The 144,179-nt window shown below is 43.0% G+C and overlaps 1 protein-coding gene across 1 annotated transcript; it reads left to right on the top strand.

The window, feature by feature from the left end:
• Positions 1 to 25,022: 25,022 nt before the first annotated feature.
• Positions 25,023 to 141,858, top strand: gfra4a (GDNF family receptor alpha 4a; the record flags this gene model as incomplete). The annotated part of the gene is made up of 8 exons (XM_079174061.1): positions 25,023 to 25,321; positions 114,986 to 115,267; positions 117,135 to 117,215; positions 122,406 to 122,745; positions 125,168 to 125,277; positions 126,924 to 127,058; positions 138,372 to 138,541; positions 141,712 to 141,858. The coding sequence occupies exons 1-8, from the start codon at positions 25,264 to 25,266 to the stop codon at positions 141,856 to 141,858; spliced, it is 1,323 nt and encodes a 440-aa protein (XP_079030187.1). The 5' UTR covers positions 25,023 to 25,263.
• Between the last annotated feature and the right edge of the window lie 2,321 nt (positions 141,859 to 144,179).

Here is a 144,179-nt window from a genome sequence, read left to right as displayed (position 1 = left end):
GACAGTATTTTGCTCAGCTTTGTTCATTGTCCCTGAATACATCAGCTGCAGCTGGTCCGCTGTGTAACAGCAATGTTGGAAATAGATATCCCATCACACATTCCAGCCAGAAACGAAACACAGTGTTGGAGATAAAACGATCTCACCTCAAGGTCCATAAAGCAGCAGTTCAGGAGGAAACTCGCATGGAAATGAAAAATGCTCAAAGTGTCTTTCATTTTTTTGAGCACGTATAAAGATCAGATATCCATATTTGTAAGATTGTTGATGTGTTTTAACGCATGGTTTATTTTTATTTTTTTTACTGGGGCTCATCATCTCATCCCCGATATTCAACTTTAGTTTTTATAGATTTAAATCTGTATCGCCAAGATACCCTCGTCTGTCCCCGGCTCTAATCTCCTTCTCTTTCCTGGTTGCAGATTGCAAGCGGCCCCATCTGGCAAGGACTCGTGGAGACTCCCCGAGTGAACGTCGAGTCGCAGTGAGTGTACGGATATGTGCTCGCAGCGCTGTGTTTGAAACCACTACAACAGCAGTTTAATTTTCTGCGAGCTCAATTTCATATCTGCTATATTGCTGCCTTCGGGAGAGAGCGGTGCTGTTGGCTTCTACTGTACGAACCAGGTTGAACAGTAGTGGTTCAACATGCATTTGATGCTAATTGTGTGACTGGTTGAGAATAAAAGCCTGAAGACAAGAGATATCAGGACACATCATATCTCCTAGTTTTACCATCTAATAAAGCTTTCTGTGATGGTGCAGTAGCCGGCATTTGAAAAGGTTTCAGGTATAATGAAGAAGAAAAGTATTTTTTTTAGTCTAAAAGAGCAAATGAAGTAATGGCTTCTCGTTTTTTTTTTCATCCCCACAATGTCTTCACTACACGTCATGAGTCACATTCAATCTCGAGACGTAAAATCATAAGCCTGTTATTCACCGCCGCCTGCTGAGCGCTTCAATTAATTTTGGCATCTTTCGCAAAATCACATCACTAAAATTTAATGCGAGCAGATATGCAATTGAAGTAGTGCATACACAGCGTTGAGCCGGGCCTCCATTTCCTTCATGTTAAAAACCCACAATACACACACACACACACACACACACACAACACACACACTCGCCCACTCTCTTCAAAAAATGAATCCAGCACAGAGAATTACCTACAGTGTCATTTTCTCCGCATGATCGCACAGATTTTCCCATCGCAGGTTTCTGCAGAAAACGTATCGGTTTCATCTTTGCCATGTAGTGGAACTTCTTCAGCAGTAATGCCGCTGTCAGCAGTGCACACAAAAAGCTGATTACAGGGGCAGAATTATCTCGGCATCCAGAGATATCATAGCACCAAAGAACACAGAAAGGTACTTCCCATGCGCACACACTTGTTTATAAGATAATATCTTTTTACGATAAGTCCCCGTATCCCAAGCCCCGCCCCAAACAATATAAATGTATATGAGGGAAAACTAGGCCAAGCCTGAATCAGAATTTCAATAGACCACGTTTATTTTGTTTAGACTCGCAATTTTGGCAGTAAGCGCCACCTCAACAAGAATATCAATCAAAAGCTGTTATTCTCATGCCTCTGAGATGTGTTTGGAGTGAGACTCCTCTCTGCTCAGTGGAAGGGGCACCGGTGGAAATATCTCACATAATCACGAGCAGTCGCATATTATTTTTTCCCCCCTGTGTATGAGCTATTCCTCTGATATAAACCACGTCTCTCCCCCACACACTAGTATCAACACCACGGCATTTCCGAGTCCCCCTGCGACCCCCTCCCTACATTACACAGCATGCATTAACTGATGTTCTGCTCGCTGATTCACTTGCTCGGTTTATTGGAATGATGACCGGAGTTATTTGGCTGCAGAGGCCAAAAATAGAAAGATGATGGATCATAATGTATTTCCTTTATTGGACTTAATGGAGCTCAGTTTATCGGGAGAATAGTGACCCATTGAAATGAGAGTGTCAGCGGCGTATTATAGTCACCATAAAGCCCCCCCCCCCCCCCCCCCCCTCTGCTCCCTTCAGAGCGCTGCATCGATGCAGGCAGCAGACTTAGTCATACGTTGGAAAAGGAATAATAAATGAGAACGCTGTGAAACGAAAAGGGTCGACAGAGTAATGACTTTAAATTAAAGTGTTCAAAGTCAGAGTTCCGCTGCTCATTGTGTTGGAGTCAGACTTTGCCATTTAATCGCCGTGTGGTTTTACTTTCAAAAGAAGTTTTGGAAATTCTTTTTTGGTGTGCGCGCGAGAGCCACCCGCTGTGAAACCTCTCCTCTGGGAGTGCTCTCTCCTGTTGTAGCAGCCACAACGTGATGGACAAACCCCGCCACCTCCGGTCGCCTCAGCTTGTAAGTGAAATGAGAGGCTGACGGGCGCACAAAGATGTGAGAATGTTGAATTGGCAGGCTGCACAGGTTTCAGCCGCACACCCCCTGAGAAGCACATTTTAACCCATACAGCTGATTGACTCCCAAAGCAGCCTCCATTAGCGAATTTCTGAGAGGAAAGTTTCACGCAGGTGAGGTGGGGAGGGGGGGGGGGAGTTTCACAGAGCATGAAGGCCGAATACACGGCTTCCCATGACGACGCCAAGGACGGCGTTGTGCTGACCGCGGGACCGTGGCAGAGTCCTTGGCTCATCTAAAATGCTGTTTCACATAATGGGAGCAAGCTGAAAACAAATAAACCAACCTGATAATGAGGCTTTCCCTCAACACTTCCCCAATACGAGTCATCGGTGCTTTTAATAGACAACAAACATCTGTGCTGCTCTGAAACACAGAGTCTAATTTGCTCGGTAATTGTTGGCTGAGCACAGAGCGAACCAGGTTTTTTTTTTTGGGGTCAATATCTATTAAAGTTCTTGGAGATGTAATAAAATGGTCATTCATTACAGTATGCACTGGACTCTCACAATTCATAATGCTGCTGATGATAATGGAAGTTGTAGTTCTCAGTAGTGGATGTTTTCACAGGAGGAGTCCTGTGAAAAGCTTGCGTTTCTAAAGTTTGGGAATTGTTTTTGCTTTAGTGGCGAAGCTGTTGAGACAGCGATGGTGATCCATTGTTGAGTCCATCACTGACTAAAATATCTCAACAACATTTGAATGTGTGTTCATGAAATGTGTCGCAGACATTCAAGGTTGGTAGAGAATAAGTTTGAAGCACTTTGGTGATCTCCAGACTTTTCCTCTGGTGCCACCACAGAGGCAGATATTTGTCGTATTTAATTATTGAAATTTGCCCTCAAAATTTGCTGCAGACATTCATGGTCCCCTCAGGATGACTAGTAGTAACCTTGGTTATAACTATACCTCTGACTTTTACATCGAGCACCACCATTGTGTCGAAATTTAGATTTATCACCAAATACCTGTAAACTAACAATTTCATTGCTGTACTTGTGCTATAGTGCTAATTGGCAAATGCTAGCATGCTAACACGCTGAACTAAGATGGTGAATGAGGCCGACATTACCTGCTAAGCATTGTCGCTCTGAGCATGTTAGCATTTAGGTCGAAGCTGTTCCTAAAGGCCTTTACATACCGGGGGCGTTTTTTTCGTGCGTTTTAACTTCAATATATTATTTCTAACTGTTGTTCTTGTTATTACTTTCAGACGGAACGTGAATATTACGTGGCAAACAGTTATTTATTCATGGAGCAAGGTTGATTTATATTTCACTTTCGCACCGCGAATAAAGGCATAAATCAATCGCGTTGTGTGAAACAAACCTATTAAAAACGTACCCTATAGTGTCCCACCGCATGGAGAAATACACCAGACGAAACTCTAATTCACTCAGAGCATTTCACCAAAGGGGACTCGATAGAATAGCTTACAGTGTCTTTAAGCTATAAAACGATTTACCTCAGACAGAGGAAGAGACGTTAAAGGACACAAAATCATAATTTGAATGTACAGACACACGTTTTAAGACACAGCTGTAATAAGAGGCTGTAATGTATTCAACACAGTCGCCGCCACTCCAGCAGCATAGTTTATTCAAGCTGTAATTCTAAAGCTTTGCTCATTAGTGAAGGAAAATAATTACACTCAGACGACACCTTTTCCACTTGGTTTTGATGCAGATGCACAAATTAATAACACAGACCATGAACCCAAATACAAACTCAGTGGTGATAAACAGGTGGACATGAGCAACAAATCAACTTCTGTTTGAGTTGGTCTGTGAATGGTAATAAACGGTTGTGTTTCACCTGCTTTGCATTGGAGGAGCTTCCCTCCATGGGGACATGTTGGCCACTGACTGTGGAGGAGGAATTACAGTATTACAGTGCTCTTCATGAGAAAGTAGCTAAGTGATGACCTTGGCTTACAAAATGCTTTTAAAAAATGAATAATTTGTCTTTTCAGGTGATGAATGATGATCTTTATGGCTTGATGTTTCATGTTTAATGCGAGGGGAAATATAATTTCCTTTAGAAATACTCAAATTTGTTATCGTGTTGAGAAGAGGAAGGATGTGATTTAAGCTGATACTGGTTAATGCTGACATTTATGAAGATAACGCTGATTCATGCAGTTCTGACAGGAAGGTTGACAGTCAAATAAATGAAGTTTCTTTTCAAAATGAAATATGGACTATTTGAAAAGAAGTGACATTAGTTCGTGCTGGTTTGAAGCTAAAATTCTGATTGTGAAATATTGTTGAAATCATAAACTCTTGTACAGCATGTGCTATTAAATCCAAAGATTATCGTGTTTGTATTTCTAATAATTTAAATAACGTTATGGATAGACACGTCCCACATGTCAGGAGGCCTGTACAATTTAAGAAATCAGTTCCTTGCTTCATCGTCCGCAACCTTTATTATTTTAAGTGTTAAATTGGGGCTTAATTCCGAGACCACAGCCAGCACAATAAAGGCAGAGAGCCTGACGGAGGTAGGAGGTAAAGTGAAGGATAGATTGGACACTGCTGGGGCCAGGATCACGCCGCTGAGAACAAAATAGAAGTCTCTCTTTGTAATGGCGGCCGGGGAAAATGGTGCTTGTAAAGAGAGCGGGGAATGTTGGTGTGTTCCGACTTCTTCTGTTGATGCTGTGGCAATACAATAACACACAAAATCATACTACAAGGAGCAAAACAATACGAAAAACAGACAAAGAAATAACCAACTTTTCCAAATTACATAACAGAATATCTCCTTCCAGCATTGTCTGCATTATGATGTGACTTTATGGTTCAGGTTAAGTTACAAAAAACAGTTGTTTGTATTCCTGTAATGCGGCGAGAGCTTTAAAATGGATGTGGCACGATTTGATTTGAGTTTATTTATAAGATACCTCAATATTTCACAACAATAAACTAGATTACCAGCTGAAGGAAGATGGTCTACTCGCTGTTGTTATATCGTGTGTCATTTCCATTAAATAATACTATATAATGTCTTTTCTACTGCAGTAAACCACGTGTAGTCTTTTCCTACTGCTTTCGAAACAAGTTTTTCTGGACTTTATTGTTGAAGGTGCCTCACCACCGCCGTGGCCCGACTGCAGCGCTGTTGTGAGTTTTGTTCGGCAGCAGAGTGCAACGCCTAGACCTGTTATTTTGAAGTGTGTGCGGTACAGTTGATGCTGATCTGTCGCTGTTAAAACATGATGTGGATTAAAGTGTCTGTGCTTAATGAGCTAGATTGAAATGTAAATGTGACTCACTTGAAACAACTGTTTAATGATGAGTCTGTTTGTACTTCTGCTTTAACAAGGACACAGGATTAAATTAGCTCGTGTCGAGGCGGCATGTTGGAACCATCAACACTGCCGAATTTTTGTATTTCAACCCATTTTACAGAAAATCTAATCTGTGCAGCGATGTGACATTTAATAGCTGTATTGTCATGCCAAAAAAAAAAAAGCAACCGTGTCAACTACGTCAATTAAAACCACAGCAGAGAGAAGCCTTTTATTACAACCAGAACCACAGTCTTGAAGGTGGCTCTCTGTGAAAATGATAGAACAAAAGCGTGGGCTGTTTGTCTCACTAATGTCACTCATTTTACTTTTAAAGCAGGTGCGTTTTGGAAAAATATGTGCTCTTGAACTAAACCTGCCTTGTGTTAATGGAAGCTGTGCTGTTGGAGGTGGAGAGCGGCAGCCCTCCAGGGATCCTTGATAAAAAGCCATTAGTCTCCTGTGGGCAATACCTGGTACTTTACTGTCTATAATGGACTTAACATGCCGGCTGTGTAGCTTTGTGTTGTGTATTTTATCCATCATACTGGGATTAATCCCTAAAGGCAGATAGATGCTAAATGAATATTTATGACCTCAAACAGTGAGGGTGAGTCCTGTAAACACACACACACACACACACACACACACACACACACACACACACACACACACACACACACACACACACACACACACACACACACACACACACACACACACACACACACACACACACACACACACACACACACACACAGCACAACCTCCCATTTTGCTACAGGTGTGTTTTGGTTGTGCGCCTTCAAACTGGCCCACCTGATCAAATCCTCATCTTATGCTTTTAACCAAAGCACTTTAGTGTAACATGAGTTTGTAGATTCTGCGGTAAAAGGAGCCTCACATCTGGCAGCACGTTCATGAGTTGAGTCGGCTTGTGATGAGCAGCTGTGTACCTCAAGGGAAGACAGACGTTTTTTAACAGGACAATTCTGTTTTTATGCTGCTTTTCATAATGTTACATTGCTACGATCAGCATCCCAACACAACCTGGCCAGCAACTGATAAGAAGTTAGAATCTTCACATTTTAAGAATTTCTGATCCTACACACCTGTCAATGAACTGATACATTTTACAAATTTTATTCTATTCATTCCAACCAACAGTAAAAAAAAAACGGCCTTCCGAATTTCCCAAGAACCCAAGTTTTTAATCTTACAGTTGCATTTGTTTGTGCGACCATCTGTTCAAATCCCAAAGATATTCAGTTTACTGTCGCACAACACAAAGACGACTGAGGAGCCGGAGTGCTGCTTAGCACGAGGTAAAACCTAAGTTGTTAGAGGACATTGTTGGTTCCTTGTGTGGGTGGACCTCGGACCCTTTTCGCTCCCCCCGGGAATACATTTACCTACGTTTGAAAGTTAAACACATCAATCTGATGCACGTTGAGATCAAACCTAAGAGGCTAGATCTATAAAGAACTTGCTCATGTAAACAATTTGATCATAAACACGTTGGTTGTGTAGATATTAATGGTGATGACACTGCAAAAAAGGCTAACCCATAAAGTAAACGAGACAGGGTCCGTGAAACCCTGACGCGCTGAGGACAGTCCACACCAACATCAGACATTATCATATGTTCTATGAATACCTGGCTTGGACGTTGTCACCACTTTATCACTAGAACACCTGAAAGTGCAGCTACAGAACGTCTTCAACCTGCAGCACCAGTGGCTGCAGGTTGAAGTTTAACATCAGGTGAAGAGCTCTTCTGCTGCAGACTTTTCCGTGATGAAAAGCTTGTTAGACAAAGCAAAGAAATTCAACCAATGGCTACGATTGTCTCCTTTTAATGAAATGTCTTTCACTGACTTGATGAATGCATCACTTGCAGTCTCAACACAGGGTTTGTATCATTCTGCTGCTGCCTCCTGAGCTGCATGGAGTATTTAGTTTATTCCCATTGAAAGTGTTGGTGTCACGCTCTGCCCATTGAGATAAACATGACCACAGAGTAACCTGACGGCGCCTCACACTCGCAAGTCTTTTTGAAGTCATTTGAAGAATCTGGAATGGCTTTCATACAAATGCGGAAACTCTCCCACGTGTCTGTTTTTTGTGATGTCGGGCACTTCTGAAAATGATTTTTTTTGCTGCAGCGCAGTTCAAACCGTCGAGCTAACTCGCTCTTTTCAACATCAGCCGTTTGCTGGGATTGCACGAAATTGCAAATCAGCGGCTGGTGACATTCTCTGTCATGTTCGCACAGAGGGAGTGAGAAAGGGAAGAGGGAGGGGAGAGAAGGGAGGAAACGGTATCTAACACCTGCAAATGGAAACTGTCACAGCTTGATAACAAACCTAGAGGAGGTTGAGCAGAATAAACACCGCGCTCTCTAATGTCGCTGCTTAATGAGCTTTTCAATGATACAATTCAGTGAGATGGAGAGAAGTGACTGGCACTTGAGTGTGATTCACAAGGCGAGCCGGGGTTCTGTGACCCCTGTAAGTCTCCGTGGCCATACATTTCCCTCCGCTCAATGACCGAGGTCCATATAGAATATCATAAGAGGAGTCACCGCCACGGCTGGGCGCTCCAGCTCGGCCTCTGATTTAGTGCCGGGAGACGGTCGGAGACACTGACGCAGCCTTGCATGACTGAAGGCAAATGAAACGGGGGAACTGACCACCTCATCTCCTCCAAGGGTGTCTGTGGAGGGCGGCAGGTGCTTCATGTGGGGTCGGACCGGGTGGAAAAGGTCCGCAAAGTATGTTCTACTAACGAGGACGCCTACTTATCTCTTCACACAGAGATAAGAGGGAGAAGTGAATCGTATTACACCAATGCACCGTAATATGCATGCTGCTAAACAATGCAAGGCTGGATAGCTTGCTATCTGTAAAGCTATGGTAGCTTAACCAATGGCACACTAGCAATTTATTTATTATTTACGGTAGTTTTATTGATTTGTTTATTCCCCACCCGCATTCCAGGGAGACCCGCCCTACTCGGCCTCTGATTGGCCAGAACTCGTTTGGTGGAGGGTTAATGATTTCAACTCGGAGGATGTTTTCATGAGGACGGCAGCCTTCTTGTGGAGTGCTCTCATATATAATTATCTTATATAATATAGAAAATTGTTTTTCAAAAATATTATGCACGTTGCTGAAATGGAATATAATTACAGATCCATTGGAGGTTTAGATTTTGATGTGGTGTCATACATAAATGTTAACTGTAATGTTGATATGGCACGCTGATTAACAATAATTATTTTTAAATGGCACTTTATATCGAAAAGGTTTGCGACCCCTGCTCTATGGATGAATTGAGATATATAGATAATATAGAAGATGGATAGATATATAATTAGTAAACATAAATACTTGACTAAAACTCAATATTATTATTTTCTTGTATTTCCCTTGATCCTCTTAGAATGATGCACCTCTGGCTCATGACTCACCTGTTTCTAAACATCTGCATGGAAAGCATTAATGATTCAGCAAAGGAGCAAGATGAGAGGACAGTCAAATCTCATTTGAACTGTAAATTAGATATTACTTGTGTATGAAAACCAGTCACATATTTTATCGTGTAAGGAAATCGAGAAACAAAGATTTACGAGGGCCAACAGTTCAGGAGGACGTCCACACGCGTGCTGCTGAAACGTCTGCATGTGAAGGTTTTTAAGTGATTCAACAGTTAGCGGTTTTGAGTGTTTCTCAAGGACACTTTGGGTAGCGTTGGTCCTCTGGGGGATCTAACCTGTGGTCTTTTAATTACAGGGCTGTCTCTCTGAGGCCACCCTGCCGCCTTTTAACTCCTTGTGCCGTTCACAGTTCACAAGTCCCTCATCCGTTTAGGCGTGGGCGGCGGAGGCTTCACTACAAATAAAATGGTCCTTGCACATCGCGAGGGGAGTGTCGTATTTGACAAAGTGGACTCAATATTATACGCTGTCACATCGCTGCCTTGAGATGTGTTTTTACATTGTCAGAGGACGCCTCACACTGCACGGCTCTCTAAGTGGTCCTACTCCATTATATGCTGCGAGGTCACTTGAACCACATAATGCCAAAAGTGCAAAAGGATGATTCTCCAACAGTCTGACTCTGACCGAATGCTGTTAAATTGGTCTCTGCTTTCCTCCGACGCGTTGCTAAAGCGTTGGTGGTGAAATAATCTCAAACCCAGTCCACTTTCCCTTCAGGCATGTTTGGAACACTTATTCAAAGTCTCTTTTTTTTCCTCCTTCAGTGTTGATCAGTTGGACAGGTGAGAAGAATTCCTCTCACACAGTGCAGGTCACCAGGTCTAACAATACAAACCAACAGAGGGAACACTGCCAACCTGCACTCAGTGTTATTCACAGTACATGTTGATCTCTTATAGCGAGCAGATCCTGGATGAACTCGGGGCAGCTGCTCAAATTCAGCTGTTTCTAACCTCCTAAACTCATGATATCTTTTGGATTTCCATCGTGCTTCTTTGAAAAGGAAAAATGTATCTCGTATACCCTGTTTCTGTCTGTTACAGCACTTAATCGAAGCTACAGTATGTGCTGCTGACAGTAAGTTAAGTATTCACACCCAGGATACGTGTTACGGCTGCAGCATTACATCAAATTGAAATATTTGGGATGTCTTGTGCTTCATGTTTTGCACATTCTCCTGGAATTCAGCCTGACACATTTGTATCTGTGGAAGCCCGAGGATCCCTACGAGAATTTAGGATAAAAAGTCCGGCACATTTTAGTGATGAAATATGCCAGAGATTCATAATTGTTTGGGCTCCTCCTCCTCCTGTCAATCAAGGCACCTTAAACATTCTGTACTTCTCTGTAAACCCTCGTATCCTTTTAATGACCGCAATGTCCAAAGTCAAAGCCGAGACACGTGAGTGTAAACACGTAACCCGTGTTGTTGCTTTTGATGTCCGATCAAACTGCTGGCGGTGGAGATGCATTGTGGGAAATGTAGGCGACAGGTATTGACAAGAAAGAATAATTTGTGGAATAAAAAACATGATATTTCTGGATCTGCTGCTTCGATTTAGGTTTGTTTTTTCCAACAGTCCACCATGAGTCCAACACTTACATGAGTGCAATGCTAAGTCGGTGATGTTGTCTTTTAAGGTTAGGTTATTACTTTAATTTACTTTAATGCTAGAGAAAGAATGTGTTTCAGATTTATGAAGTAAAAACGTTGCAGGTCTGTGAAGGGATGCAAACTGTACATACTTTACTGTTTATGCCTCAATACTGAATGTTGGCGTTGGACTTAAATCCTGAGAACCAGATGGGCTCCTGGGTGTACTGGTTGTACTGGGCCTGTGGAGGATTGCAATGCAGTTTCCTGCCGGCTTCAACTTGAAGCTGTGTTTGCTGCTGCTTGGTGTGAGAACCTCAGCCATCGATCTGCGCAGCAGCACACCTAATGAAAATAAACCCGTTTTCATTTCGCCATGAGGTCTGTGACACATTATCATAAGGTTTCCCTTCGTGCCAGCAAGTCTGTGGACATAATTCAGTGCGATTGTGGTCAAAAGGTCATTATAAAAACAAATACGGGGGATCGGTAGCAGGTTCTTCTCCTCGCCTCCTATAATGAATGGAACAATCCGCTCAGTGAGGATGCTGTCGACTGAACGTCAGAGCTAAAGCATTTCTCATCCACACTTCTTCTCCCCCGACGGGCTCATTAGTGCGCCGCTCAAAGCTGCACACCACTGCTGTACAACATATTTATTATTTAGAATCTCTTCTCCTATTCCTCGTTTTTCCTCTATTTACTTTGTTTGCACTGCATTCTTCTGCACACTTCCCAATCATGATCAAACTGTGAACTACAATGGCCTGCTCTACTTAATGTGCATGGCTCTCTCACATTATTCTGTTTGAAAATATGTTTTTCTTAAAGGCGATAATGGGGCATGTTCATTAAATGTGTAAGATCTAGAAAAGCTGCTGTTTGATAGTCTGATATATGCAGCAATCAGCATTCGATCCATTGCCTTTCAGCCATTTTTTTCCAGCTGTACTTACTATGTGATCACACTTAACAGCTAGCTAACCAACCCCAGAGAGCCTCCAGACGGAAGCTAGGATAAAAACATGTCCACCATTAGTGTGAGGTTGATGACCTTTAAATGGTTTAAGAATATCACTGCGTCACATTTAGATCATCAGCGCGGCTTAAAAACAGAACATATGCTCATTACTGCTGCAGTCAGTTGCATCGGTGGTAATGAAAGATGGCAAAGATGTAGTGTACGCTTCCCTCACACAAACACACGGACTAGCTGGAAGTGGCACTTCTTTTTAAGTTTAAGGCCAAGAAGAGAGACGGGGACATAGAGTGGAGTGTAATTTCGCAGACATTTTGTTCAGATAAAGTACACGCGAACTTTGATCCAGAAGATGTCCTTCCAGACTGCATATCTAACATAAACACTGCAGACAGAAAGTATTCAGAAATTGACATTTCTTTGAATTCTTTCTTCATGGCTCTGCCCCGGTGACAGCCGTGTCCGGAGGCATCGTGTTTTCAGGTCGTCCTTCCATACGTTCGCACACGTGCCCCCCCCCCCCCCGTTCTTGTGAAAGCGATATCACAGAAACACCTTGAGGGAATTTATTCAAATTTAATTCTGGGATAAACTATTTTTGGCCATAACTCCAAGAAGTCATAAGCTAATTACGAAGTATGACAATTTTCACACAAATGTCGAATAAGATAAAATGATGACGTGATGACATTTTGGACAGACATGGGACGTGAAACTGCAACGTGGCCGTGTTGTTAAATTCCTCATATTTAGTACGTGGTTACAAATCCATTGTTGCCGGTAACTGCCTGACCTGCAGACACCTGCGGCCTGCTTCTTCACCTCTTTCTTGCTTCTGGGGGTTTTGCTTTCACTCCTCAGAAAGTGCAGTTGGATTGTAGCCAGTTAGCCGACTTTGCCAACCTGTCGACAAGAAATAAGGCTTCCAACTGAATATTTCTTTTTACAATTTCCAGTCCATATTCACACATTGTATACAGTCAGTTTCACTCCCAGGTGCCCTTACTGTATGTGTCAATAGAGGTTTGACATGAACATAAACAGCAGTTGAGCTCATCAGAGAATAACATGTAGTGCTGCATCTTCTGCATTTTCATCATGTCAGCCTTCACTAAAGCTGTGGCTGCTTTGTCTGTAGTTCATGGATCTCTGCCCTTCTGTAGTATCCTAAACTATAAAGATTATATAAAAAAAAACAGATTCTGACAAAGTTCACCCAATACACGTGAACACCTAAATATTGTGCACTCTACAGTACCATCTTTATTCCTCCATCTGTTTTAAACTCATTACATCCACTCTTAATGTGCATCCTGCACATGCTGGACAAATCTAAAATGCACTGGGCAGTGTCTAGAAGTAGAAAGAAAACATCAAAATACACATTTAGATTTCTCATCAGGTCACCAAACCATAATCTCCTCTTCCACCTCATTTGCATATTTAATCATAAAATTGAAGAAAACTTGTAATACAGAAAATAATCCTGTTAATATATACGGTAGGTAATCAACTGGGGGAAGTCAGGTGGTGGCTACATTTGTGATTTAATGAGAAAATATTAAACCTTTTTGTCGTAATATTACGACATGTAATTACTCTAATAGGGTTTTAAAACATTGTGTTGAATGTAGGAATGTTGTAAGACTATTCTGAGAGATGTTTTTGTCCGGCCTCTTAAGAATGCACTCAACTGCAGTAATCCCTCAAACGTTTTAGGGATTAGGGACAATTTCTGATGCATATTTCTGTGCTCACACACTTTCTATAGAACATGCAGGCAATGCTGTTACTTTTCATAAATAAAAAATAAAGCATTTACACACTAACTCTGTCCAGACCTCTAGTCGTTTAGGTTGACTGTTCAAGGTTTTATCATTTAGAAGTTATTAATATTGAGATGATCATTACTGGAATAAGACATCGTGTGAGAATCAAACAATTGAGGAGCAGGAAAAACCAGCATCGTGACCAGAGAGTCAATAGATGGAAACCAGCAGGGAACCTCCACTTACGGGAGGAAATAGAATGACTAATTTAACAACTAGCATGGACATGCCCTTAACCCGCACTGCTCCAATGCAGCCGCTCCGTGCCCACCAGTGTGAGCCGGGTCGTACCGGAGCTCCCAGCTGTGAATGTAATTGTGTGCGTGTGAAGCGGGAAGCTGCTGGAATAGAGCATGCACGCTCAATCAATTTTACCTGGATACATGTGATGGAGATAGTGCCAGCAGAGATTTAAAATGTATATTTCTCACCCTTGTATTAAGCTGGTGATTCATGGATAATTGGATTCTGAAATACAAATTTGGAGGGAAATTAAAGGTAGTTACTCTGTGGATTTTGATTACTTTTAAATTGAACATATCTTGCACGTATGATGTCTGTGATATTTGTTTGTCTTCCGTTTGTCGTCAAGTCTTTGACAGAATGTAGCCAGTAAAATATACAATATAGAAACGCCCCTCAGGACGAGACATGAAGTAAGAAAGATAATGATTCAACACATTGGTTTATGACTTTATAGACTTTGAAGGTTATCTAAGCGTTGCTGAACACTGTGGCCCCGATGATATTTACAGGATTATTGGGGAAGCTGAAGCATAATGTGACAGTAGCAGACGTAAAGAATAGTAAAGAGACGGTTCACCCTGAAATACACATTTCTCCTCTTACCTGTAGGACAACTGAACCATTGATTCAGTTGTGATTGAAATGAAATGCACACAAAAATGAATAACTTTACACATATTTACCACTTTCTTCACACTACATGATGCTTCATTTGTTTTGCTTTAGTGGCAAAAATGTTGCACACACACACACACACACACAGACAGAGCTCTCCTGCTTCTTACTGACTGCACTCACCTCTGATTAAACTTTGATACTATTTGGCTGCAGTGTCCTCTGAGCACTGAAAGCAATTCTTCAACTTGGAGGAAACATCTTTAGTTGTACATTGTACCACATCTGCCTCTTTCAGCACTTTAGTCTTCTCTGGGGACAGACGGTACTCTTTAGCATATGGTTACCTAACAACAAAGGAACCTATACAAACCAGTCGATGCAGAGCCATCTGCATTTCTTTCTTTTCCAGTGTGTGAGGTGGCGTTGCTGCTCAGTAATTCTTGATATCATGAGCAGGAGAATGAAGTCTCAGATTCTCTGGCAACACATTTATGGCTGACTGCTCCTTCAGCGTTTTTTAGGGATGTTGACGCTGAAAAGTAAAAATGTTCCGACACGTCGGCTGCTTTGTGGTTTGATGTAGAATCTTTTGTGGTCCTGCGGTGGATGCAGTCCAAGTTTCTACATCCAATCTGTTACTTTTGCTTGTTATTTTTGAGAATTGTTTGCGTGCGTGTGTTTTCTTTTCCAGACTATTATGAAATCTGCACGAGCTGTGCTGACTCTAGAGAGCAGTTGACAGAGGGAAATGCTCGCATGATGATAATAAATGTGTGACTTTGTCTTGGCCAATCTGTTCAAGAAACTCTGCAAATGATGGTGGATTTGTGACCTTCAGCAACATTCCCTTTTACTCTCACGCACCAGCAGCATCTAATCAGTATGCTAGTTAGTCCTGCAGAAATAGAAGGGACTGAAACAGTAGTCGGCCTCAGTTTATAAGTTTAGTGAAAGGATTCTTTGCCGTCTGATAACTTTTGTGCATGAACGAAGGAATGCGCACGTCTTTAGCTGCATGCTAGAGGTCGGTAACTTGTCGTGACTCAATGTAACGTTGTGCATGTTACGATAATCATGTTATCGTCTCATCTCACAATCTCCTGTATGGATGTGACTTCAATCATTATGATATGGACGTATTGAACAATATATCATCATGACTTCGATCATTTTTATTATCGATGGATATATAGACACGACCCGATCATTTTTCTATTATCGACTTATTGTACGACGTACGGAAATGAAGCATTATCTTTACGTTAATGAGTAATTAATACGGTATATGGTCATGACCCGATCATTGTTGAGTTATCGACTAATTCTACAATATACGGTCACGACTTCGATCATTTTTTGTTGGCGACTTTTACAATATAGCCATGAGCTCGATAATTTGAGGTTATTGACTTACAGCAAGATATTTGGACGTGACCCGATCAATTTGACTCGATATTGAACATTGGTAGAACAACACAACGGTGTTAAGTCGAGTTCCCTCGAAGTTGTCCGTGCTGTCAAACATTTATCCCTTTGCAGTTTACTTTTCACTTTTCATCGACTTTTTCAATTTATCGTTCAATAAATCCATGAGCTTGATCATTTTTACGTTATCAACTTATGGACATGACCTTGTTAACGTTTTCAGTGACCTCAACACGTTTGCTCACATCAGAATGTAGTACAGCACGCTTATTTACCTTAACAGTGGCAGAGAATCAATAGTCATTGTTTGGTTTTATTTAATTTATTCCGAATATTTTTAGATTTATTTCACATTTCAATTCTGAATATTCTTCAGAATTGAAAGTTCGTTGCTCTTTTAAAGGGTGTGCTTCCATTATTAAGATATTTTATCAGCGGCATAAAACTGTTTTTAAAAATGACAATAATATTATTAATTGAAATGATTTCCGTGCCCGTTAAAGCTGTCGTCGTCCTTTCGTTCCTCGTTGATTTGGTGACGCCAACAGTTACCATGGTAACAGCATGTGGGGCTTTTTATATTACCGGCACCAGAATTCATTTTCTCCCAAATACAGCATAAGAGCGTATCCGTTTACAGCCAAACAGACGCTTCAGTAAAGAAGCCAGGCGGTCTTTTTTACGGCCGTGGAGTTGGTTACCTCGCTGAGAGGTTGTCTTGTTTTGCAGATGGAGCATCGCGGTCGTGATTCCCGTTGGCTTCACAGTAAAAACCACCTTTTCCCGGGCAGCAGTCTTCACGACTAATGCACATTCCAACTTAAAGTGAAACATTATTACCTGTGAAGGTGAGGCGATGGTTAAATGTTACTGTGACATTTGCTCTCGTTTGCTCTACACTGAAGCTTAATGACCGCTCAGTCAGGAGTCTTTCAATGGAACGGACATTTATGAAATCAAAGCATTACAGGTAATTGACGGACTGGTGCCTTTGTGTGGAACTCAGTGCCTCCAATTATGTTGGATATATGTTGCAGATTATACAAAACTCTCACATTGCACACCCAGAGGCCTATGGGACTATAAAAAGGAAGTCCCAGTGTAGTTTAGTCACTCGTTTCATAAATATTATTCATTAACAGTCTGATGTAGCTCTTTACTTTACCCATTCAAAGGTGCTGTCCTGTATTAATGGTCAGTTAGATGCTATTCAGCAGTGCCAATAATGAAAGTACAGTTGATTGTTCTGTTTGTTTCCTCCATACGGTGAGGGAGTGAGAGGTGTCACTGAGTGTGTGTGTGATCCCTGACTCAGCTGGAGAGGGCAGACAATGACAATGGTGATATTCAGTCTCACTCACGGCAACTAAAGCCTTCATTCAGACGTGCTGCAGTCACAAAGTACAAAGCTGTAGTTTCACACGCTGGCAGGCTATACTTCATTTGTGTACATGTGCTAGATTTGTCTTCTGCATTTAAGTAAGACTATCAATTTTTGTTATTATTTTTTTTTAAACTCAGCAATCATATTTCAAATTCTAATGTGTAAAAAAACAAATATGTAAAACAAAATAGCGTGTTAATTGCTCTTAAAGTTGTGGGGGAAAAAAAATACGCTTCCACAAATATTGCGTGACCTATAACTTCCTTAAAAGCAAATTAAATTTGATGTCTGTCATGAAAATAACGAGGCTCTCTCTCGTCCCGGTAATGAATGGAATAATTAGGTCTGTGAGGCTACTGTAGAATGAATGTCAGCGTTAAACCATTCCTCATCTTGACTTCCTCTCCCCAGATGGCCTCATTGATTTATCCATTTCCACGCATCCTTGCTGTGCATCTGAAATACGCCGCTGCAAACACATCATGAAAACAGCCCCGAATTGCCAAGGGCACACATGGGTCTTTTTATTTTTTTTTGTTTCTCACATTTCTTTCTGGAAACATCGCCCTCATCACCTGCCCACTGCGATGGCCAGATATGATTATAATTACACCACACGGGCCTGTGTTGAAACAGCCGGAGTACGACACAGCCTCTCGTTTGGCAGCCCGTCTTCTCCTTTCTTTTTTTTCTGCCTGTTTCTGGTTACAGCTCGCGCCTGCAAACAGCACAAAAGCTGATGCTGCAGTACATTGGTACCACTGCAGGGGAGGCTTCTCTTATTTAGTTCCATCTTCAAAAGGGTGTTCATTGTTTGATGACATGCTACATGGGCAAAGAAGAAATATGTTGCCTTTTGTTGATCTCTAATCAATGGTCTTGCCAGCAGCCAAACTTCAGAATAGACAGTTTCTCTGGTGAAATAAAATAAACGGTAAAAGTAGAGCAATAAAATGTGCAAAAAAAGTCAAAGTAGCCATTGATTGTTTTTTTTATGTATGGAGGGTTTTGATGTTGTGCTGTGGCTGTGCAGGTGATGCTAAACCTCACCCTGCTTACCCACCAGACCTGGTGCAACCCTGTGCAGAGCAAGGCCATCATTTCCAACGGGGAGCACAGCTGCGCCTTTCTAGGCAGCTTTACAAGTCCAACAAAACAAAATCGCCCTGATTTTCTGTTTGGTTTTGCAGCCAAAAGTTGAACTAAAATAAACTGTGACCGGGACCGTTTCCAGGATTTTTTAATTTCCTGAAGTCAATAGAAACAGAAAAGGGGTAGAACACACATTCCTATTCAAATCCACACAGCAGGATGGTCATATCGGCGGCCATTTGTATCTGTACCGTTGGCTACTTTCTGTATAAACTTAAACTGACTTGCAATTACAATATAGTGATTCTGTGAGATTCCTCTGCTCAGAAGTCTGAGAAATACTGAATCATTTATTTGTTTGTCAAAAAGTCGTCCGATTTCATTTATTTGTGAAAATACTACAATCAGCCTAGAAATATTCGTACATCATGCTAGTACATTTGAGAAAAGTTGAACCTAAGCACATGATTTCGATGTAGTTTTTTAACTTTCCATCTCTGCATTTTACATTTTTCTTACAAGATACAAAAGTTGAAAATGCAGTGCAGCAAACATCAACAGTCGCAAAACATTTTTCAGTACACGGATTTCATTGTTTATGATTTGCATCGAGTTCCATCAGCTGAGACTTTTGCGCCTAAAGAGACTAAGCTTGGACATCAAATGAGACATGCTGAGTTCCATTTTACTCAGGTCTCATATCGCTGCTCACAAACGATGCTTCCCAGCCTGTAAAGGCTGTAAAACACAAGGAATGTGTTGTAACAGTATGGCTTGGTAATATTTCCCACAGCAGGGACAGAATTTGCAAATGGGACAAAATCAGTGTGACGGCCAAGAAAGTGCCATCAGTCCAGACCGTCAGTCGCTGCACCACAGGCTTTTTATTCTCTATAATTTTGCCGAAGGGAAGGGAGTGTAAAGTGTTATGAACTGAACAGAGAACCACAACAAACTATTAAAAAAGCATACGTTAAAAAAAGGTTTGCTTGTTACCGCAGCTAGAGTATAATCCAACACCAGCAACGGGAAATGCTTCGCTTTCAGCTCCAAGACCAAGTTAAGACTTAAAGCAAATGAACCCAAAATATCTTCAGAGTATACCGGAGTATACTATAGGTGACCGGGCCTTTGCTGTCTGGGCCTCTCAGCTGTAGAACTCCCTGCCTGGAGATCTAAGACAAATTCAGTATCCTCTTTAAATCTCTTCTAAAGACTCACTTGAGGCTTATTCCTACATTCCTACCTTCTTCAGCTCCTTTTTCAGCTCCTTGAACGGAATAATACCAGTTCAGATCTCTTCTATACACCACTTTCTCCTTTGTGCTAAACACACACAAATGAAATGTGTATACAGGCAAGTTTCAACTGCAACTTAAACTATAAGATAAAGCTTACTTTTTCACATATGACTTCTCTTTGTGAGCGCTGGCGGTAACGGTAGTTGTGCTAGCGCCGCGAGCGGCCTCTTGGTTCGGTGGTGCTGGACTTGAAGGTGCGGCGTCGGCCTTCCTAACACTCCTGGGATCAATATGTCTCACCGACAAGTCCCTCTGTTTTGGGAGGACTTGCTCTTTCAATACTTATTAGATACATAGTATTTCCTTATCCTCACATTGCATTTGTTTTGGCTCGAGACGACCGAGCTTGGTGTCAGGAGGCTAGAATGCTATTGGCTCGTGAGAGCTGGGGGGGCGGGAACGGGAGGCTGCTGCAGGTGCAGCAGGAGTCACACTTTCCTCAGCAGTCATTGTGCTTACTTGGCGCGCGTAACCTAGAGAGGGACTGCAGTTACTGCTATTGGTTACTCAGCGATTTTTGCTCATGAATAGTTGGCCCACATTTCGACGACCTTGCCAAAGTGCCACCCTAGGCTATTGACTAGTTCACCTAGATGGACGGCTATGAAGATACCACACGGGGACCGCAAGAGCTGAGACTGCTTGTGTGTTCAGATACCAGTGGATTTTGTTCAGAGTAAAAACAACTCTAAGGTAGTTTAAGAAAGGTGCAGTATTTCTTTTTTCTTTTCAATTAGACACGTCTATCAAAGCCATTTCCCTGCAAACTGTCTGCAAACCCCAATCCCCCCACCTGTCTGTCACAGTGAAGAAGAGGTGAACACGGTGATTACACGTCAGTAGTTTTATTCCGTAATGTGTTGTCAGCCGAATTGCCTGCGACGGAGCAGCTCAGGAAAAACAGCATTGCAGCCTGTAGAGTGGTGCAAACCTAGTCTTTACTCAAAATGAATAAGTAATGGAAATGGAGAAGGGGGGATGGAAAAAGGAAGGCAACAGCAGCACGACGCGTAATGTGTCGGCGAAGTCGGCTGAACCGCTCGTAAACCAGATGCCGGCACCGCTAGCGCTGCGATTACTGCTTCAGCTGAGAGGTGGTCTGTAGTGCACTAGTGTGGCACTAGTGAGGCCAACATGTAGTGCATTAATGTGCACTACATGTTGGCCTCAACGGTAAAAACATCGGACTGTTGTGTAACCGGGCAGAGGCCATGAATTATACAGTATTTCTCTTAATAATCCTAGACGGTGTGTTGCTTGGTTGGCGAAGAGGAGGCAAATCTGAGTGAAAGCAGGTGCGAGGGAGACAATGTGAAGATAACAGAGCAGAGTGCTGTGCTGCAGATGGCCTTGTGACATTGTCATGTAACTGTACCTTCATTTCCCCGGGAAGTCTTTATGCTCTCTGGCCTTGAAAGCTGTTCCAACGTTTTTGATTCAGCCCCATTACTGGTCAATATTGTCTCTTTTTCTCTCCATCTTCTCTTCCTCTGCCTGTCCCTGTAATTTCCCTCGCCATGTGTCTCAGCGAGACATCTGTGTCTCAGCAGGCAAAACACAGGCTCAGGAGCCGGCATTCATTTGAATGCATTAATGCTTCCTACATCAGCCCACGGTAAGACTTTTCTCCCGCTTCACGACCGGCCCAGAGGGAGGCTGTCCCTCATCCCCTCCCCCCCGGCTTATGACACCAGCTCCACAAATATTTTTAAGGGAAAAGCTTTTTGAGTGGGACACGTTGGGAGCGGAGGAGGAGACAGAGGAGAGAAATCTGGAAGGATTCGATCCAAAGCAGTGAGGGGGGGGGGGGGGGGGGGGGGGGGGGGGGCGGTGTTTGATAGAGGTAGGGAATCAATACACCATCTTTTTTGGCACGCTCTGTAATTCAGCAGTGTTAGGAGAGGGGTAAGGTTAGGTTGCACTTTCATAACCTTCTGGGGAAACCAGTTTCGGAGACCTGAATGAGCATTGTTCTGCTCTCCCACAGCAACGGCAGCCAGTTTGCCTTTGAGCAAGGCAGTTAACGACCAGCTGCTGCTGCTGTGGAGCTGCTCGGTGGATGCGCTGCTGGACCACCGCCAGGGTACAAATCCAAACCTCAGACATTTACTCCCCCTCTGGTGCCGCTGTAAAAAAAAGAAGCATTTTCTTTGTGCTTCTTCTTGTTAAATCTGCACTTGGCAAGCGTGTTGTGAACACACTTGTTTTAACATAAAATGGGACATAAAGACGTCTTACACATTCATCGTGACTGCACTAATGAAACTGTTATTTGCTACGGTCTCGTTTCTCTTCGTAGGAAGTGTTTTAAATTTAAGAACGGAGTCGAAACAGCGAAAGCACACACTGTGCAGAGAAAATGAGTGTGACCAACTACAGTATACATCTTTTTACTCGTGTGTCCTTTGGTACACAGTTAATGCTTTTGAGCATTTTGTGTGCAGTTTACTGGCATTACTGTACATTACACAGCCCCAGGATTTCTGGGAAAATAAAGCTGCTGTTTGTCGTTACTCTCTCAAGCTTCCAAATTCTTCTTCGAAGCTGAATTCCGTAAATGTAAGTTCTTTTTTAAATTGAATATACAAGAAAACACGAGCATAAAACACTATAACCACATATCAAAGCCTTCCTCCCACACTACAGTCAGATACAGAAAAGGAAAATGCTGCAAGAGTATAGCATACAGACTCATGCCAAGATCTGCTGCATCTCCAGTGTCCATAGAGCCATAATGTAAATGTCCAATTACAGAAGATAAGTGAAGGAGTTTAAGTCCAGATCTTATATTTTAAAGTAGGAGTCAGATGAGCAGTGCCAAGAAGAACGACAGGAACCCAAATCATTAGGTCACTTCTCAAAGCATTGGAGAGATGTTGAAACGTACGCAAACTACAGCAGATGTAGTGAAGCACTGTTGTTGATATTCTATGAAGACCAGTTAAAACACAAGTTCAAATAATTATTATAAATGTATAATTATTATTTTCTGCAGTAAGTTTTTGTGAAGATTAAACGACTTGTACTGCTTGTTCAGGGACGTGTGATTGTGTTATGTGACTTCATTTCAGGTATTTAATGCTGCACGTCTCCATCCAAGCAGACCTATTTGCTTTCCAATGCTAAAATACAAGTGCACTAATATATAACTTGTAGCCTACTGTACTGTAGGCTTCAGGTCAAAGTATGTCTCAGACCATACTTAATACCTCTGAGACGCTGCATGCAAGAGACTTTCTTTAAGCTTTGTGCCGTTTCGATGTTCGGATCCCTTTCAGAAGCTTTGTGATCCAGCCTTGAACTGCACTGTCACAAAATCCATAACGATTAATCCAACACTGACTGTTTTCTGTGTTGAAGACAGTTATTGTTGTTGTTGTTAGCCGTCCGCTAGCGATTCCTGATGCCTTGTGGTTGAGTCTGTCGTCTGGTCGACAAATGAGGAACAAGCCTGTGACTGTGTGGCAGCTTTCCATCTCAAATGCATCGTCCTATGGAAGAACAAAAATAAAGAACATCTGAAACGATTACATAAGAGCCTGAACGAACACAGCCGGTTTAGTTGTCGGAGCTGGCCGATGCTACGCTATGATTGGCCGGTCTGCATTCAAATGGAGGGACTGTTGGTCTGAAACTCATGACAGACGTCATCTTGGGACACTTGTAGAAATGAGTGTTGCTGTTCTTTCTTCTTTGGAGGGACGGTCTCCTTTTTAACCACGTGAACAAACAACTGTTGCTGCCTGTCTTTTCTGTGGTCAATGCACAGAAAATGTTTTTTCATTTACTAAAATAATGACGTTTGACATTATCAAATGACCATAAAATGTCCATTTTTAACAGCAGACTACAGTATGGAGTCTCAAACCATTGCAAGTTGTTTTGTCTCACTCCACCAACAAAATGCATCTATTCATGACACATTCATTTTCAAAATGAAATGATACTGGCAGTGTACATGTGTTGTGATCAGTAAGTAATTAAAAGTGGGCTTCAGGCTTCAAGACACATTTCTGCCAATGTGATAAAAGTTTCCAAAACACTTGCTGCTGCAGTATCTTTCCTCTGAACCTTCCTACTGTCTCAGTACAAGCAAATCCTAAGAGGAGCACACTGCCCACTCTCCTCAGGAAAAAAACACACACAACTGAACAGAAGTTTAAGGTTGTGCAGCTTATTCTTTAGAAACAGCGTATGATCCTTCCCACGTTTCTGTGAGTGTCAGCCGTTTTTACATACTGCACAAACAAGGTTTTGGATGAAAGTGTCCCGGAGATGCTGTAAAAACTCCAAAAATAAGCTCGAGGAGGCAAAACAACTCCCAACAGAGAGACCGCTCAAAAATTAATTTCTCATCCAGAGTGCGAGTTTATCGGCTTGAAAATAATTCAGGCTTTAACAGGAAAAAAAAAGGAAGAAAAGCACCCATAACAGCTGTCAGTATGAAGAATTTAAATATTCTCCATGATTTATGGAGTGCTGCTTCTACGACGTAATCCAATTATTCTGGGTGTATGGCAAAAAAATGTCTTGTAGATAAAAATTAGGCTATGTCTCAAAATAATAATAATAATAATAATACACAATCTCGTACGTCAATCAGACCCGTTTCCCCCTAAACCCAGATCAAAATAGATTGTTCTTTGTTCTGTTCTTCTGAAAGAGACCAGCATGAGCACATTAGACAGCAGGTAGCCTCAAACAGACCATGCTGGCTGCAAGATGGTCCCTCCATTTTCACCATGAAGAGGCACAGACACTGTGTCAGTCTGGGTCTGTTTTTACTGTCTGCTCCTCCTGTGCTGCTGCTGTAGGGCCCCTACAATATTCTCTCAACTTCCTCCAAATCAATGATTCTCATGCAAGTCGACTGTGGTAGTTTCTCTTTTTTAGGGGGAATAACCTACTTTCCGAGAAGTGTGGATACGGTCCACCCACCCTATGCACCATTTTACGCAGGTTTATTGTTTCCATTTTATGGCAGTATGAAATAGGCTATCGATTTAACTTGTCCTATTTCAACTTTGGCCAAGATTGGATTTTTAAACGAGCTGGGCTGGGCATCTCCGGCCGGACCCGCCTGGGAGCAGAGGAGCACAGGCACTGTGTGACTCGCAGGTCGGAGTGCGCAAAGCAACGCGCCCCTGTGATTCAGCCGCAGTTTCCAGACGGTGCGCAGGTGGAGGAGAGAGGAAGCAGCCGCTCGGGACGGACAGATGAAACGGCCAGGGATGTTCAATACGCGCCAGATTTATTCCACCTAAGGAACAAAACCTTTTTTTTTATTTCTCCACCCTCTGGTGTTGCATTGATTTGGAACCACTGACTCGATTTGGCGCAGCTGTAACCCGTTTTTCATCCATGACAAAAGTTTGACTGTTAAAAAATGATGCTCTGCTGCGCTCATGTTTTTTCATGCAATGCTGTGGATTCCGGCGTCAGCGTAAGTGACCAGTCATCACTTGAGAAATAGCTGCGATTCTTTCGGTCCTAATTTCGGTGCCGGTTCCAACAAACAGAGGGCTTTTATTCTCGCGCATCATCGCTCGCCCGGGATTTGCATCCATTTGAATTTATGTCGCACTCCATAATGGACTTCCTCGGACTGTACTTCTTACAGCTGGCTCTGATCGGTAAGTTGAACAACACCTGGAACGTAATACAGTACAGATGAACTTGTGCAAAATGAATGCGTTGTTCTGCGGTTTGTCGCTGCTGCTCCTATTAGACCTGTTATCAGTCTGAGCTTCATTAGCACAACTGTTCTGAACGATTCCTTTATTCACTTGCTTTTTTTGGTCAAAGTTGCATGATGAGATATTTCTTTATCTGCAAGACCAGCCAGTTAATGTGAACGGATGCACGACAGGGTCCCGGACAGAGCAGTATACTGGTTTATAAGACCACACAGAGACTGATACTAACAGCGGGGAAGCGGCGACTCTCCCCGGATTTTTTCCACTCAAGAGATGCTTGCAAGTCTCCTCTCAGCCTCGAAGAGCAATTGTTCTGTTACCCTGCAGGCAGAACAGATATGCACACGATTCCTTAACTGCAGACTGATGTGAGATCAGATTACGGGAGGAAAGAGAGCCACGGCTGCTGGTCCCCAGTTTGACTGCGAAAAAATGCCAATGCAGACAAGTGTGTGTCAAAGTGTTTGTGTGCGCGCGCGCGTGTACCAGCCCGTGTGGTTGTAGTCGCGCGGGTGTACGCGCACGCTTATGCACCTGCCTCTGCAGGTGAGTTGTTTTGCCTGTATGCATGCGGTGCGGACTGACGGCGTTTTTGTGTGCGTGCGAGCGTGTGCATGTGTTTGACTGCAAGATGCACAAAACTGCCCAAAGTGAGGTGCAGGATCAAATCCAGTACTGGAATCATGAGCAATGTCCACCGGCATTGCGCACACACACACACACACACACACACACACACATGCACACAGCTTTTTCTATACCCAAATCTATTAATCATGCTACCTGTACGCTCCTCATTGTGCCAGCTGGTGCAAGTCATTTCTAATGTCAGAGCTGTTTTCCGCTGGTCTAATTTAAAATTCATCCGTGGTACAAACTCGAGACATTTTTTTGCTGCTCTCTGTTCTGTAAGATTCCCTCAGCACGGAGAGGAACAACCCACCGTCCTGCAGAGCACAGCGGGCTGGAAGCAGGACGTATGGACGGAGAGATTTGTATTTGTGAGATTTATAGCCTTGACGATGACAGCTCCACATGTCAGACTCCATTTCCCTGTGATGCAGCTGGGATTGCAGCCACTCACGAGGCCCACTGGAAGCAGCCTTGCATGCTGGAAGTACATTGGAAATTCTGGGGCTCCCAGACAAGCTGTTCCACCACCTTGAACCCTGAACACAAACACGCTTGCAGCACTCCTGTCCGCCCCACTTCCCCTAAATCATGTGATGCTCTTATCTCCCGCCTGTCTCCGCTCACATTTCACATTATATGTAAAGCGCGTGTCACCATGCTGTGCTGTCACTCAAGACATGAGCCGGGTGGGTAAGTGAAAGCAGGATGTGAGGAAGGGAGTCAGTCAGTCCTAGTCTTTTCTCTGCAGATATTCTCACCTTGTCAAAGAGAGGTGTCAAAATGGCAGAGAGTCTCTTACCCAGGGCCTCCTCATCCCGTCCATCAGCCACACAGGGAGGCAGGAGAGAGGGGGGGGGGGGGGGATCAAAGGAACTGAAGCAGCTTTAGCCTGAAGGTTAGAGATGGGAAGACGGAGGTGGTCGGTTTGGATCCACACGGGAGAAATCAAAGTGGATGGGTAAATGAGTCTTAAAGTGTTGTCAGAAATGTTGGTTTGAGAGCACCTGAGCGATTCTTCAGGGGGAGAAGTGGTAAATACAAATGGTAACTTCAGAATTGGCTTCTAAATCTGAGCTGCAGAAATGTAAGGATAAGACGCCGGACAACATGTTTATGTCGAGTCAAATCATCTGATGTCTTTTCTCTGTTGTCTCCTTTGTCATGCAAAGCAGAGCAGCACCATTTGAATATAAAGTAGAACATCAAACCCCATTAAGAAACGCTTTTGTTAATGGCTTTCATTTTGATGTTATGTTGCTCGAAGAGCACTCAAATGTGAGTAAAGTCATTTTGCACCTCAGAAATGTACCAAAGTGTCCTTTAGCCCGCTTATCAACAGCACTCGCTCTCAGGTGTTTGTGTGTGTGTGTGTGTGTGTGTGTGTAGAATGGCTATAGACCGTTTCAAAGGAAGTGACCCTCGGCTGAGTTCTCGTTACCGGGAGAAAGTGTTTATTTCTAAAAACCTGCGGAGCTAACCGTGTACGTTAGCACATCATAAACTAGTGTCAGGACTTCTAGGCTACGCTAGCTACTGGATGTAAACACATGCTGCCGTTGCTTCCTGATAATTGTAACAGTGAATAAAGTTCTACCCGGCTTCACAGGAACAGTGTTGTTCCTTCACTTCATTGTCTTCTGTCTCGATCGCCAGATGATGTGATGGTTCACTTTTACACTGTGATCTGTGGCTTTAAGCTTCTATCTTTATATTTTTAACCTGTTTTCACTCAATTGCATTGCGAGGCAACAGCTTGGGTCCATGTTTGCTTTTCGTCCTGCTGCGAACACGAACATGCTTCTCCATAACTTTCCAGCCAAACAAGGCTTTTAAAATGCCCGTGGTGTCCGGGGGGGGCTGCATTAATATCTGTCCAGTCTAATGAATGTCTCTGTCTGATGAAGTGTATGTATGCTAGATTAGCATGCTGTGTTTTTTTGCATTTTGTGAACTTGCAGGGCTAAACTCATGCCTTGAAAAAAACCAACCACCGAGCGCCTATTTACTTCAGATTGAAATTATCATATTTGCTGCTCAGTCTCGTGACGCTTCAGTGATTATTTGCCCACGCGGCTCTGAACATTTTGCAATCATGACTGTAATAATTTGACCAGTTTATTCTGCATATTATTCTCCTCTAAGTGGTAGGCAGAAAATGAACACAGCCTACCCTTCCATTTGCTACATGGCGGAGCATTTGTACTTTTTTTAACAGTGTGAATAGTGTTCCATCCACGGCGGTAATTGGCTGGCATGAAATGATGATCATCAATATGAACGGCCCACTACTTGAGAGCGCCGTGCTTACTTTTCCCAGCGTGACTTTTTGGTGATTGCTTCATCACAGGGGCAGCAGTCGTGGAGGGAAGGTGTGAACAAGTTTGAGGATGCGCTAAACGGCAGGGGTCCTTCACAAAAGACTGCTGCAGCGGTGGAGGAGATTCATCAGGGTGGGGAGCCAGGATCATGTCCTATAAAGAGGCCCAGCAGACGGAAAAGGGCATCCACTCTTGCTTTTACATCAGCCTGTTTTGGCAAGCAGATGATTATGTGTAATTTGTTTCAAAGTGGTAGCTGTCATCAGTTGCACTCAGTGGGGGGAAAGAAAATACACGATCAAATTGCAGATTCTAAAGTCAAGTCATTTTTCAAACGGCAGCGTTTCATTAATACTGGAGAATTGATAGATGTGAGACATCTTTACAACACAAGAGAGTCATGACTGACGAGAAGCAAAACAAACAAGTGAGAACACAAATTAAATGTCAGACGTGATACAAATATCTCGACTATTACGTCAAAATGAAAATAATTTATACTCTTATTCAGCTGTTTTTTATTTTAAACCGTCGATGGTCATGGCTTGGTTGTTTGTCAGGAAAGGGATTGAAATCACTCATCGCAGCCAAAGAGCCATTTCTATTTCATATATTGAGGACTCCGGAGAAAAGTTACCCAGAAGTGATTGCAGTGTTGACTGCTGATTACCATTCTTCACTGGGTAATTATTGACTGATTCACTTTCCAGTCCAGTTGAATAGATGTTTAAAGTAGTCCTTCAGTACTTGGCTTCATTATTCATTGCAGTACGTAGAGTGATCCAATCTTCAGAAGCAAAGAATACCCTCAGATCGTTTGAACCCGTCTGCAATGACTAGATTCCCGGGTCTGTGTTCTCTTCTCTTGGTTTCTTCAATTCTCTTTCTCTGCAAGAAGTGATGGCTGATCCGAGTCAACCTTTTGACATCTACACAACCTTGTTGCAAATATAAATATATATATATATATGGCATCAGTGATTAGTGCTGGTTAGATCCCTTTTAGTGGATCGGGTAACGACCATGACGTGATTGATTCACTTTAGTTTCTTTTTCATTTTAAAATTCTGTGTTTTTTTTCTATCACTATCACTCATTCAGTCGTGTTGCGCAACCGCCTCAGTGTTAGAGCCACAGCGCTCTTCGGCTGCACGATTCCTGAGTTCTCTGGTATCGTATTGGTACTCGCTGTCTGAAGATACCCTCTCTGTAACTAAAACTCAGTTCAGTGCATCACTTGGTGGTTTTGATAGTTGTAAAATATTAAGAAGGAATATGACAAATACACTAATTGGGCCCAGTAATGCAGGATACTTCTCATATAGAACTATTTCTGCTTGGTGGATGTTTTCTTCAAGCTGTGTTATTGGATGTCTTTGGCCACAAGGGGGCAGAAAAACAGCCAAATGAATAATTGGTTTATTAAGGCGCAAGACTCAGCTGCACAGTATAAAATGGTGCTTAAAGAGGCTAGGAAGTTGTCATTTCTCCACACAAATAGCTTCCTAATTAAATACCCCACACACAATCTCACATGGAGAGAAAAGCCTCCTGCGTATCCACACCGAACTCCTTCTGTCGCTCTCAGCAGTTGTTCAGCCTCATCACTATGCTTTGTATGGGAATGAATAATGTGCTCCTTTGCATGTTTGGTAACCTTGAATTGTGACTGATAATATTATGGGTTTTTGCAAGTATGCGCTTAATGCATTTATTCTGACAAATTTGTAGCCCACCTCCTCACCACCACCACCCCCCCTGACACATGTATAATTCATGCTCACCGGGTCCACATAGCTGGTGCAACGTTGCCCAGTTTCTTGATTTCTCTTCTAGTGGATCCTCCTCCTGTGCCTTTAAATTCCTCTGACAGGGAGAAGGGAGAGAATTGCGTCGGAGAATTACAGGAGCAAACATAGCGAAGAGGAGGATGTGAATGTGAATGCGAATAAGCCGTGTGTGACAGCGAGAGAGGGGATTTATTTTTCCGTGAGGCTGGAGCTGTCATCGGGCATCTAACAGAGAGGAGAGATATGTATCCTCTATAGAGCATCTCACCAGAGCTGAGTTGCTCTTTAGATCCTGCTCAGTTTGGAGCCTCAGATTTACTGTGCTGCCCCCCTTTGAATAGCGTTTCTGCGTCCCTGTTTAGTTGTTTATGCCGAGCACTTGTTGCTCCACGTCCCAGAAGCAGAGATGGAGGAGATGGCTCGCCCCAATCTGCACCCAGGATCTTCACATTTGCAGATATCGTTTTTGACACCCAATCCATCTTGTGTGATTGATTTAAATGATTTCATTTGTCAACTGTCTCCTCGCTGAGATAATGCCATGGCTTTAAAATAAAAGTTTTTAGGAACACTGCATTCGTCCCCGTCATTACGACTCAACAAAGGAGTTGAAACATGGAAGTCAGATATAGCCGCGTTTCATTTGGTGGCTCGTTGACATTTAAAGCCGGTTGTTCTCTGCTGTCGTGCTGGTTTTCACGCTCTACTGTGTTATCTCCGCCAGGACAAGTAATACTGTATGTACAAAGAGCAGATGGAAGCAATTACAGGCCATCAGCAGTGGAGAAAAGAGAGAAATGGACGCCCTAAGATGGAGATAAACAGTCCCTGGAAGAGAGGGACTCAAACTGCAGCACAGATGCTGGTAGGGAGGATTTTGTCGGCTGAATCCACTCTGACAGTGCTCCTTATTATGTTAAAACCCCGTCATTTCCACCGGCTTTTGTTGAGGGGCGATTATGCCACAGAGACAATTACCCTGCCCTTGCCTCTCTGACAGGATATGGCATTTACTGCCACTGTATTCCATAGCCAGACGTTTAACTTTGTAATGAAAAGGCTGCAAAATGGTTCGGGCTGATCGTGAGAAAGCCTAAAAGGGTGCAATTAATCAGAAGAAAAAGTTTTGTGAGTAGGGGGGAAAAAGGTGGCGTGGAGTTGGCTTGGCAGAGAGAATGACAAGTGGTAATGAAACAAGCTAGCTCGACTTCAAGGCCCTTCATCAAGTGTTCACAGTACTTAAAGCCTCTAAGTGTGTCTGTCAGTGCGTATTTAAGTATAAGGAAGTTCCAGCGTCTCATTGCGACTGGCGAGAATCATTATCCAGCCCCATAAAAGAAAAGGCTCCTATTACTCCACCATTTCATTATAGGTGGCGATCATATTCTCATCTCGTCTCTCGCATCCGACGTCAAACCGTCGCTGAAAATCACGAGGCGCCGGCTCCCGTTCACATGTACCCATGTGTTAATCACACACGGCGTTCCAGTGCTGCCATCTTGTGCCTCTCCTGTAAAGATAGCGTGTTACTTTAGCCTGACTCAAGTCAAAGATGTATAACACACAGTTTTTGTCCTCAAAGTGTCCGAGTAAACCAGCAGGTTATTGAAGAAATACTCCATTTGCTGAGAGACAAATGTCCATAATGTTGCTCAGAGATGTGCCCTCAGGTGGACTCAGGGTATTTACAAGCTGTGTCTCCATTAAAGATTGATCCATTGATAGTTTAGTTAACTATTCATTTAACTGCCAACTGTTCTTAAATGTGACTATTTTCTGGTTTCTTTAGTCCTGTGTCGACATTCAACGGAATATCTTTGAGTTGTTTGAAAAGCTGACATTTGAGGAAACATTGATCCGTGCGTGGTTCAACACTTTTCTGACATTTCATAGATCAAACTAATCAATAAATGAGAAAACAGTCACTGATTAATCAACAATAAAAATAAGCGTTAGTTGCAGCCTTACTCTCTATAGTTAGGCTTACTAATTGTATACATTAGGTAACATGTTGGCCTACCAGCGATGGACACATGTTATACTAGCAGTGAATAATACAAGCTTTGCTCGGTGGTCAATCAGACTGAGACTTTAGAACATACTCAAACAGTTCAGTATTGTTTCTTGTGATCCTGCAGATGTTTCACCATCATCCATAAATCGGATTTTTTTTCAGCTTCATGCTTATTATTATTATTTATTGCATTGTGTTGCATCAACAGCAGACTCAATAACCAAGAGTATTCAGTTTGTATACTGAGTGTTTCTAGTACACAGTACCTCATTTTGTCACTTTTCCAGTTTGAGTGCACAGTAGACTTAGAGCCTGCGTAGAAGTAGTGTTCAGCATGGAACTGGGACACACTGCACGTCTTTAACCTGAATAAGATGCAACTGGACAAATACGCAGCTAACATTTAACATTCTCCATTTTTGCTTTCTTGACCATCATGGGGGGGCAATGTTGGAACATATTAGTGGACTGTATCTTTACGTTTCTTTGATGGCAGAGAGTTTATGATACAAAATGAGTCTGTTTTGTTCTGTCGGTCTCTTGTAAAGCTAGTCACCCTAAAGAATGTCCAGACAGCCAGTTTAACCAGTTTAACCAGTTTAACCAGACTCCTGCTGGCTCAGCTTGTTTAGTTGGCATGGAGGACAATTCATCACGTGGAAAGCTTCTCAGTTAGTTATTGCAGATGTTGACTGGAAGAATCATCTGTCAATGAAATACAGTGACATGTTATGTGAGGGAATGGCGAGGCCCAAATGACTGTTGAGAGTAAATAGAACAGTCTGGAAATATTTCTGTGGTCCATAAAACAAAACTGCGTCTTAGGACTTGACAGAATAGCGATATTTGTTTGGGTTCAGATCCGCCTTGTAAAAGAGGTTTTTATAAATTCAGTTTCACTGTTTCTCCAGATTATTATTGTAGCAGCAGGGGTTGTCTTTGAGGATTAGGAATGTGTTCAAAAGTGCTTATTTTTGTAAACAACTGCAGCTTTTTTGCCGAGTTTGTTCACTTTAATGAAAAGAGTGTCTTTTGTCATGAACTCAAAAGGCATCCAAAGATATACAAATAATAATTACACGAGAGACAAAGTGTCCATCTCCGCCTGCCACAGCTCACATTTAGGTTAGGTCATGCTAAAGAAGTAGCTCCTCCACTTGCCGGCTTACTTTTCCCCGACAACTCTCAGCAAATGAGAGCAGAGAGCAGAGGGGGAGCGGAGATCCCAGTCCGGAGCCGAATCCAGATGACATCCTGCAGCCTCTTCTGCAGACGGGGGCTCCGGGATCTGGGGAGCTAATTGGTTTTTAATAAGAGCTGCGGTTTTATTTATTTATATTTTTTTGCTGCAGCCTGTTGAGATAGACACAGAGGAATGTGTGTGAAATTGGGACTCGGGGATCAGGTTTGGTGCCAGGCAGTCAACTGACTAAGGCAACGGGAGGTGGGGGAGGTGGAAGGGGGAGGAGGGGGAGGAGGGGATGTGAGGAACGGGCCAAATCGCAGCAGGCGCTACACCCAGCCTGTCTCAGATATGTGCCAGATAACATTTATGAGGGCTAATAAAAGAATTTGCGGCTCGACACTCTCGCGTGGCTCCTGCTCTGTAGTCTGTTGGTGGGCCGCTCGGCGGATTACATCTTTTGTGTCTTACATGTTCCACGTCGTCACCCAGGCAGACGGAAAAAATAAATAAATACAAAAAAAATTGGAAGATGTTCAAGATTTCATGAAGATACAAGATCCAAAAAACAGTTTATTGGCTGTAAGGATGAGGCAGTTTGTGTCTTGTCGCATTTCCCAGAATATCTATCGCACAAAGTCTGATTTAGCTACTAAGCGACAGCATGCAGTGTTTTTGCATTAAAATGATATTAGACAACGCACCATATGTTATACAATATCACGTGGTCTTTTTCTGTGACCTTGTGTTGACTCAACCAAACACACCATCCTGCTGAAAGCAGCCTTTCAGTGATGTTCGAGACGTTCTAAACCATATGGACCTATTTCATGGATCCAGTTACTAAAGACCCGTTCTTCTCTCGGTTAGATGACTATAAAGGTTATGGTTGATTTCAGGACAAATAAAGAGAAACTGCAATAAGAAAAACATGTTCTTTGGTACAGTCTGTGCACATTAACACCTCAGAGAAGTCAATACAGCTCCCAAGGACTCCCACGTTATGGTGGAAATGTCCAATTAGCAAAGTAAAAGTTCTGTTAAGCAGCAGCCTGAAGCAATGACACCTTGCAGAAACCTGATAAAACATTCATCGGTAAAGCAAAGTTTGGCTGAATTCAGCAGCTTGGTGTTTTATTCGTTGAGTTGAGTGATACCACGCTGACCAAAAACATAATAATAAACTTCTCACAACCCAAATTTCTTTGCGAGACCTGTAAATCACCATCCAATCGATCACATCTGCGATGGGTTCAGTGATTTGTTGTTGCCTAATCGGGTTTTGTTGGCTGGATTAATAATAGAGATGTATTCTAGCTACCTGCTATATCATGAGAAACGTGTTTTGTCCCGCCCCTCCTCCATTGTGATTGGACGGCTGAATTAAAAAGTGAAAGTTAGGAGCACCTCATTTCACGTCACACAAACTATTGATTGAAATAGTTGAGCTAAAGGAAAGATGTTTTTTTTTCTCCTTGCTGATTTACTGTCTCTTTAACTTTTGCACACTACAAAGCTATCAGTTGAGTCTTTACGACGAGCGTCACCGGCTCCGTCAGATGAGTGACAGGGGGGCGGGACTACCAGCACACTGTCAGTCTCGAGCCTAAAAGAAGCACATTGGAGTTTTAGGGGAAGAATGCTAATAGAGAAATCTGACAAAGACGTTCGCAGTGAGAGTTAAACTGGTGTTATTAAACTATCAATACATTTATGTCCTGCAGGCCTGGGGATGGATTCCATGTGACTATCATACGCAGCTCAGAATAAGACGGGGCAACCCCTTCCTATCTCCGCTCAGTGGATCATCTCCCTTTAGCTAAACTGATAAATCCTGCCTTCAAGGTCTTTTTTGTTCCAGCACATCTAAATACAGTTTTTCTTTTTTTTTTTTTCCTGTGGATTTATTTCAAAGGGGATTTTAGAGGGTTGTGATTGACGTGCTACTCACAATGTCTCATAAATGAGTTGCTTTTTCTTTGCCGTTTCATCTGGTGCATGTTTTCGCCGGTGGGATCACAGATTTGTGTTTTATCTCTCTAATGTGAACGGACATATCGGATACCGTCGGGTTTGAACTTGTGACTCTTTTGTGTCAACCGCGAGGTCAACCAGAAGTTTTTCTTTATGATTAATAAAACTCTCATCCAATACGGAGCGATATTAAAAAGATGAATCCCTGATCTCATTGATCTGAACATTTCGAATGCACAACGGACTGAGACCTGAAGATTAGTTGAAGCAACAAAACTAAGGTGAGGTAGCTTAGTAACACGAGAATGAATGTAAAATAGGATTCAGCGGCAGTGAAAGGTACAAAGTGGTCTAATTAAATCCCTCTCGATGTAAATTCAATTTCTCCCAGGCCTCACGGCATCCTGTCGGTGACAGAGCGCGGCCTCTCTTTGTCGTCCTATGAGTAAATTCCAATTAGCCAGCGGGTGTATGTTGGTGTGCCAGTCAATGACGAGTCAAAGCCTGTGTTTTAAAGATGATGACAGTGGCAATTTATTGACCGCGGCCCTTTCGGTGCCTCTTATGTGGAACAGTAGACCGTTTCCAGAGATATTGATTTTTCTTTATTTGCTCACGGCAGGTTCATTTCTAAACCGGCCGCTGTAGGAGAATAAGTACCACCCGGCGTTAATCGCTCGGAGGGGTTTCTTGAAAATATTGTAACACTCGCGCAGCCCTTTTGTGCTGTAGCAGCTTCTCCAGCCAATTAACACCGACGTCCCCTCCTAAAGTGTTTATCATCTCCTTTTGACAATTGAAAATATTCGCCCCCTGGTGTTATCCATTCCGGGTCATTTTGCTACTACGCTGCCAGTCCTTCGCATTCATTTTCATAGTAACAAGCATGCGTGGAGATGCCTCCGAGATCAATTACCTTCCCACTCCCCAGATATGAACGATCGCACACTGAGCACACACACTTTTCAAATGACACTCATCACCATCCAAACTAACGCTTCACGTTACCTCCATCTGGTCGGAGATACAGAACACTTCAATGGAGAAGAGCTCGAGTCAAAGGGGCGCTTTGTTCCTCCCTGAACGATCCGCCTCGCTGACACTGTTGTGAGCCGGGATCATTGAATGAATGTCAACACGAGGACTTTGTGTACTGTCTGTGTTTCTGTATATCTGTATGTTGCCATATGTGTATCTGTATTTTTCTGTGGACTGGCTTGTGAAAAAAAACCCCGATATCCCTCCTGGACAGTGAATCTAAATCTAACCTAGAAAGAGAGAAGCTTCAAAAGCAAACACAGATGTGGAGGACAGTCAACACCTACACCTGTCTTAATCCGATTGGGCCTTTGAAACAGAAGTAAGAGAAAGATAGACTGCAGATGCACACCAGCTGCAGCCTCAAACCACAAATGCACACACACAGACGCACAAACACTCAGACGTTTTCTTCAAATCGAATTACTGAGGCCTGCTGCGATAGCCGGTGTCTGCGCGGCACCCGTCATCATCTGCGTTTGCCTTCAGAGAGCCTCATTTATTTTGAGAAGAGTTTTTTTTTTTTTTTTTTTCGGACACACGGCCTCTCATGTGGAACAGTGAATATGAGATATAAAGCCTTCCTCGTGACTTTAGGCCGTGGCGAGATCAAACGCAAGAGTGAGGGGGGTGAACTGAGAGATGGAAGAGAGGGAGAGGAAGAAAACCAAAGAGAGTGAGGGAGAAGTCTTTTCCAGACGACTGCTGGCTCGGTCGGGGCACGTCTCATCTTTTGGTTTAATTTGCTGCTTTTAACTCCGTTCATTGCCCTTCCCCCCCTTTCCCGTGTGATCCTGGATCCTCGCCCCCACCCCCCCCCCCCCCCCCCCCCCCCCGTAGCCTCAGGCCTTTCTACTGAAGTGTGACCCAACCCACTGCCATTGATCTAAGGTCACTCGCCATCACGGCGGTGACCTTTCACAGATTCCAATTATCTGATAATCCACTGCATCATCCATCCCCCAGCTGGTTCAGGTATTACATTTTCCCACAGAGCTGCGGTAGCCAAGTGAAACGCAGCGCTTGGGGTTTTCTTGGCTTCAAACACTATCAAAGCTCCGGCACTTTTTTTGAGGCTTTTTCAGCCGCTCCATAATAGCGCCGCTGTCGAGGAGATGAATTATGAGTAGATAGCCTCTGAGGTCAGAAGCACTTGACTTGCTCAGATACTAATCGATGGTATCTGAGCAAGGTAATGGACATGGCCTCCCTAAAAGACAGGAGAAGGAAGTAAAGTAGAACTCGTCTGGGGCTGCGGCAGATTGGCTGTCGTGGCCCCCAACCTTTCAATGCAGCGGATGAAGTGAAAGCCCCTCCTCCGCTGTCAAGCCGATCTGATCAGCAACCTGAACAAACTCAGGGTTGCGTGTTCGCAGCGTGGAACAAGACGCCATCCGATCTTGATAGCGGCAAGATTAGATGAAAGCCATCGAGCTGCAGAAGAATGCCCCTCAGTGTTACCCGGCCGTCACAGAGTTCACGAGGTCTCGGCCCCCATCAATATCGTTTAAGGACTTACACAGTGTACCAGTACTCCAGCGCTCCGGGAGCTGTGTTGTAGTACACTCCTGAGCAGAGGCCAGAACGCATTATACGACCAAGAGGCCGGCCTTTAGACGGCGTGCCAAGAATCTGCCGGGGCCAGAGCCGTGATAGATGGCGAGGAGCGCCGGATGTTTTATTGAGGCTGGAGCGCGGCTTGTCGTGACAACCGGAGTGAATGAGATCCTTGGCATCAGTGGGCACCGTTGCCCCTCCGGTCTCTCTTTTATTATTACTTATTGTCGTACAGCAATAATGTTGGTTCAGTTTCTCCCGTTATTAATTTGCAAACTCGACTGTTAAACTGTGAATTATGCAACACTTGGACAAAAAAAGAAAGGATGGTGGCTAATCAACACGACAATGCTGAGGATATTTATAACTCTGCCTGGCTCCCGTTTAAAAGTAGTTTCATGCGGAAGGAAGGAAGGAAGCATATCGAAAAATAGGAGAACAAACACCGACTGTAGCACTTCTCCGCTGGTCCTCTTGATTAGCCAACTGATAGAAACGTCCTCCTGATATTTACAGTTTGATATATTTGCATCTAGCGAGTTCTTCTTCAATCACGGTGACATGAACACCGTGCAGTGTCTGTTTGTGGCTCATTTTAAAGAGATGTGATCATTATGTTGTGGTTTCAACGGATTCCAGTTTCTATTCATACTGCCACATGTGTTATGTGGAGATAAATATGCAGACGTGGGCATATGTGCTTAGTGATGCTTTAATCAGTTTTTACTCCCTCCTCTGAGCAGCAGCATTTTACTTGAAGCGTTCTCTTACTGCACCTTAAAAACGTCATCGTCGGACATTATCTGAATGTCTTCAGATAACAAGGTGAATGTTTGGTGAATGTTTCTTTTCAAGGATTTGATGGCGATGGTGTTTTCAACCACCGTGACTTCACTGTTTCTAGTGTTTCAATGCAATCCCTCTTTGCAGGTGGACGTTATTATAATATATTAACTGAGACACATCATCTTTGATGCAAAATGTTCATGTGTTTATGGTGTTTCTGCACAGAAAGACTGAGATCTTTATTGTTTTAGCTTTTTGGGGTTGAGCTAGTTTCACCTTATTTACAGATTTAGTTTTTAGACCTCCCCTAATTCCTTGTGAAATGTAGTAGAATAGAAGTATAAAGTAGCATAAAATAGAATTAAAAACCACTTGAGCACAGTGCTTGAGCAGGGCTTTCCTCAGGGATATGGAGGAGCCAGCTTGGGTCCACTCTTGCCACTCTTCCATCATATACTCTGACCTTAATTATTGTGTATTTTAATGAGTTTGCCTGAATTGATTATTAAAATGTAGTGAATTGTAAAGGAGAATTAGACCCCTAGTGTGTTTTAGCCCACACAGTGTGTAAATACTCCGGACTGTTATTGATTGGCACCTTCACCTTTCAAGGCCACTAATGTATTGTTTTACGAGAAACATAAGAACATGCATGTTTGCCCTGTGTCTTAGAAATATCCGTTCATTCATTAAGCCCATAAACGTCTGTGTGGCGTATTTTTAATGCTTACTGCTCAATCGTTGCTGCCACCGGCGTTTTGCCGAAGTAGCTCGTCTAACGAGGATGTCCTCTGTCTCTGCAGTCAATGCAATTCTGCTGCTGTTGTAGCTTTTTTGGCATCAGGTCTTTGTTGAACAAGACGGTGGAGAGAAACAGGAACTGTGCGGAGCATGACATGCAGCAAAAGGCCCCTGAACAGATTCAAACCTCATCCTGTCTGAGCACCACGGTGGCTGCCTCTGCTCACGTTCACCAGTTTAACACTCCATACACACTGAAATTAGTTTATTTTGCGGCCCGGGAATCAAATCAAGGCAGAGACTTTTCCTCCAGGGGAAACACATTTATTTTATTTACCAGAAACGTAATTTTGCCAGGCGGCAGGAATCGGCTGCTTGACCGATGTCGGTTTCCAACAGCAAAATAGAAACGCCTTCGACTCTGTGTCAGTTAAATGTTCTGCCAGTCGGGTGATTGCAAAATCGCCAAATGTATTTAGACGAACTGTCCGTACGGTTTAGTGTCTCGTGTGGTTCTTCTGTTCAGGGTTCTGTGTCTGGTGTCCATGTGTGTGTGGAACGTACAGGTAGACCTGCATCTCTTGTTCATGTCGGACATTTCTGTTTTGAAGCGGTCGACCCGGTGATCCTTCTCAGCGTTCCGGCTCAGCGTTCCTCTGCGCTCCCTGCTGCCCTGCCACGCATCCTGAACAGGACTGCTGAAATCCCCCCCCCCCCGCCACCCTGCCTGCTAAAGCCTCCGACCAGCGCCATGTCACAGCGATCCCCGGCCGAGTCATTAGGGCCCATTGAGATGGGCTAGCATGTTCAGCTACGCTTGACTGGATGATTCCCATTTATCCTTAACCCTCCTGCTCTCTTCGGAGACGGGAGCTGCCCGCTTCATCTGTTTGTCTGTCTCCTGACTTGTTAGAAGCCCCTGTCAAGCCTTGTTACTGAGCCCGCTGATCCGTGGCCATAAACCTGTGCAAAGGTGGAGGAGGTATTAGCGAACCGGGGCTTTACACAGCTGTCTGACGAGTGGCTGAAAGCCCGACATCTCCCTCACACCGTGGATACATTCATTACTGACGCTGTTCGGAGAAGCTGAGCTGTTATCAGCCTGATCCTCACTATTTCAGTCTGCGTTTTTGAATTTTTTAAAAGCTGACTCCGTCATCTGTAATTGACAATATTGGATTGTATCTGAATCATTTTGTGTAATGACCTCAAAGTAATGGTCTTTGTCCACATTGTTCAGTAAAAGCAATGAACTGGTACCATTTTTTTTAGCCCTGTAATCTGCCACTGTCCTCTAGTGCCACTTTATTGCATCCAGGTCTGCTGGCTTTAATATCCTGCTTCGTGTAAATCAGTGCATTTCACCGCTGGCTACGCTGATTGGTTTCCGGCGGTTGCTGTAATTACACCTCATGGAATCAGTTTTGTTGGCGATGTTTACCAGACAAAACACCGAGGAAAGAACAAAACAATCCACCCGAGGAGATGCAGATGTATCTGACCCGCTGGGAAATCTTTACAATATCAACACCATTAATTACAAATGGAGGGAACCCATTTGAGATGAGGGTAAGGCCAAGTACGTGTTAAGCATTCTCTGCACATGCAGCTTGATATTTAATGAACCTTGAAAAATGAGGGAAAACATGTTTACTCCTTTTTGTATGTTATATATATTTATTCATGAGCTTCTCTTTTGAACTTCTTTTATTGGTTTTCTCTTTGATAAACCAGTCTTTATGTTTCCTTACAACAAACCATGTGTGTGATTTATTTGCCTCTGCCCGCTGCACACTGTCATCAAACAGGTGTAACCTGTAGCTGGCGCCGTTTTGTCTCTTTGCTCAGTGAGTTTCATTAACAGCGAGTACTGTTTGCGAACACGGCGGCGGCTTCCTGTGTTTGGTCCCTCGTGTCCCAAAGCTCGCAACCGGAAAGCACACCTTCACCTACACCTGGTCTGAAAATAGCTGGTGCAAAAGTCGAGCGACACAGCAGCACGAGCTGTTTGGAAACACACGGCGTGTTGTGCGGCGGGCCACTGTGAGGAATGCATAAAAAGCTCAAAAGTTGTGAAGACGTGTGAGCGCCGCGCGTCGCGTTTTCTCGTCTCGGGGGCCCCTTGAGAGATAACCCTGCTGGCCCCCGTCGTTAATGCTGCTGTCTGTGAGAAATACGGAGAGGCAGAAATAGAGAAGAAGGGGAGAGATGAAAGGAGAGAGTTGACTGTGAGAGGGATTATAAGGTGACGAGGGGCACAACAAGAGACGGAGCCACTCGGAGATGAAGAAAGGGACAGTAGAGAGAAAGTAGACACGATTAATTAACTTCTTTCCAACAATAGATCCTATTAAAGTTGCTGTCAGCACCAACTCACTGACTCACAGTATTACACTGAATACTTTATAAGCTTTGTTTTTAGACTATGCATTCAGGATGTGTGTGTGTGTATATATATATATATATATATATATATATATATACATACATACATACAGGAGCATTGTATGCACGTCGCTCCATGTTTGCTTTTATGTTGTTCTCTAACCTCCACAGCAGCGGTCAGATATCTGTTGCTATGCCATTATAGAAAAGCGGCAGATAGCAAAATGGCAGGTGTGTCGGTAAACACAGCATCTGAGTGATTCAGTGTAGCAGGCATTTCTCCAGGTCTATAAGGCCAAAGTGATGGAGTTGGAGGAGGAGGACAAGCTGTGTGTGTGTGTGTGTGTGTGTTTGTGTGTGTGTGTTGGGGGGGGGAGAGGGTGGCTGCTGGGAGACAGCGATGAAAGATTGATCAAGGAGGCCGAGGCCTTTTCAAGGTGAGATCTCAGTTCTGAGGGGAGGGAGGGACCTCGTTCCTCACCTCCTCACCTCTTCACTTCAGCCTTCGACTCTTCTCTGGGAGGGAGACGGAGCTCAGAGCAGAGAATGAAGCTGCGCTGAGGCAGCAGGACGTCTCGCATTAGGGGAGTGAACCGTTGTCTGTTTTCTCTCCCTGGTGGACAGCGCTTTCCCACAGCAGATTTTCAAACATCTTGCTCCCTGTAGAATATTTTACCCCCCCTCCCTCCCTTTTATTTTTTCCTCTCCTTTATTTATAGCCGCGGCCCCGTTGAGGCTTTTTAAACATTTGTAGATCTCTATTATGTCTGTCAGCATCATCTAAAACAACGGGAATAGCGCCTCTGGGTGTTAATACTCACCTTTCCTCATATTTACAGCGGCTCCGTTTGATCTTTTACACCTTTCTTCGTTCCCCACCAACACCGCTGCTCTGTGAAAACCACACGAGGTTCGACAAATCCTTTGACACTTAAAAAGGTATCCTGACGAGCAGGGTAGTTAGCAATAAGTGCTAATTTTACATAATTGATTTCCCACTCAGTTCCATTTAACTGAATGTAAATACCTTAATTGTAGCTTTGTGTCATTCGGCACAGTGTTTTTCACTTCCCATTATATTCTCTATAGGCTTTCGAGGGGAAAGAAAAAAATGGAGTTGGTGGGATGGATAGCGTAGCAGCAGTATCCTGACAGGCTACTGAAGCAGCTTTTCTGTGATTATAAGTCTGCAGGTTCGCCTCAATGGGCAGCTCCGGAGGTGGAGCATGAATTAGAAACTCTCTACTTTCCCTTAAGGGCCATCAAGGTGCCCTTAATCAAAGCACTAACATAGAAATTACCCCTCAGACATTCTTGCAATGTTCAGAAGTGATCTGTGATTTTCAAGGGATTCCTGATACTTCTTTCTGACAAACTGTTTTTAGTTTTTCTTTTCTTGCATCCCCCTTTTTCTCATCGTGACTCATCTTCTCTTTCTCTTCCAGTGAACTAATCTAGACCTTGTTGCTTCCAGCTTTTGGTTGCATGGTGTAATTAAAGAGTATTAATGAGGACAATAATATTAATATCACCAACAGAGCAAGTCAAAAGCGGAGACGGATGAGAAAGGAGACGGCGTCTGTTACCTCCCAATGTGAGAACATTCTCACAGATTCTTTCGCGCCGTAGCCACCAAAAGGTTTTCACAAGTCGAATATTCTGACTCTAAAATGTCAGACAGACAAATCTCAGAGACACATTCTTGTGAGATCTGGCGGCTAACTTTCACGAACGCTTTAGCTTTTTGCAATGCTAAATATGGCTGTTAGCTGTGTTGATTATCCATCCATCCACCCATTATTATTATTATACATTTTCCAACTCTTCCTCGGGAACCCCGAGGCGTTTCCGGGCCAGACTAGATATAAAACCCCGTGTTCTGGGTCTACCTCGGGGTCTCTTACCAGTTGGAGGTGCCCTGATAACCTTTTAAAGAGCGGCGTCCAAGAGGACTCCTGAGCAGATGCCCAAACCCCCTCAGCTGGCCCCTTTCAACAGGAAAGAGCAGCGGATATCTGAGCTCCTCACCCTCTCTCTAAGGCTGAGCCCGGGCACCTCATGACCACCGGTGAGGGGTCGGAACGTTGATGGACTGGTAAACCGAGAGATTTTATCCTCACTTGTGAACAAGACTGAGATATGTGAATTCTGACTCCTCCAAGCTCGGCCGCTGAAAGCCCCAGTGCTCGCTGAAGCTCACCGTCTGATGGAGCTGATGTAAATAATCTAATGATGGCAAAAGAAAGTCTATTACTTAGGAGACTGGAGGTATAGTCCATGTCAGACCATTTAGCGCAGCTTGTAATGTGTTATCTTGATTTATATCGGCTCCAAATTTTGATTCCATACAGCCGCCCTGGTTTATATTTGAGGTTGGCAACATTTCAGGTGGAGCCCGAAAGTTGTCGTTGCATCAGCTGATTTCATTAGCTGCTTCATAATCACTGGCTCCTCTACCAGATGATCCGCTTATACCGACGCTGTTGGCTGCCAGAGTGCCCTCCGCCACTTCCAAACCTCCTCCTTATGTGCTTTGGGTTTTGACATTTTTATATTATTATTTAGATTTAATGTTCATACAGCAGAATCCGTGTTGCAGGTCAGATTCTTTGAGAGCTCCCTCAAACAGCAGAGCCTTTTTCCCCACAATTCTAAGTGTTTCATCATTTGCTATAAATAGTCACTTCCTTGACGTATGTGTCATTTACTGAACTCTATTAAAGCTGCTAGAAATATTTCATGGAGGTGTGATGTTGTCTACATCCAGCCACACGTATATGCTATTAATAGAATAACTGGAACCAAGCGTCACATGGACACATAAATGCCAGGTACATTTGTGGCACTTGTGGGAATTGTAGGAGGAATAATTGTAAGAAGTTTGCTTTTAATTAAGCATCTGAGCAAGTTCTTGATGTGTGACACATTATGTATTCATTTTCTACTTTTCCTTTGTTTGTCATTGCACAAATCAAACTTGCGACTTCGCTTTAGAAGTTTGGATAAGATGTTTGGCTTCAGCATCCCCTGATTTATGGTCTGTTTGACTCTAAATGGACCATAATGTACTAAATGAACATCATGCTGTATTGAAGAAGACTTGAAACTAGAGATTGAGACCATAAACTCATGTTTACAATGTTTACTGAGGTAATAAATCAAGAGAGAAGTAGAGTCATTTTCTCATAGACTTCTATACAACCAGAGGAGTCGCCCCCTGCTGGTCATTAGACAGAATGCAGCTTTAAGCTTTGGCTTCACTTTACAGAAAAGGAAGGTTGCCACCTGGCTGCTACATTAAGCTGAATACTTAATTCTTTCCCATTTTCCGGCACGCTGCAGGTCTGGTTACTTATTATATGCTTCTCAGAGAAAAGGTAAAGAACTATTTGCCTTGTGAAATCACATCTTGTGTACATGTACTGCGGCTATGGCCGATACAGGAAATTGCTAAGCATCAACAAAAAAACCCGACCACCCATAAATTAGATGCAGACAAGGTTTCTTCTCCCTACAGCTGTGACATTTGCAGTATGCTATGAATACAGTTTTAAGATTGGCTCTGTTATTGCTTATTTCATGCTACGCCTGCTTGGTCTCATATGTTCATGTTTGATGGTGGTATGTACCTGTGGACATACTGTACATAGACCACCCCGAAAGGTACACACACATTCAGAGTAACACACAGTCTTAGAGCCACACACACTTGTATGCATACATACTACATGTTCTATAAATCATGAAGTCATTGTGTGACACTGGCAACTCAATGGCCTTTCATTTCTACCTTGCACAAGCATCACATGAGTTCCTTTGGTCCCTTTGTTCGAAAGCTAAGTCTTTGCACAAAAATGCATGTTTTCTGATTCACATAATGTGTTGATTTCAGAAACAAGCATTTTGCTTGGATACGGATGACGAAGCTCTCCTGCTGGTTTTACGGCCAACAAATGCCTCCTTGGTGATTATTGTGCCTCCTTATGCTCTAAGTGAACATTGGTCCTGCAGAGAAAATGTCATGGTTGTGTACTACAGGAGGGGAGGAAACTAACATTTCAGTTGCTCTGGAAAACCATTTTAATCAAGGCATGCTTTTGTGCGAGTAAAACCACGGGTGGCTGCAGCTACCAACAGGCACAGTTTTATGCAGTATTCATGTTTTTATGTGAGGCACACCGTTACCACAGATCATGTATAAACCAAAGGTAAAGATATTTATTTTGAGGCGTGATTCATCCTGCGGAGGACACACAATGTCATCACCGCCACATGGAACCCGTCTAATGGCCTCGTTTTGATGGATTTTAAGTCAATGTGAAACAATCTGCCTCCTTGTTTTTCTTTCATCATTTTACGACTATAATTTAATAATTTGTGCAAACAAATGAACGTTGAATACGCCCATAGTTTAACGAATCGTGTCCTTGAGTTTGAGCCTCGATCGGGATAATTTGTCGAAATGACTTGATTGTGTTTTTAAAAAAAGCCATGGATTATGAATTTGAACCTGAGATTTTGATTAAAAATAGGATACTACTTCTCAATTTACGACAACTGCAATTTAAGGTCTTTGTAAAAACAAAAACACAAGTCAAAAAGCTAACGAGAGCTAAAGGGTTCATCCGTTATCAGCACGCACACGGCCAGATTTAATATAGATGCAGCACAGCAGTGTGTTCACCTGACGTCCCCCTGTGCCACTCAAGTGTACATTTAATGTTATGAATGAAGTATGAAACCGGTGCACACAGCAAGCAAAACTACAGTTACACAGTTTTAGGTCCTTTGTCTTACTGTGGCCATCGCTTCCTTTGTAGTCAGTGTTGCCTTACTGTGTATGTTACAACGATAAAGTGTCAAAAAACAAACGAGTAGGAGTGAGACTCACTCTATAAGCCGGGCTCAGTCTGTCAGAATTGTAGCTTTTATTTGCTCGTCAGATGGCGGTGAGTTGAGTCATCTAAAGGACAAGTGATAACGCATCATCGAGAGAGAGCTCACAGCCTCACAGCAGAGTGTGTCTATAGGCGTCTATAGGCATCCATGACCGGAGCCTCTGTGCCGGAAATAAAAGCTTTTGTCGTGGCGCGGATAGATTAGGACTCAAGCGTTACATTTGGCTTGGTCTTTCTCCGGGGCTTATTGATCAAATCTTCCCGATTGGCCATTTAAAAGTCCAAGATTGCGGCCATTTTTTTAAGATGGCCCCCCTGAAGTAGATTTTTGACATAGAAATGTGTGTCGTCTGTCACTTTTAATGATCTTTTTAAAAGCTGCTGGAGTGTATTTTGCTGATTTCATAACCCTCTTGTCTTACACTTTTTCTGATTTACATCGGGGTTATATGAGGGTACTGAATGTTGATTTTACATAGAATCGATGGTTTCTTACAGTAAAGTATGACACATAGCCTATTTTGGTAAAAATGTCAGCCTATTGAAAATACTGTTAATACCAACAAATATCTAAACATATTTATCTGAAAGAAATCAACTTTTCAGGCAAATGTGGCGGCCATGTTGAAAAATGTCCGCCATCTTAGCTTTTCAAAAGGCCAAGTGTGCAGAATAGATCAGAAACCTCCTAATTTAATCCTTGCATCATCATCATCATCATTTGCACGATTTCCTCTCAAATATTGATGCCGTCCGCTCCGCTGTCCGTGTCGCTCTTTCTCTTCTCTGTGCAGCGTTTGTCTAGTCTCTGCGTGTCCTGTAGAGTGTCATCTAAAAGTTGTGTTACTTCTTCCCCCGTCTCTCGGTCTCTCGCCATTGCAGCATCACCATGGTTACGTATCATCTATTCATCCATTCAGTTTAAAGTCACAGCCACAGTGCGTGTGAAGCTTCGGCGTACAGAGTGTGTCCTATCCGTATCTCTTCGGTCTTCTACCAGCGCTTACAGCAGGTCTGAGGTTATATAGAGTGTGCTCGGCCTCCTATCTCCATCCCTGAGGTTGTGTTAGCGTGCTCCTCTTCTGTCTTTGCTAAATTACAGTATGAGTCCCTCTATCTCACTCCTCCCCTTGCTCTGATACTCATTATCTTTTCTGCTCAAATGATGCTAATATTATCTCCCAATAACGAATATTAGCATTTTCTTTCCCCCAAAATGTTTCTTCCCTAGTCTGAAGCAGTGTTAATATAAATTAAATGCAGCTTCTCAGCTTTGTTTTACCTTCTCTCTGCCTTCTGAGGTGTGCAGAAGAGCAAGGCAGCAAGGCGTGAGTGGTTTTCCATATTACGCTGTGTGTTACAGGAGAAACGACCTGTCGCATGCAGCTCATCTCGTCTTAAAGGCACACACATTCGTCCACATTTTGTTGTAACGTCGAAAAAACGCTGCCCAGAGCACTCTGACTTTTGTTGTGCGGCTGCTCCGAGCGCTTGTAGTTAGAAATCTCTAAACTTCGTAGAAGGACCTACCAGGCCAGAGGTTTTCTGTCAGAGAAAAGCGCCATGTGGACTCGCTACCAGAAGCCGCTTTACAATAAAAGCCTGGCAGTGTTTGAAGAAACCAGGTTGTGCAGGTAATCTGAGAACATGCTCTGTTGTAAGATGTCTGCCTTTACCCGACCCTAGTTCGGTCATTTTAGTGACAGAAAAACACCTGAAACCTGGTTTTCTGGAAAATGTGAGTGTCCTCAGGAGAAACCCAGCTGGGGAAATCAGGTTTCTCTAATCATTCTCCGCTATCACGAAAAATTTGGTTTCTTATTTTCATGACGTTTTAGAAATCAGAAGAGGCCGTCAATAACCCGGTTACTTCAGCGCAGTGAACGGGCTGCCGTCTACGGTCGGTCCAAAACAGAAAAGTGGAAGAAATCCAGAAAGCTCAAATACAGTCAAGCGTTTAAAAGATGGCGTCTCTTGTCACCTGCATTATAATTTATGTTATGTCCAACATTGTAGCACGATGACGCAGCTCCGAGGAAGATGGGGACCATCATGGGCTCCATGATGGTCTCATCTAATTTCCATCTAATTAATTTTAATTTTCAAAAAAATGCAAATTGAATACACAATAACTTTAAATGCTAGGAAAACGTTTTATGAACACTACATGTTCTCTGTGCTTCCAGACTAATACACAGTTGTATTTCTTGTCCCCTATAGCTTTTTCTCTCCCCCACGCCCTTCCTGTTACTTGACCTCCCTGTCCATCAATCCCCCCCCGTCTCTCCCTCTCTCCCCTCACAGTGAGGTTATTATTTACAGTAGTTTGAGTCCATATCTTTGACCCTCCTTGCAGTGATAAGGTTATGGACTTTCTGTGCAGCTGGTGGCCGCTTGCCCACCCCAACTAAAACACACACACACACACACACACACACACACACACACACACACACACACACACACACACACACACACACACACACACACACACACACACACACACACACACACTCCGACACACGCGACTGCTTGTCTATTGGCTGTGAATCATGGTCTGACCTGGAGAACAGGGGACAGACCTGTAATTAAGCCTCTGCGCTATCATTCCTCGTCTCACCTTTACTCTCCTCCACCTCAAACTTCCTTGGATCTCTTTCTCACATTCACTTTATGACCTTTCCCTCGGTTTGCCCTTTTTTTTTTTTGCCTGTCAAATCACTTTTTCCCCTCCTCTTTCCTTTCTCCTAAATCCTCTCCTAGATTTGTATTTATGTAAAATACAACATCTGTAAAGGCTGAATCGCAGTCTGGATGCTATTTAGATCAGAGGAGTAGATTCGTACCTCTATACAGTCTAAGATTTACATTTCTGCAGATCTGTATCATAAAACCAGCTGCCTCTAATGTCTTCATAAACTGCAATCAACAAATGTTAAGTCTAGACTGTACATCTAACATTTGTAAAGGAGGGAGCAAAGGTTAACATTAAGGAAAAACTCAAATAAATCCTGACAACAATCCTGTTGAAAATGACGACAGCACAGATTTACAGCTGTGGAAGTTGAATCCATGAATATTTAAAACACCGCAAATAACTTGCACAGAACCGACTTCAGCACATTGTCGCGGTCTCACCCACAAGTGAGAATTTATTTTGTGTCATTTTTAGATAATGCAAATTTTCTCCCTTCCTCCTATTTTTAAAAGGTGTGCTTTTGTTGCTGAATTGAAAAACACCATGGTGTTAATAAAGTTCATTCAGCCATTCATTGTAAGTTAATAAACTCACACATTGCCGTTGTCCTCGAGGGTGAATTCGTCCTGCAGTGCAGGTAAACCATAGAACACGTGCATCAAAAGATTCATTCTTTGTGAGAAGAAGAGTGAGTCTCATTTCACCCAGATTCCTGCATCACTGACCGAAGAAAAACGTTTCATAGTGTTTTTCGAAGACCCTGAAAACCTATTTTCTTATCTTCCTCCACTGAGCGATGAGCTTTCAACCACTTGTCACTTTCTGGTGTCGTCGAGGTCTGATTGAACCCCACATACATATATTTCCGTGGCCGGTATATCACAGGACCATAGCAAGGTCCCTCCGACCCCACCTGTCATCATCGCCCGCCTGCCGGCGTCGCAGCCTGCGATCAATACTCGCACGCTGGCTGCGCCGTTTGTCACCATTTGTGTTGAGTTTTACTCACCGGGTCTGCGTGTGCCCAGGCGTCAGCGGGGCGTTGTCTGGTAGCGAGGCTGACTGCAGCTGGTGCACATTTAAATAAGATTGTTGTGACGCTGTTTCACTAGAATATATGCTCCCGAGTTTGTGACGGGAGCTGATTAAAGTGGAGAATTGGATGTCGTTAAATAGTGTTGGCTCTTTTTTCTGATGTGGAGACTTTAATGGGCAAAATACAATAAACGAATAATGATTTTTTTTAATAAAATATTTGAGTCTGTACTTTCACTTTGCACAGCTCTTGCATAGCTCCATTTACAAGCAACTGCATAATCTCAACTCTTCGTTATTAAAAAAAAAATAGAGACAACATTTACATATCAGAATGTCAACGGCGTATTTGCATATTTTTCATGAACACTGCACAATTAATGACTTTTCGGCGAGGCTGTAATAGGAAGGGACCCCCTGCCTAATATTGATAAGTATTAGGCCATTATTCTACCAAGCACAAGCAGTCGGCCATCGCTTCATCATCCGGTCGATTCAAATGTTTACGTTCGCAGCTTGATGATGGGGCATGAGCGCGCACCTAATGCTTTTTCAATATGGTTCACTGTGACTGATAGGGCTCTGGATTGGATGACGGCTGTGTGCTAATGGAAATTATTCAACGTGTATCAAAGTTGGCAGAGATCAACAGGAGAGGTTTGCATAAATAAGCTGTTCCCCGCGGCCACTGGAGCTCTGATTCTGTTTGTAGGTGGACGGCTTGTTGAGGGAGCCGGTGTTGTGTTTGCGTGGGCAGGCCCGGGCCGCACATTAGCATATTCACTTCACAAATGTTTCGAACGAAAGGTGGCACCCGTGAACCCGCCTCCGGTCCTGATCGCACCTAGAAAGCGTGCACACACACACACACACTCACTCACACACTCACACACATAAACGCGTGCATGCATGCCAACACAACGAGCACACAGACGCACCTCTCAGCCAAACTCTCTCTCTCTCTCGCTCGCTCGCTCGCATTCACATCTCACATTAGAGTCCTCAAGTGTGCCGTTTGATAAATCTTCCTGCTAAGTCTATTATCCGTGGAATACTCTGGTGGTACAAAAAAGCTGCTTTGAAGTCTTCCACCCTCTTCCTGCTTATTCTTCAGTATGAAAACACAGACGACACTCTGCAACTCAGCTGCCTACTCGCCTCCGATGCACAATATTCCGCTTGAAGAATTCATTTGCGAAGTGCCAGATATGCATTTTGGAAAGCGTTCCAAAGCATGTTATCTTCTGGTGTTAAGGGGGGAAAACATCATTTGTTTTAGTTGGTCTCGAACAGTCATTCTGTAAGAGTGGGTGTTATCTTCCTTCCTTATTATTCTGAAAGCCCTGCCATCTTTATTTACTGCAGGATTCACAGCGCGTAGAAGTTCGATCGTTACGGCCATCATGCCAAAACTTTCCAATTGGAAAACAATGCAAGAGGGCCTTTTAAAAGCAGACTACTAATCGGAGTAAACTATGGCTCAGCCTTTGAAATAGGTGCTCACTGATATAGAAATAAAGCACATTATGGATAACAAAGCTTTATCATGAAGCTTTTTTGTTTCAAAGCAAAGTTACCATCATCCAGATATTATTCCAAATGTGATCATCGTAGGAGGGGCGTCTCTGTTGCTCGGCCATGAAAGGGCTTTGTGTTGAGTTAAAACACAAAGTTGAAAGTGTCTCTTTCAGTTGCTGTACTGTTTCACAAGCTGACACAGAACAACGCGCGGATGGAAGCCCATTTCCCGCTCCTCTTTTGCCAGCAGGCCAGCATGATCCCTGGTTCCTGCTTCTAATGGAGGCTAACAGACACTTGGACTGAAACAGAGACACTGATATGATGAAAGGTTTTTCTTTTACCAGCCGGCACAGCGCGACTGTGAATTTAAAGTTTAATGACATCTCTCCCTGATGTCTTTTGTGTAGGATGCAGGGATGGTGGGAACAAAAGAGTACTTATTTGTCATTTTTAAATAATTAAAGACACACTCTTGTTAGAAAAAGCTTTTGTTGTCTTGTAACTGACTCAGAAGCAATCTAAGCCACCGGGCCTCTCAGCGGTGCAGAGTGCATTAAGCAATCGCTCTCCCGCTGCTGAAAGTGAGCAAGTCACTCATGCATGCTGATGTCTTTATGCAGAATTGGATGTGTAGTCTTATGGAATAGAATGAAAAACACTTTAGCTGTGAACAAATGACCAAGTGTTTGGAAGGTCGTCATGGCACAAATGAAGTCAAAGCTTTGATTGTGCTTCATTTCTGAAATTTAGACGATGCGTATGGGTACCATCAATTATTCTGGACATTTGAAATGTATCTTCATTAAATGTCATACTTGTGTGTTCAATAGTGAGACAGAGAAATAGATATTTGCTACTGTTGAGCGAGCAGATATCTCTACTAAGTGTGATTGGATAAAGGCCAAGCTAGTTTGTGTGAATGGTTGTCTGAACACCACTAAAGGGAAATGTGTCACAATAGAAGGCTGGATGAAAGTCCTGCTGTCATAGATATTCCACATATTTGCTACCGTGACGCGGTCGCAGAGGGTTTTTCTGCCTCCTCGCTGCATCCGTGGTTGTTTGTAAACAGGGAACCTGTGTGACTAGTGCCCAGCTCACACTACACTCGCCGACAAAAAAAGCCCCAGATCAGGGGCAAAAACCGCAAATTGGTGCTCGAGCGCTATGAGTGAACTGACTGAGCCGAGAGGCCTCGCCGATGCATCACAGACGCATCCGAGATATCTAGCAGGCTAAATATCTGAACCTGTCGGGGAGCTTCAACCAATGAGAGTGTGAGACGTGGGTTAACATGCTATCACAGAGCTCAACACTAACCTCTAGAAGTTGCTGCCAGGCATCAGCTCGTGGTTGGCAAACCTTCAATTTGTCACCTTGTATTCTGATGCCGTTATATATGTCAGCTTATCAATGAAAGCATGACATGTGTACATGTCATGTGTGTGTGTTGTACGTGCTTTGCAGCGTAATCCTCCCTCCAGCTCAAAAGAGCCGGGATACTTTGCCTCCCAAGACTTCACAAATTCCCTTTTTTGTTTTTCGTTCAGGTTCATCTGGTTCTTTGTCAGCTGATGCAAAGTGCACATCAGCCTGTGATGTTGACGGGTTAGCCTGTTCTACTGGATCAAACTTTTCACCCCACAGTCGAACAACTTCATTTTCCATCCTGTGAGCACACAAATAAATACATCAACCCAGCTGCAGCGTTTTGTACATGACTAATGCAACAAATGTGTTTTTTTTAATGATTCCTTTTGGGGTGCACTTATTGCTGCTCTTATTTAAAAATTGTTATCACTGATGGCAACCAAAGGCCAGTAAGTCATTACCAATGGCAACCTGGCAACCCTTACTGAGCCCTGTATAAATGGTAAAGACCTGTGGAAACAGGCTATTTTGTGAACAATGACAACATCAATCAGCGTGAATATGCGCATGTTTTTACGGCATGAAGGTCTCGCTTCCTGCACGTGTTTTTGTTACAAAAACGCAGTTTGGAGTCCAGAAACTCATCTGTGATTCCTGTGAAAGGTCTTGCAGTGTGTGAGACGCTGTCACCGGTCAGTCATGTAGTGTGAAAAACACACAACGCCTTCAAGTCTCCCGCTTACAAGACGGCCAGTTGTGTGTGAACAGAGGGAAGTCCTGTGTGAACTCGGCTTTACGCTTGTTTCAGTTGAGCCAAACAGCATCATTTCCAAACTTTCCCCCAGAGGTGTAAGAAGTATTTAAAGCAAAGTAGCCAATATTACTCCATTACTAACTCCATTACACTAAAGAATACAGCCTTTATCAGTGAAAGGTAGTTTAACTTTCCACAGTAAAGGTATTAATCACGATGTACTGTCTGCCCCTCATAAGGACTGCCTGTTCTTAATTACTGTACCTTGATTTAAATCTTAATGCCTTGTGGAAAAATGTGCTTCGTTCCTATCTGGAGAGAAGTTTAGACTTTATTCACGGATCTCTACAGAGGTGGACAGATGTTTTAGATGAGACATTACTAACGACTCTTTAAGCCATGGTTTCCTCAACAAACACAGACATTTACTTTAAGGGTTTTAAATCAAAAGTTTTCTCTTAATTAGAAGGAATAGCCAGAGCAGTGATAGGACTCCTCCTGAACCGACACAGCACCCTGCAGCCTCACCACCAGCCTTATTAACCCCCTGCAGATATTATGTGGACATTTTTGGTCTACGAGGCAGTAAAAACACTACCCATTGCTCCTGTTAAAGAAAGACTTGGAGTCACATTTCATAAATGGCATGAGATTTTCCTTTGGCAATAAAACTGGTCAAGTGAAGCCCAGTTAACCACAGAGATTGTGGAAGCGCCTAATCCGTTCAGCCCGGGCCACCGGATCAACTTAGGACACCCCCCCCCCCCCCCCCCCCCCCCAACAACTCGCTGAGTCAAATCTTCCACCCAAAGTGCCCCTTCTGTGGTACATTTCCTCCTTGAGCCCCCCGGTACATCAAGATCAGGAGTGTGAGGACAGGTAGGGGCCACAGCTCCAGCCGAGGACTTAGTCTGAGCCCTGGAAATCATTAAACTTTGAATAGCAGTCGCTATGAAAGCTCGGGCTCTCTGTCACATTGAGATAGGGTGCACACCAGATGAATGTAAGGATTTACACTGAGAGCACTGAAGGTCACCCGCCCGGAGGCATCAACCTGGAGGTACACGGTGTGCCCGGGCCGCCGCGTATACGCTGCTTTGTCTTGCTCCCGCTCAATTGATAAGATATGCATGAGGTGAAGCTGATTCTCTGGGGGGAAAACCTGCTTTGTCAAAGAAATATGCCACATATCCAGGCGATCGAGCGATTGGGACTGACTGGGCATGCCAGCAGGTAAACTAGCAGGAAAATGATCAAATGTCACGAGGACACGTCAGAGCCGACAGCTTTATCCACACCGACTTTCGCTGTGTTTTTCTCAGCCGCATGAGCTTGAATTCTTCGATCAACGGCATGACAAGCCATCAAAAGTAAGGACCTCAAGGGTCAGAGCAACAGTGCAGAGAATATAGATGTAATAAATATTCCCCTCAAAAGTGCCGCATAATAAAGTGGGAGAGAAGTGAGGAGCGAACTTGTGAGACGGAGAAGGGAAGCAGATAATCAGATAACACAATAGTTATTCAAATTTCCATATCAATGAGGCCGGACAAATATGTGGGACACATGCTCATAGAGTATTGAAACAGACATCTAGACAGGCCCGTGTACCTCGGGGGCGTAAAACGAAAACAAACAACTCGGCAGGTTGATGGACAAGCGAAGCAGACAGACGAGGAGATGGACATGCAGAGAGACAGACAGACGGAGGGGACGGACAGAGGGACGGACGGTGCACAGATGAACAGACAGACGAGATGGATTGACATACTTAAAGACAGAGAGAGTGACAAGGCTCTGAGGAAAACACACACACACACAGACAGATAGCAGACAGGCTGGTCTTTTCATGGCTCATTCTGCAGGGGATCAGGGAGGGAAACGGCCTCTCAGCAGATGGAATATTTATCACGTCTGGCTCCGAAATTCGCCACCCCAGTCACAGCTGAGAAGCAGCGAGACGGCCGGGACAGATCTGGGCTGCACAACACACACCGAGCGAATTGGGACGCGCCTCGTGTGTGCCCGCGATGGTGATGAAGGCCTTGTCACCAACCTGTCAGTCGCCAGCAGCAGCACCGCCACCGAGCCCCCGGCCCCCAGCCAGAGACTAACACAAAACGACCCACTAATGAATACAAGACATCGCTTAGTGGTTTACTGGCTGCCGGGTACAAGTTTCAGGCACAGTAATGGAGTTTTTTTGTTTTTTTTGCACCTGTGGGCATTGCCACCAGTCTTTCTTGTCGCCTGTCAGCTAGTTGTAAGTATTTATTTGGGCGGTCTGTTGACAGCCAAGGCGGAAAAAACCACACCAAAAAAAAGATGTCAACGTCGACATGTCTGGTATCAAAACGACAAAAAATGACCCACTAAAGTGAACAAAGAAACAAAACATCCCACTAATGGCACGTCAAGATTGTGGAAGTTTCAAGTTTCTTTACAAGCGGATGTCATCAGCGCTACCAGCCGTGTCCTCAGCTCGTGCAGCGTGAAATAAGAGCTCGGCTATTCAAAATTGGAAAACTTTCAAAGCCACAATTCTTAAAGTAAAGCAGAGATGAGCATTTTGAGGAAAAAAAAACGTTCCCATTGTGATTTGTTGACGAATGGAGGAGCCTGAGGAAGATGGAGGTGTTGTAACCTCGAGGCCAAAGTCACGCTGACATTGTTTTTTTTTAAGCATTGTTAGTCGTGTGTGTCGTAGAACAGATAAGAGGCCGTTTAATAAATGTGTCTATCCACGCCGACTCCGGGAGACATCTAATAATAAGCAGCCCTCTCTGTTCTGTAGCACTTTAGTCCATTTTCTTTCATTTTGCACCCAGTTTCAACCCTGTAATCACACAAATCCCCTTCTTTGTATGTTCTGAACTTTTTAACTACATCCACAAAGATCGCTCTAGAACAACGTTTCACAGTGAGCGTAGAAAGCTTTGATGGTGGGATTAAAGAAAGAGGATTGGGCGCTGATTTTCCTCTGTAAATCTATGGCGTGTACCTACTTTATAGGCAAGGCAAGTTTATTTGTATAGCACATTTCAACAATAAGGCAATTCAAATAAAAACATGAAAACGTAAGGCAAAAGAAAAGGAGATTCAAAAACAATTAAGAACATTGATTGAAATGTTAAAAATCTGTGTAAGAAATAAAATAAAATACAGTTTACTAGTCTCCTATAAGCTTTTGAACGTACCCTCGTAGCACACATGTAGGTTTGGTCTGCATATATCCTCCAGATAGCAACATCAGTCCCCACTCTGTCCAGACTGAAATATCCCAACTATTGGATAGATTGTCACTGATCTCTGTAGAGACCTTCGTGGTCCCTAGAGGATGGATTCATTTGATTTTTAACAGTCATACCTGAGTATTTATTTAGAGTGCACGTTCAGTATAACTGACATTAAATCAGAAACTAAAGCTGTACAGATGGTTTACTGACTTTCTTCTGTCGCCCTCACTGTAACGTCTCATAACGGGGGCGCTAAGACAGAGATTAGTGGTTTACAGACTGCATGGTGTCTGTGAGCTCTTAGACACATGAGGCTCATCCGGATACTTGTGGGCCTCTGAATAAAAGTCTACAGTCTGTTGGTGCCCGCCAGCTTTACAGTTCTTATCATTTTACAGTCCGTTGGCAGCAGAGCCTGCAAAATACATAAAACTCGACACGGCTCCCGTCGCAATTGACTAATAAAAAATACAAAATGTGCTTAGGTTTGACCCGAGGAAGCGAATCAAACTATTTGAAACCCAGTGCTGGTGGACAAGATGTACAGAATGTACCCGAACATAAGTTTACTGCAACATCGCTGTGCGCTTTGTTGCTCAGTGACTCTTGAGAATTGGCAGTTTTGTTTGACATCGCAGAGTTCTGCTCACAGTGTCTCTCACTGAAACAAGATGCGATATTTCTCATATAGTATTTTCATAAAAAACTGAAAATTTGAACAATTTGACACCACAACATGAACTCTCACCTTTTGCTAAACAGGGAACTCAAATGTTGAGTCAAATCTCAAGATTCTTCTCTTCCACAAGCATCAATGCCTCTCGGGCGGCTTTTCAAAGCCAGAAAACAGCTCTTTTGGAGATAAGTTCCCCGGCATGTTAGGACTTAAGGATAAAGCAGCGGCGTTCTTGAGACCGATTTCTCATTTAATGATTTCTTCCTCCAGAATCCGATTCAAACAAAGGAGTTTAGTGATCCATTTCCTGGTGTTAAGATAAGCAGAGCAGTTTAACCGGGTGGCTAACGGCTCTTGTAACTAGAGCTCATCTGCAGCCAGACGGCGTCTCCTGCTGCAACCCTCCCTCCACCTCCTCCTCCCTTTTTCCCTCCTAAATTCCTTTCTTCTCATCCCTCCAGGGCGGCATGCTGGCAGAGGCCGCACCGGTCAGCCAAATCAGTCCAATTTGAGGGGCTCATTTGGGGCTGTTGGAGGTGCTCAGGTGCTCTACCGCGGTGGTAAATCTCTGTTAAAGCCAGAGCCTACTGTTCTCTTCACTTTAACATGCCCCGTTCCCAGCCCCCACTGTTATCAAGCAGATAACATCCAGGGCTTTCCCGTCTTTACCTCTGTTCCCTCTCCTTCCTGCCGGTTTCTTACAGAAATAGAGCATCTCCGTGCCGACAGTCTCCCTCTATACCCGGAGGCGAGGAACACTGGTTAGCGAGCTGAGTCTGGGCCAAGCTCGCGTGTGCGTATTATCCATCATCCTGTCACTGCTTTTAATTCAAAGCAGTGCATACGCCTTCAAGGGGACTTGACCTGAATAAGTTGTTGTTTGTATTTTGATGTTGAGGTCAGCCCATTTACTCACGATGCATTGAGGGACCGTGATTGGTGCGAGCCTCGCTGTCCGGGGGGGGGTTCAGAGGGCAGGTGTGCTCCCAGCGAGGCGCGCTGCTCTCGGACGGCTGGGTTAAGCCAATCGGAAGCACAACAGAGGAGCATCTCTCAAAACATGTGTGTGTATCCGTTTGGTGCAGAGAACACAGAGACCAGAACGTGCGACTCCCCACGGATTTCACAACACTTTACAATCAATACTGTAATCGAAAACAGCGCACTGAGCACAAGATGAAAATAATGAGAGCAGAATACAATATCTTTAAGAGTCTCTGTATGTTCCACTGTGTGCCTCTTGGGCTGCATCCATGTGTGTGAATGCATATTGAGTGTGTGTGTGTGTGGGCTTATGTGCATAATGCAGCAGGCATGCATATCAATCTGCAGCATATATGAGATCCTCTGTGCTTTGCGCATATGAACACGTGAAGAGATGTTCACGTGTTTTTATGATTATTTCATTTGCGTTTATCACGTGTGTGCGAGTAAGAATCCAAGGTTTCCCATTTGCCGTAATCACAGAGGAGATGAGCTGATCTGAAGGGAGGGGAATAACAATGGAGGAGCAGAGTTATTAGGTACAGCTAACAAGGCCAGTGCTGCCAGCCGCCCAGAATATGCACCATCACGCCACCTCCGTCAGGAGGCCAGCTGACAGTCTTTCTTACTAAAAGGAAAAGGAGTCTCGGAATGCACGTTTGTCCTTTTGAATTTCTTGACAACCGTTCATCCGATCAACATCACACTTGGCGGGGGTATCGCTCAGGACCCAAAGACGCGCAGTGTTGAGTGTGAAGTACCTTGAATGGGCGGTTCTCAAAAAAGCTGCAAGCAGCAACACCAGAGGCCGAGCAGTCGACCCGTTTGGAACAATCCCGGTTTGAACGGGCACTGCACTAGTTTCTCTCATGTAGTATCTGTAACCTCTCTGCCTCTGTTCAGGCTTCACTCTGATTGCATAAGATACACGGATTCATGTTTGGCACACGTGTGTCTCCTTGTTTAGCGATTTTCACTGAAGGGTTTTCTTTAATTAGGAGCCGCTTGAACGCTGCAAACGCTGGTTGAGCTGCAAACTGTCATTTTTTGTAGACTTTCACCTTACATTTTCCATTTCTTTCTTTCGCTTCATCTGATTTTGAACTATATTAATATTCAGTACCAATAGATTTGATGTAGACTTTGATTCGGACTTTGCACTTGTGACGATCTACAAAAGGCTTCACTTACAGAAGGCGGCAGATCAGAGAGGAAAAACTAAAGCTAAGTCAAACGTAGCCATCGCATCAAAACACAAACATGGATTTATTATATTGGTTTATTAAGAAACGTGTGAAAGAAAACGTGATTGTTCTCTGTGTAAGGATTCACCTCAGTCGATTTATATCTACTCTTACTCATCTATTTACTCTACAGGGGTCCATTCACGAGAGCGCTGAATACTACAGTAAAGTGCAGCCATGACTAATCTGACCAGAGGCTGAACTGTCTTCACTGTTATCTCACCGCCTTCTGTACAGACATGAATATATACTTTAACTATCCGATCCTCGTCCCTTGGATCTTAATGTATTCTGTTTCTGACATTTCTTGGAGCCTTTCTTGTACAGAGAGTACAACATATGTATAGAAGAACACAAAACAACGATACACAATATCTTTTTCCTCTAACTTTTAACGCAGTGGATCACCAGGCATAATGAGCTGGGAGTATTGTTCAGCCCTTCAGGTGGTTAGTCTGTATCAATGACTTTGTCATTTGTCTGATAGCGCTGAGTTCACAAGTCGTGTAAAGTGTTTTCTTGTCTTTTAATATGTTGAAGAACCTGAACATCCTGAAGCTCCCCCACGAGGGATTCTTTACATTCTGCTCTTCCCTGTGCGGTTTAGAATAAAGAAAAGAAATCGGCTCTGCCGTACTTCTCAGGCATTGTATTTCAAACTGCATCTGCAGGGACTCACAGGTATAGAAAACCAAGTCACATTTTCAAATCACAGCTATGGACAGCTTTGATTGACATGCTGGGAAAAATCGACTCACAATTCCCTTTAAAGTGGGGATATGCTTGTCAATTACAGTTAATGGCCCCAGCAATTATGCAGACTTCAATAAATGGTAACTAACATCTGCCACTGCATACACAGTACATGAACTGCTTGCAAAGAGAAAACACAAAAGAAGGAGCACCGTTTTGTTGATGGCATGTTGGAACATTTAGATTACGGCTCTCATGTTGACAGGAAGCAACAGTTTGAGATGATGATTGCTACTGTTGCACCGACGCTCGGTGTCAACCAACCGCCCGGGTGACTCCCGCAATTTATATCTGAAAGCTGAAGAAGCTTTAGACGAGAACATTTGTCTAAAATGTTGCCATTCTTAGCTTCATGGCTGTAGAGATGGTAATGTCTGTTTCAGTCGTCTCATAACCTTTGTCCACACAGACATTTATCAACCGCTGTTTGATGAATTGATATTTAGTACAGAAGGTCACGGTACCATGTTGAATTGAATTGTTGAATATTTGTCCAACCAGCTAATCTAAGATGATAAACAATATATCTGCTTGGCGTTTTAGCATTGACATTGTGTTAGCATGCAGATGCTAGCATTTAGCTCAAAGCAGCACTGTGTCCACGTACATGCTGGCATGGCTGTAGACCAGTGGTCCCCAAACTACGGCCCGCGGGCCGGATGCGGCCCGCCTCCACATTTGGTCCGGCCCCCTGAACAATACCAGAGACGCATTATGATTTTTTTTTCAGTCTGCACAATTAATCGAATTTTAATTGCGATCACGATTTTGGCTGCCACGATTAAATGAGCATGATCGTCTGCGATATTGACGTTTAAAATACGTGCTCTGCTACATATCAAATCAAACGCTTCCTGAATCGGCCAACCACCAGGGGGCGAACGAGATGAGAGCGGTCATGCGCGCACCCTGTAGAAGTAGAAGAGTAGAAGAAGAAGAAGAAGCAGAGAGACGGGAGCTTGAAGGACGAGTACTTGTGCTTAATTTATTTACACGCCGGCATGTCATGTCTGTCACTACATGGTCGCGCGTTTTCAATTCCCCTGCTCTCTGTATCGCGCACGGCGGTGTTCCGCCCCGATCCGCGCGCACGATGCAACAGTCGCTCACCTGCGAGTAGCCCCCCCCCCATAATCGTGCGGCCCTAGGTCAAACGATATGTTCAGTGATGTGGCCCTCACAGGAAGAAGTTTGGGGACCCCTGCTGTAGACTGTCAGCTTGTGTAGGTTAGGGCGAAGCATCGGTTCTCTACTGAGGTTAAAGGTAAATATATGTTTTAAGCTCCTTTTTTTTTCCTCTCAAAATGTTGATGCGTACCAGCTTATTTAGGATTATCATGATACTGTTGAAAAAGCAAGGACAATTAATACGGTCATGAAAAAAATGAGTGATTCACTTTTTTTTTTGTTGTATCTCACTGCAGCACTTCGGCACACTGGAGGGGATTAGTGCACTGTGAGCCTTATTTTAAGGGTGTGATTACATTTTCAAGGGCAAAAATCACATTATGAGAAGTGACTCAGGGAAAAGCCTTGTCCCCAATGTACCAGGCACTGGTGCAACGCAACTGTGGATATTCCTGAGGCCTTTGGCTGTGTAGAGATTTGTCGTGTTTTGTCAGGAAAAACGTTTATCAACGGCAAAACACCCGGCGATCACACATCTCCTTGCCCGCTGGAATTGTGCTTTTTTATCTCTTCCTAAGATCCTGCAGTGAAAAGCCCTCCATTATGTAAAATGCAACAGCCCGGATATTTCCGTGCCCACACACCATCCATCGAGTGTCTGCACACCTATCCAGCCATACCCATTTATCTACCCATCCATCCATCCATATTACTTTCTCTCGCTCCTCTGATCTGATGCCCAGTCATAATCAGCCAGCCCTCAAAGGCGAGGCAGAGTCTTTTATCTCAATCAACCATTCCGCACTTCACTATCACCGATACCGTCTCTGGACCTCCTGCGTAAAATTAGATCACATTTTCGCCCCCCGTCGATGCAACCGCCTGCCGACCTGCTTTGATGAGGCGAGAGATATCTGTATTTTGAAAACAACATATCATTTCCCGGTTAGTCAAGGCGGGAGATGTCTTGCAGCGACCTGCTGAGTGAGTATTTATGCATTTTGTCAATGACTACATGGCTCGACGGCCAGGTTCAAGACGCTTTTCGAAAGAGAGAGCACACAGTTCATGTGTAAAATAAGTGCCTGGTTTTCATGCTGTGCATCCTCCTCGCTCAGATGTTTGGGGTCAAGTCTCTGTTTGTGGTTCCTGGTGCTGTCTCAGCGTAGGTGTGTTCTTTTTTTGTTATCCTTGTGAGAACAAGTATGTCTTCGACATGTAGAGTGACGGCATAATTGCAGAGGGAGTCCATATAACCAGCATGTGTTAAGGATTTTCATTGAATTAAAACTAGGATTATGTTCAATGGTAATGCAATACTAGAAATACTGCCTTGCGGTTATATGCGATATTCATCATTGTATCCTAATGGATATTTTTGTGGAATTGTCATAATTAACATATGAATTCTGGCCCAAAACGTGTTTTGTTTTCCAAACAAAACCCTGTATTGTTGGCTCGTTCATTAGCTGAAAAGCTTCAACATGTAGATAAGACAATTTTAGATGTCAACATTTAATTAATTATTTGTTTCCATCGGGCGCGAGCTGTCACACCCTGTTTCCAGGAGGTGACGGCGAGGCCGAACACGTCCTGGACCAATCTCGCTACCTACAAGGACGACTCGTGGTCGGACAGCAAACAGGAGATTTCTCCAAATGTCAAAGTACTCCTTTAAGGTTTGGGTGAGGGGGGTGAGGGGGGTGAGGGGGTTTTTTTGGGAACGAACGTAGTCAATGTAATATAAACGGTATGTGGTTGTCTCTGTGCCTGTCTGTATCTGTGTGTCTGTGCCTAATCAGAGGCTGGGAGAGTGACAGGGACATTGTACCTCTGAGAGTTTCATGCAGATAATTGGGACCTTTTCCCAGGTGATTACCATTCAGAGGGAGTTAGGATCAAAGCGAGGGCGCCCTGGCAGCCGCGGAGAGAGGGCACGGCTGCCTTCAGTAATCTTTTCAGATAAAGCGCTCTCCCTGCCTGCCTGCCTCCCCCGCAGGGCTCCGGCCCGTCCCATCCCCCTCGTGACTATTCCTCGCTGTCACCGAGAGGCAGACCTCGGTTAGACTTGACAATTCGATTCGATTTTCGAAGATTAGATAAGGGTCGCGTGATACGAGACTAAATTTAGGCTCGCATCAGGATCAATTTATCGACCGACTGCTGTGTGGGAATTTGTCTTCGGAATACAGCCGCCGGGACGAGAACCTTTTCATGGGCTCAAAGACACAGTTAGTTCATCACTGATGAGTGACCCATCACACTGTCACCAAGCGAGGACTGCAACGCTCCAGATTGTGATTTTGGGCTGTACAGAAATGAATTGAAGTAAGTCTAACTATTAAGAATATAGTTTCATCAAAAGTCTCCCTTGCTTATGAAAACCTTTAAAACCACTTATAAAGTTTTATCACAAATACATTAACATCCAGAGTATAACCTGCTTTGTCAGTTCTTTAGATGTTTTGGAGATACGAGCCACCTTACAGGGACAATGCATGTAGTTCATCACATCCCTGTAAGTAAGATCAAGTTATAGACGTGTTGCCGAAGACATGCAGTATATGTCGTCATTGATTATTTTGGAGTCTTGTCATTTATGGAAAAACATGAGTGCTAAACCACCTAATTGTCTTACTCAAACAACACTATTTCTTTTAGAATTGTAGGTTGTAGGTTTTCCAACATGAAGCTTTAATGGCGAGTGTTGGGAGACTGTAGGACATAAAACAGTAGCTTGTTCTTATCACTCTACATACTGCGGCGTCTGAGCGGTGGTCAAATGGGCCCCTTAGTACCTTTCACAGAAGTGCTCCTTTAAAGAGGGACAATGAACAATAATGTGACGGTACACCCGTTAAGTGCTAAACAGTCCTGTTAAAATGATACAAATGATTAAATAACCATGAAGAACTGTAATGTGTCCTTTATCTTTTAACTTGTTCTGCTATGAGCAGTAGGTGTAGACTTGATTCTGCACATCTCCATGCTGGCACGAATGAATGACTTAAAGTCGTACACCAGGATATTCACAGCAATCACCCAGAATTCAGTAATTAATCCCAACTTCCCTTTCTTAGCCGGTGCTCGCAGTGACGTCAAGTATTATTGTTTTAACCAGATGGTTACACATAAGATAACACGGCAGTACAAACACATCAACACGTTGAGGCCACCGGAACGTTTCTCATCCTCTACATGCGTGTGATCTCGTACAGAAAGCAGGCGGCGCTTTGAATGTAAATATCTGTCGACTCTATCTCAAGGCTCGCCTCATCGACGGACCTCCGGCAGCACGAGGGAACCAGGCCGCATTATTCACGGCCGCTAATGAAACTGTTCCCCCGTGAGAGATGCAAACCCCTTTTTAGCGAGCTCACGCATTTGACCTGGCCTTCTGTTCATGCTGTTTCCACATCTTTCGACCCGGCGTTACTGTAGAGGTGCATACTGAACAACCAGCCGCATCCCCGTGGATGGCTTCAGGCAGCGCAGATTAGCATTGAGAACGTTGTGATGGATCCATGTGAAACGAGACGGAGCATGAGCAGCTCCTGAAATGTGTCGAGTGCCCTTGATGTGGTGGAGTTTCCCCTTGTGAGACAGTGTGGCAGTACACAACTTCTCCTCTTTTAGATCCTGCGTGTGACTTGAATGCTTGCATTTATTTTGCCACAACACAAAACGACATAAAGACAATATGGTGCATATTAATATTCAACCTGGTTTGCAGGAGGATGGAGCGGTATTGATTTTCTGTGAAGGCGTTTCAATACCAATAACGGTACGGGAAAAGAAAGCTAAATTGGGTGCTATATATATATATTATCCCAGTATATATATTTGATATTATGATAGTTATTAACAGTACAACAATTTGCAAATCAAGCTTTAAGAGCGTATCGGGACATTTTCTTGTGTAAAGATTGAATTTTTTAAAGCAGGTTTTGTGAGCATAATGGATATTTTGAGCCTTGATTTGTGCAAGCAGTATGGCTATGCATGCACACTTCAAGTGAAATCAGAGTAAAATCCATCCAAAGTTAAGTGACTCTGACAGACGGGAACAGGCATATGCTGTTGGGACTACACAGTATATTCTGCAGTATCAGACGCTGCCATCCCCAATGAAAACTGTAAGGTCTGCTATATGTTATATGTAGCTTAATCAATCAGACAACAACAACAACATGTCACTTGCTTCGAGATCCCTACATTCTGACTGATTGTTGCTGTACTTATGCAAACTAGGAATGCACACGTGTGGTTGTACACTCCCCCTGCACCCTTTCTCCCTGATGCTACATTGCGCTCGTTAGCGTTAGCCGTTAGTATCCGGTGGGCAGCACAGTCCTGCTGTGCTTAATAACAGCGCTAACAGCTAGTGTTAAGGGAGGTGACATTATGATGCATTCAAGCTCTATTCAGAAAACAATAGTATTGTGCCGAGGTAAATCAGCATGACATCAGGATGGTGTAAAATGTTCTTTATAATGAGAAACTTGAACAGATACTGTTGTTGGAAGGAGACGTTTTCACAGCAACATAGAATACATTTTAGAGAGGGGATGTTTTTTGTTTTTAACGCACTAATATCGGATTAGTACTCAAGTTCAGATATCAGGAAGAAGAAAGTGGCGTTGGAATAGTTTCGGTGAGGAAGTGAGGGACCAAGGAAGTTAGTGAGCAAGTCAGTGATTAAGTGAATGAATGAGAAAGTACATAAATAAGCGAGTCGGTCAGCAGGTGACTGAATGAGTGCAAGGATGAACAAGCAGCAGAGAATATGTAGAGCGCCCTAATAAATGTTTCCTCTGTCAATATTCCTCCACTGAGCCTCCAGGTTCACGCCCCCCGGACCGAGACATCCTGCTGCAGCGCGGCCCTCTGGGAAGACGAGGGCAGCTGCCACGGTCCTGATGTGAATGCAGAGCCAGAGCCATACTCAATAAATCACCGGCCGTGACTGATGTGCTTGAACATTGAACCTAAGTGTTTGATACCGTGGCACATTTTCTATAGAGTCACATTCAGACAGTTCTGTCAGCGCTGATGGACTCAGAGCCACACAGAGGCAGGGATAAGACAGAGTGCACACTCGGACACAAACCTCAACTTCCTCCTCACGGCCGTGTGTTCCCCCTGTCTCACATTTGTAGACATATACCGTGTAGACATGCTACGCTAATGTGTGCCGTCACTTTGGATCAGATCTGCTAATTGGGCAGATAATTTGCTGCTGCAGATATTGAATAATTGACGGACATGTCGTCCACCAAAAAGATTATTACCATATTCAAAAACATATTTAAAATGCAGTACAGTATTGCTACTCCTATGCTATGAAATAATTATTAGTTAAATCATTTTATAATTTATGATATTTCGGTTGTGGTTACAGACTATCCACATTACTGTTTTTGAGTGCAATTAATTTGCCAAAAATAATTTTCTTTTTTAGTTTCAGTGGAGATTTTGTGTGCTCTGCTGTTAAATAAGCTTTACCACCCCTGCAAGAATAGATATCTATTTTATAAATGATAACTATAACCCTTAACTATTAATGGAAACTGGCTGCGTGCAGACTGCATGTTGTCCGTTACGTCTCTCAACACCGAGCCAACACTTGAGTTTCAGCAATCTGTCTGTGTACAATACGAAGGTCCTTTAATCTTTAATGTATGTATTCATCAGTGCATATGTGTCCAGATGGCTTGTGTGCATTTGCAGAGCACCGTCTCCACGCCGCACTAAAATATGATCACTTCAAGCTAAGAATACTAAACGGTGATCATGTGCAGAGGAGGATTTGAATTGCAAAGAGGAAGGAATTATAAATAAGAAGCGACAGTGACACTGACTGCGAATGGCTTGAAAGCTGAAACATTTGGATTTGTAATTACGTCCTCTTTGCAATTCAAATCATGTTCCTCCTGCGCAGTCTATGACTTTCTGCAACCTTTTGAGCGTGGAGACCCATTAGTGTCTGTTCCTGGACTCCATATTTGGGCTGTTTGCAGAGTCCAGAGGAGTGAAGTCTAATACACTTCAGCACATTGAAGCCAGGCTTGCGAGTAAGTTATTGATCGAACACCTAGTAGCAACAAATTGAAACAGACCTAGCACTGCCTGCTAGCACTACTCCCTCTCCCACTCACCTGAACCTGCTTTTGACTGGAACTTGGGCCGGAGGAAGTAATGTTGCTGTTTGTTGAACGGTAACGTGTTTTCAGAAAGACCAAAAGAGCTCCGGTTTAAATCTACAACTGCTGCTACAAAGAGAATACAGTTTGAGCAGAATCTGCCCCTCCGCATTTATTAGTAATTAGCCATTTAAACTTTTATCCATTTCCTTGGTATTAAAGCTAACATGGTTAATGTTAAGAAGAAGGGAAAAAAAGCTATATTTCTTAAAATTGCCTTTCCATCCCAACAGCAATCTGTCGATCGATATCAGTATCTGTGGCTCAGGACTGTAATAAGCTCGTTCAATCATTCAATTTTGCACAAACTACTACCTGCCGGTCTGCTTGCGTGCACTCTGTCCATGTACTCATTTTGTGTCACCAGAGTCTTCCACAAGCTTCTAGCTTGACCGCTGATTACAAACAATAGTCAAACTGATTGTTTACGTTCGTCATGCTCATTTTGGGGGAGTGGCTTTGGAGGAAGGCACGGAGGGGCCGGCTTGTGTCTCGCTAGATTTAGCGACTTTTGTGTATTTAGTTCTGCTAGCTAGTTAGAGAGGAGTTGGCAACACTGGGCTGAGATTTTCAGCCGGATACCTTTTTTAAATCTAGCATACTCTTGCTGGTTTCTCTAATGTTCCCTACAATGGATCATATGAAAAAATGAAGGGAAGACGGGACATAAATGACTCTGCAGAGCCTATTTTGGCTCATTGTTTTGGATAAGTGGTCCACAAATGTACATATTGGCTCAGTGGCAAAGTGCTGGATACCTTTCTCAGGAGTTGGCAGAGACCAAACCAGAGCTAAGGCAGAGTAAATATATTTACTTTCATCTGGACTCATCTGGTCATGATGCTCCATACTTGCTGGATGTGTGAAACCTTCACTAGCCCAAAACATCTATGTAAAGTAGTGATTAGTGTTGATCTGTTCTGTGACTCAAACCGTGATATGATCTTCTGGACCTCTGATGTAATGTATTCAACGCATGCAGCTGCTGTGTAAATATGAAGCAAATGAGCTCGCTCAGCCAACTCTGTCCAGAAGAAACTAAAAAGATTGAACATTTCTGAAAGATAAATGGTTTCCTCTGTTTAACACATAAACTGAGGGTAATGTATGAGGGCACATGATGCTATTTATCATTGTTTACAAGACATGTCCTCCCCCCAAATCAAGATCTGATAAGTCGGTCCTGACCTGCAGGATACTTCATCACAGCCACTCGAGCTGGTTGATGTTTATGATGATACATGCCTGTAGGCATTTCTTATCCCTCATCATTACACTGGCCCAACAAGCCATCATTTATGAGGTATTACCCTATTGAAGCTGTAAGAAGCTGCCTGTAGTTAGAGCTGGAGAAAACCAACTCACCGGATGCCTCCACACGCAGTTTGATTCTGCTCACAACAGGCAGGGACGGTTCCAAACAACAGCGCGAGTAGAAATCTGCATTGATCAGTCAATGGACAGAAAATTATCAATTTTGATAATTACCTAATTGTGTATCTGGTGAAATGCTGTTGTAGCTTATCTTTGAACTGTTAGGAATCACTTTGAGAATGTGTGATTTTTACGTTCTATAGACAATCAATAAACCGATTAATCGAAAAAGAAAACGTATTAATTGATAGTTCAAAGAATTGTAAGCTATATGCCCTGATTAGCAAGTCTTTGAGGAATAAAAACAAGCAAATAAGGAGCGAAAGAAGGAGAGACTGAACAAAACAACAAAAAAGGAATATTGTGACAAAATCTCCGCCAGGTGTGTCTGCAACGACCGCTGTTTGACTACAACCCACAGCTGGCTAACCCCCACGTAGAGACTGCACATGAACCAGATGTGTTTCTAACGTCTCACACAATAGATACGCTGATATGCAGATGTCTGCACCAGCTCTGTTTAAGTTTCCGTCTCAGCTTCGTCTCATTGGCATAAATGCAACTTGAAGAGTTAATAATTTAGGCTTCATGTCTATTTTTTTAATAGAAGTGAGCAAACTGGTTCGCCACGGACAGACACAGAAATGCACACACACGACTAATCTCATTATCTCCTGGCAGAGATAAAAACACAATAATAAACAAATAAAAAGCAGAAGGGGAGGTGAAAAACAATGTGAAAACTAACTTCATATTATGTTGAGTATAAATCTGAATCTGTAAAGGCGCCAATATTGACGGCCATCACATAAAATATTGAAGTAAGAAGCATCTTTCTGAGCATCGTATTTCACCACTTGACCACCTCCACTCCACCTACATACACAGAAATACCCAAAACACACACATTTCCTCCCACAGAGCTTTCTCTCCCACATTCACTCATTAGATACTGTGGACCCACTTGCATCACAAACACACACTCCGTCACCACACAGCCGCGGTTGACAGACCCGCCGCCGCTTGTGTCATTTTCATCATCGCGGTCCGTGACAGGGCCACTTCGCTGTGTGATGAGGAGTAAATCCTGCATCAGCACCGAGTCCTCTCGCGGCCCTGCTGGTGACGGCACGACGTGTCACTCCTCATCATCATCAATGGACCGACAGCTCGCTGCTTTTCCTCACCCCCCCCCCAGCCCATCACCAAACTCCTGGCTGCTTCTGGTCTGACCTCCCTCTGTTAGTGTTCGGGGGAAAGTGGCGAGTAACTGGCCTGAATTAATCCGCTGGAATCACTTTGGTTGGTGTGTTAATCCTCCTTACCTGCTCTGGAGAAGTCGATCAGCCGCTCTGTTTATGTGATTTTTTTAGATTAAAAATAATGTTCTCAATAAAAAACACTTGCTAATACTGGAAAGTTTGCTGTTCCTAATCACTGACATGTTACATGTGACAGCACCAGCTGAGTGATGATCCATGTATCCCACAGAAATAGAAAGTATGCCAGTCCTGCGTTTTAAAGCTTAGAGGTATATTTAGTGCTTTATAATGAAATCATGATATGAGAGTGGACATCTCTTTTAGCAGCATGGTAATATCAGTGTGTTGGTCAGTCAGTCTGTCAACTATAGTTGTCCTGGCTCAAGTATCTCAACTACTATTGGATAGATTAACATGAGCAGATATTCATGTTGTTTACAGGAAGAAGCCCAATGGCTTTGTTGATATAGTGGCAATTGTTATAGCGCCACCAGAAGGTCAAAGTTTTATCTTATCTGGTGAAATATCCCAACATGTAACAGATTTCATACGGACTCTCATGGTTCCCTGATGCCGTGTATCCAGATTACTTTTGTGATCATCTGACTTTTCCGCTAGCGACACAACGAGGTTGACATTTGTGTTTTACTGTGAAATATCTTAACAACTATACTGCTTGGATTGTCATCACATTTGGTACAGAGATTCATGTCCCCCTCGGGTTGATTTGTTTCATCTTTGGCGGTCCCTTAACTTTTCCTACTTCCATGGTGGCATGGTGAAAGGAGTGGTTAGCACCGCCGCCTCACAACAAGAATCTAGGTTGAAACCCGCCGGCCGTGGCCTTTCTTTGAGTCGTGTTGCATGTTCTCCTCATACTGACATAGGACTGGCTTTTTGCTTTTATTAAACCTTACACACAAATATTCTTATATGCATTCCACGGACAATTCAAAATGTGCACAGTTACACTGGCTCGTTATTCCAAGTGTGCAATACCGTAAAGAAAAGTCTCATCGGGGGACGTATTTCCTATAGGAAGCGTCAAATAAGCATTTTATCGTAGCAAGTTTAAAGGCTAAATTTCATGGCACCAGTTTTCATCATTTACGGCTGGACTCAAAGTCTAACCGTGTTTAATATGTGTTTATCATATTTGATAGATGACTGTAAATCCAGAGCTTAATGGTCAGTTTATAATGGTCATCTTATAACACCGGGGCTCAGTGGAAGATGGTGAGCTCACGCCTCCACTGCTGGTAATGAATCCTGCGGCTGAATTGATGCATCTCTGTTGCTCGTCTTATATGGTCAGGTTTTGTCATTTCTGAAACGTATAATGTCCGTAGCATAACGCCAGCTTAACGCACTTGGAATTGAATGGTTCTCTACATGTTTCTCTCAGTTTACCCCCGTTTGTCTCACCATCACAAGCCAGTTCAACTGCTCCACTTCCGATCAGATCATTTATTTTAATTGGGGCTTTGATTTTATTGGCAACCGAAATTGACAGAAATCAAAACAGCTGTGGAAAAAAATTGCGAAACACGACATTTTGGGATTTAGGGAAGTTAGGTTCACAGAGATAGATGGTTTGACGTACAATTTATTCTCACTAATTATTCAAACATTGGTCTGATAACACCTTTAGCATTACGCTTGTTGGTCTCATATCTTGACACAGTTTTCCATAGTTTTTCATCTTGTTTGTTTCTTTTGATCTGATGTCATCATCTACATGTGACTGTTCACAGGGAATGACAGTCGGTTGGACCAATCAATAAATGTGTTCACCATATTTTCAAAAAGCAGAATTAATATCCACAATTAGTAACAACAGCTGATGCAAATGCTGTTTTTATTATAATCTGGTCGTTTTGTTTTCATGCTTGTGCTTCTGTTTCATTACCTTACTGCCTCCACTGGCGCTTTCTCAAACCATCTTTATTTTATTGTGAGCTGATGGACTTGGATGGCGTCAATGCTCAGACTTTTAATGGAAACCAGGTCGCTAAATTCTCTGTGGAATACACACACACACACACACACACACACACACACACACACACACACACACACACACACACACACACACACACACACACACACACACACACACACACACACACACACACACAATTTGGGAGTCTATTTTAGTGGGAATTCATGGAGCACCTATATTTAGTGTGCAGGGCAGTCTCTCTTTACTGGAACTGAATCTGTGGTAGTAGTGCTGAGTACCAGCTGCCATATTTTACAACAGAAGGCTTTCTTTGTCATCATTTCAAAGCAGGATCTTTGTAGGCTGCGTTTAAAAGGCTATCGATTAGAAACCATCTGTTAATGATCACTTATCGCTGGGAACAGTGGCAAATTCAGACTAAAACACAGTTTTGTTTTTTCCCAGATTTTTTATTTAAAGATAAACGAACGAAACAATAAACTACATTTTATTGGTTTACATTTTGTACATTTTCATTCGTTGTTAGTCACAGTTTTTCCTATAAGAATACCACAGTGTAATCATACATGACTGAACACTTTAATACTTTGCCCACTTGTGTTTTCTTAGAACAGTAAGTGTAGTGCTATGTTTTATTCAGCACAGTTTAAAAAAAAAGCACAGACATCATTTGTCCTTCCGCGTTCGCAGCCACCGACTTTGCGTGCGCATGTCATGATGTCATGGCACTTGTTGCTCCGTATGCTCGGTGGTTCGTCATGAGGTACAGGGACTCAGTCAACAACCTGGTTCCCCGTGGTTTGTTTTATTCCTCCTCCTCTGTTGCAGGATTTGATCCCGGCTGGGGCCTTTCTGTGTGGCGTTTGCATGTTCTCTCTCGGTGTCTGCGTGCGTTTCCTCTCAGTGCTCCAGCTTCCTCACACTTCACACAAAGACATTTAGCTTGGCTGCACAGGAAACTGTAAATTACCCTTAGGTGTGAGTGTTTGTGTGCACGCTCTGTTCTATTTGTTCTGCCCTCGTTATGCGTGTAGGTGCACATTCATGCAGAAAGCTTAACACTTTTACGATAAAGGTCGAGGACAAGAGTTAGCCTTTACAGTTTTTTGTTTTTTTCTGAAAGCAACAATACAACTGAAAACATTATTGGATAAAACACAACAAATTACAAAACCATAAAAGGTTAATAAGATGAATGAGAGTTAGAGACTAAGAGACCGGGAGGAGGGAGGTGTCGTCAACAAATTGAATAATACTTCACTGAATATGTATTTTTTTTAAAAGGAAGCAGGTAAATGGATAGATGAGCCTCCTTTTAGTACCTGGCCTACTTTAAACTTCCACTTTTGTCAAACGTCCCCAGTGAGAATGCTTTTATCAATTTTATTGCAGCGCACGTATTTCTGTGTGGGCGTGTGTAGGTGTTCGTGTGTGTGTGTGTGTTCGTTTTCGTGTGTGTGTGTGTGTTCAAAGCAGGCCAGAAAGTGCGCTTTAAAACCAGGACTCTCGACACCTGAGAGCAATTATTGTGTAATTGGGTAATTAGTTTTGATCAATGGTGCTATCAGCCACTCGCAGATATATGATGGTCATGTTGTAGTACAATTAAAGTAAACGTAACTGAAATCCTCTTTGATTTACTCTTTAAGATCATATTCTCTCCGAGGCAACCAGCGATAAAAATGCTTCACATGTTGGAACTGAAGCAGTCAATAAACTAATTGCCTGCATCTGATAAAAAAAATAACAAGATATCAAATCCAAATGTTGGAAATCACCTTGCACACATCCATTACCCAGCAATCACAACACAAAAGCAGCACGCTGATCTACCAGCACTGACCCGGCTCTTTAAACGCTACATCCCATTGATATGTACAAGGAAGCATTGATTACATTTCGTCTGTCTATCTCATCCCGTCGAGTACATGAGCCGTTAATGCTTAAATCAAAATCAATACATAACTTAATCATTCAAACTCGTCTCTAATTTGTTTGTCACAATCGATTGCCGCGGCCCGAGCGCGCCGTCTGCCTCTCTCTCCGTCAATTAAGGTGCGATGTGAGCAGACTGTAGCTGCCAGAGGGGGAGGGGGCGCCGGAGGTTTATGACCAGCGCCGCTGACATTATGATCTATCAAATGTTATGACCTTCGGGATATTAAGTAGAGCTAATATGGAGGTAATAGTTGAAATGAAACGACAGGATTGATTTCTCATTTCACACATAGCTGTGCATGTTGAGGGGAATGAAATTGGAACATGGATATTGCTCATTTACACTGATGCATTTATATCATCAATAGTAGTTTAACATAATGTCCCACAGGCGGTACAGTACCCGCTGTAAATTCAGAGGCTCATATTTAGTACATGCATCCTGTATGAAGTCACAGCTGAGGATGGACTTAATCTGCATGCACGTAAAATGAAGTGCCAATTTCTAAAGCGCTTAAAAACCGCCGTAGCAGTGCTATCAAAGAAATGGTTCAATCGCTCATACAGAGAGTTTGAGCCGTGTTCTAGTCAAAGTTGTTTACATTAAGCATCATTTTCCAGGAGCGTTGAAAAAAAAATGGGCGACGGAACTTGTTTTTCCAATATGCATTTAACTCGACCTTCAATGTAAAGCAGCTTACAATGAGCGTTACTTAGAGGACTTACGCTATAAGCAGCCAGTGTTAAAGATTGTACAACTCAAAGCCACAGCATCTCCACTGTAGACGAAACAAATATTATACAATAACAGCACAGCTCCCTCTACAAGAATCCATCTTTCTATTGACAGCCCAGATCCTTTCATCCTCGCCGCTCCCACATGAAATCCCTGTGTCAGCAGTGGCGAGGCGATGAGAACCTCGGGCAGTAATTATGGTTCACATAAAGCTGCGGCATGAAACTGCTCTTTATTTGGAACCGTATACATCGGCGCAATGCTGCACTGAGGACACAGCAGTAGATCATCTCATGCAACACACATGCAACGTCAAAAGGTCCTCGCTGAAGGCCCGGGCTCGCTTCACACTCCTCTCTTATTGGTCCCTTTGGAACAAATTAAACGCAAACCTGCCCACGTCGTTGAGAGATTTACAGGTATCAAGGTAGTCCCCTTTCAACAGCCTAGAGCCTAATGCGGTGTCAGCGTTTTATAGGCTTTGAGGGATTTAAGTGGTTTTAAGTTGCAGTGGCAGAAAACAAAGAGCCATCACTCAACGGCTGTGTCCAGCGGTGCGGAAGATCTGTTATCATACCAACTAACATATTGCTCTCACGGGGGAAGCTTTGCATCGAACATTTCAGTGATTTTGAGGTTCTAAATTGAAGGATTATCTTTTACCATTCAAGAGAAGCATAACACGCCGGATACACTTCCTCAACTCCATTGTAGTCGGCCTGAAAACAAAGCTCTTCTTTTGAACAACTGACATGACTGAGATTCAAGGTTATCACCCGGCAGTGATGACATATACCGCCCACTGAACTCTGACCCCATATAGCCCCCAACTTCATTTGCCCTTCCAACAAATTCAAAGGCGTTTAAAGGTCTCCCCAACCACCGGGTGGAAGTGATTTGCTTGAAATGTGGTCATAAATCCAACCAAGTGCTGGAGCTTTATGAGGAATGTTGGGTTTATCCGCAAAGTCAGGGGTGATCTCTGTCTTTTATCTAAACTTCGAACACACACACACACACATAGACACACGGCCCACTGTGATGAGGCGGATTGTTTTGGGACTCGCTGCAGATTTAGGAGTAATAAAGGCGTCACCAGTGTGAAACCAGGGAAGACGTATGTTGTCGATCATTTGCAGTATTAGCTGACTTCTTACCTACCAACGTTGCTACCCGCTGAGATCTGAGCCCACGGAGACAAAATGTGAACTTCTAGGCCCCCAAACTTTATTTAACCTGATTAAAAATTCATGTTTCTTAAGCTCCTTTGATATATCTGTCTCCACAGTATTATCGGTACGAAGAAAAATAAAGTTAGATCTTCTTACAGTACTGACGCTTTGGCAGTAAAAGTACATTTGGGTGCATATAATCCTGCGAACCATGTTCTGTGCCAAAGACTGCACTGTCAGCCCACATGGACAATTTGTTTCCAGCTTGTAACTTGATATCGAGGAAAACACGGTGGTGGGGGGGGGTTGAGTTTCCCTAAAAAACACAAGAATTCATGTCTTGAGATAATACTTCTCTGCCTCTGAAACCAGAGACCGCCACGGTTGAATCTCATCCCTGCTGCTGTTGAATACACAGAAACATGAATTGGGATATTCTAGATATTACTCTTTAAAATATGTTTGCATATTTAAGTAAATCAAGTTTACCTGCACATTACTGGCCACAGCATGCACCACTGGGTAACGCTAACCTTGTGATTCCTCGAAATTAACATATTTTCTAGAAAAGTCAAAGTTATCATCATGATACTGTCTGTCCTTGATGGTGCATTCAGCAATGCTCTGACATCTGAATATTGATTGTAAGTTGCTAGTGAGCGTTACCTTCACAAGCTCTGCTGTCCAAAACACTTCAATCCATATGGCAATCAGATTTTATTGGTCGTTTCTTGCTGTGGCTCAAGAGGGGGCTGTGCTCTAATCGGAAGATCGGCTGTTCAATCCCCCTACGGTCCGCGTGTCAAAGCGTCTTTGGACGAGATACTGAACCCCGAATTGCTCTCTAAGGCTGTGCCATCGACGTGCGAGTGTGTATAAATGTGGCACCTGTATGGAAGGTGGACGTGTAATGTACAGCGCTTTGAGTGGCCGGAAGACGAGAAAGGCACTATATGAATGCAATTCCATTAATCACGTCACGTATCAAATGTGTAAGTGTCCTCGAACACACCAACAAGAAAACCCAGCTTGTAGATACATTACATAGCAGGAGCGCTTTAAACAGTCAGTGTATAGGATGTGTAGGTAATGGACTGAAACGTACAGCTTGGCCTTTATGGCGCACCAACACTTCTTCATGTATTTAACAAAAAAAAATCCACTCGCGAGGTGGCATCGCTTCCAGCATGTTCTTTAATTGGACACAAATCTTCTCGGGGGTTCTTACACTGAGGTGTATTGCTGGAACCTTCACAGATAAAACATTTCGTCTCCCTCCTTTCACTTCTAACAACCCTGAACCCATCTGCATTCAGGAGGTGATGGAGAGATATGGTGAGTGAAGTTAGGAGCGGCCCGGCGGAGGGGAATGAGCAGCGGCCTTCGTCTTTGAGTGGAATCGATTGCTTGTACAAGTCGGGGGGAAATGAGAGAGATCTGACCACCATTGGCTGAAATCCCTCACGGACAGAATCATAACAAGGGAGAGCGCTTACGGCCTGAGAGTGAGTTTGTGTGAGAGATTTGTGGTGGAGCGGGTGTAAGTGCATGACGGTGATGGTTAGATAGCCTTTTGTTCAAGTGCCGTCTTCTGTTCTTGTTCTCTGGAGGTGAAAATGACCAGGCACTTTGCTGATTCGAGTATTTTCAATGTTTTTATGCCGTGTGCTGCATAAGATGAATATTGGCATCACCCCCCCCCCCCCCCTCCTGCTCTAAAGAGAGCCGTCCAGGAGGCATCCTGATCAGATGCCCGAACCACCTCAGCTGACCCCTTTCAACGCGAAGCAGCAGCTTCTCTGATCCAAGCTCCTTTTGGGATTTATGAGCTACTCAACCTCTCTCTAATGCTGAGCCCAGCCACCCAACGAAGGTCATTTTGGCCGCTTGTATCCACAATCTCATTCTTTCGGTCACTGCCCAAAGCTCATGGCTATAGGTCAGGGTCGGATCAGAGGTGGACTGGTAAATAAAGAGCTTTGCCTTCCGAGCTCAACTCCTCTTCGCCACAACGATCCGGTACAATGTCTGCATTGCCCTCGCTTGGGGCAGCGACTCACTCACAATCCAGAGGGCGTAATCCACCCAGAGGTGTCGGATCAGAAATCATTTTATATGAATCATCAACATATAATGGGTCCTTCGGTCGATTGGTTCTATGACCATGATCTAGTTTTAGGTCCCTAAACTGAACCAACGGTGGCAGATTGGAGAAAACACTCGAATGACGACTTCTTAGACTGTTTTCTTTTATGGATTCCAAGTTTCTTTTGCTGCTCCGTTAGTAAATGACTAAGCCCTTAAACGTTGTTGAAATTCTCTCTTTTCATAAGTAAATGCATCATGATTGTTTCTCCATCGGTTGCTGTCTTCTAGTAAGCAGGAAGTAACATACACTCTGTCACAGTTAATCAGTTCAGAGGTCATTGGCACTCAAGATTCATTACTGCCTAAGGACTTAAATACTTCTTTGTTTATGTACAATATTTTCTTTCTATGTGCATGTTCTGCTCAGATCTGATTAGTTATTGTAGATGGATGCCTTTCGAGCAGAAACAGCTCTATAGAAGAGGCTTTTCGCTGCTGGATGATTGTTACGTGATCAGTATGGAAAGGAAGCTGTGAATGCCTGCTGAGGTAAACTGTAATCTGAAGAGGGCAAAGCAATTAAATAGTGCCTCTCTAGGTATCGAATTAGTGCATGTTATAGGGTGAGTTACTCTGTGAAAGTACATTCACAGCCTTTTCATTTTTAATGATGAGCGGAAAACTAAGAGCAGCTCCGCAAATGGCAGTTTGAACTGATTTTTATGTACCATTCAAACACGGCTAATGCTTGCAGGGCTCAATTTAAAGAACTATCGGAGCCGAAAAGGACTTCCATCCCTGACCGGGTTGGCAAAGGGGCAGAGATTTAACAGGAGGAGGTGAGGGTAGAGGGGGCCGCCGCGGTGGCTTCGCTGGATATGGAGGCCACAGATGTGTTTGTTTGGGGATTAGGCCGGGATTAGGCCTCTAATTCCCCTCCCTCGTGTGCATAATTGAAAAATGTGTCTGCCCCGTCGAAGGAAGATGAGAGGCCGCGGAGCCTGAGCCCCCTCGCAGCGCTCGATTTTTAGGCTGACGAGCTCCGAGGCAGAGAGAAGAGGAGGAACTTTTAACAATGAGTTTCAGTCAAACCAAAAGCCCCACAATTGAATTCCACTCAGCTGCGCGGAGTCGGTCTGCCCCTCCGCCTGTGTCTGTGAGGGATGAGCTCTCATGCTGCAGCAACAAAGTGACAGACAGCTGCATCCAACCAGCTTTTTTGTTCCTCGCCCGCGAGGAGAGAGTCGCTGTCATTGTAGTCTGTAATGGAGTGCCTGTCTCCTTGGATTCGTTGCGTTTCTTTTCCTGCACTCTGTACTTTCTTCCCTGCTTGCCCCTTCCAGACTAAGCACTGGTATCTGCTGGAAATGTGCTGCATGATTTTTCGACGCGTGACACCCCGCGTAACATGGTATAACCGTGTAATTGTGTGGCTAATGCAGAGATCTACATGAATCCAAGGCCCCAAGTCCACCGGAGAGCCGGAAATCCGTTGTAATTGTATTTTACATCCCTCTGCGCTTTAGTTACATCCGGTGCTGAATGATGGCATAGCAGGGCGGATGATGAAGCTACCAGAGACGTAATACTATAAATCACATCAGATGCCTTCGAGCTGCATGAGACTTTAGCAGCAAGGGTATCTTTTATTTGTCAAACGCACATGTAAAGATCTCCCCGCTCACTATATGGGGGGTAATATGTTCGAAAAATGCGGCCATAAATCAAGCCGGTCCGTCCAGGGTTTTGTGAGAAATGTTGGGTTTATCCACGATTTCTCTCTTCCATGTCAGTCCGAGTCAAATGCACCCCGGAATCATTCCCGTCTTTTATCTTAACTCTTGACAATACACACCGAGCTCTTTGATGAGGCCGATGGTGTCGGAGCTCGCTGCAGATTGAGCCGTCACTTTTTCTCGGGCTGCTGAGAAGCTCGGTGTAGCCCGATAACGGATACGATTACACTCTGACGTCCAGATGCTTCTCATCTCAGGGCCGAATGGACCCGCTCATCTCTAGTCTGAAAACTAAGGGGCGAGCGAACAGACCACATGTATTCTTTACAAATCTCCATTTTTAAGTAATCTCACTGAATTAAGAAACACAAGGTCCTGGAAAGCTGTGTGAACTTGGAAAGTACCTGAGTTTAATAGTCAGCAGTATTTTTAAAAGATACCAAAATCTGTCTTGTTTGAATAATTAACTCTTTCCTCTCCCAACAACTATTCTCATAAGCCGGCACTGCTGGGTAGCCAAGAGTAAAAGCCTCTTGCAGCTCCCTGTTATGAATTTATGGATGGTAACCGTATGAATATGAAGTAGGTTGTTGATGTAAAAGAGTATGCCTGCGCGGCAAACTCTCCCGGGACGAATAAAGGTTAAAAAACACAGAATCCGGTTTAAACCGAATTAAAATGATCTTTTGATGCTTCGGGGAATCCCGGACAAGAAGCATTATCGATCATATCGTCTCCCTACTCGGCCGAGATAAGGAAGGTGTCGGTAAGACATTTGATCTCTTCTACAGTTAATTATGAGTTAGGCTATTAAATGTTGCGTTTCTACTCGCTCAGGCCTAATTAATTACATGCATTTGTCCACCGAACCGCAGACATTTAATTGAAGCGAATTTGAAAAAGAGAGTTTATCAGAACGGCAGGAGGCTTTTCACCTTTAAAGAGCCTGAAAGGCGTGTGATTAGATGAGAGCGAGTGATGACCTTTTTTGAGTTTCCCCCGTACACCTTAATTAAAATTCATCCTCCAAGGCCAAAAGACTTTTCTCCTTTGGGGTTGACGTATTCCCTTGAATGAAAAGGCAAATTAAATGTGACCAATTCTCTACATTCAGCAAATGAGCAGTCAACGCTGGTTGACTCGGCTTGGACTGAAGGAAAGCAGCGGTGTTAGTCTATGGAGAGTCATTTGATTACTCAAATTGGTAAACTCAGCCACCAAGGATACAGCCGAGCTGAGAGGCGGTTCAAGATTAACGCAAAGCAGCAACGTGTTTGGTATTTTTCATATTCATAAGCAAAGGTTGTTAATCTTGAGGAACTAGTAAGAGTATGCTAGATTTTAAAATGTATCAAACCAGAACACCCAGTCCAGCGGTGACAGCTGTTTTCCAATGAAAGTAGCTCGAAGCACTGCTTCCAAAAGTTGCTGAATCTACTGAGAAAGTCCCTCGTCGGCACCACTGACTGCCGGTCGCTTCATGTCTCCCTCCAAAGCTGGGGAGGTAGACCGCCCGGTCCTTTTTATATTTGGGCCGATTGAAATGATTGGACAGGCCTGCGACAGCCACCAGATACCAGGGTTTTTTTCTTGTTTTTGTCAGAGCATTTGATTTATTTATTGCTGCCGGGACGCAATGAGACTTTCAACAAATATAACAAAAAAATGTTTTCGAAGAACATTACCAGCCCAACCTTTTAGGAGCGTCTTAAGAGAACATCTTTCTGTCGCACTAATTCAGAAAGGAAAACAATACAATTGTCTGTACTCCTAGAATTATATTTGTAAATACTGTAGTTATTCCAGCTCCTGATCATTTAAAGGTATAACACGTAGTCACATTGTCGGTAGCATTCTAAAGCTCAAACACATCCTCATCCTCCTCACCACCCAGCGGGAAGGGGCTTCATCCTGGTGTTTAATAGGTGTTCCTGGTGATCTGCTGTTAATCTGATTGTACAGAGGTGTTGCTGAGAACTATGGGTTCTCTGATAAAATGTCCCCATGGGAACAGAACACCTTAAACCATGAAAAAGGCTATTAACCCAGACTTTCTGCACTCTACTCCAGCTCGAGGCTTTGTCCGTCATCACTGCCATTTCCTCTGGCCCGCTACACCTCCTGATTGCCGCCATGATAGTGTGACAGGAAGATCTTTCTCCAGCCTCCACTGTTCGTTTCCTTTTAAGGTGCTAAATTCCCAAATAATTTGTAATTAGCATTAATACAGCAGCAAACAACGATTTGCAAAGCGACCCGAGGGTAAGGAAGTCTGAGAGACACTTTGTTGATTTTGCTACTTTTGTGGGCATCCCTGACAATAACAGAAACTAAATATTTCCAGCCTCATCCTCTGATATGAACCCATTAATTGGGAAAAAGTGTTAAATCTTCTTTCAGCACAATATAGCTATTTCTAGCTATTTCTGTACTCTCAAATCTATTTATATTCATGGATACCCTAACTCATTAATGTAAATCTACATCTTCAATAACTGAAATGTATCAGATTCTCATGGTTATTTGAGAACATCAAATGTTATCCACTGAATCGTATAAACACCTCGGGGCATTAAGTGTCACATTGAATACCACCAAACTGCAGCTTCTGTAAATCTCTCCTCCCATAGACACAGACAGCTTTTCATTTCCTATAAGTGAACGGGAAGAGACGGAATGTTAAATCGCTATAAAATGTAGAAAAGATAGAAAAATGCTGCTGTTCACATGAGATGACAGTGCAGTACTGCGAGCCTGAACGTATCCCATAGTCCTGCCCTCCCTGCAGTGTAGCTGCAGGTTCACACATTACGCCATCAAGCCGATGACAATAGACACACTGCATGATTGTGGCTGCAGGGCTGCTGTAATTGGAATGGACAAGGTCAAGTGCGGCACTCCCAGTTTTGAAGAGAGCAGAGTGTGCTTTTCTCCCACCCTAACTATGATGCCTACACAGTTGGACAGTCTGTTGGTATAACACCGCGGCTATGCTGCCAGGCTAGTATCGGGCGAACCGCCGGGGTCGGTGGCGTATGAATCTTCACTCAGCCAAAAAAAACGGACGTGTTTACATTGAAAGGAACTGAGGAGAAGTGTCGTAGGCGAGAAAACATGTTTACCAGTAGTGATGAAATCGGGAGAGCATATTTCACCAGAGATCATAACTTTGTAAACATGTTTACTCAACAGAACTGGTTGTGCTGGACTGATAAGGGTTCGTCCTCTAACGCAATAGAAGGCATCAGGGACGCTGGGCGTCTTGGAGAGTTTGCATCGGGGGGGCCCCTCAGAGGGGAATTTCTGAACGCTAAGGATGACGTGAAATTCACATAAACAGCTAGTTTGTGTTTGCAGCAGTATAGTGAGGCCCCGGTTAAGATGAGGGATTCACACGAGGTACATAAGGATCTAATATTTCGCTGTCAGGATGATTAGTATTCCAAGTAAAGGTGGTGCGATGCATAGGCTGAATATATTTGCATTATTCATCAGGACTGTGGGAAGACCCTGTGTCTGTGGGGAAAGGCCTTCCAAAGAAGTTCCTGTTGGGCAGAAACTTTTTTTTTGTGTGCTTGCAACTCCTAAAATCAAAGTGCTGTCTCTTCAAAAATATCTCCCAACACGGATGCTCTGGTCTGAAAATGGTGAACTTCGGTTGGCAGCCGGTAGATCAGAGAGACTGTCACATTGCTGAAAGGTCAAAGATTTCCTCGAGCAAAACACTCAATCCTTCACCTGCAAGTCAGATCGGCTGATGGCCTCGCTCAATGTGAATACCATTATAGCTTTTCAAGCTGTAACACTGTTTTACGTAGAGCAAAGTAAAAGCCTTTGATGTGTACACCACTAAAGGAAAAACATTTATTTTTAAAACCGGCAACATCAAAAGTGATATTTTTGTGCATTTGATACGATTTCTGCAAAGATGATGGAAGCTCTCATGTTTGTAAAGTCACTAAACAAACCAGAATGGTAATTCCCATGAGCAGGAGACTGGACAATAACCAATATAACCTCATATCTTTATGAAAAATCTAAATAGTTATGCAATTGATTTGCTCTGGATGAGAAACACTGGGCACAGCAGCATCTCTTTATTCTGTGTTTTAATACGGCAGCTGGGAAAAGATCCGTCATAGAGGATTTGGTCAGTAGACACATTGGTTTGTATTGGTTTTTGTAAAAGGTGTTGCAATATTTTCAAATATTTGGCAGCACAATATCTCACCTCCACCATGCACAGGGAGGCAGGTTTTCTGATGAAGTCAAAATGAATGAGTGTGAGTTCACGGTAATAAAGGAACTTGTCTCATTAATGTTTTTTCGGACAACATTGGATCTCTATGGCACGGAGGAAGAAGATGCATCTTTGGGTACACAGGTAGTTAGTACATTAAGAAAAACAAAGACTTATTATTAACTATTAAAGCTCACTAGTCATAACTTCATCAATACCGGGGGCAACTCAGGCTGTGTATTATGGGTGAGCCATATGCCGAAAATATCATATGACAATGTCTTTGTCAGGCACGATCCACGATCTTATCGCATCTTGTTCATGTTGGATCCACAGCACTTACTTAAGAAATACGTCCCTTTACAGCTGGTTCTCCTGTTACTTCCTGCCGAAACAGTGGTGAAGACCACCAGGAGCAGATGCCAGAAGGCTGGTTGCTGACAATCAGTGTAGAAAGAACAAGTCCGGCGCAGTGCTCCCTCCACATAAAACGCACCATACGTCACATCACTTTCAGCAAACCTCTAGTCTAGCGTAGCGAAAAACACTTGAACTTCTCCGCTCTGTGTGAAGAGCCGAACCGGTGTTATTGTCTCGGGGAGTTCGATCTATAATCCTCCCTCGTCCCTGACTCTTGCTGCTCACAGTAGAAGTAGCGAGCGTTTGCATTCGGGGAGGTTTTTATACATCGGCGGCGCTTATCATTTAGCAGCAGCGTTGCTCCACCGTCTGCAGGGGAAACACTGGAGCCAAAGAACTGCAACTGCAGCACGATACCAACAATCTCTCTGTAAAGGCAGATCACAGAGACATTTTACTGTTCACCATCTAACGTGTCACATCCCGCACCTTACTGTGTGTTGGCAGGAATCTGGCGATACGATCCGTATCATGATACAGGAGTTACAGTTCAATATCGTGCGATGTATTGAGATATTGTAATCAAGGCGATATATTGTCATAGTATAAAGAACACGCTACCGTTTGTTAAATCTTATGTAATCATGACGGTGGGATTTGCATTCATCACAGTCCCTGTAACATCCAACAATATAGCAGCACGTTCTGCCACAAATCTCTGCGTGTAAATTACATTTTAAATGTTTTTAAGAATTGGTACAGTATCACGAAATATAACAAGGCGATACTCAAGTGTCTTGATACTTTCTTACACAGAACTAACACTGACTACCAGTTTATACTGATATATCAACCTACTGTATGCTCTTTTGTGGTGCAGTGAGTCTTTGATAAACACCGTCTCAGCTTACTATTCCAGCTTGAATCACAAATTGCTGTGTGCCTTGTGATGCGTTAAATCTGTACGTTTCTGGAGGGTACGATTTGGGCTCCTTTTTATATTTTTTTCCGTCTGATTTTCCTGGATTGTGACTCGGTGGAGCATGATGCGCCGGAGACCATGGCGGAACACAATCTTCTTATTGTCATATTGTAAACAGATGGAAAAAAAGGGAATGCAACATGACAAGGCATCAATAAGCACAAAACAGCCTATTTTAGTCTTGCATTGTCACGTCTCTGCATGGTTTCTGCATTGCAGGACTCCATTGTGCTGCAGATGGGTAGAAATAAACAAGCAGGACGGTGGTTCTTCATAATGATTCCTCTCAGGAGATTATAAACAGAGACTCTGCTGCGGTGCTATGTTAAGGAAAAGCTGTGCTGCTGGAGAAGTGGATGGGTTTTTATTTTTGTTTTTTTCAACCAAGAGGTATTAAAGGTAATTATGCCAGCAAGATAAACATAATTAGCACAGCATGAACCTCCTTGCCTTTTCCCGTGAATTTTCCGTCACTAATTATCTCGGTATGGCTGAACAGTTTGTTGGCCCGTTCTGAGGATCCATGGCTGCCACGTCTATCTATTTCCCACAACGATGCTTTATCTACATTCCATCAGACATCGCTGAGCTAATGTGCCCAAAGAAAAAGAGCCACCCGAAGGCCATTTAACTTCATCATCTATTCACCAGCGCGCATCAAAGTTTACCGCAAGTGACGACTATTTAGCCCTGAATCTTGGGCTTATATTTCCCTCTCACTGCGGTGACCCTGGATGCTGCAGGGATTCCAAGTAGTAGCAGTCCACTTGACATTGTTTTGTTGCTGCCTCTTAGGCTTTACATAGTTACCGAAAGTACGTGGCTGGTTTCTAAACTTGCCTCTCCAGCCGCCTTTGGTGGTGACAGCCGACTGTGTTCCTGCATGGTGGAGTCGAGTCACATCTATTTATAAAGTGCTTTTAACAACCAGCTTTGTCACGAAGTGCATCACAGAGGGAGGAAAAAAAAAAAAGACAAGAAAAAGAACAAGCGCGTCACAAAGAGGGATGATGGGATGGAGGGAGATGGCGCATGGTGATGTCAGCCAACGACAGCCTGTGTGTGTGTGTGTGTGTGTGTGTGTGTGTGTGTGTGTGTGTGTGTGTGTGTGTGTGTGTGTGTGTGTGTGTGTGTGTGTGTGTGTGTGTGTGTGTGTGTGTGTGTGTGTGTGTGTGTGTGAGACTAGCAGAAGGGGGGGGTATGATGCATGCAGGTGTGTCGCAAAACTCCTAGCGACCCCACCTGTCTCCATGTCGGAGGTCTGTATCGGGACAAAATGAATCATCATTCACACCTGCACTTCTGGTTTACTCCTGTTTATTTTAATGGTTCGCAAATGATATCAAACTAACTATAAACTCTACGATTCCCGTTTCTGAATATGTTATACATCAAAACGACGAATTCTCCAGTTTTATCTCGGCTGCATTCAACAGAACTAGAATTTATAAACACATGTTTTAACCATAATGCATTACATAACGCCAGCTTAGTGCAGATATTTACTTTCGTAATACTTTATTTAACCTCCCATTATTGACAATGAGACAAACAAGATATCATTTTCCCTGCTGGTACATCCACCACCTAACGTTTCACCATGAAACACCGAGACATGAATAATATCACAGTTAAGATAGCAGTAGCAATTCACACCAGACATAAAGCCAGTCACGGCCTTTCTTCCTATTTTCCAATCAGTCAAGGAACCAAACCTGATCGCTGCTGCCGTCTCTGGACATTTTAACAATTTCTCCAAATACTTGAGTCGGGTTAATGTCTTCAGTAGTTCGGGAGGGGATTTGGGGTTTCTACTAGATTGTGTTTAAATGCTTAAATGTTCAAAAAACACATTATTTTTCTCATGCTGTCTGAATGAATATACCTGCTATTCAACATCTGTCTGAAATGCTCCGTTTTAGCGCCTGTCTCTTTAAGCCATCCCCCCTCGAAAAAGTCTGTTCCCAGTCTGCTCTAATATGGTGCATCTTTGCAAAAGTAGTTCTCACGTCAGGGACGGTGGTACTTAGATGGGGGCGGTATATTCTAATTGGCATTTATGTGACATTAGAAAGGGAGCTAAATCTGACTGGCTATGCAGCCAGATACTCATACAAGCGTTGAAAAAAAGTCAGTTTTTCATATGTCCTCTTTAAGGTGAAAGCAGTCCACTCTTCTGGACATCCCTGGACAGCAGCTTTCACCATTACTGAAAACAACACCCGGTCCAGATAAACTTGATAAAGTGTGAAAATACTCTGAAAGAAGATACACCAATTAGTTTATTTTCTCATGGTGCTGGGCAATGCTGAAAACCCTGCGGATCAGGGTTTTGTCAAATGCCTATGACGAAAATAAATGGGTAGAGGGACTTTGGGGACTGAGCAATGGTGGAACAGGAGAGAAGGGGGGGGGGGGTGCAGTATGCTGACATCTCCCACTTACAGCCTCGTCATTTCTTGAGGCTCTCAGGCAGCCGGGGGGGAATGACTACAGGAGGACAGAAGAAGAAAAGGTGTTCACATGCTGCGATGCTGCTGCCTCAGCCCCGCGTGTCACTCCGAGTGTCAGCCTGATTAATGAGCCCCCGGGCCCCCGGTGAGCCCCCTCTCACTGGGACAACGCAGATCAATACACAATGAAAGTTCGCTCCGGAGAACCCCGTTCACTGGGCCGCTGTCTGTTTGTTGGAGACGTCAAGTGATTGAAACGTTCAGATAATAGTTCTGTGTGTTATTACATCGGGCTCAGACGTACTTACAGCATCTTGAAACGGTCCAAAGTTGAAGCAGCGATTTGAGATTCTGTATCTCAGGAGTCGACACATGCTCTTTGATATGAAACACACGGTACAGTGCCTTCAGTGCCTTCAAACCGAAGTGCCCTACGGCACAAGCTTGGCGTGCGCTCGTAAGAAAAGATAGCGAGCCTTTAAGAAGCGTGTCAGTGTGTAATTTGGCCCTTTTTACTCTCACTGTCTGGCTGCATCTTTTTAATGAACTTTTTCATTTTCTGCCGTTTTGTATTGATACCCCTCCCCGTCAAGACAAACCGTCGAAGGTCTCGCCGGGGCTTTAATTGCTTTGGCAGGAGAGCACAAGTCTGTCTCCTGCACAGATTTGGGACCAGCCGGGGTCGATAGCTCACGCTCGATATTGTTTTGTGTCAAGGAGAGAATGGGGGGGGGGGGGGGGGGGGGAGTTGACAATGTCGGTATTTACGAGCCCATATTCAAAAAGGATTTTAAACGGCGGAATGATTGTCCATGTTGAACATCCGTGCATTCTAAATGGGGCCCGTTTTATTCCAGCTATTTCAGGGACAGAAAGTGGAGCCAGTTGACTTCCTGCTCGCTGTGAAAGCCTGTTCCGCTGCAGGCTACGGTCACTGGAATCTCCCTGCATCACACCGCCCTAAAAAAAACCCACAGGGGGGGAAACCGATCACATTTTCTGCATAGCTTCACTGAGCACCGTGAACTGTGCCGTGCTCATACAAATTCAGGTGACTTGCTTTAATATTTCCCCCCCCCCCCCCCCCCCCGGAAAATTTGCAGAATGACAGAAAAATATTTGGGTTTTTTGAAGTGTGAACACTCAGGTTTTTTAAAAAAAATAATCATGAAACTCAAGCAGGCTGAAAATGTATCTGTTCAAGACGTCCCGGCTTATATTTGTTCTTGCCTTCAAAAAACCAATCCACAGCTCCTATTTGATGATTTCTTTTCCCAGCTCGTGTCTCGCTTCATGATCATTCTGTGCTTGCAGCTGCATTGTCGCGGCTGCTTGCAGCTGGTTGATGGAAACTTTCTTCATGTAAGAATAGAATCTAATTCCACTTTCGAAGTTGCTTTAAATGCCCAATATGTAATTTCTTTTTTAACGCTACGGTTCTCTCAAAACCATAACAAAGAGAGGTTTGTTGACGCGGTGAAGAAGCATTGGACCATGGGAGTTGTTTTCACTACCACTGCCGTCATCGCAGTCTATTCTACCGGCAGCCGAATTATCCGCAGAGGTCTCCTTCTCTCCAAAACAAACAGTTTTAAAACCGGTAAAACATTCGCTGTTTCTCCGACGCTGTTCAGTGGCTGCCGCTAACATTAGCTCGGCTTGTTTCTCTGATATCTTTAGATTCAGACGTCCGACGACTAAAATTCCTAATCCCATCGGTTAAAAACAACCAAGATCCATAAAGTCAAAAACGTTTTCTTCTAGATTGCACGTGATAACATGGTGGACCATTTGCAACAGCGCCATCAGTGAGAGAAGGCCTTACCGTAAACAATGGCAGTGAGAGGAAACTATATTTTTCTGTTCATATTTGTGAATGAATGTTTTTTCACTACTGCTGGATGTAGTAAACTTCTAAAAGACATTTTTTTGTAACAATTGCAAGTTTTTATACACTTTTTCCAGAGACCCTTAGTACAACCTTCTGTTGACTCGGCAATATCACTCGTTATTTTGCCCCGTTCCTTGTCTTCAGAAGGTCTCGTAATTCTGCTGCTGTTAAAATGAAATGAGACTTTCTTTGCCTTTATATTGTATTGTTGGAGCGTTAATTATGCTAATTTGCACTTCTGATGAACACACGCTCACTCTTGCACAGGTGGCATTCGTCATGTTTACTCTGGCCGTACACACAGTTATCTGAAATGTAGAAGCGCTGAATCTGACGTGACACAAAAAGCCAGAGAAAACAAAACACGAGTGTCCTTTGTATTCGCTCCTCCTTACTGTCCGTGAATGCATGTCACTGAACAGTTAGCTTTACCTCAAGTGTTAGCATCATTTGAAGTTAATTAGAAAGAATCGGTTCTCTCTGTAACAAACAGTTACAGCCAAACCGAGCCGTGCTGACAGCGAGTCCCCCGGCGGTGAAGAGTACACATGCCCGATCATCTGGAATGGTAGCCTCCGTGACAGAGACACCGAGACGCAGACATCGCAGAAATTCCCCGACCTCGTCAATATTTCAGCACCCGATTTTATAATTATACCAACTACCTTTCAGAATGTCACCGCAGTGACTGCTCATCATTATTACAGCCACATTACATCACAACTCTGTATACGTTGAATGCATATGTCACTTTAAGGGCTGTGAGCACACACACACACACACACACACACAATCATTTCCGCTGTGCACTATCTGACCACAAAGTTTGCTTCTGCCCGCTTACATCAAAGTTACATATCCCAGAATTATATAATCCTTTTGCTCGCCCGTGGGAGTCTTTTAAATAAGCCCATGGCAAGGCCTCATAGTGAAAACATTAACTTTATGCTTTAACCAGGTCAACGGCAGACAACATGTTGGGGTTTGGGGGGGAAATAAATAAATAAGCATGGTGCACTTTTAAGAGCTTATTTCTGTAATGTCTTTTGGGAGCATTTTATCAGACTTCCCTACTAACTCTTCTAAATTGAGTACATTAAATCAGCTATTTTCTTTTGGAGCTAAAAGTGCAAAGGTTCTAATATCCTTAGGAGGGAAAAAGCATTAAGCGTAGACCTTTTGTCTTCTTTCTTTCAGAAAGTTTGCCTCTATTACTACAGAAATTGTTTTTCCGGCCTCAAAGATAAACTCTTATGAGGAACCACTGCTGTTCATATATTTCTTGCAATAAATGGAGATCATTTGTCACAGTGAACAGTCCAATAAGCGAACGTGTTATTTTCCTTTTTTGTGAAATGAAACCAAATCCTTATCCAGCAGCTCACTCAGTAAGTTTGTGTGTCTGTATCAGGGATGTAACTGAATACTTACACATTATTCACATATGAACAGATGACAGCGTGTTGAATTTTAGCAGTAATATCCTTTTGGATTGGACATGCAAGTTGTCACAGACGTCGCACTCTTTCCTCTCTGAGTGATGACGTAAACGAAACACACAGACACACAATGCCGCAGTCAGCGGAAATAACTGTCCATTGACATCAGAATCTCTGAGGTTGACCATAAACATGAAGTCCTGTAAAAAGGCGCTTCTTATAGCTTCAGCTCACTATCATCAGACTCTGAAGCAGAAGTATCCCAGGTGACTGTTGCCAGTGCAAACTAGAAGAGCTATTATCTGCAACATGACTTTTTATGATGCAGATTTTCCAAAATGTAAAGAAAAATATGCTCTAGTCTTCCAAACAGCAAATGATGTGGGTATCTTCAAGTTTGCTTTTCAGACATTTAACACGGTCAATCCCCAATAACTGTTATATACACCTCAGGATCCAATATTGAGCAAACAATGTTGTTTTTTAAGACAATGTAGGCCCGATAAAGAGCTTGGGTGTTGACGGGTAACTTCGATATTTTTCGATCCGAACCCTATTTCCCGTGTTTTTGTGTCAAAGTGACTAATGGGTCACGTTTTGTTTGTTATTGGTCCGGTATTGAGGGAGAACGCTGTAACCAGCAGCTCTGACACAAGCTACAATTGAGCAGCGTCATTAAACCGTTAAAGTCCACTGAAAGTAGTTTTTCACCACTGACGGGCTCCGATTTTTATTTTAAGTGTCTTGACAACATTATGGAAAGAACCCAACAGAGAATTCAACATTTTATTTTACCTTTCGCGTGATCCGGTCCGTTTGTTTTTGTGTCCTAGTCCCACTCGAGGAGAAGTCTAGTTGTGCAGTTTGAATATTGGGCAGCAATTGATCTTTACGGCATTCTTCCTCTGCGGTGTATTGAGTCACATCACCTACATACACCCCCCCCCCCCCACACACACACACACACACACACACACACACTCCTCCTCCGTCGATTGGATTGAAGCCTGTGTGAGGCTCTCGTTCAATACTGGAACAATTTCAGAAATTGTTGTCCCCATTAGTCGGTGAGACACAAAAACATGGGAACATAAGAGTCGAGGTTGAAAAATACCAAAGTTACCCTTTTAATGTCCCAACAGAGCACGCATAGAAGAACAACATCATCACAAGAATGGAAACTACAGACCACGTCGACTCAGATTACCTCAGTAGTAGAATCCCGGTTTGTCTCTCTGGGATTTGAGGATCACCTCCGGCCTCCTCGCTCTGCCGACACAAGTACACGAGTCTGTGTAGGAGAGGGTGACCAGAGTTCAGCTCTCTCACTTCATCTCACAACCAGTGCTTGAGTCAGCCTGTGATTCCTACAGGACCGTTGGTATTATAAGGCTCCAGACAACATTTTGGTCAATATAATCTGGCTCTAAAAACAGGCTTCACATGAGTCTGAAATAAAGCCGTTATTTATTATTGTTTATTATCACCTATTCTAGAATTGCGAGTTTCTTCCATTGCTGATTTGAAATAATGATTTGAAAAGCTGGAGTGTTCTACTTTTGGGTTGGCTGCTGTGGCTTTTGGCAAAAACAGGCCCACATTGAAATGATTAAAACATGCACATGCAAAACTAGTTGGGTTTTTTTTTCCACTTTGATAATGCCGAAACTACTCTGCATGCAGATGGGACCTCATAATTCAGAGCTCATGAATTGGTACCACGAGGCATCTGCATACATAAACCAAAGCTGCATCCACAATGGAAAAGATAATCAAACTTTTATCTGTGTGTGGCACACAGGAGGCTATCTTTGCTGTTTAAACAGGAGCAAATCTGATTCTATAAGGCTTGTCACTGCTCACAAAGAGTTAACATCACACCTTGTGCTCCCGCATGAATCAAACCCAAATTGGTTGTTTCACTGTTGCCTTTTCCTGCGAAACTCGACCAAACGACAACAAGTGTTTTCTCTTTTACCCAATCTCTGCTGGACAGAGAGCCATGCTGGATGAGGGGATTCTTCTCATCTCCATCTCGGCTCCAGTGCAGACACACAAGGGCACGTCAAACCCCGATAATTCACATCCCGACTGAAATGTGTCTAACCAAATATTGAAACCTGTCAAGAATAGAGAGTCGGCATTAAATGCTTGGTCAGATTTCTAATCTTGTTGCGTGGCTTCGTAGCCGCGACTAACGGCTATCGTTTAAACCGTTCACTGTCGTCGTATCTCTTCTGTAGTTCTTTCTTCTGGTTATTCACTGACGTAAGGTAGAAGTGTCTTCAAATGCTTCATCGCCCGACAATCTGTACAACCTCAGCTCAAACGTTATTGATACAACTATTGGGATTGTATCATAAAAACGTGTTATTATTAAAGAGTAAATAAACTCACAAAACGTCTTTTGTTTGCAGAAACATGAGCTAAATATTTGTCAACACAACTAACATTATTTGAACTGTAATATATATATTGTTTAGACATTCTCATTATTATGAGCAGAGGTGTCGGTAGTTCCGTTTCCTTCCTCACGACACTAAAACAGAAGCCTTACTTTTACGCTGCAAAAGAAATGAATGCTGTAGCTTTTATGATTTTTATTTAAGATCAATTTAAACAGGATCATGCAAACAGTGATCTCACATCAACTCGCTTAAAGGGGACAAATGTATTGACACTCAAACCTAACAAAAGTAATTATTATATTATATACAGCTAGTTTATATATTAATATAATATATATACTATATATTATTAATATAATATTTAAATCTAACACGTTTATTAGATTTTAACGGTGGGCAAACATTGTCAAATTACAGGTTATGATTGTCATATGATTTACAAAATGCACAGTACAGCAGCACATCTCCATGTACAGTAGTAATAGAATAAAGTAGTGTTTTAGGACCTTATTTATGAGCCAATGGAACATGCGAAAGACCACAGAAAATAGTGAAACTGCAGAAAAGAGTTTGAAATGTCTTCATAAAACGTTGATTGGAAAAAAAGAGAGAAATAAAAACAATCAACTGTCCTATAAACTTATTTCTTAGGCTCGTTTCCAACAGTTAATTAAAGGTACTTTTGCTGTCTTATTTTCCTCTTGGAGTACATTTTTAATTTGGAAACATAAGTGCTTATATGCGCTCTGAGGAGCGCTAAGGTGGCGCTGCTCGCTGCTCGGTGCACCACCTACACACTCCACATCCACGCTGAGAGAGAGCTCGCTTCCAAGTCCTCTCCTGTGCTGCGTGTCGAGTGAGCGTGGAGCACTTCCTCTCCCGCTAGTGAATAGTTAGAGAGTGCCGCTCAGTCCAGGGGAGCTGTCACCTCGCCTGACAGTTTCATCATTATTGGATGCGTTAGAGACAGCCTCGGCAAATGCTGCTTCAGTGAATATCGTTAGCGCTGCTTTCAGTCGGGACTTTCACTGTCACGTAGTTTCACAGCTGCTCCAGAGTCATGTTTGTTATGGCTATACGTTTAATGTGCCGTCACACTGGCAATCTGAAGTCTCTCACTTTGCTCTTCTCAACCATAGCAGGCAGGAATAATGACTTTGTTACATTTTTTTTAAATCAGAGTCATAAAGAGTCCCACTGTTCCACTTGAGTCATTTTAAAGTCATCATTAGCTCGCTAATTGGAGACTTAAGTCTTCTGGTGACCTGTCATCCCAGTAGGTTTAAAAGTTTTGGTGCAAAAGAATAAAATATTATGTAAGATTATATGATGATTTGTTACGCCAATTAGGAACACAAGAACAAAGTTAACTGTTGCAGCAGTGGCTCACTCCTGGGCCCACCAAACCTAGCTTGATGGGATCACTTTTCAAACTATTCCAAAGCGTTGTTGCACGTTAGATTGGTCTCGGTCTCGACATTGTCTGTTTTTATTTGTTTCAGTCATTTCTGTGATTGCTCATAGAAAAACAAGGGAAATATCCCACACAAGTAATTCACCTCTGCAAGGCCTTTTGAATATTTTAACCAGACACTTCATCACTTACACACACACACACACACACGTACAGTACATTGCAATAAAAAAGTGGAAAATACGGAGGAGTCTGTGTTTGTATTTGAGTTCTGTGGGTGTTTTTATGGGAATGTGGATCTTTCAGATCTATGGTTTGTGTTTGTGATTAGTGTGTCGTACAGGGTGGGACGTTTCCTTCCCTGGTCTTTTTCTTGACTTGGTCTCAACCCCTCAAAGTTGTTGGTCGGTCTCGACACACTCTTGAGTGGTTTTGACTACCACACTGGCATTTGGGTTGCGATTAAATTCCCCTGATGGCTCATGAAAGCCTGGGACAAGCTAGACATCTCAACACCATGTATGCTGTGGAAATACTCTGCATCGCGCATTCAATGACAGACTCAGGAATGTCTCATCCATTTTAAAAATTCCACTTTTAACAACCTCAATCGGGATATTAATTATGTGTTCAAGTTGTGGCTATAAAAATCACATATGTATATAATATACGTATACAATACTGTCACGTATTGGATATAATCGTGTACGGTCCAACTGGTCTGAGGCCAACAAAAGTGTCCGACCAAGGACTTATTATTATTATTCTCAGACTGCTCTTCACGAGGAGGCAATCCTGATCATGCAATGTGCATTATTCATTTCAGGGATTTAGTCTCGTATGCTTTTTTCTGTTGTTTCATAAAACTCTTATCAGCTTTTTTCCTCGTCCAGCGGTCCACCATGCCATCCCAAGGTCATTTCCACCCCGGCGTCCCGGTTTGGCGGGTGAAACGCTGGTGCAGATGGAGGCTCTCGGCGTGTTCATGTGAGTGAACATGGAGAAAGCTTCTCTGTGTGTTCCAGACCTGGCGGTCTACAGCAGGCTCTTCAAATTGCTTCTGACACAAAGAGAGCCGAGCTAGTCATTTGTGTCTGACTTGATCTGTCTCTGCAGGGCTCGCGTGTGTGTGTGTGTGTGTGTGTGTGTGTGTGTGTGTGTGTGTGTGTGTGTGTGTGTGTGTGTGTGTGTGTGTGTGTGTGTGTGTGTGTGTGTGTGTGTGTGTGTGTGTGTGTGTGTGTGTGTTTCAGTGTCCATGTTTGCCTTAGTGTGTACATCGTAGAACAGTAGGACAGAGTACTGGCTCGGCCCTGGCTTGTATCAGGTCAGCTCGCCCCTGTCGTAGTGTCCCTCTTCCTCATTAAAAAGATGCCTCTGGCTCCAAACCCATGACCACAGAGCTAAACTGAGAAAACTCTCCTCGGAGTGACGTGGACCATATTAATACCGCGATGCCCTCCGCTCACTATAGGCTATATTAGCAGGAGAATACTGACACAAACGGGCACCACAAGCTGGAATAGAAAATTCAATATCAAAGTCACTCTCGCACAGCAACATCAAACCCAGCCAAAGCACAAACTTATCCCATTGGACGTCGCCAGGAGATTCAAAATGATAATGTGCTCATGCAGAATGACATTGCTGTGAAAGTGTGATGGAGCATAAGGTAGCAGGAGAGCGAGATAGAAAGAGACAGGAGCGGATCCGTCAATACACATTATCATTTCATCCTGATCTCATATGGAGCATAAAGCGCTCCTCACTGAGATAAGGGGGACGGCAAAAACCCAGTGGTGTGTCTCCTAATCTGCTGCCTTACATAATGAAACATCAACTCACCTCCTTGCTCATCGCGGGTCATCTCCCAACGAGTGTGTGTGACCGCAGAGCTTTGCCAAACGCTAACATCAAAGCCCTGTCTATTTTTATCTGTCGCAGCGACGCTGTTAATTATCGTGCATTCACAATCAGTAATTAATGCGGGGTAGAGTCTTGGACAGTGGGGGCATCCACAGCGGAGACAAAAACGATAACATATAACTCTGTAATGACGCCGCCGTTCACGAAGGACTCGAAACCATCTCGCTGAACAAAGAAGTTCCATTTGCTCAGTTTCAAGGTTAGTTTTTCACTCTCATTCAAAAAGTTTTTTTTTTTTGTTCACCAGATCTAATTGTCTGCTGACCTGTGCCCTCCAGGTTAAAACATACATTTGGAGAGCTCTTTGTAAAAGTTATAATTGGGGGGTCAGTGATGCATTCACCGCCCAGGCTCCGCAATCAGCGTGTCCTCGTCCCCGTCACCTTATGCGACTCTGTGAGAGCAGAGGCAGACGCACGCTTTTCAAAACAGACGAGAGATTTTTTTTGAACGTGGACACTCTCCCCCAGCGGTCACGCGCAATATAAAGTCACACAGGGCAGACGGGACGCACACTTCCACTCGCTCGTTTTTAATGCACATGGCAGATTGGTGCAGGAAAGCCATTTCACGCCAGGCGAGGATACCCGTAACTTTAAAGAAGTGTATTTCCTGGTGTGTAATGGGCACAGTGATGCAAAGAGTGTCAGACTGAAAACACGCGTTCGGTTGTTGGATCTCATTAGATCCAGCAACGAGGAGTCAAGCATCCCTGTTTACATGCAGTTAGTCGGTGACTTATTTGTTCGTAATGCATTTAAATAAGTGTTTACAATTACAATGTAAACTAATTACAGTGGAAACCTCTCGTGCTGATCATGTCTGTCCGGGTCAAATTGATCACTGTAAGGGGATGATTCTCATTACAACCAAATGTATAATCTTTTTCTGTATTTCTCATGCAGGTTATCTAATTGTCATTTTTATATTTCTTACATAAAGCAATGAAACATATTGCTTCCCTATTCACTGATTCTGTGATTGACTGTTATGATATACTGTAGTATAGCTGTTTCAAACGGCGGCTTCCGCTACAGATTCTCATTCTGTCTCCATCACGAGCAGCCGTGACTAGTTTCTCGTTGTTTTTGAGCAGACGACACAAGGTCGCCTGAGCTGAAGAACACCGCGTTTATCTGCTTTATCTCGCCGGCTCCTTCTTGGCAGTTTGTCATAATACTCGAGGAGACCGCGTCTCTCATTTAGAGGGAATTACTTTCTTTGTCTCTTCGTGATTTCAATGTGCCCGCAGCACCGCGAAGCAGAGCATCATGGGGGTAAAGTAAAATAATTGAATCACCACTGTCCCAAAAGGAACAACTTGATTACGCACATTATTTAAACGGCGCTTGTATGGGAATGGTTCTCTCCCAAGCCTTTTGATTCATATAAGCGGTTGATCGCTGTCAGAGGTTTCATTATATCACAGCTGCTAACTCTTAATAAGAGCGCTCCATTAGTTTGACATGTGCTGGGAGGGTTGTTGTCTTTGTTTCTGTGTGGTCAGGTACATGGTAGCTCAGGAGCTGCAGCTGGGGGGGAGGCAGTAAGCCTTTTGTGGACCTTTTACTATGAGGATGGTGCTTTTGGAGTGCTGTGTGTAGTCAAGGGTCTAAGCCAGCGGTTGATGGTTTAAAACCTTCAAACGATAAGCTGGCTGCTTGTTAAACTCTCCGCCAGGCCGGCGGGCCTGCGTAGGTGTGTGAATGGGTGAATGAGTGGCGAATATACAAAGCACTTTGTCTGACCAAGGTAGAAAATGATTGGAAGGTCCTAGAGCCTTGGGAGAGGGCTCCCGAGTGTCTAGGAGCTCATTAATGAGCTCACTTAAAATCACATTCATGAGACAATTTGTCTAATTTCAAATGAGATTTTAGAGAAAATGGTGCATTGTTACAGAATAATTTTAAAAACGGGCTAATAGCAGACCACCTCAAGGTCTCACTCTGCAATAACCAGGACATTCTGATGTAGGATTCCAAAATTAAAGCTCTTCAAAATGTCATTCATGAGACAATTTGTCTAATTTAAGCACAGGATAAGGTTAGGGTTAGTATGGTCCACTTACAATTCAATTTGTAAAGGAGAAAAATACAAAATAGAAGACGAGGAGGTAACTTTGACTGAGCTGGAGAGACTAAAGGAAAGTCGTTTAATGAGTTATGTAACTAATTTAAGTTAATTAATAAAGTAATGTAATTACTTGTTATGCCTCTGTGATAGCCTTGGCCAGAGGTATCATGTTTTCAAGATGTCCGTCCGTCCGTCTGGTACATTCTCTTAAATACAATATATCAGTGACGCCTCTCTGGAATTTCTTCATATTTGGCACATTTTTGGCCTTAACTCAAGAATTTATGTTCTAGTTATGACACTTTTACACAAACGTCTAATAGGAAAACATAATGAAGTGACGACATTTTGCAAATAAGTGGATGTAAACTGCAACTTGACCGGTTGGCAGAGGCATACAAAAGCTAAATAGTAATTTGAGTTTAAAGTCCTTTATCAAATGTTTCCATGATCTTGGCAAACACTGCTTTTATGTCTAAATTGTTCAAATCCTTTGTAAGGAGAGTTTCTCCTCCAGATTCAGCACCATGGACAGAGCACAGAGGGAGGTTCACTGCTACTAAACTCTTCGTATTGATTGTTGGGTACTGATATGTACGGTGATTTGTCTGTGATTGAGCGTGTATCACATTGTTTTCACTGCAAAGCACTGAAACGGTTCAGAGAAGGCCTTCAGCCCACATCAGTGGCGTCACAGTGTGGTGATAAGTAACACATTAGGTGTAAATACCCATCTTACGCACACTGCCTAACGTCGCTCAGGGTTTATCGGGTCATGGTATTTACTACGCTGCCTCATGAGGTGTGGGTGTAGCATTTCCAGGCGGAAGGCCTCAGACTCAAATGCCTCTGACATTTGAAAATAGTGCCGTGATACAATTCCACCTCACACTTAAAGGACATTCTTGTTATTCCTCATACAGTTCATACATTGTGCAGTAGAACTGTCTCTGTATGCCATTTTTGCAGCCGTGTGTAGCACTACTGCCCAGGGAAGAAACCCCCTCCATGACAGTAAAGCGCATCTTCTCTCATGTTAAACTAGCTAAACTCAGCAAAAGGTTCTGGAGGACTGAGCTCCTGATACTGACACAAATGAACACGAGCATTATGATTTAGGGCAGCTACTGTCATGTTGAGAAAATCATATTAGGCTGTAGCTGTCTTGCTAACCTGGTGACCGTACAGGATAATACACATTAAGGCTGTAATGAATCAATACAAATAATGTTGAAGAAGTTCCCTCTTTGTCGCTCAAGTTTTCCAGCTGCAAGTGCTCAGAGAGGCTTTGTTTTCTTTAGCTTTGCCCACTTGGGATTATTTCAAACAATGAGATTATTTCCGCCTGAGGAAAAATGTGTGTGTACACAAATGTTCGCGTAAGAGTGCGCTCACACACAAGTGCTGTAGACAAACGGGAGGATGCTGGTAACGGGAAGACGTTTACAGTTAAAGAATGTAATTTGCAGCCAACAATAGTAAACACAGACGGCTAAAAGCTCACTTGCACACCGCTCTGTCTCTCTCAGCCACACAAACACTCAGAATGAGTGTTTGTGTGGCTGGGGAGACGAAGAGCAAAGATGAGAAGTAAAATGAGAATACCCAGTGTATATATTCTATTGTCTTGGCTTTTGATATTGTAAAATGGCGTCTGAGGTGTTTTCTTTTCCTGGTTTTAAAGGCTGCATTACAGGTGACGCACTTTTTTAAACTTACCTGACTGTTTACCCACTTAGTCATTATATCAGCATGACTGATGATTATTTATCAAAAGTCTTATTATGTAAATATTTTGTCAAAGCACCATTAGCCAAACCTACAATATCGATATCAAGGTCTTTGGTCATAAATATTGTAATATTTGATTTCCACCATATTGACGAGTTGATGAGAAACTGCGTCTTTGTGCATTCATACCTCAATGTGTCGCTATTTTGGCATCTGTATTTAGAAAGACAGAGCAATAAGGAGCTTATATCCCTCCTTATAAGAGCCTCCAACTGTTCAGCAATGAGCCCAACAGCTTTTTGTCTTCAGAGGACAGTGAGGAAAGAGCGATGCAACAAAATAAAAATATCATTATGGCAGTACTGTATGCCAAAAAAAGGAACAATACCCTCCAGTGAAATGTGCCAAACGTCAGTAGAAACAGTTGTTACAAAAGGGAAACATGCAGCGAGGGAAGGTAGGAAGAAAACAACACCAGCAGGATACATACAGTACCTCCGACTATGGATTCCAATGCAGGGTCGGTGAACCAAATATACTGTGCAAAAGGTTCTGTTTTGTTTGGGGGGTTTGTTTTGCCATTAAAGCTGCTGAGGCCAGGATGTGTCTGGAGCTTATTATGGTGGAAACCCAAGAACTTAGGAGTTAACAGCAGCAGTGATGGAGGCTGTCGAGCTGCAGAATGGATGTTTTCTAGTCCTGGTTTGAACAAGCAACTCTGTGCTCACCGCACTCGGTAAAATGTCGAAAAACGTACAGAATGGAAGGACGTAATGGATATCGATTATCTCTATCATCTCCTGATAGTCAAAAAGCTCCTCCCAGTAGTGGCCAAGTCTCCTTACTGTCACATGGATGTTGGGAACTCTACGTATAGATTGGCACAAAGGTGTGAAAGCAGCTATTTCCCCAGATGGGGGTGGTGGTAGATGGACTCGCATTTGGATACCGCCTTATTCAAAGCGCTTTACACTACATGCCGTCATTCACCCATTCACACACATTCGTACGCTGATGGCAGAGGCTACCATGCAAGGTGGCCGTCAGAAATAAACTGACTCACATTCACACCCATTCATCCACCCGTGGTTGAGACTAGACTACATTTTATTAAAGTGTTTTGCTATTTCTTTGGAATTGCTACTGAAGTATTAAGTGTTTTGTGGAAAAGCTGTTTTCCAGCAACATGTTTTTTTAAAGGATCCTCTGGAAGATGCTGTACGAGTAAAGGGTGTTGGATGGATCGTTTTCTGCAAGTCCATTTGTTCCAATAGCTGTATTTACATGTAACGATGACATGACACAACAAGTATGCCTTGCTACCTCTTGCTAACCCAAATATCCTAAAAGGGGAAGATATTCATCAACGAGGCGTGAAGGCACAAGTAAGGCCTGGAGAGTGCCCAGTTTGAGGGTTTATTTGCAGATGATGTTGGTTTTATGTGGTTTAATTGAACTACAGTCTTCAATGTGTACCGGTGTGGTTTGCTGCTAAGTGGGGCACTAAGAGATTGTCTTTAACAGTGTTCCAGGCATGACCTACATCTCCCATCAGGCCCAAGAGCACTTTTGGGAAAGCTGGAGCAAAAGATATCAGGACTGCCATCAGATCCTAAACTGGACAGATGGAAGTTTGCATAGGTTGACTTATTTGCTGACTGTTTCGTAGCATTTTAAACTAAAATAGCACGATAATAAGAATTGTTCCTGAACAGCGTTCACTCAGACGTCAGCTCACTGTTAACTTTATTCCCAGCAGTCATTTTCTGTGTTCTTCATTTTAAAGTGACACTCACTTGCAGTGGGAATAAGGTTGAGTTTCAACACCCCAGACATTATAAGCAATCAGCAGTAAAGATATCAAGTGTCAAATCCACTGTGCTCTAACAAGAGTGAGGATTTAATAGGTCAGACTGACAGCACCCAGATAAAATCTCACACAAACAGCCTTGTTTCTCTAACTGAGGAAATTGGCAGCAATTACATCTCGACTGACATCGGGCTCTTTTATCAAGTCCCTGGATTTACAGGCGCAACAAAATGAAATCAAGTTGGAGAAAACATCCTCTCCCCGGTGTCCTTCCTCCCAACATAGGCTTCTCCTCACAAGCCGATGACATTTCGTGGTGTGGAGCTGTCATAAAGCCCCCTCCTCGTCCCAGTCCATCTCCACATTGACACATACAGGATGTGATACATCTGTTCTGCTTTGTGCGCCTGAGCAGCGCATTAAAACAGCGAAAGACGGGAATAGCATAATGAGAGCAGGGGGATAATAGGATGTCTTGTTGACAACCAGTTGTTCTGTGGTCAGGATCGTTGTCATCTTGTACGACAACCTCCTCTTGCTTCCTGGCATGGTGCAGCATGGGTGCAGCTGGCAGGGTGGACGGGGCCTCAGCATGCTGTCAGCCATGCCCTCTAATGGCCTCATGCTTCAGGACAGCCGACTTGTTCGGGGGCCAGGTGGATCTCACTTATGTGAGTGAGCATCAGTTCATTCCTCAGCACACACAGTCATATGAGGCCGTGCAGCTTCTCTACCTTTGTGGCTTTACGGACGGCAACGTCGTCCTTTGGTCCGTCCGAAGGTCTTTCCACCACCGACATATTCTGACAGTTGGATGGATTGCCGTGACATTTTCTTTTTACTGGTATCCACGGTGCAGGATGAATCCTAATGATTTTAGTGATTTAGTGACTGACTTTGCCTCTAAATTTAAAATCTGTTCAATATTTTGAATTACGACCAAATACGTGCAAAACTTACCCCAAAACATATTCCCTTCTCGTCAAGTATCAACACTCGGGTCAGGGCCTCTTGGCGACCTTTTAGCGTCTGTTTTAGACACAAAATACTTACTTTAACCCAAAACCAAGATCTTTTCCTGAAAATACTCAAGTACTTTTGTTGCCTAAAGTTCATTTTGAAAGGACTCGATGCATTTAGCAAACGGAAATAGACACGTTGTCCCTTACGCATCCAAAACTCACGCTTTAGGGGTACAAAGAGCTTCATAGTTTGAAGGCCACTTACCGATGGTTTGTATTTGACGATTTGGGAGTGAGAATATCTGCATGTTAAGCAGTCAATGTGAGCACGCTGACATTTAACTCGAAGCACTGCTGCGCCTCAAAGATACTGTTTAGTCCAATTAGTTTGAGTCTAATCAGTCCATTTTTATGTAAATTCATTTTTTGACCAGTGACTGGACGACATGCATCACACTAGCCTCCGTCCTCATAGTATCAGACCGGGACTCAAAGAACGTTTCATCTTTGTACTCAAATGGCAGCTTCTGCCACCTTGTCATCGTGTGTGTGTGTGTGTGTGTGTGTGTGTGTGTGTGTGTGTGTGTGTGTGTGTGTGTGTGTGTGTGTGTGTGTGTGTGTGTGTGTGTGTGTGTGTGTGTGTGTGTGTGTGTGTGTGTGTGTGTGCGTGCGTGCGTGCGTGCGTGTACATTTGTGTTTGGACCTCCCGAGGCAAGAGGCCTATTTGAAAATTCTTATTAAAATTCTCTTAGGAATTTGTGACAGAAGGGTCTTTTTACAGTTTAAGAGACTACGAGGGCTCCACCTCTCCAAGCGTTCCGTAGCCTGAGGACATTCTTATTCAGCTCAGAGGACAGAACTGACCCACACTGGGCAGTAATGCATGCTAACACTTTGACTCCTTCCCCCCCCCAAGGGCCGTGGTCCGCTTGAAGGTGGATTCAGTGTTGGGCCTTTCCACAGACTCAGTTCTCTGCATAATAATAAACCTTTCACCTCTTTCTCCAGTCGATCTCTGTGTCGATCTCCATCGACCATTTTCTTCTCTTTCTTCCTCATTGTGCCGCTACTCATCAGGCTTTTTTTCGTTTTGAGGTATTACATTTACATTTGACATGAATTCATATGAACGGCTTTATTTAAGTATAAGTAGCATTAGCATAAAAGTAGCAATACTTTGGGTTGCAACGGTTTGTGCATCTGTGCCAAACAGTCACATCTGGTGCATGCAGAATACCCGGTATATACTCTATATCTTGATTGTAGGTTCATTATGAATCCCACTGCAGTGGTTCGGGCATAGGACATGAACAAATCGGGATCCCAGTAACGTGACGCCCTGACGCCTTGAGCTCAAATGCTACGTAGGGTAGATCTCGACAAGAAAAGCAGCGGTATTAATAATAAAGCGTAGATTGATGTAATGCAGAAGTTCACCACCGTGGGTTCCACCCAGAAGCTGCAACAGTGGACAGAGAGTTGTGTGTAAGACGGGGCCGGTGTGTCAGCTTTCTCTTCCCGTTGTATTGCTCTTTTCAGTTTTAGAACCTATTGTGACCTGTTGCCTCGTGTTCAATGTTAGAACTGTTCCTATTTTTCCAATGAGAATGGTTTGGCAAAGTTTTCAGTGGGTGAAATGTTACCTCAGTCCCCAGCGAGAGGATTGTGTCTGTCTGACATTTGCACTGCAGTCTGTTAAATAAATGTTAAACCCAAAGCAGAGCCATCGGTTCTTAACGGGGATATGAACCAAAGCGTGCAGCGTATATTCTATTACAAGTAAGTCCTGCATTCACATTTCTACTGTGTGGAAGATTAGACAAGTCTGTATCATAGACTAATACATATTCAGAATATGTTCATATTTCCTATTTTCTAAATTAAAAATGTTGGACATTTTTACTGGACAGTATCTATAATTATCTCAAGTTGAATGTACAGCAGATGAACTACAGCCGTGAGATAAATGTGGTGGAGTGAAGAGTATAAAACCGTATCATCCACTTATTCGCTTCCTCTGGATCGTTTGACGTCCACACAGTCCTCCTCATCAAGAGGAAGTACAGACATCTCACATGTGTACTGAAGTACAGCGCTGATATATTTGATTTCTTTCTAAAATACTTATGAGTAGATGTGCAATTTCCATCAAAAGGCAATTGCTATTCTGCTTCTGTTGATTATTATTACGATCTCATGCAGTACCTCTGATTTATGTTCCCATTAAAAGTGTCTTCATTGTCATAATATCCAATTTAGAATTCTTTAGGGCTTCTGATTGAAGTCTTGAACCTTTTGTCTTTTATTTCTTTTCAGATACTGATCCAGTCATCTAACTTTAGTCGAATCATCTTTTCTTTCTCCCATCATATCATTTACTCCACTCAGGAGCTCATTCTAAAATCAATTTCACATTATATAGCTCAACATAAATGTGTCTGCAAAAAGCACGATATCTACCTCAAAAGGGTACAATCATTTTTTTTCGGGCAGTCTTTGAAATTGTAAAAATAGCTTATTCATCAAGTTTCAGGTCTGGAAATAAACATGCCCACACACACACACACACACACTCTCCATCGCAGGAAGACAGAACATATCAGTTGCGTGTTTACTCTGGAACAGCTGAGGAACGATATTGACTTTCTCCGGGATGGATTAGTCGCTGAGGAATCCGGGAAGTGAGTTAGTATTCTGCATCACGGTCAGAGTCGTCTCTTGGTTCTTCTCCAAATTTCATCATGTTTTGCTGAATCGATGATAGAGACCAAAAAGGACGCTATCGCAGCGTATTTTGAGGACCAATTATTCTCTGAACAAGTCTTGCCGCAAACTAAATTCATGGTTAAGTGTCCAAGCTTGCTTATTCTTTCACATGGACCTGCATTTATTGGAAGAATCTTGCTTTTATTTTTTTGTTTTGGCAACCCTGCTGGGGAGGAGAGAGGACATTGTTAGAAGCTGTGGAAACAGAGACAGCACTGCAGAGAAATAAGCCAGCAGAGACAGAGTCTCGGTTAAAAAGTGTTCTGGGACGCACAGTTGGCTAATAAGGAACTACAGTACACAGTAACAAAAGCACGGCCTCTTGGTAGAACTGTCAACGATTTACCAAACAATCCAGGAGCTTGTTAACTCTAATAGGATTCATCATAGTGTCTACAGCAAGTCGCTCAGCCGCACAGGGACTGATGGAGAGAAAGATGCTTTTCATGTGAGATCTATAGTCAACAACAGCATGCACACTGCATCAGCTCAAGAAACAAACTCCATCCATTACGTATGAGCTGTGGTTCAGTCAGTGTGAGCTGGGATCTGTGGTTCAGTCAGTGTGGTAAACTCTGAGATGTAAGTCAAAGTTTGAGCTCCTGCTTCAAGACTTGACTGAAGGGATTTCACTGAATGCTGCATTGTCTTTGGCCATCTTGGGAATGGTCTCTTTAAAATCTTTGTTCCACTGCTTTTGGGAAAAGAAATGCATTGAAAGCCAAGTTTTATTTGTATAAATCAATACAACATAGAACGTCTCAATCAAGTTTACAGGCCCACAACTATGGCCGGAGCAAATGATCACTCTCAGTATCAATCGATCTATTTATCATTAAAGTCACAACATGTTGATACTGAACCTTTATGCAAAACATTGACTGACAACAGATTGAATGGGATTGCTTGCAGCAACTGAAACATGATTAATGTTATTCATGGTCATGTAGAGGTACTTGGAGATGGATAGGTTTAGGCTACTAAAGTGTTTAGAATGATCATGGTTTGGGGTACATTTCAAAAAAGGACGTCAAAAGAAATGTTCACCCTCAACTAAACCCAAGATTTTAGTAGCCAAAGAGTCCAAAACAACTAGAAGCTGATGCAAAACAGCTGCAAAGAGACACAACGCAACACAAAGCAACTACAAGGAGACTCAAAACAACTATTAAAAGGGACATAACAATTATAAATAGACACAAAAAGACGACAAAGCTACACATAAGTACCCCAGACAAAAAAAAAAACACAAAAAGACTAAAGTTACAAAGTGGCACAACACAACTACAAAGATACAAAACACAGACACAAAGCAAACAGTCAAACAGCCCATAAACATTCAGAGTCTGCAGAAGTTTGGCTTTCCTGCTTGATAAATGACGTGAAAGATAAATCGGACATGTTTGTAAAGTGGAGATGGCAAAACATTATAAAAGCCTCTCAACCTCAGTTATAAACATATTGTTAATTGAATCCCTCTCTGTCAGTCAAAACTGAACATTATTTGTTTGTAAAAGTAGAATTAATAACTGAGCTGTTGTATTGGGTTGAATCAGAGACGACTGGAAATACAACTTAAAACCTAAATAAAAGCAAAATCGACAAAACCGTGGAATGTAATTATGTTCGTGATAATCTTCCCCTTCTTAGACAGTCAGTATTGTGCATCTGTGTAAAAATACATTTTACCAATAATGAACAGAAAATTACAACAATTACTAGAATTTAAGAAGTCAAGGGCTTTATAATCTAACAATGGAGTCTGATTGTCTCTGTAGGGAAAGCAACTTTAAAGATGAATGAGCAGAGAAGTTGTAATTGTTAATTCTGGCTGATAGTCGAGCATACTGTATGGAACACATAACAGGGGTCACTAATAGGCAGATCGACTTCATACAGACGATAATACAACTGTTAGGCTGCTTCAATATATACGGGACTAAATCATAGCACAGGTTGAACATCACTGCGCGAGGACAGTATCTCTCTAAATGGACCTCGTTGAGTTTTAATTGAATACCCTTCCTATACGTCATATCATTGACATCAATGTCTGTGTTCCTCCCGGGTTCTATCATCGTGATTCATTCCGTGGACTCTTCACAGTGACGAACATCAGTTATCGAGAATTGGATCTTATTGAGCACCCTTCATGTGGTGCAGCTCTTATGGATTTTAAAGGAAGCCTCCCCTTGTTGGCTGATAGCTGCGGGCTGATGGCAGTGACTGATGCTCGGTGGCTGTAGAGGAGCCCGGGGGGGTTTAGGTGGGAGGCGGAGAGACGTGAGGAGCCCCCCGATCAGCTTCCTTTTGAGTAGAGCAGTTGTTTTGTGTTGCTTGTAAGGTACTCTTGTCAATCTCACCCATTGTTGTCTACTATGTCGTGTCTTAGTACTCGCAGCTGTAAATCAACATGTTTATCTGCTCACAGGACCCGGGTTACATTCGCTTCATGTCTCTTCTCCTCAGTTAATGCTAATTTGGACAGTCCCACGCTTTGTCTGTCAAAAAGCGCTGCATATTCATCTCTGCTGCTCATTTTTTTAAGCTGCGAGAATGAAGCTCAGAGGAAGTCATCGTGAATTCACTTTTGTTTTTCCTTGAAAATATACTTTCTTGAATTTTCGAATCTGCTCCCTGAACCATATCAGGTGTGTTTGCGTGCGAGAGAGAGAGAGAGAGAGAGAGAGAGAGAGAGAGAGAGAAGGGAAGACGAGCGTAACGGAGAGCAGGGAGGAAATCTGAGAGAAACGGAAACAAAGAGGAATAGAAACAGAAGAGCAGAGAGAGAGAGAGAGAGAGAGAGAGAGAGAGAGCTCAAACAGATTATTTACCTCCGTGGGATGAACAGGGAGGCATATAGGATGGAACGAATCTGAACGACAAGGCAACTGATTTCTCCTAATTGGGTTTGACTGCCTCTCTTTGAACTGCTGGTGCGCCGCGGCTCTGTTTCCAGGCAAACGGTTATCTCTGGCAATCTGGAGTGCTACTTAATTTCTCAGACAAATATCAAACCTCTCTCCACACTGGATTAGTTACAATTTAATACGATTTGCGCCGTTGCTGCTCACCAGGGCCTTTTTTTTTGTTGTTCTTTTGCCTTGAAGCATGAGGGAAGCCAAACCGGGCCTTCGGGTTTTTTCGGCGCTCCACCTTCCCATATCAGAACACCCACACACACACAGCCGCCCACATGTTCCCACCTGCAGCTCCACACACTTGCATAAGAGACGGCAAAAGAAATCTTGATGTTTTAAATAGTGTTTCTCTTTAAACAGAGTGAAGAAAACTACCACAAGGTGAGACGGTATCTCGTGTTTCCATTGCAAATCTGCATTTTTGAGAGCGAGTGAAGTATCTTGACATAAGGCTTGATTCCTCCGCTTTTCTTAAAGGTGCCATCACTTGACACAAGAAAACTCAGAAAGTGGAGCTGATTTGCATCAAAAAACGAATGACATTATCTCACCCTGCAGGGTTTCCTTTCTCTCCCTCCTTCTGCTCGACTTGGAATACATACGATTTAAAGACTCGACAGTGGAATGAATGACTTGTTGAGGTGGATATTTCCTTTGGCACACTAAGGGGCTGTCTGTCAAGACCCTCTGCAAAGATGAGCTCTTGGCTTGAGTGGCAGATGCTGTCTCTCAATAGCGTCCACTAACACCCCCGAACCCACAGCAACACGCTTCCTCCCTCTCTGTCTGTCTAGACTGTTATTGACAGCTTGCCTCTAGATTAGCTGAGTCCTTGGAAAGGTTGAGAACCCTCCAGCAGGACACGCATGGCAGTTAACCCCTTTGTTTCCCCCCACAAGCGCAGCAGGCTTCAGCTCAAGATGTAGACTTGACTCCGATATGAAATGCCCTTTTTTCTTTTTTTTTTATCTGATCATCTCTAGAGTTGCGTAACCCTGGGTGAGTTCCTCTGAGGAACCGTTTGAGCCAAACGTAGACAAACGCTTCCGCTCCCCATGACTTGATTAAAGCCGTGGTGGAATAGAATTTGATTAAGATTTAATTACTGAACCGACTCGCTGCACAGAACGTCTCAACAAGTAGTCAGTGACACAGAAATGCTTCTGGGAATCTGTCAAGCAGTCGATAACTAATTCTGCTCACTTGTTTAAAACTCATCGCGATGATTTTAGATTGTTTTAAATGGTTTCTGACTCTTATGAGAGCCGCGCTGGTCTAGATAATGAATTAACCACTTAACATACAGTTTGTTTAAAGTTAAAACTCCTCTTATTCTGCCCTGTCTGACTATTTCATATATATTCTGGCTTGTTTCCAGCTCTTTATCAAACACTATATGTTTACACTGGGTGACATATTCAAACCTCACGCTCAATATCTCTGCGGCTGCACCTTTCCCCTCAAATGGAAATCTTTCAGACGCATCATTTTATTCACATTTCACCAAAATCCAGCCTGACATATTTGGTGTTATGAAACTTTTCACTGGAGTGTAAAGTAAAGTTCTGTTGGTTTGAACAAAGTTTGTCTGCACAATAGGAGTTTGCACTGGCTGCTGCTCCTTCAAGTGAGCGTCACTGGGGACGGCTGTCGGTCAGTCTACTGCTTTGGCCCTGAGTGAAATATCTCAACAACTTTTGGATGGATTGCCATGAAATTTGGGAACATATATCCACTCTGTGCAGACAATGAATCCTAATGACTTCAATTGAGTTGACAGTAGAAGCAGCATAGCAGCACAGCTTTTAAACAGTGAATCCTGAAACATGTCAAACATATGAGCAATCAACATTCAAGCCTTAGGTTAAGAGCATAAACCCTACATTTGGGGAATTTCAGACAATATATTACAATTTATTGAACAATTTTAAGACAATGAGGACGATTTAGGAGCTAGAGGAATAAAAAGGTGATTTATAAAACAATTTAAAATCTGGGGGATAAAGGAAACCCACATAAAACCAGGCTGGCATATTTGAGCTGTATTTGTTTTAGAAGGACACATGGGAGACCAGCTCTTTTGAGGGAATGGATCTTTGGCCGTGTCCCATGACGGATCAGATGATATCTGCTCTCCAAGCAGTTAAAGTCTCTACATATGTTTTGACCAGAACTCGTTTGGAGTCAGAGAAGAAAGGGATGTCGTCCTCTCTCCCGGCACTGATTACCATATGCATGGACTTCGCTCCAGTCATAGAAAGTGAAAAACCTCTGCACTCATTCAGTCACAGCATCTAAGGCCTTCTGAGGCGGGCCTTGAAGAGACTCCATCAGGAGCGTCGTGACCGGGGATAACAGAGGGAGGCAGACATGAATCCAGGCTGTCGATGCAACTGACAAAGCAACAGTGACACCAGCTAGAATTTCACAGGGATCGGACACACTGGAGCCCCACTGCTTCCTTTGCTCTGTCACTCAGAGAGCTCCTCACAATGAGCCAAAGTCGGCCCGACAGGAGAAATCAACAAAAACGGCGTGAACTTCCATTTTGGGGTTATCATTGAGTGCTTCGCACCAGCTTTGCAGCATCTGAATCGGAGCGGGGACATAAAACCATGTTGTGATTTGGCAATTTTTTGGGGAATTGTCTTCCAGAAGGGCATCCCTTAGGATCCCTTCATACATTTTACCAACACAGCAGACTAAAGAGATTTGACACGAGTCAGATGGAAAGCTGGGCTTTGAATTTTGTAGGGACAGCTTTGACCAGCGTTAAAAACCTCACGTAACAGTAACACAGGCGCCAACTCTTCATAAAAGATATTTAAAACCCAAGAAAGAGCACCTGCCTTCCCCCGCATTCACTGTCGGAGTCTGGCTTTGACCCGCCTGCTGCTCAGGAGAGCTACGGCACCATTAGCCATCTTGTGAATAACATCCCTCTCTGATGGAAAAAGCATACACTTGGTCCCATATTGAAGCAAAGTGCAACGCCAGAATGTCACTCTCTCAAAGGTTGGGAGGGGGCTTATGGTACGGCAGCTCGCCCACCAGCCTCCATCCTCACAAGATGCTTGACCCCCTGACCTGTCCTCTAGCGCCACCAGCAGGCTGACATGTTTGGTTCTGAGTGAACTGTTTCAACAGCAGTTGGATGGATTGCTATGAAGTTAGATGCAGATGTTCATGTCCAGCCACCACATTTTTGGGGGGAATTTTTAACCTTTTCCCGGATATAATAATTGCAGAAAAGATTGTTTATTGTAACCGGCTAACTAATAACATTGTCAAAATATATGGACATCAATTTACAGGCAGAACAGGTTTTACTATATGATAGTATGTACTATTTTTATTAAATACAGGCAAATATTACCATTTGTCTTTACATTGTGTGACTTCAGTCAACTGCTTCTTCATGAAGTTGGCTTAGGTGGATTTGCCATGTTTGGGATTTGTGGGTTTACAAATGAAAAGGCGTTTTGTTCCGTTGTGCTTTTCTTTAGGTTGGAGGTTGTTCTAGTCCCTGGCAGTACACTCTTGATCCTGTTAATTTGTAGTTTGGAACAATACAATATTGGGAGTCTTTCATCCCTCAGTTGTTTATTGTAATAATATGCATAAGCATATTTTAGTGCATTTATATATGTGAGCGTTATCCCAAACCAGACGCACGGGTGGATTAAACAACACTACATCATCTTTAAGAGTGAGACTAAGAGCTGTTAGGCAGCTGGGAATAAACAAGTATTTACTGTCCTCAGGGGAATAAAGCCTGCATGTTATTACTGTCACATGAAACAAGACAACAGTAAACAAGCTGTTCCCCCACAAATGATGCAGCCTCTCTCTGGGCTAATCTGTAACAAATATGACACTGAAATTTTGATTTGCGCTCAAACACCTCGGTGTAATTTTGTACATGTCAGGATGTATTGGCGAGATGCTTCACCCCCCCCCCCCCCCCCCCCCCCCAAGTTTTATCAAAATCCAGTCAGTAGTGTCGGATGTATTCTATGTGACAACTAGATGAATTCATGAATAATACAGCACCCCCCTTGGGTTTATGAATGTCATTTTAAAATGCTGGAGTACAGTAGTGAGATGGCTCGTTGACCAAGTTTGATTGCTTCTGACAAGGGATGTAAAACTGTAATCCGAAAATTCAATTCAATACAATTTACATTATTTTAGCAAGGATTGAGTGGGTCATGAAAGCGCGCATTAATTCACCCGTTTTAATTTGCTTGAGGGGCGTGTTCATTATGCTTAAGGGTAAAACATTCTGTAGCTTTTCCAGTGGTGCTCCTTATTTATTCAAATCCCAACATTCTGGTCATAGAACATAAATACAGCAGTACGCCAAGCGATGTGCTGCTGTGTGGAGACCGCTTAGGTTCAGATCAGAAAATCATGAAATAACACAAACTAACCGATGGAGGAAGCTGTAGATCAACAGCTCTCATGCTCTGCAACGTAAAACTACTGTTTCTCTCAGTGGAGTCCGGCGGCTTTGAATAGAGCGATAGAGCTGCTTCAGGTCCCTCTCCTGCTGGTGGATTCTTCTGCAGCTCTGTTTTAAATGTTGCCATTTTGAGTCCCAATTTTTTCTTCCAGTTGTGCTTCTTATAGTCTCAAAATATGTGTCAGCTTGACACATTTCAAAAACACAAGATTAGTCAGGGGAGAAAGTCCTCGTAATGTTTTTTGTCACTTTCGGTATGATTTCAAAAAGCCTTGGTACAACAACTTCATAATGGTTAAATAAATGAAGAAAGAAATCATGTTTTGGTGTTTTTATTCATTTCTTTTTGTTATTGAGTTTGGGATCATGCAGCTGGATTATTGTTTGTTCGTTCATTGTTTGTGGGATTAATATTTAGCGGATGGTTTTATCTATACATCCAAAACAGCCTCTGGAATGTTACGTTGGACTAAAGCTTCGCTGAACAAACTGTACAGAGAACCAGTCCACAGACCGGTCTGCTGCTCCAGATCTCAGAGCCTAACCTGTCCTCTCCGTCTGCCTTATCCTGCAGGAGTCCCACGCATGGCTCTCTCTGCAGGCGGGAGGGACTGCCTGCGCGCCGGAGACACCTGCTCCAGCGACGACACCTGCAGCCCGCGACTGCGCACCCTCAGGCAGTGTGTGGCGGGGGACGGCAGCGTGAAGCTGGGGCCCGGGGCCCGGAACCAGTGTGAGAACGCCATGACGGCGCTGCTGTCCACTCCGCTCCACGGCTGCCAGTGTAAACGAGGCATGAAGAAGGAGAAGAACTGCCTGAGCATCTACTGGAGTCTGCATCAGTCCGTGCTGCACGGTGAGAACGGCGTTAACACACACACACAATCTGATGGTTCTGTCCCAGAGAGGTGGGTGGAAGCAGCTCCAGTATGTTACTGGGATTATCAAGTGTGTGCAGCTCCATTACACACGAATTAGGCCTCCGCCTCCAGAGAGCTCTACGGCAAATTCCAGGCTGAAATAAAGAGTGATTATTGTGTCAAAAATTCCTTTTCTTCCACCCACACTAATTGTATTTCATCACTTTTGTGCTCATTCCAAACGCTTTGCACAACCTTTGTCGTGTCCTACATTGGACTACACTATTTGTCGTACATTTACATTCAAATTTAGGAATTAAGCATATATAGTATATATATATATTTTGTCAAAACAACAGTGCTGTTTAACAAGTTTGACGACGTTGCGATAATCCTGCAAGTCAAGTGCAAATGCAAAAGCCAAGAAATGAAGATTATAAACTAATGAAAGGAACCGTAAAGCTCATCCATCATCCATCATTATATCCAGACTGGCGTGAGTGTGAAACAACATAATATACAGTGAACACTTCATTAAAAATGTCTAAAACAACAACTGCAGCAGACACTCCCCGTAGATGAGTTTAATTACGTTGCAGGCTGTTGAGCAGAATGTGAACCACCTCGTACTTAAATGGCTGTCATGTTCCTTCTGGTTTGCTGTTCCTCCCCAGTTTGGTGATTTGCAGCTCGAAAGACGTCTTGATCTTGAGATTAAAACTGGGTTCCATTTGGTGACAAAATTAATGAAGTTTTCATTGTTTTAACAGCATTTCAACATGTAGTTCAGACCTGCTTCACGGTAATACGTTAATTTAAATGCTTTTGAAAGCTTTTGAATTAGTCGCACATCTAATATTGTGTATTTAAATTATGCTTCGTGGGCCTTTCATGAACACAATTCTCAAGACCAGTCTCTTTGATAAATCAAACCAGCTGCATCTATCAACTCGTGCGTGCTGCAGTTTGGGCAAAGATTGCGTGGCCTCTTTCCAGCTCCTACATATTAAAGTGCTGATTGCTGATGGATTGCAGCTGTTTTCTAAGTTAAATTGCAGCTAATTCATTTTCAGCCTCATACAACCTGCTTTAATTTGTAATTGTAGTTAATTTACTTCAGTGTTTAACTTATTGAGTTTAATTGAACTGAGCTTCTGTCCACTGAATTTAAGGCTGGGTTATAAATGGGCAGCTGCACCAGGGCTCCAAACCCCCGGAAAGTCATTGCATGAAAGTTGGTTTTGTTAACCAGACCTGATTGCTCATTTGTTTGGGAATTAGCAGTAGTAAAGTATAATGTAAAGTAAGTAAGTCCTGTGTTATGTGTTGTTCATATTTTGCTCACATGGTGTACATTTCTAAATATAGTTGTTTATTAAAATGACCACAAACTGACTGACACACCAGACGCAGGGCGTATTTTACCAGCATGTAATGTATTTATTTTGTTCTATTGGTTATAGGGACTGTGTGCAATAGAAGGCACAAATGTTGCTATTTCATGTACTGTACAAGTGTAGTTATTTCCATAGTGCTGGTCGGCCTCTCGTCGTCTGCTCTGCTGCTTGAGAGGGTAGATACAACATGCTCATAGGGCAGTAGTTAAGGGGTGGGAGGTCAATATGTTGCTCCAAAAGCATTTTGAGCCCCAGAGAGTCACCTAACAGGTTAATCCGGCCATGCATGAATTATTTCGTCCAGGCCTTGTAACTTTGTATGCAACTTTTATGATACGAGTGTCTGTGTCAGTGTTTCGGGGACACTGAAAAGACAAATTCTGCACATAAAAGTAGAAGAGAAGTAGAGCATTATTTTGGTTTGTCAGCACAACAGAAGTTACCTCTCTCTCTTCCATGTTGGCAGGACTCAGTCTGGTGGAGGACTTCCCGTATGAACCAGAGGAGAGGGGCTCTGACTACGTGCGTCTGGCCTCCATTGCTGCAGGTGAGTTTGCAAGTGTTTCTCTGCAGCATCCGCTTTTCACACAAAAAATAACAAACTAGTGGGCCTCGACCAAGTTTATGCGTCAAAGAAAGAGCAAATCGAGATGCGATCCTGCGTCACATTGACGGAGTAGATGGAGGCGTATGCAGGTGTTTGATGAGTAACAACCCACACTTTGCTTCTGTCTTGCCTCCGAGGCTGTGGGCAAGCCGCAGGGCAGGTATGTGCTGCTGTTAGCCTCGGAGGCACAGATTAATTACCTATTTACTTTAATGCATCTGGAAGCAGCAACACTCCGGGGGGGGGAGAGAGGCAGAGAGTGTGAAGAACAGAGAGAAACCGGAAGAAAAAAAGTCATGGAAAGAAGCGAGAGAGAGAAAGAGACACAGGAAGCGAGAGAAGGAAAACGGAAGAGAGACAGAGCTGGTTTGTTTACTTTAAAAGAAGAGAGGCTGCACACAAAGGAGGAGTTAATTTATTTATTTTTCACTGGAGAGGACATAAAGTCAAGTGCATTGTTTTCTCTGATGGTAATTATACTCCGGATGAGTAAAGCTTAGATGAAGAGTCTGCGAAACTTAAATAAGGACGTAAATGAAGGGATTAATGTGGAAGGCGTTCATGCATTTGCCGTACAGTGTAATGATAAATGCCCGACATACACGAAAAAAGTGTTCTTTCTAAATTGAAGCAGCATGGGCCGACAACTAAACCTGTTGCATTTTAGTTTCTTTGAGCTACATCATCTATCTAAGAAAGGTGCTCTACAAAGAGAGGTTTGTATTATTATTATTATTATTAATAATAATAATAATAAAATGAAAAACATACATCTAATTGGTTTGCTAATACATTTGCACTAAATCAATATTGTATAAAAGCAGCTAAACAAGTTTAAGGTAAGGTTAAGAATTCTAATTATACTTTAATATTGGAAAATATAAATATGTTAATTAAATCTGCTATATTTTTTTATACAACTGGTAATTAATTTCATGTGGGCGTATTTTTCTGAAACATATAAGGTGTCATTTTGATGTATAATACTGAGACGTGAGACGATGAGTGGAAGCTCACTGTTTATTTGATCAAACCTGTATAAGCGGCGATGTTTATTGTCTTCACCGCAGGATCACGGGTAACCTCGTGATGTTAAAGTTGGACAAGGTCATTTTGTATGTTGGCAGCTCCTAATGGCATTGAGGAATCAGTCTCAAATACACATTTTATGACTTCAAACCTGAAGTAATTCAAGCTGACATTAGCAAACTGCACATGCTTTTCTTTTTGTACCACAGGGAGAAGAAAGGCAAATTATTTAACAGTGGTTTGAGGCCAGTTCAGGAGACAGTTTGCATAAAAGCCCTGAAAGTATATTCAGGTTGAGTAACGGTTATACTACTCACCGGTATCATTGTGGAGATCAGGGGGCATGGAAACTAAACACAGCTTTACAGTAGAGTCCATTAAACATCTTAAATGTCATATTTTTCCACAGCACTGTATGTGCACACGAGCCGATTAAAGAACGACTCTGGTGTATTACGACTTGGAACTGTTTTTCACAGGTTTAAACATTATTTTTAATGATTATGATAATATTGTACTCACCAAAGTAATTATCAACAGTCGAGCCAAAACCAAGCACGGCCGACCTCCCACCGGCCCGAGCAACCACGAGCTCGTTCCACAGCGCACTAAAATATGTTTCCATAAATATTTGAGGGGAGAAAAAGGCAACGCAGTTACAGAATCCTGATTCATATCTGATCAGCGCTGCCCGAGTTTGACAGTTTGGTCGGAGTTCAGAGATTGACAGCTGCGTCAGAGGCTCCTCGGCTGTGATTGGTTGTTTTTTTTCCAGGCAAGGTGGATTCGTGCAAATGCCATTGGTAATGTTTAAAGGAGGCAGAGGAACCTGATTTCTTTCACAGATTATCTGTCTCATAAACTACTGTCAGGATATGGTGACAGTTAGAGCAAATATGACAAAAAGTTATTTCAATAAAAGTTACCAACTGTGGCTTTAAGTCCGAGGTTGATTTAGACTTATGTGTCATAAATATATCCAAATCCCAGTTAACAAGCTCACCTCACGTTCAACTTTGACTCGCTGTACTTTTAGTCGTTTTGCAGGTTTGTTGTGCAATGATGGAACATTTCAGTATAATGTCATAGATTCATTGATTGACTGATTGGGGAAGATGTTTCGATAATATTGCTAAACTGTTGCTTTATTTAGAACCTCAGGTTTCTCGTCCCTTCAGACGCAACGCAGTGAGTACGGTGACATCTTAACGCACAATAACAAAGTTAAAAGCAATGTAAATTAGGCCCAAGATGTAAAAAAAACTGAATTAGCCTGCAGGTGCAAGAGGTCAAAGTAAAACCAGGACACACAGCTCTGCAAAATCTCACGGATGTTTCCGATGGACTGTCTGGGAAGTAAAACCTGCCTGCTGGCCCTAATTGGCTGGATTCAAAAAATGTTCCTAAAAAAACAGAATTTTGCTTCAAATGTCGATTTGACTTCCTGTGGTCGGATAATTGTGTACATATACCCGCCCACAGCAGAAGTACTGTACACTGCAGCTCTGCACCGGCTTCCTTCATTTTTCGTTTTTCACAGCCAGCTTTTTCTCAAACCCACCATGAACCTCAGGTTCCCACTTAATCCTGCACACCGATCCTTTAACCGCTCACAAGACTGTGAACTATTAAACCATTCTGCTTTCATATTTCATATTTTCATATGTCCGTCAGCCCTTGTTGTTTTTATTCCATGGCAGGCATCTACTGCCATACATATTCACAACTAAAAACATGCAGTATTTTTGGCAGATTGATGCTTAATTTAGCTTTTTCTGTTCCAGTTAATTATATACACTAGCAGCAGAAGCTTGCTGCAATCACTCATATTATTTTTCGGGCTTGTTGTGCGTAGAGTGAGATTAAAGATGAACTGTGCTCACCTGTACGTGTGAGACGGTCTGGATTAATGTAAGCCAAAATACCGAAACAATTCAGATTCAGTGGTCGTCCCCGTTCACATGCTTCATAATGCATTTTTGTGACCTCGTACATAAGCTGCTTGTTTAAATGACAGCGCGTGTTTTACGCTGCTTTGAATTACAGCAGCATGAGACCTGCACTGTGCTCAGCCGCCTCATAAATTTCACTCCAGCGACTCCATGTGAGGTCAAAGTTGACATCCATGCCACGCATCGCGACAGGTCGACTGCCGAAACAACAAAGACGTGATTAATGGCTGTTTTTCCGCCCTTATAGCGTCTCTCCCTAATGACCCTTTTCAAAGATGCAAGCCGGAGTTACAGCTCATCATGTTTTGAGGAGTATTCAAACTACAGAGTACTTCACCCTTTACCAATTCATCAGTTAACGTGAAGTCAGTGGTTTTGAGAAAGTGTCTATGTTTAACATTAGGTGTTCTGCACCAACAAAGAGGCGTTTTAATGCATCATTGGCCTCTTAAGAGGGGTGTAAATTGTTTTTCCTCACTAGGATTTCCTACTTCATGCACCTTGGCACCAAGACAAACACAAAACAGTTTTGTTTTCTTTATCGAACGCAGGTTGGTCACAAGCTCGGTAAAGAAAAAAGGAAACCAGGATCCAAAATGCTACAATGAGGGTGAAGTGTGGAGCTTTTAATTTGAGGGTTTTTACATCCAGATTAAGGGAACAAAGATAAATACTCTCCCCTTGTAGGATTGAAAAGGAGAGTTTGTATTTTGCTCTCTGTTGCAGATTGCAACCAACTGAAACTTCTCCCGCGTGTCAAGCGTGCAGGACTACGGTGGCCGACGTGAAAACATGAATGACCCTTTGTCTAGAGCCAGTGTTTGCTTTGTCCATTCTGGGCTACTGTAGAAACATGGCGGCCGGCTCCAATAATAGGACTCGCTCCGTATGTAGAAAGACAAAGCTTCTCATTTTAAGTTTATTATAGACATTTATATTTAGTGTTTGTGTGGATAGTTTAGTGGTCATGTTAAAGTACAAGGTGGTTAATAAGGAACTGCTCTGTGAAACGTGTGTGAGGCTTGTTCCTGGATAAGAGCAATACAAAATAAAAGGTATAACATGATAACAATGATTTCACACGAAAGCTTGTGTGCAAATTCCTACGCACGAGGCCACTGGAAGCAATTTGACATCCCGACCTGGAGTTCCATCAGGTCCTCTCCCCCCGCCTGCTTAGCAGGTAAGCTGGGGATAACCTATGTTTTGTGAGGGAGTGTTGGCTTGCTCTCTGAGGCCATTCATATTTCATATGACAGCTGGGTGAGAGCCGAACTCACCGAGAGACACAACTACAGGCAGTTTACAAACTAATGAGCGGTGCTATCTGCCAGAGAAGCTGAACGTCATCATGGCTGTATTGACTGGGAGGTCACTTGGGAGAAAAAAAACACACACACATGATGATGCATTGGGAAATAATGCAGCCAAAAAAAAGACGGTTATGAAAGGGGCTTTCCGCCGCCTCCACATGAGGTGGCTCATTACCGTGGAAGTCAGAGGGAGCATGGGCACTGAGGGAAGCAGAGATGGACAAAGTTGAGGAAGAGGGGAATGGAGGAGAAGGGAAGAGACAGATGGAGTAGTGGGTAATGGGTGCGCTGAGAGTGTCGGGCACACAGCGAAGGGAAGATGGCGAGGGACGGAGGGAGTCAGGTGAGTGTGGGGTGGGCCCCAGCTGTATGGAGAGGGATTGTTGGGAAGATGGGTAGATAGATGAAGGGAAGGAGCAGTAATTACAGGCCTTGTTGTGCGGTTGGAGAGATGGAGCAGCCGCTTTTTCAGCGCTGCCACTCTGCATTAACCCAGCAGAATGAAATATTCAGCCATTAGGTCTCAGCTGAAACACATCCAGTGCCCGAGCTCATGCAACATTTAAACACCATTCATGTTCTATTCATTGCAAGAGGGGCTATTACATCTAATCATCATTTTGGTTTAGTTTGCGCTTCAAGACACACATTTCTGTTCTTCATCTGTACATGCAACACTACATGTGAGGTGAGAGTGGAAAGTCAATACCGACTCCAATTAGACCTTGAAATCATTGGTAAACATTACCTGGGATTTGATTTTCTCAAACCACACAGAAGGATGAAATGCTTTCTGCTTCCCATTTGTGTCTTCTTCTTCTTCTTCTTCCATCTAGAGTCTGAAGTAACAACGGTGAACCGCTGCCTGGATGCCGCCAAGGCGTGTAACATAGATGAGACGTGTCAGAAGCTTCGTACGGAATACGTCTCGTCTTGCATCCAGCCGTCGGCCCGCTCGGGGCCATGTAACCGCCCGAAGTGCAACAAGGCGCTGAGGAAGTTCTTTGACCGCGTCCCCCCCGACTACACCAACGAGCTGCTGTTCTGTCCCTGCACCGACACGGCCTGCTCAGAGCGCCGGCGCCAAACCATCGTGCCGTCCTGCTCCTACGAAGACAAGGAAAAGCCCAACTGCTTGGCCCAGCTGCGGATCTGCAAAGCAGACTATGTGTGCAGGTAGAAATTTGAAATATTGTGTTGTACTACCTGCAGCCATGAAAACTTGGCATCACTCGATTCACTGAACTGATTGTATGCTGTGGCTTCTTTTAACGGATCACAAAGTTGTACATGAACGCTAAAGCACGCTCTAGTTATCAGACATTCTTTTGTGTCTTTCTTTTGTCTTAGAACGGTATAAAGTAGAATTCGTAGTGATTTAGAGTTAAATAGGTCGGTACGGTGAGGGAATAAGTAATCCATGACAGATTGATTTGGAAAGACACGGTGTGTTCAAGGGCTGCTCTGAAGCTCTGATGTCCAAGACTTTTAGTTTTTTTGGGGTATGCAAAAAAAAAGGTTTTTAAAGACGTCTACTCTGCAACCTAAGGCTCAGTCGCACCTGCATATAAGTACTGTAATAGTGGATTTGCTCAAATAACAATCCATCTTGACAGTGCTGTAGAGTCTGAAACAGAGGAAGCTACAATAGCAATCCACTTTTATCCTAACCTCCTTTGTTAGAGTATAAACTGCTCCGCAAAAGAGGCATTGTTTGTAGAATCAACTCTTGAGCTTATTATTCCGTTAGCAACGAAGTTAACTAACTTGACAGTTTGCAAGCTAGCTACTCTGGAGTCTTTTTATCGCTCATTAGTTTACTGGACTTGGCTGCCTTTGATTGGCTTTCCCTGATATTTGTTCCCCAACTCAAACCAATCTCACTCCTCATGTCTAAAACCTAACAAATAGGTCAATCCTTTGCCCTAGTAAGGTTTGTAATTTAGCATCCCGGCTAGCTAGCTTGTTAGCAGTTAGCTCGCCAGCTACGGCAATTCACCTACTAGCCTTGGTCACAATGTCGCCACACCTTTAGCAGCTCTTCTTTCGCAAAGACATAGAGATGGATTCTGCTGTGCTACCCAAAAACTGAAAAACAGCACAGCTGTAAGTGGCTTCAAGTTCATTTTAATGGCTAATGCGGTGATATCTTCACCGCTGTTGTGTTCAATTTGAAATGCTTCGTTGATGTGGTGGCCTTGCACAATGATTTTCCCCTCAGGGCAATAAATGGCATTGTGTGTGTGTTGGATGATAGGGTCCGGCTGGTGTGATATGTTCATTTAGATTGAATTAGTCAGCTGTGTTTAATTCCTTCAATTGTTCCACTCATTAATTGTTAATTAGTTCAATTAAACTCTGCATATATTTTTAGCCAGGCAAGAAGCGGTGATTATTAGAGTGGCCCCATTATCACTTGGGATTCTCACATGACTTTCCTGCCAAAGTGTTCCGAAAATATAAATCAATGTACGGCCAAGACATCATCGAGATCAGCAGATTGGCTGACCGTCTGTACAAGTTTTCTGAATAAGCGTATTTATTCTGTGTTAAACCCTTGTGTGTATGAGACATTGATGGAAACAAATATGTCATTCGACTTTTAATTAATTGTCTACGTCCAATCAGAAAACTAACAACGTCTGATGAAGTCATTAAAATTCAGAGGGTGTATTTCGCTCAATCACTGGAGACTGAAAACATGGAGTTCTCATACCCGTCCAGTCAGCCTCCTCTCGCTGACAGCAAATGGTGGCCAGCATTTAATCTAGTTCCTCTTCAAATGTCAGAAAGACAAAGGGCTTCATCTGTCACGGCTATCGATCAGGCATTACCCTCTGCTGCCGCCCCGATGGATGGGGGGCATCTCAAGGCCCCTGCGTGGCCCGCCAATCCCGCACCAGTCAGCTGGCATTAACCGGCAGGCAGCAGAGGATGCCTTCAGTTAGCGCACAGCCTATGATTTTTACGCACATCATTACAATGACATGACAAACGAGGGGAGAGCGGCGAGTCGCGGTGCCCCGAGGGGGATCCTGTTACAAATGCCAGTCGACGGGGGCCGCTGATGCGATATGATGGCCGCGATGGCCTCGTGCGATGATGATGATGAGGCTGGATGTCTCCGGCGACTGGCAGGAAAGGTGAAGGAGGGAAGGCGAGAGCGCGGCTGTGGGAGGAAATATTTATACGGAAGATCCATATTTGTCTAATCTCCTCGCGGCCAGGCCTGCCAGACAGCGCCCGCGGTATTTAGAGAGCAGAGCCAAGGCCTATCTTTGCCCCTCATTGACTCTTTACAGCCTGGCAGCCTTCCAGAACACAACTCCGCTGAGAAAAGAGGGGAGGCAAGAAAAAGAGGGATGATTGTCGCCAGGGGTGACTGGCGTGGAGTGGTTGAAGTGCTGCAGCGCGGGGAGATCTTTGAAGGGTGGAGGGAGATGATGTAGGAGCGTAGGTAGACAGAGGAGCGTTGCGGGTTTCAGATCCGCATCTAGTCGCCGAGAGAAAGCACCGGTGCCGGCCAGCTCTCAGTGACACCATGTGTGCAGCAGCCAAGCACGGGTAAATGATGGATGGCATGTTATTGCTCCCACAGGTCTCGCTGGGCACAGTTCCAGTATGATTGCCAACCTTCCGAGCAGAGCGCCAGTGGCTGCAAGCAGGAGAACTACGGAGCATGTCTGCTTGCGTACACCGGCCTGATTGGTAAGAACTAAATCTTTCTGCGCCAACTCCGGCTCCACCCGCCTTCTGTGATGGATCAGGAACAAAAAGGTTTTAGAAGGAGGAAGGCGGAGAGCAGACAAGTGCACCGAACAGGACTCAAAAGAATGAATCGACGATTGTGATGAGAAGCGCGGTGCAACAATCGATGGGGCGCTGATTAATGTGGCTGCAGCATGCCCGGCCGAGTCGTCGGCATTATAAGTGCAATTACAACTATTGACGGGTGTTTTGAGAGAATTCTCCCTGACGAGACAATGAGTGGGTGCATAGGCGGAGGACACAGCTTATTGTACTTTAGATAAAAACGTAACAAAAGTTCACATAATGCTCTAAAGTTTATTTTATTTTTTTAAACCCACTCAATCTAAACAAGTCATTATGGGGACAACAATAGCGCAACTCAACTCCTGCAAGAAGAGGTGGCAAGAATTGTTGTTTAGTTTGTTAACTTAGAGGGACTGAGTGAGACAGATAAAGAGCGACAGAGACAGAAAGGTGTTCACCAGTGATTGGCCATTCCAGACAACTGAAGTAGAAGTGAGACTCTGAGATGTTGTTGTTGTTTTGGAAGTCTGGGACCCAGAAAATCAATGGAGGTAAATCAAAACTTTTTTCGCCACAGTGCCACAAAGTGCGGCAATTCTATTTCCCACCTCTTTAAAAAAAAAAAAAGTCTTTATTACCCTTTCTGGAGAATGATTTCCCAATCACTTCCTGCTGAAAAGCTCCAAAGGCAAAAAAGACTAAAAATAATACATCTGACAGGCCTCTGTGATGGTGGCTTGACTTTGTACTGCAGGTCACTGCACTCATCAAAGTCCACTAAGGAAAGTAACACCAACTAACGCTAGCAAAGCTAAACAACTGCTACTGTTCTTGCAGTTTGGGATTTGATCTGTTGTAGCATCAAATAACATTCACTGGGAGATCAATGGCAAGATGCTGTACAAGCTCTTTTTTTATGTAATTGTCCAAGGAAATCACATTTTGAGATAATTGCCTGTCACGAAAGATCAGAGAAAATTGTAACAAAAACTGGTTTGCAATACCCATTTCTTTGAAATGGGAAATAAACAGGCGAACCAGTCAACATTTGATCAGCCTGCTTAACTAACCCGCCTGCCTGCGTCTGTCTCTATTCTCTCCACATTCATCTGTTCCTCTTTTTAATTTCCTCTCACAATGAATACATTTACATGCACTCCAATAACGTAACCTGATTACAGCAACACTATGATGATAGAAATTGCCTTTATTTGATTATGGTAATCAGGGTATAAGGTCATAATCAGGCAAAGCAGAACGAGATTAAATCAGACACATTTCTTCTCAAAAGATCAATTTTCTTGCAACATCAAACCTCTCAGTCAAAATGTCTTTTTCTGAGGTATTTATAAAAAAATTATTAAATTGAAGAAAAAAAAAGCTGAAATAACAAAAGACAGCAAAACAAGTTGGATAATAAGCTCGATTACCTAAATATATTGTTATTCCTGTGATCTTATGGTCACGTTTAAGCATTATGTTTGTGTAAACCTAGTAATGTGAGGAGTTGTATTCCTTCATTGTGCCTGTAGTGTACACATACAGAACAATATTGTTTCCCCTCCTCCTCCTCTCCACAGGAAGCACAATAACTCCCAACTACCTTGACAACTCCACATTCAACGTGGGACCCTGGTGTTCCTGCGCAGCGAGCGGCAACCACAGGGAGCAATGCACCGACTTCCTGACTTCCTTCCACGACAACGTCTGCTTGAGTGAGTAACAGCTGACCTCTGGCAACACGGTGACAGCAACAAAGAGACAAGTGTGAGAATGAAGTCTGCAGTCGTGAACAAAATGATCGATGTTTTGACACCTTAAAGAACTTTGATGTGCGATAACACCACGGCACAAAAACACTTTGTGCAGTTTTAAAGTTTCACATTTGCTGCTCTCAGAGCTGCGTCTGCAGGTCTGCTTTGTGTTTAAGCGTGTGCATAGATCAACGGAAGAAGATAGTTTATCCATAGTTTCTAGGATTAAACTGAATTTTATTTTAAATGCTTTTCAAAGTTAGATTCTTTTTTTATTTGTTTAGACCTAATTTCATTAAATTTGACTAAAATGACACCATAACTATGCAAGAAGTGCATTCTTGGGCTGGTAGTGTAGAGAGAGCTTTGAACCAGCGTTTAGACTTCACGCAAGTGGATGAAATGTACAGAAAATAAAGCAGAAGAGTTAAAGAAGTATTCAACAGCAGAGTGATCGATTCCACACTTTCATCTAACTCTGACAGCAAATTGAATTAATACAATATATATGTTTATTTATTTCAACGATCAACAATATTAGGACGATAGAAATAGAATGGGAGTAGAACAGACATTCCCATTCAAATAGATAGATGGTCAGAGCAGCAGCCACTCTCGTGCACAGTCGCCATTGCAACCGTTGTAGCAGGCCGACGTCCGTATGAACCGACTTACAGTAAGTTGCAGACTCACTGTGGTGAGCTTTTGCAAAAACGACCTAACAGGCAGCGGAGTGGCACAAAGCACGGAGAGGGTCTTTTGTGCATCTCCGTTGCCTTGGATTGCTACATGATGAGCATCAACAAGAGACAGTAAAAAAAAAGAAAACACAGACTTAATGTGGAGATCTTAAACTGGTGAGTGTGACTATATTTTACTGACTGTGTGTTTTCACCTAAACAAGTCACCAGACGATCACTGCAACCAGTTCAATGTCCATTCTACTCCTATTCTATTTCTATGATTTAAACTCAAAACCTCAATATAAAATCCTAGCTACTGTCCTGTTCGTCCAACCTGGGAAGACGTATGAATAGCACGACATTCACGCATTTATGAACGTAAATACGGAAAACGCATCACAAACACAACGCGACACGGACACCGGTCTCCTGGGTTAAAGTCCTGTTTGTTTGACCCACCTACCGTGAGTAGCCTTTCTCATATTGTGTGCTACCTCACTCGCTCTGGGTGTAACTCATTCATGTGTAGCGTTTATATTGCAGTCAGCACAGACTTCATGGCGTAAAATGAAAGAGAGGAAAAAAGAAAGAATGGCGTTGTCATTGCACACTAATTGTATTACAATCTGTTCATTGAGACGGGGAAACGGACAAAAAGAAGTCCGTTCCACACTCGTGTACTCCTTTGGGAGTGACGGCACTAGTGACACATCAGTGTCACAGTGAAGCCTCCCCCTCCGTGTGTTTACTTCAGTCTGTGTTAATTCATTTCTTCGCACAAATACGACTCGCAGACAAACAACCCCCTGAGTGATGGCAGCGGTGGCAGAACAGTGTTATTGATAGCTGGAGCAACACTGCGACGGGTTACCACATGTAATATGTGCTCGATTAGATTACGATGGGAAATGTATCACTGCAGAACTATTTTGTTTACGATTATAGAAACTGAATTTTTCCAGAGTGGCAGAACAAACGCTAACATGAAGACATCAGTGACTGATAAACTGCTGCTGATGTTACATGAGGATTATCCACCAAATCCGCTGTAGTCGGTTACCTTTTGTTGTAGCTTTTATTCACCAAACAACAACAACAACAACAACAACAACAACAGCTCTGATGATAGGAGATCATCCCTCTGAATGAGTGATGGCACCAGTGACAGAAGAATGACGCCAGTGACAAAGTAATACAAGCTGTAGCTGCTGTTGTCACAGCAGACACTGGAGTTTATTCTGAGTTATTATTATTTTCTAACAACAGAAGAAGACAAATTCTTACAAAGCTGTCGGCATTAATAACAACACCACTGACAGACCGGTGACACCAGTCACAGAACAAAGCAAACCGCAGCTGCCGTCACGTGGCGACAAAACAGAACGTCGGCGTTAAGTTCATACGAGGTTAAGTCTCGGTTCAGCTATTACAAAGAAACAAAATCAACTTCCCATCATGCATCACACGAGCATCGCACCTCTGCATCCACCGGACACGTCTGCCAGGCTAACACCAGACATACCAGTCAACAAATACGTCATCTAAGAGTGAGTTGTCCAATTTAAAGTATACATATTCTTAAGATGAATTATTTATAATTTGACACACAATCTGCTCTCGGTTCATCAGTTTCCACAGTCAGATAGATTCTATACTGGACTCCAAAAGTATATTGCCCACCCTATAGTGCCATAACTATAGCTATAAATAATAATGCACACTATATTAAACAAAGAGTTCCCCATAACAAAAACCTTTTATCAAATCATTTCCCACTTAAAATGTTCTATAAGCATCATTTTAAAATAATTGATACCTTAACTTATTTCATTAGTCCATTTGTTTACACAGTGACTCAGCCCTGTTATTATTGTTAATATGATTACAACTTATTCTATTCGTCCTTTGTTTATCACAGTATAGGTATTCATTAAGTATTGTATTGATATCCCACATTGGTCCCTTGGTACCTCAAGAGTAAACTTCTCTAAGAAACAACCACCAGAGCTTAATGCTTACTTATTTCTTCTCAAAACATTATTAGTTGTGTAATTATTGTGCTAGGAAAGTCAATGTGCATATTTTAAAAACAAAAATAGACAAAAACACGTTAGGAAATCTGTTTCTGTCTCCTTCATGCTGACTGGCAGAGTGTCCCTACACCCCCCTGACAGTGAGTGATACTTTGAATTGGGACCAAAATTAAACATTTTATCTGTTTATTCTATTGTATCTATAAATACAGCATCGGCCACAATTAGTTGTTTTTGACTCTGGTCCCCAAGGAACCCGATACATGGTCATTTAAAGATATTATTTATTTAAAAAAGCACTAATTAGAACGGAAAACAATGATAAAAAGTAATTAGGAACAAAGTGATCGTCAAAGTCGTGTAACATTGGAACGAATAAAGCACCTGTGAGATTTGATAAATAGTAAACCTGCAGGGACGACAGTTGGTAGGTTCAGGGTTAAACTGCTAAATAATTCCAATGCAGAACCAAATTCACTTGTGTTTTTGTATAAATGCTAATATCTATCTGTCAGTTGACATGCGATTCATAATTAGCAGGAGCCTTGAAGCGGTGGACTGAATGCTGTTTTCTTATACGGAAATGCTCTCTTCAGGAAATATGGACACAAAATAGAGAGAAACAAGTTCGATCATACATGAGACACTTCTTAATTTCTTAAACTACGTGGCTGCTTAACTGGTGAACATTCTGGGATGGAGAGCAGAGGACATGAAGGATATCTGGTCTAAAGCCGGTTTAGAGCAGCGTTCCCAGTGCATCTTGTAAACACCCAAGCGTGTGACGGTGGAATACGATACAGATATAACATTCACCATCTTGCTGGTTAATCCAGTAATAAGCGTATTAATCCAGTAAGAAGCGGCATGTCCTCGGCATCAGAGATGGAAACAAAAGCATGAAGGCAACCGTCTGGAGGAGTAACCACCAATAGAGGAGGAGAAGAAACATTGATGAAGAACAAACGGACCTGAATGTAATCTCATTAAAAGCATTGTCTTCTTCTCATTTGACAAAACTCTGTGTGCAGTGAATCACCACCTGACTTGCTGTAATGGCTTTTAATGAGTTAGTCAATGATTTAAACTTGCAGCTGCAGATTCCTGGTTTGCATCATAACAGAGACGGGTATTTACCTTCAAGTCCACAGCAGCTCTCCTTTGGTTTGCAGGTTGTGTTTCTGCAATATGAGTCTTAATATTATACTTATTATAAAGAATTCAGCACTTTTCATTCAGTCAAGGATTTAATTCACTCTGAAGTATACAAAAATAGGCTTTTACCATTTCACAAAGGCTATTAATTGAATTACCAGAAAACATGCTATACAGATAGAAATATACTGTCATCGAGATATGAAACTTCCTGTATCGAGATAAAAGATTTTGGCCGTATCGCCCAGCCCTGCTGTAACCTGTAAGTAACCAGTATTTACAGTATAGTTTATTTAATGTATCACTCTCTCGTTAAGTTAACACAGAACTGTATTAAAGTCAAAATAGAAAAGTAATATTTCTCATGATATTGACAGTTAAAGCCATACATATAGACATACCCCCCCCCCCCCCCCCCCAGAAATAACAGTTGTCATCTGACGTGCATCGCTCGATGAGATAATGACATTTGTTAAAATGCTTCTACATCATTTTTGCATAACCAAATGCAGATAACGATTACATCTTACATTATCCCGTAGTGAGTAAAGAATCCCAGCGTTTTTTCGGCTGGTTGATGGATGTCTTGTTTTTCAATGAAACTCTTCATGTGCATCCTGCAGCCGGGACTCACACTTGCCAAGGCTGCTCCTCTGTGCTGTTTACTGTAAGCTCCTTAGAGACCCAGAAAAACAAACCTCAGACTGCCTGGCCTGGTTTCCCTGCGTCTGAGCAAAGAAGTCGCTCCTCTCCTCCTGCCTGAGCAAACGGCTGAAGCCAAACAAGCGCGCGTAGACGTGATAATGAGGATGAACAAGTTTCTAACGGGAGAGGCGATTCACGGACCAGCAGCGCACGTCACGCGCTCATCTCAATTGGAGTTCAGTGTCGTTTGCCAGGCGCGGGGCGAGCCACAGTTCTATTTCAGAGAGAAAGTGTGTATAATGATTTTGGCAAAGAGAGTTTTAATTCGAGCCAATAATTGGGGAAATGAATCCGCCCCAGGGGAGACCCTCAATGTGTTTCTTTCCCCCCATGTTCCTCGTGTAACCACAACGTACAGAGAATGGAGTGTTGTTCATTTTGACTTGAGCCAAAAGACCGTCCGCTCCTCCGCTGATGGCTATGTTTCACAATTAAGACGATCCTCAATTAAATAAATCCTCCTGGTCTCTTTTGGTGCTTACCTCTGCGTGCGGCTGCCCCCCCCCCCCCCCCCTGTGCTGGGGCTTCAGATGGCCTTTCATGACTTGGTAATTGAACGTGATTTGGTTTCCTGCCTCTGAACTAATGAGGTGGACAGAGAGAATAGTGGCAGGGAAGAATACAGTCGTTTGCAGACAGCGGAGGAGAAAAACTGCTGAAAAAAAAGAAATCCCTCTCTGGAACGAGCGCGCTCAGGTTTTAAAAAACAGCTGTCACCCTGCCTTACCTCCTCATCGCAGCCATAATAACCACATCCCGATGCAAAACTGCAGCTCTGGACTTCTTCGTTCTCTGAAAGCTGAGTGTGTCAGAAAAAAAAAAAAAAAAGAGAGGACAGATGGAGGTGAAGCTCATTTATTTCTGCAATTATTCCATTTTTTTCTGGTGTTATAACAGTGAGGGTAACCAGCAATATGTCAGGAAGGTTGGGGACAGGAAAGGGGCGTGCACAGGATGTGTGGCTTTGGAACCTATGAAGTCAGTAAGAGAAAGAAGCCCTCGGGGAGAAACTTAAAAGTCAAAGAGATGCGAGATGGTGGTGCTTAAACAGCCGCGTCCAAACATTTACAAAGGAACTGTCACAACAGTTTACCACTGAAGATATCTATTGGCACTTCATCTCTGCGTGACGGCGGGTGGCGATGCACGGTAGCGGGCAGCTGGAGTTGCACCCCTCGCTTCCCTCATCCGTCAGCCTGCCGGGGGTTCGCTGCGCGCTGCAGCCCGAACCGCACACTCTAGAGCGCGGCAGCACACTTTCCCACCTGTCCTACCAGCACTAATGGCCCACGGCACCATTAGCACGCCGGTCGGCAGCCTTTCCTGCAAGGTGCTGATGTATAAACACACCGTCAGCCGGGTTCAATCTGCTCCCCTCACTATCGACTTTTGCTGTTGTAAGTTGCAGATTCCCTAATTAGCTGCAGAGCTGGCAACAAGCGTGCGCGGGTCACCCATCCGCCACCTCCGTCTCTGACTAGCAGTTGATGCTCAGCGTTGCACCAGTGGAGGGAGTCAAGGCTCTGCATTGATTGCTGCAGAATTTTGTTTGCAAGGGCGATGGATGGATGGATGGATCAATTTGTTAGGATCCTGTGAGAAATCAATGTTTGTGTGTCACACCCCGACACTCCGCTGAAGGCTTTGAAATCCCGTCACTAATCACCAGTGAGTCGCTCCTGAAATCGGAGGGTTTTCTCGCTGGGAACAGATGGAATAATGGTGTGGTTTTCATTCCTAAGCACCCACATCCATCTTACAGTATAAGCTGTGGCTATTAATTGATGAATCTCTCATTCATGTCTTCATTTGAGCACATTTTAATTGAAGTGACTTTCATGCAAACGTAATTGCTGCAGAGTAACCCATTAGCTGAACGAAAATGAGTGCCTATAGAATATTAATTCATCATATGATCATAATTCATTCTGGCTGTGCTAAATCTAAGAACCTGATGTGATGGGTGTATAAGACCAAATAAATCCACCAGAGTGTAAATTATACATAGCACAAAATGTACACTATAATATTCCTTCCAGTCATAGCCTACTTACTGTAAGTGGTCCATTTAAATATTCACCATGATCATTACATCACACCGTCACAGACATCTGAGAGATGACAAACTGAAAGGCTGACCGACAATTCTTTTAGGAAACTAAGTCAAAGTCCAACGTCACTTTCCTTTTGGGGGAATTTGGGGGTTTCGATTGTATAAAATGTAAAAAAAAAGAACATTTGCAGGAGAATCCAGGCTTGTTTGCTTGTATTTCACAGTCTCTGAATCATGTTTGTTGTGCTGTTTTCAGTGCTGACAGCAAAAGGCGTAATTATCTGTTTCAGTCAGGTGAGGATTCAAACCCGAAAACATCGAAAGCATCTGTTTATTTAATAGAATTACATCCAAACTTGAACATCTGTTCGGTTTACAACTGTGGAGACGAAACACGATCCCCAAAGATTCAAATTCCTCCAGTAATCATTGCAAATATGCTACTGTTGCAACAACTTAACAGCAGCGGGTAACAGCTAGTCATTTGTGAAAATATGAACGCTGACATCGTAGCACAATATTGTGAAGATTTGGCAACAAGAGCTTAAACACTGGTCCCTGTTTCCTTTGTTCCGTTAGTCATGTTGGCATGTATGAGTGGCTCGAGACCATCTTGTGATGGGAGCACACCCTCCCTACTTCTGGTCCTCGCTTGAACCACACCCACCTTTGAACTCTGACTTCATTTTTTACACAACAGTAAAGTTTCGTGACATTGTACAATTGTGACACGATTACATGATGAAATCTGTGAAAAGACAGACACGTAAACACCTGGTGCAGTGTTTTATCAGCTATCAATTAGCTGGTGAACACAGTTAGCAGCATTTAGCAGCTAAACAGAGCTAATGTGAACGCTAATGTTGTATCTGCTGGGCCTGTAAATAGGCGACTGCATGCTAACAAGTTTGCCATATTAACGTAAAAGGTGATAATTTGCCATTGCTCACAGCTTGGTTATTATTGCATGTGTAAAGAGGTTAGAGGGCTCTGTAGATATACTGAATGATTCAGCATCAGCAACCCTTAAGCATTAAACATCTAATGAACTGTTTATATATAAAGTGAATATTGCAGCTTTAGGTAGAAGTCATGAGTCAGCAGAATGGCCCTTTTCATTGTTGAATTATTATGAAATGTTACATTTTTGGATTATTATCACTAATGCATTAAAGCATTTTGACATTGTAGCTGTTTGCAGTTTAAATACTAAGTACGAATAAGTTTGATAGTTTAATCTATAACAATGTGTCATTTTTAATACTTAGTTTGTCAAATCTTAATCTGAAATGTAACTATTGCTGTCATAGATGTGAAATAGAGTAAAAAGAACAAAATGTTTTTCCTCTGTAACAAAGTCGATTAGAAAGTATAACATTGTATAGAAGTATAGAACTTGAACAAATGTACTTTTTTAAATGTTAAATGAGCAAAGAGCGACGAGGACAGCCTCTTGAAGAAACAGCTTGGAAACTTCTTTTTATCGATGACACATACTTCTTATCATATACAGTACAAACATAAGTGATGAAAGATAGATGGTAGATCCCACCTGCTGTACTGTAGCATCGGCGTCGCCTTTGAGCCTTACCTCCTACTTCACATCACCATCTGTCAAAGACGCTGGAAAAGTTTGAAACCGTAACATGATGGAACAGTTGAAATTAAAATGCAATCCGCTATCCTCCCAGTCTTTTATAATACTCTCGTACTAATACTCTTTTGTTATACATGTCACAACTTGTGGCTGGGTCGCGACCCACAGATAATCCAGGAGATTTAATGAGGGTGGCCAAATATTTTTGCTGAATTTCCAACATTCAGTTTCTTCCATTGTCTTTTGTATCTGCAGTACATCTGTGAGCAGCATCAGTGAGCCTAAATGTTTGTGTGGTTCGGATAGTTGTATCCATCCATTCTCTTTCCGCTTATCTGGGGCCGGGGCAGAAGGCTTAACGGGGGTATTCCAGCAACGTTGTCCATCTCTTCCTGGGGAACCCCCGAGGCGTCCAGGAGGCATCCTGATAAGATGCCTGAACCACGGCAGCCGGACTACTTTGATGTGAAGGAGCAGCGGAAGCTCTTTGTATCCGAGATCTCAATCTTTCCGTCACCACCCAAAGCTTGTGGCCGTAGGTGAGGGTCTGAACGTAGGACGACTGGTAAATTCGAGAGCTTCGCCTTCCGGCTCAACTCCTCTTCACCACAACGGTCGAGTACAACGCCCACATCACTGCTGAATCCACACCACCTGTCAATCTCACGCTTCATTTTACCCTTCACTTGTGAACAAAGACTCCGAGGTAATTAAACTCCCTCTCTTGGGGCAGTAACTCACTCCCAACCCAGAGGGCGCAATCGACCCGTTTTCCGTCAGAGAACCATGGCCTCAGAATTGGAGGTACTGACTCATCCTGACCGCTTCATACTCGGCTGCAAACTGCCCCAGTGCGTGCTGAAGGTCACGATCTGATGGAATGTGCTCCAATTATCGCTCTGCCTCCCCGGAAAAGTTAATTCTAAGGTGCTGGAAAGGAGGATGCAACCTGCGATCCTGGAGCATCCATCCTGGTCGTGGACCAGGGCTTTTGGATGGTCATGGGAGACCATTTCCTGGACTTGGAGATGGCTCACCAACGTGTCCCCGGGGGAGATGGTGGGGGGCTACCGCTGGACTATGGGGTACCGGGGTCGTTGCCACAATCTCTCCGGTCCTTGTATATCCAAAGTGAGAGCTGTACTCGCACAAAGACAAGAGTCTGACAATTGTAACATTAAATCTAACATGAAAGGCAAGCGTACATTCTGAAAGGAAATGAAATGTTAGCTCTGCCCTAAATGCATTTATTTGGTCTCATTGATAAAGTATTTAATGTGTGTATATGTTTTGAATAACACAGTTTGCTTATTGAAGATAATAAAAGGTGATGCGGGAAGGTTTGGGATAGACTACTGCACACACTCATTGCTAACATATATTTCAATGAATTATTAGCATCTCATAGCGATATCATTCATTTCTGCTTTTGATCTGTATTATTGCGGTAGAGGACTCTCGGCATGTTTTGTGGGGTTTTGTTCTGCCGGGTCTGTGATGCCCGTGACTCTGTGTGCTGCTCATATATTTTACTGAAGAGATCATCCTGTCAGGTTGTGTGTCCTCGGTTCTTAAATGAATGGATGAAAGCACCGGAAAATGTGAAAATCTGACAGCATAATTAAAAAAATGTTGACCTTACCTCCAAAATCAATCATAGTGTGTATAACTTTCATAACTAGATCCATCATGAGGTTCACCGTTAGCTGAGACTCTGTTGGTTCACGGACTGAGTTGTTGGATGAGGGATTCACTGAGAGCAAACAAAGAGCCTCAAGAATACTCATCAATAGTGTTGGAAAGTAACGAAGTACATTTACACAAGTACCGTATTTAAGTGCTATTTTCAGTCCAAGCTGTCGAAGTGCTCCAACTGTGAGTCACGTGACGCTCGAAAAACGAGTAGCCTGCTGCTTCACTTTTCGAGACACCAAGGCCACAGTCGGAGTCAGAGACGACGGAGAAACTATCCTCTTGCGTCCCTGAAGTCACCGGTGTGGCAACATTTTGCCCTCCAATGGAGTTATGTAAATGAAAGAACGCTTGATTGACAGGAAAACAGACAGTTCAAGGATTTACAGACTGCTGCAACGGATAGAGGGCGATTACTTGCCCTACATACTGGTGCTATTATTCTGTACAGAGTATCATTGGTTCCTTAGAAATTCTGTCAAACTCACTTCTCAGTCAAACCACTTGTTCGTCGCACACAAGCAATAGTGTGTGTGTGTGTGTGTGTGTGTGTGTGTGTGTGTGTGTGTGTGTGTGTGTGTGTGTGTGTGTGTGTGTGTGTGTGTGTGTGTGTGTGCATGATTTATAGCCTGAAGAAAAAGAACCATGCTGTTCATTATTGCGGTTCATTATTGTTAATTTTTTACAATATGACCAGAAACCTCCTTTTGCCATTAATTGAATGTACTGGGCAGCTCTTGCCTCTCATATTTGAGTAATTAAAAAACAAAATGTGCCGCTGACTGACGCACTCTTCTATTAACAGGCTTTCTCCTTCTATATTTACATTTCTACACAGGAAAGTGAACCCCTGCTCACACAACACTCCTTCCTCTCTTGTGTAGCGGCAGTATAGTTGACTGCAGCACTCAAGACTGCAGACTGCAGTAGTTCTCGCCTTATGAATAACATATTTAAACTTCCCCCTCGGCCATATGAATAACATATGTTACGCATTTGTTGGCAGTTTCTTACACTAGTGGCCCAGGAAGGCAACAAGACGTATAAATGTGAACGTCCATCATCCAGAGTCGGACGGAGCATTCACTGGTGTTTCAGGACAGTTTGTATGTTTCTCTAACTATGATGCATCGCTTCCTGTGAGCAGAAAGGAGTAGCTACATATTTTCATTTTTGGTATAATATGTCAGCTCCTGCTTGTTTTAGTACCACGTAGTGTTCCTGGTACTTTGGTTTAAAAAGCTTGGCGAATACAGTTTGCAGGAGGAAAAAGCAAAACTGGAGGTTAAACGGCTGATCACGGCCTCCAGTAAATGTCCCTCTTAACACGGCGTCTCTGCTGTTCTTGTGTTCTAGAAAACGCCATCCTGGCCTTCGGGAACGGGTCGGATGACAAAACGGGCGCCAGCAAGCCCGGGATGCCCAGTCCGGCGACCGACAACCAGAGCCCGCACTCGGCAACCACCGCCCCGGGCGTCTCCGTGGAAACAGAGCAGAACATTCTGAGAGCACAGATACCTACTCAGGTGAGACGAGAGACGGAAGACTGAAACTGTGACGCCAAACGGAGAGGCACTAGCGGAGACGGCCTCACTTCAGAATTTGGGTCGCACTGCTTCAGGTAGCCTGGGGGGCGTTTGTTTTGTTCTGCAGGGACCAGCAGACGGGTGGGATTTACATCGTCCGCGTAATTCAGACGGCGTCCGGGGGCAAAGTCGGTCACACAACAACCGGAATAAAGTGCGCTGAGGCCGTGTCTGTTTGCTGCCGTGTGCACAAAATACACGTCGCCCAGCTCATGAGTGTCCAAGATTTTTGCGCTTTATCATTTCAATTTAGTGTTTGCCACAACGCTCAGTTTAAATTAATACTTTTTTAGAGTGAACAATTTGCTAAAATGACAAGCGTGTATATTACAATTATGTTACTCTACACTTGTCAGTGAGGACAAAACAATAATGATCCGCAGCTTTCCTAAATGTCAATTTTCTCCTAATTAGAGTTCGACTTACATCGATTTCTGAGGTCGATATCAGGGAGTTAAAGAACGAAACAAACAACAACACCTTATTAGAAGATTATCCTTTTGTACAGAAACACAATAATAATAACAAGATTCCAGAGATAGAATTCCCTCGTCGAGTCCAGATAAGGTAAATAAGGTCAAAACATGTTTGCGATGCTCTTTCTATTTTTGTAAGTGCTGACTTACAGTACATGTCGTGACAAGCTAGGATTGGCTTATAAAGTCGATAGATTTGAAAGGCTCCACTGCTCACCACAGACTGACCCGTCGTGTGTTCATCATGTGGAGGATTTTTGAAAGAAGGAAGCTTTAAGATCGCATTGATCCCAGCGGAGTCATTAAATCTCAGCAAACAAAGTGGAGCATAAAACAAACAAACGTTATTGAAATAAAAGAATTAAGACACTTTTAAAAAGCGGCGAAATTGAATGTAAACAGATGAGTGTTTTATAAGCTTATGCTGTTGGTAGTTTCAACGCATTGGATTTACTGGATTGACAAAACACAGTATGAACACGTAAATGGTCTCACATTCATAACTGCTTCATCAACAACACAAAGAGGTTCTGTAAACATCATTAATGTCGTGCACACAATAAGTAAACGACGATTAAACTCTGTTGAACATACATTTTAATGTAGACAGCCTGTTTTGCATTAAGCACACACAAAGTGTTTGAGATGTTAATAATGAGGAGAAATATATAAATAATATCATTTACTCCATGCATTTGGCTCCTAATGGGGACCCTCCCTACAAAATGCTGTAGATAACATAATTGACAATCTGCCAACAGATATAAATAAACTTCACAAATAAGACGTATAACTAGGCCACTTACTTATTTCCAGAGGGAAAGCTGAAGCAAACAGCCAAAAGCCTAATTACATATTCTTGCCTCGGGTGCTCTGAACTCCTCGTCCCAAACACGATTGTTTCAGCAGTCTGTGTCATCCTCTGCTTCCTTTGGACTTTATATTAAGGTGCAGAGATAAACGGGGAAGTGACACCTTAAACATGGTATTCTTTCACCTGATAGTCGAGTGTCAACTCGGGATCAAATAAAGTGTCACTGAGTGGACGCCAGGCAGAGTTAATTAAACTAGTAAATTAGCTCTGGACAGCTGCCTGGAGTTACATCACCAAACATACAACTCTTCAGCCAACATCCCGTCACATTTAAATAACTGTGATAAATCAACAAAAACTGAATTAAAACAGGAAATGTTGCAATGCATTTTAATCAGATCTGGCCTGTCCACAGTAGCAAGTAAATGAAAAAGGAAAGACAAGCGAGCTTAGTGTCAGCAAAAGACTTTCAGGTTGAACTTCAAGAAGTGCTACCCTGAGCCTTTTACTCAGCACTTATTGTATTCGTACTAGTTTGTTGCACTTATTGTATTAGTTTGTTGCACTTATTGTATTAGTTTGTTTCTACACTGTACATTGGCTCTGGTTTATGCTCTTAGATGCTTGTTTATAAAAGGAGATGCACTTATTGTAAGTCAAATTATTGTAAAAAGAAAAATGTGCAATGGATCATAAAACTCACGGCTCGGATCATTTCAAGGTTTTGAGCCACGGACATAAATTGCAGATGGTTGCTGAAGCCTCTTGGCTGCTGCAGATCTGTTTTGTTGTTTTGTTCTAGGATCTGGTACACAAAGAACTGTGGAAGCCCATTTCCGCCAGCAAAAAAAAAATAACAAATCCACCCCAAAAAATAAAATAAAATAAAATATCCACCCAAAAAATAAAGAATATATATATCCACCCAGATATTTAAAAAAAAATTTTGTAGCCGGAATAAAGTAAAAAAAAACGATCTCCTCACAGGCCCTTCATCCCCTCGCCAGTCTTTCCATGAAAACGACATGCAATTCTACATATTAATACTTATAATGATATATAACATCTAACATTTACAAAAGTCACCAGTAATAGTTACCTTGTGTAGAATTGCATGTCGTATTTTTTCCGACAAAAAAAAACAACAATCTTTTTTATTTATTTTTTCTACTTTTTTTCCGGAACAAATACGACATGCAAAAAAAAAAAAAAATCATTTTTTTTTTTTTCTGGGTGGATATATATATAATTTTTTTTGGGTGGATTTTATTTTATTTTATTTTTTTCGGGTGGATTTTTTTATTTTATTTTACTGGCGGAAATGGGCTTCCATAAAGATCAACGTCAGCGTCAACTATCAAAAATTCTAAGCGTCATACTTTGTTTTAGTCATCTATCTGCATAGATCTATTTGCATAACACACAATTCAAATGATTTGGAAATAAAAGATTGCATTTTCATTGATAGAAAAGATCTTGGAATTAGTGGTTTAAATGACGTAATATGAGCTGTTCAGAGCTCGTGTTAGATATTAGAGGGAGCTGTGAGAACACCTTCACCCAAGCGCTTATCTAAAGATGGTGCTAGACTGACTTTATATGTTCGTAGAGAGAAGCACCTCTCGCTGTGAATAAGTCATCGCCTTCACGGTCTTATTTTCAACTGCGGATGTCTCACACACATAGTTGATCAGTTTTCTCCCTCCTGCTGTGAAGAGAAAATGTCTCCTGGTGGGGAACCTGGAAGCAGATAACATTTTGTTTTATTATTATACCAAAAGGAACGGATGACTAATCACGTTCTCGTTTTCTTTTTTAAGGTAAACGAGAACGATAGATTGTGGGGCGACGAGGGAGACTCCACCCTTCCTTCTCCGGGCCTGTCTGACCGCGGAGCCGAGCCCGTCCACCTGTCCCTGATGCTGGGCCTCGGTTGGCTGCTCCTGGTGCTGCTCTCCGACCAATAAGAGGCCTCGCTCAACGGGCCTCCATGGACCAAACTCCAAACCTGGTGGGGGGGAGGTGGGGGGAGGGGGGATGGAGGGGGGAGGGTGTGAGAGAGAGAGAGAGAAAGAGCCAAAGTGTCAAAGGACGGTGGGGGAAAAGGGTCATCTGTCACAAAAAAAATCAAAAAATCAAAAAAATATCACACTTAATCTCTTTTTGTGAATCATGACTCAGAGCAGATGTGTTGTTTAGGCCACGCCCCTTCAGGAGACCACAGAGAGGCGGCCGCTACCCAGGAAGTACACGCCTCATTTCTTGCTTCATGCCTCCCTGAATACAAACTGTTGTACGACACACAAACGCAGACTCTGCTCATCTGAAAACAACGTCCACGCTACAGTGGAGAGGGCCCGAGGGATCAGAAGGTGTACAGTGACGAGACACTGGTGATGCAGTGCCAGAAAACTCAAAAAAAAAAAAAAAAAAAGATATATATAAAGTAAAAAAAATACACTACTTATTTTTTTTTTTGGTCCCTGAACATTCCTTGGTGTAAAAGAAAACTATTAAATGTTAAGACCTTTGTCTCAGATGAAGTGTGATGAAGTGTTCCATGAGATTTAAGGTGGATGTGTGTGTGTTCGTCTCCATGCAGCACTCTGCTCATTCAGCTTTGCTCTCTTTCTGTTAGTGTCACATTTTTATTACAGATGATTTTGTTACCCAGAAAAAGCACATAATATATATCTCACAAATCACAATGAAGTTTTTTGACTGTTGTTGTGTTTTAAGTGGCAGGATGAAAAGTTCATTTCTGAATAAAGAATATATATATATATATATATATATAGAAAGAATTAAGTTGTTAATTGACATTCAAATAAGAGTAAGGAGATCTCCCAAAGTCTGTAAAAGTGTTTTATTTTGTCTAACAAGGACCTACATTACTTATTAGCCTTCAAGAATTGTAACTCATCTTAATTTTAAAGCTAGAAATCATTTGAAGTATTCATGCATTAATACGTGTGAGGGCCCGACAGACATTTCAGTTTGTTCCTCTTCAGAAATGTAAAAAAAAAAAAAAGATGAAATCATGTGGGTTTTTTTTTTTTTTTGTTGACGCGACAAGAGATGGAAACAAGTTTATATTTTTTAACTGTATGTGGACTTTGCCGCAGAGAAAACATACCGATCGACAGGTTTGTGCCACATCACGCTGGGCCGGTGGCAGAACAGACGGCGTGTGTGTTTTGATGCATGAACGAATGCATCGGGCTCTGGAAAAAACAAACTTGTGCGATGAAAGTGGTGACCCGTGCTGGCCCGCTACTTGCTGGGACTCTTTCCTCAACGTGGGACGGATTCACAAAATATGTACTGTGGAGAAGCAGACGTGTCGATGAGAAAGTGTTGAGAAGACCGAGGTCGGTTCGGCACAAAACAAGGAAACGTGTCATCTTCAATACTGCCGTTGAATTCAGTTATCTGAAGAAACACCTATTTGTTCCACCGCATTAATAAACGACACAACATATGCTGATTTTAACACGGAGACAAAACGTGTAGCCCCGAGCCACAAGCAGACCTGATGAAAATGACACATTCTAGTTCAAGTTGGACCTAAAATAAACCTCATAATATTGTCATAACAGCACAATACTTGTTGGATTTTGCCTGCCAAGTTCTGCCCGAAGGGAAAAAACCTGTTAATTCTTCCTCACTGATGTAGTTTTTAAACGGGGTTGTAAGGATCTGGAAAAACAATTGAACATACAAACGGGCAGTTCACTCAAATCACAAATATTCTCTCGCCTACCCCTCGGTGGTACTGAGACTTGCAGATGTGTTTGGTTTTATTGGCCCAGGTTTTGAGATACTCTCCTCTTGACATTGCTGCTGCCATTCAAATACAATAAAGATCATTACATTTTCTCTTAAGAAATTTGTTCTGTTGATACCAAAGCTCCGAGTCATCTGTTACACAAACATTGAGCGTCACTTTATTTCTCTACTAAACTTCCGTCCACATTCCTCAAGTTTTACTTGAGATAGTCTCAAACATACAAGTAATTAAATGTATTTATGGTCAGTAAATTGTTGACCATTTACATGTCTAGCAGACATGAAGCAACATAAGCATTTATTTAGCCCCACAAAAAACTTTAAGACCAATTTTCCCTCTTCAGTAACTCCTGAGGGAAATACCTCTTCATCGGCTAAACGCTCCGCCATGTTTGATGTTGGGCCGTTTGTTTTATCAGAGAGAAAACAGCTGCGCGCTACAGCTGGGAGAGACACTAACGAGGGTGTTGAAAGTGAATTTGCTGCTGTTGGTTTAAAG

This window comes from Pholis gunnellus (genome assembly GCF_910591455.1).
Source record: "Pholis gunnellus genome assembly, chromosome: 15".
Lineage (NCBI taxonomy): Eukaryota > Metazoa > Chordata > Actinopteri > Perciformes > Pholidae > Pholis > Pholis gunnellus.
The sequence above is the reverse complement of the archived record's forward strand: the minus strand, read 5'-3'. Positions and strand labels throughout refer to the sequence as shown.